The sequence below is a fragment of the Cibotium barometz genome, chromosome 62 (genome assembly GCF_041138505.1).
Source record: "Cibotium barometz isolate CiBa-2024 chromosome 62, ASM4113850v1, whole genome shotgun sequence".
In the NCBI taxonomy this organism is placed as follows: Eukaryota; Viridiplantae; Streptophyta; class Polypodiopsida; order Cyatheales; family Cibotiaceae; genus Cibotium; species Cibotium barometz.
The window spans coordinates 975953-1120131 of NC_141107.1; the positions used below are offsets into that span (position 1 = coordinate 975953).

General features: G+C 45.8%; 1 protein-coding gene across 11 annotated transcripts; it reads right to left on the reverse strand.

Moving 5' to 3' along the window:
• Positions 1-2827: 2827 nt before the first annotated feature.
• On the reverse strand, positions 2828-111623 carry LOC147603999 (E3 SUMO-protein ligase SIZ1-like). Of its 11 annotated transcripts, none has more exons than XR_015265430.1 (17): positions 111218-111623; positions 110395-110475; positions 110155-110218; positions 109808-109886; positions 87088-87253; positions 86706-86833; positions 86428-86499; positions 85630-85717; positions 47041-47116; positions 46861-46934; positions 46619-46726; positions 46379-46534; positions 46109-46213; positions 45599-45679; positions 44227-45493; positions 43888-44082; positions 2828-3315 (listed from the first exon to the last, which is right to left on the reverse strand). XR_015265430.1 is itself a non-coding variant. In XM_086795410.1 (17 exons), the coding sequence occupies exons 1-16, from the start codon at positions 111242-111244 to the stop codon at positions 43946-43948; spliced, it is 2715 nt and encodes a 904-aa protein (XP_086651536.1). In that variant the 5' UTR covers positions 111245-111623; the 3' UTR covers positions 2828-3315; positions 43903-43945. The 11 variants fall into 11 exon arrangements, 2 of the variants coding, with proteins under 2 accessions (XP_086651536.1, XP_086651535.1); XR_015265429.1 differs by having other exon boundaries at positions 43852-44082; XR_015265428.1 differs by having other exon boundaries at positions 43888-44088.
• Between the last annotated feature and the right edge of the window lie 32556 nt (positions 111624-144179).

Sequence of the window (144179 nt, forward strand, 5' to 3'; positions counted from 1 at the left end):
TAGGGTGTACCTATATGTGAGCTACCTCTTTATCATGTGCTCTTTTAGATAATCACTAAACTCATTGAAAAAATATTCTCCCCCACCATGTGATCTTAAGAACTTTATGTGCAGGCCTTTTTCCCTCTCAACCATAACCTTGAAGATCTAAAAGTGCATAAACACTTCTCTTTTTACTTTATGAAGTATACCCACACTTTCCTAGTGTGATCCTCATCAATGAAGGATACATAATAGCAGCATCCTTGAAGCTCTAAAAGTGCATAAACACTTTTCTTTCTGCTTCATGAAGTATACCCATAATTTCCTAGTGTGATCATCAATGAAGGATACATAATAGCAGAATCCTTTGATTGATGTCATCTTTGTTGGTCCCCAAACATCAGAATGCAACACATCCCCACTGGTCTTTAACTCACATTCCTATCATGTGGAAAAGCATGCTTAGACTATTTTCCCACTTGACATGCTTCACATACTTTGTGCACTCCACTACTTTAAACTTCGACATACCTATAATAATGCTTTAGGCCTGTGGATATTTTTCAATTACCACTGAATATTGACATGATCAATATCCTTATACCAAATGTTAATGTTTGCAATCACACATGTACCATGTGCAAATATTGCAACCTTCACTTCAGGTATATTTAAATCCAATATAATTGTTCTACCAATTATGTTGCCCTTTGCAACCACGTGGAATTGGTTATTGAAGTCTTATACATAAGAGCCATGAGGGTTGGACCTCACTTGTAGACCCTGCTTAACTATTATCCAACCAAAACCAGATTCTTTGTAATATTTGGGACATGCAGTACATCAACCAACAAATACTTCATTTTACCATCCTGCATAAACAATGATACTTTACCAATGCAATAAGATGTATAGTATCATCACACCTGTTTCTATACACCTTGGTATTTTCATTTTTTGCATATCTCTAAACCATTCTCCATGATTGGTCATGTGGTTAGAAGAACCCAAGTCAACATACCATACATCTACACAAGGTTCCTTGCATTTACAGTTATGGAACTGGTGAACCTCACTTATAAACCCTACTTAACCATTTGTCCAACCAAAACCACATTCTTTGTAATATTTAAGACACGAAGTACATGAGCCATGTACTTCATTTTATCATCCTATGGCACTTTACTAACATGCATAGTATCATCACCTATTTCTGCATACCTTGGTTTTTCTATTTTCTGCATATCTCTAAACGACTCTCCATGATTGGTCATGTGGTTAGAAGCACCCGAGTCAACATACCATACATCTACATAGGGTTCATTGCATCTACAGTCATGGAACTAAAGCATATGTTGCATCACAAATAAATCCTCATTTGTATCTTTGGCTTTCTTGCTTGAAGATACATAGTTCCCTATGTAGCTTCCCATTTTTAATGTCATTCTTTTTTTTATAGTAGTCCTTTACCATAGGACCTACTTTGCCCCATAATAATAGCACTCTATGCTATTTCCACTTCGACTCCTTTGCCATCCGCCTCATCCTCTCTAACTCCCCCTACCTCTAGAGTAGCCATAATGTGCAACTTCCCTGTGTGGGTGTGCTAGCTCATTTGCCCCATGTACTCACTCTGTTGTCGTCACAATGAAACATAAGATTCATGTTGTTGCTACTAATGATCTTTTTTTTGCTTCCGTTCACTGATTCCATGTTAGATGCTACTGCAGGCCATGAGATGTATTCTTTCTCTAGATGGTTTCAGTGGATACAATCAAGTTTTGATGGCCCCAGATGATTGTGAAAAGACAGCTTTTGTTACATAATGGGAAGCATTTTCTTCTAATGTGATAACATTTGGTTCGAAGAATAATCAGGTCAGTCGATTTCCTCTTTGACTTGTGATTGACCTCGTTGCTACCCTTTCTTTTCACGGAATCTTCCAAATAGGCTTGCTTAGACTCTATTCATATAGACAGTAAGATGCTCTCCCAATGGGAAGGACTCTGCCTTTTTCAATTAAACAACAATTGAGAGTTACAGGATGAGCTCTTGAGAGTTGCTTTACATCAGTTGTTATAAGCCGTTAGGGAAAAGCTTAGTAGGTAGAGGAATTTCTCGTCATCGCATTAAGGAATCCATTAGGGCAAGTAGGCTTTGTTGACAAATCTCACCACCATAGGCGTCAAGTGCATCATCGCTAGTATAAGCATCGAGTACATCACCACATAAAGACACATGCCCACATCATCAAGTGCATAAACGACCCATTATTACGTGTCCTCTGATATCATTAATAGAAAGGGTGAAAGTGCACATTCATTGAGTATCCTCTGATATCATTAGTAGGCATGGGTGAAAGTGCACATTCCTTACGTATCCTTGACAAAGAAATTCTATAAGTCAACCCGACTAAAGAAGCATCTTGTTTTATTACCTTCTCCAATCAATGCAGGAGCATCATATGCAAGGCCATGAAGCAAGGACATAAATCCACTAACTACTCATGAGTGGTTGAATCCTCTGAACTTCATATGCCTAGCATGCCGTAAAAGGACCCAAAATGGTAAGCATATGGAATCAAGTGAGGTCAGGCAAGTGAAATTCCTTTTCAAGGTGTGAATCATCATTTCAGTAATCAACAATGTAGCTACATTACATATACCAAAGAAATGATCAAATAACATCAAGTTGGTATTATCATTTACGACATCACGTGTGAGGCAATCCAACTATCGTCTCATTAGAAACTTTGACATCAATCAACGTGATTATTATTTTTTTAAGATGATTTTTTTTTCAATGTAGAAAAGAATGTTGATTAACTGCCAACCTAAAATTAGGCTATGCAAAAGAATGTGGTTTTTGAAGGGGAAGAAATACATACACCCCTTCAGGGCTGTGATCATCTAGGAAAGTAAGGTGGTAGATGTCCGTTCAAGTAAAAGAGCTGTAGCCAGCCACTAAATACACTATACTATCTATATCAAACTGCAAGCACACCTTGAAATTGTATATCCAAGGACCTTAGTTAAATATTGAAACTTTAAGATAACTAAAGTTGCAGCAATTTTACACGTGGTTGATATGCCTCAAAGGTTTGCCTTCTTACATTAAACATGTATATTGGTGATGCTTCTACAAAGCATCACCTTGGTTGATATAAGGATTCTTCATCAATGATTCAGCATGAAATGGGAGTAAGAGCTTGTTTTACAGGTAGAGATGGTGGCGCACACTTCAAACTTCAGCAAAGGAATCAGAGCTCGGTTTATCCTCGGAACAATTGTCAGCTTTGGAAGCAAATTTCAAGTCAGTACTTTACAATGCCACCTGCACAACAAACACAGATCACTCTTCATATAACAGCGTTAACAAACACTGATGGAAAAAAAAAAAACTCTTAACCATAGTTATAGAAATGGCATCTTTGAGGAAGCTGAGAGAGGGAAACACCACATCAGCAAGGAAGAAAGGAGAGGGGACTGGGGGGGAGGGGGTGGCGGTGGGGGTGGGGAAGTGTTGGGAAAAAAACAAAGGATAAAGAAAGAAAGGTCTGGGAGATTTGCAAGAAAAAAATTAACCAATTGAAAGTGCATCTATCATGGGCATTTGCAACAAAACATGTTGAGACAATTAACTAATTGTTGACTAATTGTTAACTAATTGATAATATACTTGATAATAGAAGCTGAAAACGCCAATGAGGTGATAGCTCAAGTGGCAAAGGTGCTTGTCTAGGACCAAGAGGTCCTGGGTTCAAAACCCCACAAGGTGCTTCCTCAGCAGTATCGCCTACGGGTGGATAAAAAAGAGTCTACCGGCAGGCGCCTATGGGCAATGAAAAACGATAACTATGGGAGGATTTTTTTTATTTTTTATTTGGCAGAAAAGAGACTTCTATTAAGTATGAATAAATCTTACAAAATCACGGCTGGAAGCCGGAACAAAACAAAACCTCATCCCATAATGTAGGGTGAACTCAACCAATTCGGGGCACAAAGCTGCCAGGAGAGTCCTGTGGGGCTTGTTGAGAAAAAGATCCCTTGACCCCACTCAAGAAAACTGCGCGCTTTGCATGCGCAGATCTGGATGGTCCCTATAAACGAGCCCATGTGGCCATAAGAGTATGAATCATTTAGTACAAATGCATTGAGTGTCGTATATCTGAGTGCCCTCAATAGCCTCTCTGCATCTGGCCCTCCAAATCTGCCAAGCTGTGATACTGGTAATGAGCTCCCAAGTAGTATCAATCCTCTAAAGAGGTGGTCTATACTGTGTATGAGGAATATCCTGCAACATGCATCGTTGGGCCACACCTCTACATATCATTATGGTGGTTGGTGTCCAGATCCCTCCCCTCAAAAAATATTTGTGGACTAGACTGAGTGAGCCACACAATAGCGCCCCAAGTAACATGGTCTCTATCCTCAATTTGCACATAAGCTGAGATCCTTTGAGCAGCTCTACACCCCATATGCAACGTTGCACTCTCACATGCTACTTGGCATCTGAGGAAGGCCGGGTCTATGAGGGAAAAAGGACGAAAGGACCAGATGTACGAGAGATCAGAGCAAATCAACACAACATGAAATGGGTGAATGAGTGTATGTATGATGGTGAATGAAAACATGTACAACGGGCCCTCTGATATGAGGTGACTTTGAGTAGTAGACTGGTGCAGAAACAAAGACGAGGTCGGAGCTGAAGCACGGTCAGTGACAAAGGCTCATGTCGATGTGAGGCAAAGGCACTCTGTGAGGTGGTTGGTGTCAGAGGCTCGCGTCGGTGGATGTGGACTCTGGAGGCACTCCGAGGTGGTAGATGTCTGTAGTGGGCAGCGGAAGGTGAAGTGGTGCATGCTCTAGTGACAAGGGTGCTGCACTGCCTGAGGGATGATGAAGAGTAGAGAGGGTTGCCGTCCCGAGTGGTGTAGGCTCTGGTGACGAGGGTGCTGAGCTACTAGAAGTATCTGAGTCATTATCATGTGTCGTGTCTTTGCCCTTCTCTGAGAATATGAAGAGTTGCCCTTGGTCTTACGCTTCTTCTTGGACAAACAATTCTTAGACAGATGTCCTCTCTTTCCACATAAGAAGCGACGACTACAACCTTTCTTCTGATTTGAAGTAAGTGCCTAATCAAAACTGTTAAGAGACACCTTGATCTTACCCTAAGAAACAAGAATGGACTCTTCTTCCAAGAGAAGGGAGCTAAGGTCCTCAAAATCCAATTGAGTGGTTGTGACCTAGCACCTCAAAGCTCGAGAAACCACATCATACTTTGGGGGAAAGCTTGGCGAGGATAAGTGCAACCAACTAAGCAGAGGACAAAGTAGCACCCATTGCTAGTAAAACTGGTCATAGGTAACTTTGGCCTTCATGAGAAACGACTGCATAGAACTACCAGCAAGAAATAACAGACCGTAGAGTTGCCCTTGCAAAGTAACTGCCTGCATTGATGAATCTCAAGCAAAGAGATCCTCCAATTTGGGCCATACTTGATGAGCACTGGTAAGAGTTTGCACGGCCAATGAGACCACCTTTGTAATGGTACGCACAAGCACTAAATGCGCCTTCGAATCAGGATTCTCCCAAGTCATGTAATTCCACAAGGAATTCATCCTCTTGATCCCGGCTCCACCTCCTCGCCTTTTGAGGACACTTGGGCTTCTTCTTCTCACTGCCCTGAACAATCTCCCACAAACCCTTGTGGATGAACCAAATCCGCATATTCAGCTTCCAATGGGCATGATTGGTTCCATCCAACTTGTTATCCTTGTTCGTACAGGGGAGAGCCATATCCACATAGAGTTGCCCTTGCAAGGTAACTGCCTGCATTGATGAATCTCGAGCAAAGAGATCCTCCTATTTGGACCATACTTGATGAGCACTGGTAAGAGTTTGCACGGCCGATGAGACCGCCTTTGTAATGGTACGCACAAGCACTGAATGCGCCTTCGAATCAGGATTCTCCCAAGTCATGTAATTCCACAAGGAATTCATCCTCTTGATCCCGGGTCCATCTCCTCGAGTTTTGAGGACGCTTGGGCTTCTTCTCACTGCCCTGAACAATCTCCCACAAACTCTTGTGGATGAACCAAATCCGCATATTCAGCTTCCAATGGGCATGATTGGTTCCGTCCAACTTGTCATCCTTGTTCCTACAGGGGAGAGCCATCTCCACATAGAGTTGCCCTTGCAAAGTAACTGCCTGCATTGATGAATCTCGAGCAAAGAGATCCTCCAATTTGGACCATACTTAATGAGCACTGGTAAGAGTTTGCACGGCCGATGAGACCACCTTTGTAATGGTACGCACAAGCACTGAATGCGCCTTCGAATCAGGATTCTCCCAAGTCATGTAATTCCACAAGGAATTCATCCTCTTGATCCCGGGTCCACCTCCTCGAGTTTTGAGGATGCTTGGGCTTCTTCTCACTGCCCTGAACAATCTCCCACAAACCCTTGTGGATGAACCAAATCCGCATATTCAACTTCCAATGGGCATGATTGGTTCCGTCCAACTTGTCATCCTTGTTCGTACAGGGGAGAGCCATATCAACAGCAACAGAGTACACAAATCTCAGCACTCCAAGACTCCTCTCGAGCACTTCCCCCAACAAAACGAGGCACCAGGACCAATCAGCCCCCTCTCAAATCTGAGAGAGAAGAGGCACGACAGCAGCAAAACAGTCCACCAAAACTCACCGGAACCACCCAACCCGAGGAAAGGAGGCCGGGGAAGAAGCAGAGATGTCGGGGCAGCCTGCCTAATTGCACCACATGCGAAGAGAACACCTTCTACTGCAGTCCACACTGTAAAAACAGAGAAAACAGCTCTTTCACCGAGATCAATGTAGTGCGGAGCCAAAAACACAGCCAGCAAATGAAGAAGACACAGTCACAATGTAGAATGCAGCCGGGTACCTAAGTGATTGATACCATGTTGGAGTATGCACAGGCAGAAGCATAGACAAAACAAGAGAAAGGAGTAGCAAAGGAGATAAAGAGCTTGTGGACAAGATCATCGTTAACTTTCTTTCTTTCTTTCTCTGAGGAAGGCAATTGAAGCTAGATTGACACGTGGCTATGCATCCCTCCTGCCCTGGGCTCACTAGTGAGGCAGTGCTCACGAATACAATTCCAGGAGCCAAGGACGAAACTATGGCTATTTCACACGCAAGTCACACCTACACTACTATATGGAGCTCCCATCTGGGGGCCCACCCTATACCACAGGAGGAGATGGGGACGGGGAGGGGGAAAAAGTTGAGGCAGATATGGAGGATGCATATGATGGATGGGAACCGATGGAGAGGCCCTTGGTGAGGATGATCTCGCGCATGATTAGGACTAAGCCATCAGTGCCACACGAGATTGTGTGTGCCGAGGGGGCTGTACCCATAGTGACAGAGGTGCTACTCCAGACAGTGACATACTAGCATAGGTTATGTTAGATTGGATACTCAGAGGACCTAGCGATCACCCACTTAGCCCTTGAGGACGAAGATGGCCTTCTACAGAGATCACCTTTTTCATTTGACGGAGGATAGCTTTATCACACCCCCACGCTACATGGACACACATCTATCATTTGGAGAATTGGCCAGTTCCACACCTCATCCCACTAGTTGAGAGTGGAGACACCAAATATGGGCCAAGGACGGTTGCTCCAAAGGATAGGATGTGACACCTTTGCCATACAGAGGCCGAGATAAGGAAGCACTACATATGCCCATGTCCGGTGCTAGGCATTTTTTTGAAAGGTGTTTTTGGCTTGTGTACATATGGAATGCATGGCGTGTGGAGAGTTTTGCCGGGGATGCCTTGGCAGATGTACAGGGTGGACGGTTTTGCTGCGAGCATGTACAGGCTTGTCTGGAATGTAGGTTACTGAGATGATATCAGCTGTTCGGCCGCTTGGTTTGTGTACGCGTCCCAAAAAACTGGGCACTCGTGGGTTGCATTTGAAGGTGTGAAAGCAGTTGGGCAATTAATGGTTGGGATGCCAATTTAATAAGTGCATGAGTTAGATCTTTATGGCATAAAAGGAAGGCTTGAGGGTGACGTGTAAATGGTAGGGAAAGGTGGCGTAAGAATGTAAAAAAGATGCCCTATAGAGGAAGCTGGCAGGTTCTTCGAGAATACGCAGCTGGCGGGTTCTTCTGGAAGATGTGTATAGCTGGCAAGGAGCTGTAGCCAGGAGACGTCAACAAAGGGCCGCCGATGGTGTTTTAAAAGTGTGGCTAGTCCCCGGGAGGACTCTGAGAAGAGAAAGAAGCTGACTGTGACGGCCTCTGGGTGCAAAGGCGAAAGGCTGGACTACAGGTGCTGCAACAACTGAGGGTGCAGCCACAGCTGCAGCGAGGAGAGACGCGAAGGTAGGCAATTGCCGAGGGAAGCTGCCTTGGCGAAGAGGAGAAGGAAAAAGGCGAAGAGTGGAGTTGGGAAAAAGAAGAAAGTGGCCGCCTTACACCAAGATGCTCTCTGGGATCGAGCAGGAGCTGACAAAGCGGAGAGCTGTACAGGACAGACGAAGGTGAGGCTAGCTGTGGCTGCTGGCGAGGCACTGAGTGCGCAAGCAACATCGAGGGGAGGCCGCCACGGTGCTGAAGGTGTTTGCTGCAGAGACTGGCCAAGTGGGCAACGTAGAAGGCTCTGGTTTTGTGTTCCAGCCGGTAGGAGGCTTATCTGGTGAGCAAGCAGTTAACGGAGAAGAGGGAGAGGTGACTAGTGTTGGCACTGAGTGCACAGGCAACATCGAGGGGAGCTGCCATAGGGTACGTCAGCGAAGGAGGGCGCCGGATGCAGGGCGATGGAAGGTTGACACAGAGTCGACGGGCTCGAGTTGTTTTGGGGGTCGCCGGTGGTTAGCGACCAAAGACAGTGGCCAGTTTTTTTTGTGGTGAAGTAGGCACTGAGTGCGCAGGCGCAAGAAGAGCTTGGGTTGGCTGTAGCTGAGTAGAGCCTGGGCGAGCAACTATGGACCGCCTGCAGGGAAAGAGCCGCCTTTGGAGCTGGCGGTGGGGCGCAAAGGTTAACACTGCTCGATGCAGTTTTGGTTAAGGTTTGCTGTGGGCAGGCAAAAGGAGAGATGTTTCCCTGTTGGTAGTCGCCGGGAGAAGGTGAAGAAAGAGAGAGAGAGCCTCGAGTTGGGAAGCAAGGAGAGCAGAGGCGAGGGCTGCGTGGACAGCTGGCTGACAAAGTGAAAGGAGCCGTCTCAGAAAGACTGTATGGCTGGTGTTGACTGAGAGGCTGGTTGGGTTTTGGTGTTGGGTTGGCGACAAAGATAGAGGGTTGTTGGTGGATGCATGCAGAGAGAGCGAGCCTTATATGTGAGTGTGTTGCCTTGAAAAAGGGCTGTGGGTATGCAAAGCTTGTGAGCATGGGACCAAGAGAGAGGGCGAATAAAGACTTGTCCGTATGTTTGATGTGATGAAAAAGTGTTTTTTGTATGGGTGGTTTGGGAAGGGTGAAGTGTGAAGATTGAACTGTGTTGTGTTGGGGATTGTGGTGCCTCATTGTCTATGGTTTCGGCTGCAGGAGAGGATACGTTGAGCAACTGAGCTCCGGCCTCGATGACCTGGCCATTCCCATAGGTTAAGAGTGATTTTTGTTTCCAACATCGTGCTGGTGGTGCCCCTTGTGTTTGTTGTGTCTTCCAAGGCTGCTGGGTAGGTAGCTGTAGAGGCATTTCTCCTTTTCCCAGCCTCCCAACAGTTTTTTGGTGCCCCCCACTGAGGATCTTTCTTCAGGTTCCTTCAGTTTACAGGTTGCAACCATGGCGTTTGCTTATCCTGAATTTCACGGTGATAAGAATGAGGATGTAGAGGATTTCCTGGAGCAAATGGAGGTAGCATGTATTACCAACCATGTGGATAATCCGGATCAAATTTTAAGGCTCTTCCAGATCTTTTTGAAGGGCACAGCGGGTACATGGCTTCGAGGGTTTGAAGCAAAAAGAACGATTGGTAGCTCATCTCGAATGACGATGGTGGAAAACCTGAGAGAAGCCCTTACAAAGGAGTTTCAGAGAAGAGAAGATCCCAATGACGTTTGGCAGGAGCTCCAGCAGCTGAAGCAAGGTGAAAGCCAGAGTGTGGCAAGTTATGTTACAATTTTCAGTGAGCTATGGACAAGATGGTGTTTAGCTCTTGAAACAGAAGTTCCCCCCATGTTTGTGAAGAAGAAGCAATTCATAGCAGGTTTGAAGCAAAGTTTGTTGGTAAAAGTGGACTTGAAGCAACCTTCTACTTATGAAGAGGCGGTGAGGATTGCAGAAGAGAAAGAATGGAAGCTGAAGAAAATGGCAGATTATGGGATGATCAAGGAAGACGAAGTGGTCAAGAATGGTTGTCTTGATGTGAATATGGTCCAGGTTGATTTTGTGCAACAAACACCTACTATGTACCAACAAATTGGCAGGGGAATGTACCAGGTAAATCCTAAGGCAGTCACCAAGGATTTTGGGCAGTTTAATGAGAGCACTGTGAAGTCTATAGCGGTGGATGTTATGCCAGCTTATGGTTATGAGAATTACCAGATTTCTGATAATGTTTCCACTAGTCAGGGTGTGTTAAGTGATGTTATTTATGCTTCCAAAGTTCTTGCAGAGAATAAGGTTTTGCCAATCATAGGTAGGGATTTAGATGTTAACAGATGCTTCTCTTGGCTTAAAGAGCCAGTTCACGAACCTAAGGGGAGGAGGGGAGAGACAGAAGATGATCTACAAGAAGAGGATGGAGTGGAAGAGCAAGTAGACGAAGAGATTGAAGGAGATGGACTGCAAATGGAGGATCTAGCAGGATTTGACACGAGGGGTGAGACAAGGGAAAATCTTGAGCCTGAAGAAGAACCAAAGATGGTTGGCAATGAGGAAGTAGAGGACAAGATGATGCTTCAAGCACCTTCGGAAATGAGTCTCTCTTCCGAAGACGACAGTGGAAGTGGAAAGCTGGTCACGGATGATCCTGTGAATGAGAGCAATGCTTATCTACTGGATTCTGGGAATTTTCTTATTGAACCGGTTGAAGAAGAACTAATGCTTGAGCAACCGGGCATGTGGGAGCTAGAGTCAGGTGAATTTGGGGTTATGAGGTCTGGGAATGCTATGCTCGAAAAAGACGAAAATTTTTCCACAACAGTGAATGCTTATGAACCAGGTAATTAAAAGCCCAAGGATAGCAATACTTATCTACTGGATTCTGGGAATTTTCTTATTGAACCGGTTGAAGAAGAACTAATGCTTGAGCAACCCGGCATGTGGGAGCCAGAGTCAGGTGAATTTGGGGTTATGAGATCTGGGAATGCTATGCTGGAAAAAGACGAAAATTTTTCCACAACAGTGAATGCTTATGAACCAAGTAATCAAAAGCCCAAGGATTTGGGTTGTAAAATGTTAATGCATATGCTTTTAACTGTGGCTGTGCAGTGGGCAAGTAAGGCCCAAGTTTGTTTGGAATTGACCCAAGAAGAAGAAGATGTGGATGAGGGTTATGCAGACCCAGTTTTTGGTGATGCTAAGAGTATGCATGAAGAGGATAGTCAGAATGGTGAGATGCCAATAGTTTTGAATGAAAGGAACTCCCAATTGGTATATCACCTAGAAGAAATAGATGGGTAGGCGTGTATAATTGGAAGAGACATGCAACAGTGGCCTTTTGACCTTGGAGGCTGACAGTTTATGGATACTAACTGCTAGGACATGAATGTCCTGCAGGCTAGGTGGTTGGCAAAGTATGTTAGGAGTTTTTCTGAAAGGTGTTTTTGGCTTGTGTACATATGGATGCATGGCATGTGTGAAGAGCTTGGCCTTTGAATGCGTTGGCAGATGTACAGGGTGGACGGTTTGGCTGTAGGCTTTGTACAGGCCTGTTCGGAAAGTGGTTAGCTGGGGTGGTATCAGCTGTTTGGCAGCTCTGAATGTGTGCGCGTCCCAAGAAATGAGTGGGCTTTCGCAGGTTGTATTTGAAGGTGTGAAAGCATGGAGGGCAATTGAATATTGATGTGGTTAAGATTGCCTTTAATTTGGTGTGAAAAGGAAGGTTTGGGTGGAGCAGGATGGAGGGAATATGCTGAAGAAAAGGTGGCCATTTTCCAAGCCTAAAATAAAGAATAAAATGACCAAACGTGGCCAACGAAGTAGTAGCCACGTAGAGGCTTGCCTTGCTGCCAGCAAGAGCCTCTAGAAGGTTGGCAAAGCCGCCTTGTGGGAGAGTTGGCCGTCGTGTAGAGGCGGGGGGGAAGCTTCTCCAGCAGCAGCCACAAGCGAAGGAGAGAGCCTAAGAAGAGGAAGTGTAATTGGCGCAGCCGGGTTCTACAGTGAGCGGACACGTAGGCGCTGTGAAGAAGGGTGGGCGCCTTGGGTAAGAAGAAGCTGCAGGTGCTGAAGCTTGGTGAAGCGGGCAGGCTGGAGAGTTGAGCAAGAGGGAGTCGTCGCCCTGGTGAGTCTACAGAGAAGAGGGAGTTGGCGCCTGGAGGGGATGTGGGCTGCCTCGTTGTAGAGGGCTCAAGGCATCTGCAGACGTAGGGAAAGCAGGTAACCGCCTTGTGCGTAGGACTTTGAAGTGAAGCTGCAGACTAAAAGAAGTGGTCGCCTTGTGGTGGTAACGTGGCGTGGGGGCTTGGTCATTGTGAGGGAGCCGCCTAGCAGACGGAGCTCTGGGCGTGTGCAGACGCAAGCACGACAGAGCAAGCACAGTTGAGGTGGCCGTTTTTTCTTGGCAAAGCTGGCGAAGCTACGTGTGTGAAGCACCGGGTGCTGAGGCGAGGTACAGAGAAGGTGGCGGCCGCCTTGTAGAGGGCTGGGGATTCTGCAGACGGGGGACCAAAGTGATTTGGCAGGCCTTGTGAGAGAGAGGCGAAGGGTGGCTGAGCAGCAACAAACAGGAGGAGAGCCAATGATGAAGTGGCCGTGGGTGTTTTCTGCTGACAGGCGCAAAGGAGAGGGCTGTGTGACTGGCGACTTGCAGAGGAGTCAGAGGAGTAGCTTCGGTTTTTTTTGCTTGGGCCGACCTGAGGTGGCTGCCGTCTTAAGAGAGGGAGAGCTGGGTCTCTGTTTTGGAAGTGGCGGAGGCTGGTGCTAACTAGGAGGAGAGCCGGCAGAGCAGGTTGGTGAGCACGCAGTTTGTTGCAGAGGATTTCGCTTTGTGTTTTGTTGAGGTTGGCTGTAGGTGGGTGACGGTGACGACAGCTGGGGGACGTCAACTGCAGGCCGGGAATTCAAGGGAAACAAGGGCCCAGGAGGTTTTAGCGCTGACGGGAGCTGACAGCTTGAGGGATACGGAAGGATAAGTGGTGACGGCTGGAAATCCAAGGAAAGAGAGTTGAGAGGTGGGGGGGGGGTACCCACAGCAAGAAGGCGTGGAGTGCTGACTGCAGCGAAGGAGGAGGACAGGGAAGCCGCCAAAGAGAGGGGCTGCCACTTTTGAGGTGGTGTGGCAGTCTTTACAACTGGATGCTGCTGAAGAGAAGGATACAGAGCAAAGGTGATTACTGGGGTATACATATATATTTTGTTGGAGTGCAGTTTTACTGTCATGTATCTAGTCCTAGAATTAGGTCCAGATGTTTGATGAGTTGTACTTTGAAGATTCCACACTCTTCGAAGTTGTGTTTTCCAATAGTTCTTTTGGTTATCGGTCTGTGGTAATTTATATAAAAGAGGGAGAATGGACAGATTGTGAATGGATATTGGATGAGGACGGTTCTGAGGACATTTTAGATGTCCAGCTATGTAAAGATGAGGATTTCTACTGAAATATAGGTTTTTGTTTTGTGTTGTCTGTCTGGCGTGGGTGGGTGGTGAAGAGTGAGAGATTTCTATTTCCAGCATTGTGCTGGTGGTGCCCCTTGTGTTTGTTGTGTCTTCCAAGGCTGCTGGGTAGGTAGTTATAGAGGCTTTTCTTCTTTTCCCAGCCTCCCGACAGTTTTTTGGTGCCCCCACTGAGGATCGAACTCAAGACCTTCAGTTTACAAAAAAACTGTCGGGAGGCTGGGAAAAGAAGAAAAGCCTCTATAGCTACCTACCCAGCAGCCTTGGAAGACACAACAAACACAAGGGGCACCACCAGCACAATGCTGGAAACAGAAATCTCTCACTCTTCACCACCCACCCACGCCAGACAGACAACACAAAACAAAACCTATATTTCAGTAGAAATCCTCATCTTTACATAGCTGGACATCTAAAATGTCCTCAGAACCGTCCTCATCCAATATCCATTCACAATCTGCCCATTCCCCCTCTTTTATATAAATTACCACAGACCAATAACCAGAAGAACTATTGGAAAACACAACTTCGAAGAGTGTGGAATCTTCAAAGTACAACTCATCAACATCTGGACCTAATTCTAGGACTAGATACATGACAGTAAAACTGCACTCCAACAAAATATATATGTATACCCCAGTAATCACCTTTGCTCTGTATCCTTCTCTTCAGCAACATCCAGTTGTAAAGACTGCCACACCACCTCAAAAGTGGCAGCCCCCCTCTTTGGCGGCTTCCCTGTCCTCCTCCTTCTTCGCTGCAGTTAGCACTCCACGCCTTCTTGCTGTGGGTACCCCCCCCACCTCTCAGCTCTCTTTCCTTGGATTTCCAGCCGTCACCACTTATCCTTCCGTATCCCTCAAGCTATCAGCTCCCGTCAGCGCTAAAACCTCCTGGGCCCTTGTTTCCCTTGAATCCCCGGCCTGCAGTTGACGTCCCCCAGCTGTCGTCACCGTCACCCACCTGCAGCCAACCTCAACAAAACACAAAGCGAAATCCTCTGCAACAAACTGCGTGCTCACCAACCTGCTCTGCCGGCTCTCCTTCTAGTTAGCACCAGCCTCCGCCACTTCCAAAACAGAGACCCAGCTCTCCCTCTCTTAAGACGGCAGCCACCTCAGGTCGGCCCAAGCAAAAAAAACCGAAGCTACTCCTCTGACTCCTCTGCAAGTCGCCAGTCACACAGCCCTCTCCTTTGCGCCTGTCAGCAGAAAACACCCACGGCCACTTCATCATTGGCTCTCCTCCTGTTTGTTGCTGCTCAGCCACCCTTCGCCTCTCTCTCACAAGGCCTGCCAAATCACTTTGGTCCCCCCGTCTGCAGAATCCCCAGCCCTCTACAAGGCGGCCGCCACCTTCTCTGTACCTCACCTCAGCACCCGGTGCTTCATACACGCAGCTTCGCCAAGAAAAAACGGCCACCTCAACTGTGCTTGCTCTGTCCTGCCTGCGTCTGCACACGCCCAGAGCTCCGTCTGCTAGGCGGCTCCCTCACAATGACCAAGCCCCCACGCCATGTTACCACCACAAGGCGACCACTTCTTTTAGTCTGCAGCTTCACTCCAGAGTCCTACGCACAAGGCGGTTACCTGCTTTCCCTACGTCTGCAGATGCCTTGAGCCCTCTACAACGAGGCAGCCCACATCCCCTCCAGGCGCCAACTCCCTCTTCTCTGTCGACTCACCAGGGCGACGACTCCCTCTTGCTCAACTCTCCAGCCTGCCCGCTTCACCAAGCTTCAGCACCTGCAGCTTCTTCTTACCCAAGGCGCCCACCCTTCTTCACAGCGTCTACGTGTCCGCTCACTGTAGAACCCGGCTGCGCCAACTACACCTTCTCTTCTCATGCTCTCTCCTTCGCTTGTGGCTGCTGCTGGAGAAGCTTCCCCCCCGCCTCTACATGACGGCCAACTCTCCCACAAGGCGGCTTTGCCAACCTTCTAGAGGCTCTTGCTGGCAGCAAGGCAAGCCTCTACGTGGCTACTACTTCGTTGGCCACGTTTGGTCATTTTATTCTTTATTTTAGGCTTGGAAAATGGCCACCTTTTCTTCAGCATATTCCCTCCATCCTGCTCCACCCAAACCTTCCTTTTCACACCAAATTAAAGGCAATCTTAACCACATCAATATTCAATTGCCCTCCATGCTTTCACACCTTCAAATACAACCTGCGAAAGCCCACTCATTTCTTGGGACGCGCACACATTCAGAGCTGCCAAACAGCTGATACCACCCCAGCTAACCACTTTCCGAACAGGCCTGTACAAAGCCTACAGCCAAACCGTCCACCCTGTACATCTGCCAATGCATTCAAAGGCCAAGCTCTTCACACATGCCATGCATCCATATGTACACAAGCCAAAAACACCTTTCAGAAAAACTCCTAACACCGGTATACTATGAGATCAAGGGGAGGTTTCACTACCTCTTCCGAGACGGGTTTGGACCACTCTCCAAGATCATGGACTTCCCGGATTAGATATACCTAGGGCTCTTCCTTCTAGAGCTTCGAAAACACAAGGAGTCACTATTGCAGCCCAGACCATCGGCACCTACCCGAGGACCAACGCAGAGAGCTCTCACTGATTTCTTCCAAACTTGAGTTCCAAGGGCAAACCAACCCACCCTACCTGGACCCCAAGCTGATGTAGGAGCCCAACCCAGAGGAGTGACACTGGACAGAGCCACTGAGCTATGCACGGGTCGACAACCTCGGCCCAAAGGCCCCCGCCCACATCCACGCCCTTGCCATGATAGGAGGATCACGGCCATCATCTTACACCATCACAGGACTCCCTCACACCGGCTCAGTTTTACCACTCTGACTGCCATGTTGCGACGCGCCCCATGCAGGATATATTAGGATGATATGTGAGCCTTGTGCTCTTTGTACATGGATCAGCCCTAGCATCTCAACTTTAGCATTTTAGCTTTGTCATTTTTTTTCATTTTAGTATCATTATAATGTATTCCATGGACATGATGTAATCCTTTTGGTCTCATAGGTCATTTGGCCTTTTGTATACGTTAATATAACTTCCTCTCTCTCCCATGCTACAACTCCTAGGATGATTACCACTCCAGCCATATACTGTTGTACTCACTGTCACTTTTGTACTCCCCCATATTCATGTATTCATGTACCCATGTACCTCATTTGGTCTAGTAGCATTAGCTTCCCACTCTCCCTAGTTGTTGCTTCAGGATGCTCCCTACTGATGTATTGTAGGGCTAGATACTTACCTCCAGTTCTTTCTTTTCTTTTCCAGACAGTGTATCAGATGTCACATGGTTGTAACTTTGGTCTCATAGGTCACTTTGGCCTTTTGAAGACCTTAATGTAACATTTCATTTCTCTCTCTCTCTCTCTCTCTCTCTCTCTCTCTCTCTCTCTCTCTCCAGTTGTTTCTTTTCTTTTCCAGACAGTGTATCAGATGTCACATGGTTGTAACGTTGGTCTCATAGGTCACTTTGGCCTTTTGAAGACCTTAACGTAACATTTCATTTAAGAGCACACCCAGGCATGTTCTTCAGGGAGTTGTGGACACCCCCTTCATTGATGTATACCATTTTATACCCCCAGTATGGTACAGGATGGAGCTAGCTAGGTTGCATATCATGATTGTATACTCCATGCATATAGCTTTGCACTCTCCTAGTAGTAGAGCTCCATCCCCTTCACCACTCATTGTACTTATTGCACACCCAGATTCAGCTTTTTAGTTTAGTACTTTTTCATTTTGTTGGGATGACAGAGGATACCCCATACAAGTACACCGATTTATCTCATAGGCCGAGTTCGGTCTTTTGGAAGACGTTAATAAAATCTTTCTTTCTTTCTTTCTTTCTTTCTTTCTTTCTCTCTCTCTCTCTCTCTCTCTCTCTCTCTCTCTCTCATGAGCTTGACCTTCTTTACTCCAACCACATCTACTACCAACTCCAGGATATGGAACCTATAGTCCCCCTATCCACCCTCACATCATAGCTCACCACCATACTCCACACATCCGCCACCACTTCTTTCATCTGCACACGGCGGTCTACCACAAAGCCACCTTGCGGTTCCATGCCCCAGAACTGTTTGTATGATGATGAATGTCGGGCCACAGGCTCCCATCTTAAGCATGAGGTATAGATTGGGCAAATCACGAAGCGCCAAGCGCAACGGATTTCTCAACGGCTCACCCAACGCAAGAAACGGGAGTTCTATGCTCGGAAAGAGGATGAGTTATACTGACTTTTCTTAGGGCCAAACCGCAAAGAGGCATGGAGGAAACTCTGAGAACATCGCCCTCCCAAACCTATCACTTGCCCGGACACATGGCACTCCTATGGACGCTCCCTCTATCATATCCCCCATCAGCCACCCCTACCCCCACCACAAGACCCCCGCCCCACCACCTCCACCTTCTTTACAAAGGGCATGGTCCTCAAGGCCATTTGTAGACTACGCAATGGGCAAGCCCAAGATCATGAGGGACTCATTGCCGAGTACATCTCACATGCCCATGATACCCTAGCACCCCTACTAGCCTAAATGTTCAATAGAGCCCTTTGTGAAGGATTTCCACCCTCGTGGTCCACCAACACCATCACCCCCATCCTCAAAGCCAGAGATCCACTTGATCCTAATAATTACAGGACGATCATGATTGGCCACACATTGGCCAAACTCTATGGATCAGTGCTAGAGGCAGAGCTCAATTCATTTGCGAAGAGCCAAGGATGCAGAGCCTCACGACAGGCTGGCTTCCGGAGGAGCTACTCTACCCTTGACCGCATCTTCACCCTCCGTGCCATCATTGAGGAGGGTAGAGCGCGACATCAGAGGATTTACTGCTACTTTGTGGATTTCCGCAAAGCTTTTGATACTGTACCCCAAGCCCGCCTCCTACACCATCTACAGGAGATAGGAGTCCCATCTGACATGGTTTGGAGCATCATCACCCTCTATGAGTCCGTCACTGGACGAGTGAGAGCCCCAGGAGGTACATCACAGGAGATTTCCAACACTCTTGGGGTGAAACAGGGCTGCCCTCTATCACCCACTCTTTTCGGCCTCTACATTGATGAGATCTCGAGCTTCATTGACGGATAAGGCGGGACTGGTCCAACACTGGCAGGCATATTGATCCCCATACTACTTCATGCAAATGACATCGTCCTCCTCTTAGACTCAGCCAAGGGGCTTCAGAGACAATTGGATGCCTTACGAGACTTTTGCACTCAGCAGGACCTCTCTGTTAACCTTGGTAAAACCAAGGTAATGGTCTTTAATACCTCTTGCCCCTTCACATCAAGATTGAGTTCCACATATAGAGGGGATCTTGTGGAGATTGTCTCATCCTATGTCTACCTTGGTGTCACTTTCACTGGCCCACACTTCGCCATGCTTCCCGCAGCATATGCCAGAGTGACACACGGTTATGCAGCCTTGAGCTTACTTGAGCGGCAGTGCTTCCAGGCACATTTCTAGGAGCCCAAGACGAAGTGCTAGCTTTTTGACACCCTCGTCACACCAGCCTTGATATATGGAGCAGCCTTTTGGGGGCCAGATTTATCCGATGAAGATTGGCAGCGAGTTGAGAGGCCCCAAGTCATGATGTTCCCCCGTATGATCCGCAGCAAACCATCAGTCCCACACCAGATTATCCAGGCAAAGTTTGCTACAGCCCCGATGGTAGTGGAGGCACTCTTCCAAACAGTCACATACCTCATTGCATCAATCACATGGATCCCCACACGTACTCGAGGCTTGCCCTGGAGTCCTCAAGACAGCTAGCACTTGAGGGCCACTCTAGAGTATGATATGCACTAGTTTCCACTTGGTTCTCATGGACCGCCTACCCACCCCCCTTCAGTCCCGTTTAGACTCCCCTTTTCTCCGGCTCTCTCACGAGGATACCAAACGGGTTACCCGGTTAGATCTTCTCAGCCTCTACACCCATTGCACATGGATCACACCTTCGGAGCTCCCCACGAAGATGCACTTCTACAGAGATCACATCCTCACACTCACTGAGGATGGATTCATCCAGCAGCCAGGCTACTTGAGCGTTCACATGTCCCATGCCATGCGGATTGCGATTGGCTAGATATGGGTTTCATCCCATCGCCTTAGAGTGGAGACAGGTAGAGCTGAGCGCATCTTCAGAGCCGGGAAGCTCATACGGAGACCCGGAGAGGAGAGGATCTTCCAATTATGCCATACAGAGGTTGAGACGGAGGAGCATTACATATGTCGTTGCCCAGTATACTATGAGATCTGCGGGAGGTTTCACTGTCTATTTCATGAGGGATTTGGTCCACTCTCCAGGATCATTGACTTCCAAGACCAGCGTTGCCTAGGCCTCTTCCTGCTTGAGCTCCGCAAACACAGGGACACCTTCTTGAGAGAGCTTCGGCCCCAGCCACCCCGCCCCCTCCCTCACCAACCAACCATCACCAATTTCTTCCAGACCTAAGAGGTGGAGGACGCCGATATAGTGGATCTTGTGGACCCTCCACGAGCTGCTCCAAACCTACCTCGCCCAAGAGGAGTTACCTCAAGGCTCAGACCAAGCCTCCGCACTCTAGCCACTGAGATGATTGATCATTGATGCTCATTTGATTCTTGAGTCTTCACACTGCAGTTTGCCAGTTTGTGCCACACTGCCGGCTACTTTGGTCAAAGAGACTTTTTGTCTTTGGGGATTGTGTACTTACTACTTTAGCCTTTGATTAGACTTTTTGGCTTGATGCAGCTTGCTTCCTACCTAGTACAGGCTCACTATGGTTTGATTATCATTTTGTATTCTGGGCTTTTACTGTATTGTTAATGACATATGCAATACAAAAGTCACTTGAGTCCATATGACATGTCACGTGAGTGATAAATCATTGTGTTTCTAGAGCTTATTTTAATTTTTTGTGCACATTCGATTGGATACGTGAATTTATTGGTATAACAAAGCATTTTTGTGTATACCCCGTCTCCTGTTCCTTGGTTTTGCGCCCCACCCCCCCCCTCCCGGTCCGTCCCCGTCCTCGTCCTCGTCCCCCATCCCATGTGACTATGCTCTCTCTCTCTTCTAGACTAGAGTAACGAGGGCAGATTCACCCACTACACCCAACCTTCAGGCTAATGCACAAGCTCGGCTGAGAGGAGTGACACTAGACGGAGCCATTGAGCTATGCAGAGCCCGGCACCCTCGACCTTGTGGTCCCCACCTTGCCCCTTTTTGTTGCATTCCTTTGTTTAGACTGTTTCTTACCATCATTCACATTGTTTTCAATGAGAGGGATTATTGTACTACAAGATTTCGGATCTTTGAAACAGTACCACTGCTGTTTTGAGGTGACTTCATCAGTCCCAGAAGCTGCGTCTTCTCCCGTCATGCTAAAGCAGCTTCTCTTATGAAATTTGCCTACAACAGTAGGAAGCTGTTAAACAAAAACCTTTTCAGGTGTCGGAACGTCCTCTTTCTTAGACACTATAACAATGTCCCTCAGGTTGTAACCACCTTCTTCAGGTCTCTTGTTGCTGGCAAGAGCATCCTCTAGCCAAGCATGTTTTACAACACACGCCCGCGTCACTACAAGAAGGAGGTACAAGAAGATGTACACATGATGCAGTCTACTCTTGATGAAGAGAAGATGCCACGGATCTGGCGCCTAAACATCCGAGTCACAGGGATACCAGAGAGCACTGCCTCCACGCCCGAGATTGACGGGCGGAACCTATGTACCAAGCTGGGACTAAAGGAGGATGAGCCGCTCCCATTCACTAGAGTATGGAGGACAACCCCAAAGGACTCCACCAAAGGCAAGGCCTTAGTGCTACAGTTCCCGGACGAGGAGAGTAGGATGAGCTTTATGAGAAGACTGGCTATCTTGAGGAGCTTGCCAGGGGACCCCATCTACTTCGATGATGACCTCACATGGATGCAGCTGGAGCACAGAAGATTATGCATGCCAAAGATCGAGAGCCGGGATATCATCTTGATGAAAGAGACACATGAGAGCCCGGAGAGGGGCTTACCACAGGTTGAGGGTTATCAGTGGGAGTCAGCTCACTGACAGGGGATGAGACAGGCCACCTCCCGAGGTTCAGGAGGTATTGCAGTGCTTTTCAGACATGGATTACATGAGCATGTTCGAGTCGTAGCACGAGACTCGGAGGCGAGATACATGTGGATTAGCTTACGCCTCTCGGAGACCTGATGGATTTATATCGCCCTTTGCTACTTTCCTCCGAAGGGGTCGCGGTTTGCCACCACCGAGGAGCCGGGTGGAGGAGTCTCCATACTCTGTCTTATCTGAGGAGATCTTACACTATTCAACACTGGGAGAAGTCTTCTTGATGGAGGACTTCAATGCACAGACTCAGAGCAGACAGTGTGAGATCTATGACTTTGAGGATCCCTTGAGACTAGAGCCGCTAGCTACAGAGGATACAGGGACCACTCGGATCTCCGCTGACGGAGGAGCTGACAGCACTAGATATGGGCAACATTTGCTGGAGCTTGGGGCCCGACACCATCTCTTTATTTATAACGGGATGACTCAGTGGCCAGATTCAGGTGGGTTGACTTGCTTTCCAGTGGGGGGTGGCAACAGTACAGTGGACTATGTGATGGGATCCCGGTAGGCAGCAGATATGGTGTCTCACTTTACCGTACCACCATGCCCCATTGGGGCGGATCATACATATCTATCCCTCACTTTCAAGAGCTTACTGGAGACCCACCCACCCATCATACAGCCACCACGCACTATTTTCCACTTCACTCAGGACCTAGCCGATGTGTATGACTATCATGTTCATGATCAGCTATTTGCCTTAGACCCATCGGCACCCATGGCTATGCTCACCTCCCAGCTCTCACATGTACTGCACTCCACAGCCGCGAGGAGTTTCCCATACCACATACAGACAGGACAGCCACCTACATCTGGGAGCATGCCCCAGAACGGATGGTATGATGATGAGTGCAGAAACCTTTACCGCAGTCTCCGAGTGCAGAGGGCTCGCGGGGAGATCACCTAGAGACAGGCAGGCACGAGGATGCATACTCTCACCCGCCGTAAGCGGCGAGCTTATGTGAGGAGGCTCAGTATTGGGACACATATCACATGATCATGAGCAGAGATGCTGCTGCTGCTTGGAGGAGACTCAGAGAGCCCCGTCCTCCCACACCTATTACCGATCCTCAGACCTGGCAAACATATGCAGAGAGACTCTATGATGTGCCTGCACAGCCCCCTATACCACAGCCCACAGAGCCATGCTCCACAGTCTCCACCTTCTTCACCCCACCTATATGGTTAGGAGGGCCATATGCCGACTCCAACATGGACGAGCGACAGATCATACAGGATTACATGGAGAGCATCTCATCTATGCTATTGATACATTGGCACCATTTCTTGCTCACCTCTTCAACAAAGCTCTGTATTGTGCCGATCCATAAAGCGGGAGATATACTAGACCCCGGGAACTACAGGACCATCATGATTGGCCATATATTGACCAAACTATACGGGGCAGTTTTGGAGGCAGAGCTGAGCACTCATGCAGAGGATGGGGGATTGAGAGCAGCAGGCCAGGCCGGCTTCCGACAAGCCTTCTCGACCATCGACCACATTTTTACATTGAGGTGCCTGATTGATCAGGCCAAGGCACGGAGGCAACAGCTCTATTGTTGCTTTGTGGATTTCCGCAAGACATTTGATACTGTGCCCAGCGAGCGCCTCTTTCGGCGACTACAGACACTAGGCATACCCTCAGACATGATGTGGGGCATATACAAGCTATATGAGCAGGTCTTTGGGAGAGTCCGATGCCCAGGAGGCTTGTCCGACACAGTTGCTAGCACCATTGGTGTGAAGTAGGGGTGCCCACTCTCCCCCACGCTCTTTGGACTCTATATTGATGAGGTGGTCGATTACATCACACAAGGAGGAGGCTCTGGGGTTGAGCTATCAGGTATTACTGTCCATGTTATGCTTTATGCTGATGACGTCGTCTTGGTATCCGACACGCAGGTTGGGCTTCAAAGACACCTTGTGGCTCTTGATGACTTCTGCACACAACAAGGTCTCACAGTGAACCTTGGGAAAACCAAGGTTATGATCTTCCACACCTCACCCGCAGTCAGGAGCCACACTACTCTCACATTAGCAAGAGGGCGGGTCGAGGTGGTGAGCTCTTATGTTTACCTTGGCATCACATTTATTAGCTCAGTTGGACGCTTCTCCATGGCTCAGGCAGTCCGAGACAGAGTGACCCGGGGGTATGCAGCTCTTGCTAGCCTTGAGCGTGAGTGTCATTAGGCACATTTTCAGGAACCCCGCACAAAGGGGTGGCTCTTTGATACATTAGTGACACCAGCCTTGACGTATGCAGCAGCGGTTTGGGCACCAGGGCTTGCAGCCTCCACATGGGTACAGCTGGAGAGACCACAGATCTTGATGCTCTCGAGGATGATACGCAGCAAACCATCCGTCCCGCATGACATTGTTCGAGCTGAGTTTGCTGCACCACCTATGGCAGTGGAGGCATTGTTCTAGACGATCTCCTTTATATACATGATGAGGGAGATGCCCACAGAGAGATTATCCCGCCGAGCTTTTGAGGCATCCAGACAACTGGCCGAGGCTGGACACACTGGATCTTGGTATGCACAGATGCTACAGTGGTTCTCACATCATGGGATAGACATTGAGCGGTTGCCACCTTTTTAGTATGATCAGTCTGCTCCACGGGGTTACCTCTCTCTCAATGAGAGGAACAGAGTGATGAGACAGGACATATGGCAACGCTACATACAGGAGACATGGACAGCACCAGAGAGCCCACTACCACCGAAGATGCTGTATTACAGAGACCACTTTATGAGCATCTCAGGGGATGGGTTTATACAGCGACCGCGGTATATGGATGTATAAATGCCACAGCTCTCGCGTTGCTATTGGACAGCTACGAGTCTCATCACATCAGCTAGAGATAGAGGCTGGGAGAGCGGCACGGGTTCCCAGAGCCGAGCGGATATGCAGATTGTGCCGTGACGAGGTGGAGACTGAGGATCACTTTGTATGTAGATGTAGAGCCCACCAGGGGTCCAGAGATAGTTATGCAGGATTGGCAGACTACTACTAGAGCTTCATAGTTCTCGAGAGAGACTCCTCCAAACACCCGCTCCCACTAGGGGTGGGAGATAGTCCCAACTCACAGATTTCTTCCAGAGAGCTATGCCAGTGCTGCCAGGAAAGATCCATCCTTCTTTTGCATAAGAAGTACGGGAGAACAAAAGGGTGAGGAGCTTGGCTCAACCAAACCCTTTTCTAAGAGCTCATTAACCTGCTTCATAATCTCCTCTTGTTGTGCAGCACTCACACGATATGAGGGTTTGTTAGGTGGGGAACTACCTGGCACAAGATCTATGCGATAATCCTCAGGTCTCTCAGGTGGTAGTTCTCTTGGCAATGCATCGGCAAAACAATCTTTATAGCATTAAGAAAATTCAGCCTATCTTGAGTCAATACATCCACATTCACATTACTTTGTTCAATTCCCCTTTCTTGCCCGCATCAATAACATGCATGCGGCCTCTATGCATAAATATGATCTTGTTGGTTTTATATTCTTTGCGAGGCTCAAGCCTATGATGCCAAGGCTTGCCAAGTAATACATCACATCCATTGAGTGGGGCAATCAAGAAATGCTCATGATCCAAATAACCCTGTATATGAATGCACAACTTTCCAATAAGAGACGTGACCTGCACCTCTTTGCCAACAAAAGTTGCCTCTGCTTCAATTTGGGGTCCCATGTCCCCAATCTCTATGCCCAAGGCAGCTACCATCTGTGTAGAGATGAAATTATCTGTTGCACAGTCATCAAACATGAATAAGGCGGGCTGATCCTTGACTTGTCCCCAAGCTTTGCATACCACTCTCTCTTTGCCATCATGCTCAATGGTACCCTGCACATTGGGTATGGCATGCACATTTGCCTTTGGTGGCTTGTCCTCATGCTTTTGCTTGCAAGTAGGGCATTGCCTAAACATGTGCTCTTTACTACCACAAGAAAAGCATTTCCCCTCTTTGGCATATTGCTCCCTTTGCTCAGGGGTGAAGCCAAACTTGTTCTTCTTTGGTGCAATGTCTTTGAATGGGGTTCTTTCAGCTTTACCACCCTTTTGGGCTTCGTGAAAGCTCTTTTTAGGTGGCTGTCCACCTTTTTGCAGGTTTGGCATAGCCCTCTCTTTGCCCTTGGAACCTCCCTGATCTTGCTTAATTTTAAGCATCAATTGCTCCGTAGCAAGAGCAGATGCTATGAGTTGCTCAAGAGTGTGTTTCGGGTACAATTCAATGCCTGAACGATAAGCTGGTTGCAATCCAGAGCGAAACTTCCTCTTCCTTTCATCCTTGGAGAGTTACATAAAGGGAGTTACCTCAAGCAACACTTTCCAAAACTTATTGACATACTGCTGCACACTTTCATTGTCTTTTTGCTCAAGTCTATCCCACTTTTGGGTGAGAGTTTGCTCCGCACTAGGAGGCAAAAATTGGGCATAAAATCTGTCCTTAAACTCTTTCCAAGTGCAAATGGGATCTTTGGTGGTCTTTTCAGTGATCCACCAATGGGCAGCTGTCCCCTTCAAGAACATGCTTGCATTACGAATTTTGGACTTCTCAGTGAAATCCTCATCACTAAAAGCAATGTCAAACCGTGCCACAAAAGCTAGCACCTTAGAGGAATCATACTCTCCATGAAAGGCATCAAATTTCACGGACTTGTCCCTTGTCTTGAACTCCTTGAGCTTCTTGGGATGTGATACATGTTCTTCTCTTTTTCTCTTCCCCTTATCCAATGGGGAAGCCCTCTCTGCATGGGCTTCATGGGCAATCAAAGATGTTTCAAGAGGCACGGTGGCATGTGCATTATGAATCTATGGCCCCGATGCATGTGACCTCCCCAAATGATGCAATGTCTCACCACGAGACAATTCCATGGGCAAAGTCTTTTGGCTTGCATGCCGACCACTCTCCATGCACAAGGCCATCATGTCGCCCACAAGCTCCAACATGCACATACTTGTTGCCTCCTGTCTCACGAGGAGTAGATGCATGGCGAGAAGTGACTGATACCTCTTCCTTGTGTATAAAAGACCTCAACTGTTGAGATGCTGGGTCTCCCTGCTTCAAACGAGGTGGATTCTTGAATACTAACTCTCCATCCCCTCCTTCCTTGAGATCACCCTTGCGGATGAGATAGGAGAGTGCCAACTCCCTTGGCTTCTTGCCCACTTCGCGAGCCATGGACTCAAAGGTCATATCCACCATAGCATCATCTTTCCTTGCTTCAATGACACTTTGTACATGGGAATCTTCATGGAGAAATTTCAGCTCTTGCTCCTTTGTCTGCAAAAGCTTCTTCATGTGCTCCAATTCAGCCCTCAAGGCATTGGGCTCATCCTCATGCATAGGCTCTTTTCCACGGGATGGCTGTCCCATGAATGCACTGTCATAACCTCTCTCAAGAGGTTTGTGCCTTCCAAGCAATGCATCAGAATCACGTGAAGCACTTGATTGACCTCTTGAATTTGGCACCTCCAAAGGATTGCCTTGGCTGTCCATTGAGTCAAGTGTCAGTGTATGCTTCCAATCTCAAAACATTGTTTCTCCTCCTGAGAAAGAGAGACGGCAGGGCTCTGATACCAATGTAACCGTTCCCTACAGGAGGCCTACAAATCGGAAGACAAAATACGCATTTTTAGATCAAAGCAGCAAGAGATAGCATTCGTAGTGCACAAGGTCATGCAAAAACATATGCTGACAAGAGCCACAGAGAAGTGACCTTTCAAAAGGGTGACTTTGTTTTCGTGAAAGTCCTTACAAAGTCGGAGACTCTCGAAGACGGGAAAGCGTCAAGACTCTCCTTCCGTTTAAAATCCTTGAAAAGATTCATACCGTAGTATAAAATTTTGAATTACCGGAGAGCTCTTTGAGAACATCCTATTTTTCATGTTAATAGACTCTGAAAAACCATTGACCGTAAGGAGAATATGGTTATTTTGACACCAGCACCACCAACCAAGATTGCAGAGATTATCTTCCACTTATACACAACATGTAGCACAATATCCATCTCATTTCTTTAAAATGCAGGCACTTATACGAGAATCCTTTGGCCTTGGTGGATATGGAAGGAGAGCGTTCAATGTGGCATGGCTTATCCTCTTCTAGCTCTACTATACGAGCTCTTAAATTTCCATTTATCCATCAGGCAAGTCTCTCCAAAGTTGAGAATTTCCTTGAGAGAAAGCAACGATCGGTGTTCAGACATCCAAGAACAAGAAGGTTATGAGGCCTACTATGTCCACAGGTGATATTCAGATTCACTTAGAGGTGGTGCATGTTTAGATATTGAGCTCAACTAATGCGAATATTGGTGACATGCCAAGATGACAACTTCGCACTTATGACATTGGCATGGTTGATATGCCATGCCCCCATCTTCCTTCAGCGCCCCGCCCCCCCTTTCGCTGCCGTCACCTTATCTTCCCCCTGCCCCCTGTTTCGTGCTTTTTCCGCCTCCCCCTAGGGGCTTTTTTTGTCTTCGCCGCCTTGCCTCCCCCCCCCCCCCTTTTTTCTCTGATTTTTCACCCCCTGGAGTCTCCTCCTTTTTTGCCTTCCGCCTTCCCCCTCCGTCCTTTGTGTGCAGCTCGGCTCTTGCAGGACTTTCCGCTTTCGCTCCGCCTTCGACTTAGCTTCAGACACTGATGGAGGCTCCTCCCACCCCACCTCAGAGGGACTCTCCCGCAGCCCCCTCGCCCGCCCCTGAGGATACCCCCATCAGGCTTTCTCTTTCGCCAGAAGAGGAAGCGAGCCTCGCCGCAAAGGTGGAACGCCTCCAGGCACATTCCACCATCTGCCGTATAGTCGGCACTCGCCCCAGCAGAGGGATCTTCTCCAGGCCCGCCTTCTTGCAGATGTGGGCAAGATCCTGGACATTCAGCTACTGGGCCGTGGTCACTACCAGATTGAGTTCGAGACAGCCCAGAGCACGGCCAAGGTCCTAGCCATGAGTCCCCTAGACATCAGGGGTGCTCGGGCATTCTTCAGACCTTGGCAACATGGCTTTGACCCAGCAGCTACCGAGCAGGGAGAGCGCCTTTTCCGTGTTACAGTTTGCTTCCCTGGACTCCGCCGCGAGTACCTGCCGCTCCTTTCTAGGCTAGGAGCATTGGTGGGTTCGGTGCTAGAGACTAGCCCCACAGCAGCTTCAGTGGTGGCCAGAGCAGTTGGGCTACCGTCGGTCAGAGTGTTGGTCCTTGACATCTCCTCCCTTCCGAAGGTCATTCAGCTACCTAGGATAGGGGGGGGATGGATTGATCAGAGAGTGGAGTTCTCGGGGCTCCCGAACCAATGCTTTATTTGCAGGCAGGTCGGCCACCTGGCCAAGGCCTGTCCCCGTAGGAGACCCCGACCCTCACCACAGCAGCAAGCCCCTGATGGCACGCCCACAGATGCGGCTCGGCAGGCAGCCTCCGGGACACCTGCTCAGGCCACCGAGACCTCGGAGTGGCAGCTTGGACAGGGGCGCCGTCGAGGGAGACAGCCACAGCAGCACGCCCAGAGACCGATGCAGCAGCATCCACAGTCTCAGCATCACTGGGTTCCCGTGAGGAACAGCTTTGCTCCCCTCCAGGAGGAGACCCCTGCGACGACTGAGGACCAGGAGATGCCAGCACCCCCCCACCCCGCCCCCCCTACCGCCTCGCTTCCACCTTCGCCGCCTCCCGCCCCCGCTCCGATTTCGGCACAGCGGCTCCTTCTTCACCCCCATCGCCCCCCCCCCCCCCCCCCCCCCCCCCCCCCCCCCCCCGGGCGCCCGCCTCAGCTCCCCGGGAGGCCCTGGCAGTCCCCTGGCGTTCACCTGCAGTCCAAAGGGCTCTGAGCACCGACCTTGATCGAGCACCGCAGAGGAGACTTACCATGCCGATTCGGGCTTCACGGATATCATCTATCCGCAGTCGGCTGAGTCGCCTCGGCACTAGACAACGCTCGGAGGCTTTTGATTACTCCTTCACACAGCTATTTGGAGCAGAGGGCCCCCATGAGCCAGCACCCATCCGAGTTCATGTAGTGATACCACCAGCCCGCGGGGAGGAGGCACTTGAGTCAACCGTGGCCTTCTCGTTCCCTCTCTGTGGCCCATGCGACCGGGAGTGGACTTTGGAGCTCGCTCTTAGCACTTTTAAGACTCAGGCAGTTGAGTTTTCCCACCATGTGAGTGATCTGGAGGTGACAGATGTGATAGGCCGACTATGGGAGTTGGCTCATTTTTGCTTGGATCCCGAGAGTGTGGATACCTCAGGGATTCGTCATTTGGTTGTTCGCATAGTGGCAGACTTAGCATGCGACCCTGGATATGTATGCATACATGAGGTTGCTTTGTCTGAGTGGGAGGCAGTCGCCATGGGACACAGCCACTGGTGCCTGATCCGTGATTCTTGCAGCACACCGGGTGGGCAGATTCGTAGCCGCTCCCATATTCTCCATCCAAGCCGCTTGCGAAGGCCCGCCGTATGGCTGAGACAGCATCCACCTCAACAGGTCATCCATGAGGATCATCTCATGGAATGTACAGGGCCTTGGCGGAGCACATTATATACGCTATCGTGGTTGCTTGAGGCAGGAGCTGCAGAGATGCCTGGTTGGTGGCAGTATTGATATTTTGATGATGCAGGAGCACCACTTGGGTGAGAGCAGGATCCGGAGGTATGGTTTGGTGATGCCTGGTAGATGGGACACCTTTTGGTCTGCAGGGTTTGGCCCTTTGGGTGGACAGGGAGGAGTATGCATGGTCATTGCAGATGTATGGCGGCAGGCCATTGTGGATCGAGGGATCATTGTGCCTCGTAGAGCACAGTATGTCATTCTGAGGATGCATGATGAGCTCTTGGGCGTGCTCAACGTCTACGCGCCCAACCATGCTAGTGCTAGAGCAGAGTTCTGGACCCAGGTTACGGATGCATTGCCAGAGGCCGCACATTGGTGTGTCGGGGGAGACTTCAACATGCTTGAGGACCCGGCCGATAGGGTGGGAGGCAGTCATGTTACAGTGCACGGCACGGAGCTTGCAGCTTGGGAGCGATTTTGCATATCACTGAGGATCACTGATGCATGGCAGCATGGGGCCTTCTCCCGCTCTCAGGACAGTCTTAGTTTCTCTCGGTCGGATCGCCGGCAGGGAGGGACTAATCTATCACGGATTGATCGCTTTTATGTGGGCGACTGGTTAGGGGAGCGAGGAGGCTCCGTTGGCATTCTCGCTGGCACCTCATTTTCAGACCATGCGCCAGTTATTTTGACATTTGAGGAGCGGACACGAGAGCCCAGCCTGCAGTTGAGGATCCCAGAGAGGGTACTTACAGATCCTAGTCTCGCTGAGGACATTGAGAGGATCTGGCATGATAGTCAGTGCTCTGACCAGGATGCAGCAGGCCACTGTGCCCAGGGACTTATCGAGCTTAGCTCTTTTCTGCACTCTGCAGCTTTGACACGGCTGAGAGAGACTCGCGAGCGGGAGCATCGGCTGAGACACAGCCTTGCTTCGCTTCAGCGCCTTCAGGAGCAACAGCCTGCATGTGAGTGGGTGGCGTCCCAGCTGAGCCAGGCACGCCAGGAGGTTAGAGAGGCAGAGGAGCAGAGACATGAGTTTTATTATCGTCGCCAGGCCTCTCAATGGACGCAGCTTGGTGATAGAGTGACTGGGGAGTTTTTTGAGATCACTGGACCCCGCCATGCTCGAGCAGGAGTCCGTCAGCTTGGGAGGCCGGACGGATTGGTAGCTACTGAGCCCGGGGAGATCAGAGACATTGCCACTGGGTTCTATAGAGACCTGCTTTGTGCGGAGCCAGCCACTGAGGCTCGGGATGCTTGCAGACAGACTGTGTGGGCCCATGTGCAGAGGAGGGTCACAGATCGTATGCGTACAGTTCTGGGTGAGCCTCTTTCAGAGGTTGAGCTTGCTTAGGCCTTGAGGGTCCTGCCGCGCCATAGTTGCCCAGGGGAGGACAGATTGACGCCTGCCTTTTTTATGCGCTATTGGGACCTTTTGGGACCAGGCCTCCGCAAGGGCTTTCAGTATGTTTTGGACACTGGGGTGATGCCACAGAGCTTCTCAGAGGGCTTGATCTTTCTTATCCCCAAGGGGGAGGGAGTATCAGATGATATTCGGCCGAGTTTTGAGCTGACCAGATCAGTCCGTCAGGGGTGTCCTCTCGCCCCGTTTCTATTTCTCTTCTTTGCTGAGGCTATGAGCATGTATTTGACGCTAGAGGAGGTTGGTTTGAGAGGACTCCAGCTCCCAGTCCGGGAGGAGGACCTGCTCGATGCTGAGTTTGCTAACGACACGGGCTTATTTTTGCATGGCCAGGAGGCCAATCTTCTTTGCGCAGAGCAGTCGCTCCAGGTTTTTAGTGCAGCTTTGGGAGCATTGATCAATTGGCGCAAGACAGTGGCCTTTTGGATCAGTAGCGCTCCCACTCCGGCATGGAGCCCAGACCCCGATTTTAGATGGATTCCTCCTGGCACAACATTGCGATATTTGGGATGCCAAATTGGACTAGATTTGTCACCTGAGCAGCAAATTGCCCCACTTCTTCTGAGCATTCGGAAGAAACTTTTGTATTGGAGTACAGCTCGGCTATCCTTGGCTGGGAGGGTGGTGGTGGCAAATCAGGTGCTTTTAGCGACCATGTGGTACATTACGTCTTGCTGGATCTTCTCGAGCTCTTGCATCAGCCAAGTGCACAGGCTGATCAGGAACTTTCTTTGGTCCGGGCGGGACAGTCAGTCAGCTCGGGCAAAGGTTGCTTGGGCAGTTATTACACTTCCGCTGGCCCAGGGAGGCTTGGGCATTATAGATCCAGTCGATCAGAGCAGAGCCTTATTGGGGAAGCTTATTGTTCGGGGGCTGCTTCCAAGCGCTGAGCCTTGGAAAGAGCTTCTTTTGCAGCGGCTGCAGGCTCGGGCTCCCCCAGCAGGGGGCACTTGGGCACCAGAGATTTGATGGATCTTCATAGAGATGAGGAGAACAGGCCTCAGTAGAGGTTGGGAGGACAGATTTGCTTTGAGCATCCTGAGAGCTTGGGAGGAACTGAGACCGGGGCTCTCTCAGAGACCTCCTTCTTGTGTTGAGGAGCGGGCCAGACAGCCGCTCATATGGAGCCCAACGGTTCGCACAGAGCAGGGTCATATGCTGGGTTCTCGGCCTCGTCTAGCCTGGGGACCTTTGGCGACAGACCCAGCACGTAGCTTTGGAGACTGGCAGGCCTTTTGCAGTCTCCCAGAGGAGATCCAGGTGGAGAAGTTGAGTCACTTCAGAGGGGGGCTAATTATGAGGGATGACATTCAGGAGGCACTCACAGAGGAGTGGTTCACGCCTCTCGAGCTTGTGGCCCCACGATGGATGGGAGCCTTTACATAGTTGGAGATCCTGATTGCTGTCAGAGCTTGCACTGAGGATGGCAGATGCCTCTACTATGAGATTCAGGATGAGGGCAGACTTCAGAGAGTGGAGGTGGAGTCGCCTTTGGTTGCAGAGTGCACCTTTCAGAGGATACGGGCAGTGGCCGCCGCTTCTCGGAAGTGGCATATTGACCCAGACCCTGCAGATGTGCTCCTGGATTGGCGCATATGGGCATATGCAGCGCGCCCCTTGGCCCGGCTACAGTGGGACCCTAGGGAGTACGAGTGGCATGATCCTTATGCATCCCTTGAGGCCACAGAGATCACCTTTTTCCAGTATACTGTTCGGCTGGGGCGGCATATTTTGACGGCGAGGAGGATGGTCTCTCGAGTTGCAGCGGGGCACTGGCGGCTACAGGGACTCTCACAGGAGTTCCTGGAGGATTTTTGGGCCCGGCTCTAGGCTAGTCGACAGGCCCGCAGGATCTCGACTTTCCAGTGGCTGGTCGCCCACCACAGGGGCTCAGTAGTTGGCACCTGGCTTGTCTACAGCGGTCTTCCGGCGGCCTGCGTCCGATGCGGCCACCCTATGGAGACACAGAGACATTGCCTATGGGATTGCCCTCAGGCGCAGCAGATTTGGCTGCGGATGCTGCGTATTCTGGCCCCCCTCTCTCCAGAGGGTATGTATACGTGGGGTGCGGCTGCTTGGTCGACTTCGTCAGGGCCTGCTATGCGCTATGAGACGGAGCAGGACAGTCATGCCATCAGATTCATTAGGGGCCAGCCTCGCCTTGTTCCTTCACCGGATTTCTCGTCCGCCAGCTGGACACAGGAGAGGGATCTATGATGGGAGCTCCTCAACAGCCTCACCATCTGGTTCACCTGGAGGGCCCAGTGTTTCAGGGCCTTTGAGGGGAGACTGGAGCCACCAGCAGAGACTGTACGGGGGATTTGGCAGGAGTTGATCCACACCCTGCGAGGACAGTATGACCGCATCCGGGGCGACTCAGATGAGGCGATCTTGCGGCGCCAGGCCTTTCACACCACCTGGTGCAGCGGCCCCTTCTATACCCTACACGCGAGGTCCCCCCGTTGGCACTACAGGCCACCTGTTTGGCTTTTCCCCCGTCCTATTGTATGATTTAGCCCCTCAGTTCTTTGTACTGATGCTTGTACTTTTCAGCACCTAGGGAGAGTCTCCCAGGCTGCCTTGCTTTGTTCACTGCTCTGTTTTTCTTGTGAGCAGGAGAGGATCTTTTGTAGCCCTACGGGCGTTTTTATATAACTAATGGAAGGATCTTTTCTCGGAAAAAAAAAGGACAGCTAACCCCCCCCCCCCCCGGTACTCCTCCCGATGTGCGGGTCTCGCCTCGAAAAGATGACTCCTACTCATACCCGGCTATGTATGGTAAGCCCCTCTCAGAGCTCTGATGTCTCTGTATAAAAAATGGCATCCCTGCCCGTGAGAATCTCGCGCCCACTTGCTTGCTCTACGGGCGTCATGAACAATCACCATCGCCTCACGCTAGTGTGCCAGTTGTGCCGGAGTGAGATCATCTCCCATGTACACCTGTGTGCCCTTGAGGGAAGCCCGCCTGTCAGCTGGTGGCATCAGGGAATCTAATGATGAGGGGTCGCTCTCGTGTCATATCCTTTCCTGCCCTCCATATATCTGCAAAGGGGGGGGCGATCCCGTCCACTCCTAGCATCTTGCAAAGTGTCATGGCATCCTCCTTTGGGTAAGCCCCCGCATGTAGTCCCCGTACTCGTACATGGAGGGCCCTATCCTTCCTGCGTTTCTCCTCCTCGAGAGTCTCATGTATGATGCTCTACAGGGGGTTTGTGCTTCTTCACCACCCCCACCCAATCTTTCTTAGTGGTCTGCCGTTCTTCCGGCAGCTTATCGCTCGCAGCTTTCAAGTCAGTCCTTAAACCCTCCTGAATATTCAGTTCCCCTTCCTCCACTGTATGGTCCTTGACCGTATCCTCTAGGGCTTCCATTTCTGCCTGGAGTTCCCCTATCATTGGGGCAGCTTCTGGCATTCCTGTTTGTTGCAGCTGGGTCTCTTTCAACATCTGAATCACTTCTTCCTGGTGGTTCACTTGGGCTGTCAGTTCTTCAATCTTCTTATTCTTTCCCTGTATCTCCTCGCGGAGGCCTTCCAACTGTTTTTCATGTTGGTTCAGAACCCTGTCCAGCACCTTCTTCTGTTCTCCCAGTAATTTCTTGGTGTTGTCCTCCACTGTCTTGATGTATGCCTCCAGCTCCTGTAGGTTCATTGTGCTATCCCCCTAGTTGCTGGCTTGGGGGACCTGAGCAAGGGCGGTGAGAGAGAGAGAGAGAGAGAGAGAGAGAGAGAGAGATTAACGTCTACGGAAGACCCCAAGGGCCTATGAGACCAAAAGTAATACAATGGTACCATGGATACACTAAGCCATGGAAAACTGAAAGAAAAAGTAAAATGAAAACATCTGATAGTACATGTGATCAACAAATGATCCTGTGTAGAGTGAGATATGCTGTGATTAGCTAACGACGATACCCGCCTCAGCTAGAACCGATCTAATGGTGGAGTGAATGTCAGGCCTCTGTGATGGGAGCGTGTCATGTTGGCGGAGAACGTCACGAATCCGTCTCTGTGTGGTGGAGGGTCCTGATGCTCTGGGTCGGGGACGTCTGGCTTGCAGAATGGGTCGAGCTCTGTTGTAAGAACTCCTCTGGGGCATGGAGTTGGAGCATGGGTACAGGTGGTGAGAAAGAAAAGAAAGAAAGAAAGTTATATTAACGTCTACGGAAGACCCCAAGGGCCTATGAGACCAAAAGTAATACAATGGTACCATGGATACTCGGGTAGTCCCTCTAAATAAGTCAGTAATCTGTCTCTTTGTGGACTCCCTGCCAGTCGGGCGTCTGCTCCTGATAATGGACTCTCTGAGCCTGCGGATCTCCAGGAGATAAAAACCCAAGCATCTCTGATCACAATAGTGCATGACTCTAGCTAGTGGTCCGAATCCCTCTCTGAAAAGGCAATGGTAGCGCCCTCGAATCTCATTGTATGCTGTGCAGCGACAGATATAGTGCTCCTCTGTCTCTGGCTCTGTCCGACAAATCTGACAAATCTTGTCTCCTAGAGGTATGCCTCTAAATCCACCTGTCTCTATCTCTAGCTGATGTGAAGAGGTGCAGATCTGCCCAATGGCGCACCTCAATCCATGAGATAGATGGGTATCCATGTAGCTCGGTCTAAGTATAAAGCCATCCTCATTGGTGCAGAGAAGATGTTCTCTATAGAAAGCCATCTTCGTCCCCAACTCCTGTGAGGGCTCTAGCCATGTCCTCCTAGTGTCTAACTGAATGAGGTCCTGTTTGATGACTCTACTAAACTCAGAATGTGTCAAGGTGAGAAAGGGTGCCTCCAGAGAGTACTGGAAGGGTGGAAGTCTGTCTAAACTGAATCCATGGAGCTCAAACCAGGATGCTATCTGCGCATACCAACATGAAGTGTCTCCCTCCATGGCTAGCTGATGAGAGGACTCTAAAGCAAGTTGTGCATACCGGTCTCGGGGAAGCTCCTAGGTGCTATGAATGAAGAACACTGATCTGGCAAGAGCCTCGACTACGATCGGTGGTGCTCCCATCTCGGCTTTGATAATCTCATGGGGTACGGAGGCCTTAGCCCGAATCATCCTGGAGATCATGGACACAAGTGGTCTCTCGATCGAGAGAGAGAAAGAAAGAAAGAAAGATTTTATTAACGTCTTCCAAAAGACCGAACTCGGCCTATGAGACAAATCTGTGTACCTGTATGGGGTATCCTCTGTCATCCCAACAAAATGAAAAAGTACTGAACTAAAAAGCTGAATCTCGGTGTGCAATAAGTACAATGAGTGGTGAAGGGGATGGAGCTCTACTACTAGGAGTGTAGCAATAGATGTAGTGCTCCTCCGTCTCTGGCTCTATCCAACAAATCTGACAAATCCTGTCCCCTGGAGGTATGCCTCTAAATCTACGTGTCTCTATCTCTAACTGATGTGAGGAGGTGCGGATCTGCCCAATGGCGCACCTCAATCCATGAGACAGATGGGTATCCATGTAGCTCGGTCTAAGTATAAAGCCATCCTCAGTGGTGCGGTGAAGATGGTCTCTATAGAAAGCCATCTTCGTCCCCAATTCCTGTGAGGGCTCTAGCCATGTCCTCCTAGTGTCCAACTGAATGAGGTCATGTCTGATGACTCTACTAATCTCAGAATGTGTCAAGGTGAGAGAGAGAGAGAGAGAAAGAAAGAAAGAAAGAAAGATTTTATTAACGTCTTCCAAAAGACCGAACTCGGCCTATGAGACAAATCGGAGTACCTGTATGGGGTATCCTCTGTCATCCCAACAAAATGAAAAAGTACTGAATAAAAAAAGCTGAATCTGGGTGTGCAGGGGATGGAGCTCTATTACTAGGAGAATGCAAAGCTATATGCATGGAGTATACAATCATGATATGCAACCTAGCTAGCTCCATCCTGTACCATACTGGGGGTATAAAATGGTATACATCAGTGAAGGGGGTGTCCACAGCTCCCTGAAGAACATGCCTGGGTGTGCTCTGAAGCGAGCCAGTCGCTCCGCACCCTCTCTGTGAAACTGAGCTCTGATCTCTGTCATCTCTCTCTGGTATAGGCGTGGTGTCCGAAAGCCAGGTGTCCCGTGTCTCCGAGAGAGAGAGAGAGAGAGGGAGAGAGAAGAAGAAGAGAGAGAGAGAGAAATGAAATGAAATGATATATTAACGTCTTCAGAAGGCCAAAATGACCTATAAGACCAAAAAGGTTACAACAATTGGTCGATCTGATACAATGTCTGTGTAAGAAAAGCTAAAAACAACTAACTGAAACTGAAATAACTATGAGGAAAAGTACGGTACTAGGAGCTCCTAATGGATAACATCTGGGAGGAAAACTCCAGCAACAAAGTTAAGCATCATACACATCACCCAAAGATGTCTCTCATCGGTCGATGGCAGATATCCTCAATGTCCTCCATGGTGAGTACTCTGACTGGACGTCTCCCATGCCGTGCTAGTATGGTCCTGATCCTCTGTTGTAGTCTCCGCCGGTGTCGAGATGGGCCTCTCATCTTGGGGCGCCTGGACCGCCCCAGCTCTATAGCCCGATCAATCAGTGTACCTCTAGTGCGGCTATACTCTGGGGCTAGCTGCAAAAGGCCAAAGTGACCTATGAGACCAAAGTTACAACCATGTGACATCTGATACACTGTCTAGAAAAGAAAAGAAAGAACTGAAGGTAAGTATCTAGCCCTACAATACATCAGTAGGGAGCATCCGGAAGCAGCAACTAGGGAGAGTGGGAAGCTAATGCTGCTAGTCAAAATGGGGTACATGAGTACATGGATACATGAATACATGATTATGGGGGAGTACAAAAGTGACAGTAAGTACAACAGTAAATGGCTGGAGTCGTAATCATCCTAGGAGCTCTAGCATAATATAACGTCTTCCAAAAGACCTAACTCCTATGAGACAAATCGGTGTACCTGTATGGGGTATCCTCTGTCATCCCAACAAAATGAAAAAGTACTGAACTAAAAAGCTGAATCTGGGTGTGCAATAAGTACAATGAGTGGGGGAGGGGATGGAGCTCTACTACTAGGAGAATGCCAAGCTATATGCATGGAGTATACAATCATGATATGCAACCTAGCTAGCTCCATCCTGTACCATACTGGGGGTATAAAATGGTATACATCAATGAAGGGGGTGTCCACAGCTCCCTGAAGAACATGCCTGGGTGTGCTCTGAAGCGAGCTAGTCGCTCCGCACCCTCCCTGTGAAACTGAGCTCTGATCTCTGTCATCTCTCTCTGGTATAGGCATGGTGTCCGAAAGCCAGGTGTCCTCTGTCTCCTGCGGGCTCTGAGTGTCTCTGCTCTCTGGAGAGTAATTCCCTGCCGTGCAGGGGCTGGGAGCGGGATGGTCTCTGAAAAAATGTAGTAATCTGTGTCTGTCGTCCCCCCTCTAGAGCTGTCTGAGCCTGTAATGATGTCTCTCTGTGGCACTGTATGTCTAGAATGCCAAACCAGCCTATACCACAAATGTCACACATCCCTAGGCCTACATCGTATCTCTTTGATTCCCCCAATGTCACTAGGGCTCTTAAAAAGCTGCATAATGGGAGAGCAAAAGATCATGAGGATCTACGCGCAAAAGATTTCACCCGCCGGGACCACGTATTGGCTCCCATTCTTGCCAGTCTTTTTAACAGAGCACTCCGTGAAGGCTTCCCACCCTCCTGGACTACCAACACCATTGTCCCCATCCACAAAGCAAGAGATCCCAAGGACCCGGGTAACTACATGACTATCATTATTGGTCACACAATGGCCAAAATTTATGGGGCAGTACTAGAAGACATGATGAGCTCTATGGCAGAGAGGATGGGAAACAGAGCATCAGGCCAAGCAGGCTTTAGGAGAAACTTCTCCACGCTGGACCATATCTTTACTTTACGGCCTATCATAGGGGAGGCGAGGTCCTCAAAGAGACGTGTATTGCTACTTTGTGGATTTCCGCAAAGCCTTTGACTCCGTCCCTCGATCTCATCTAATAGGACGCTTGCAGGAGCTCCAGTTCTCACATGAGATGATATGGTGTGTGATGGCACTATATGAGGCAATACTCGGCCGAGTATGTGCACCCGGTGGGACCTCGGGAGATATCTATGGCACTATTGGGGTTACGTAGGGCTGCCCACTGTCACCTACACTCTTTGGCCTATACATTGATGAGATCATAATATTTGTGGATAGTTTCGGAGGTAGAGATTCACCATTGGCTCAGACAGTAGTGCCCATATTGCTATATGCTGACGAATTGTCTTGATCTCAGATTCAGCCGAGGATTTATAGAAAGACTTAAATGCATTGGACAGATTGTGCAGGGTCAGAGACGTTACGGTCAATTTGGGCAAAACCAAGGTTATGACGAATTGTCTTGATTTCAGATTCAGCCGAGGATTTATAGAAAGACTTAAATGCATTGGACAGATTGTGCAGGGTCAGAGACGTTACGGTCAATTTGGGCAAAACCAAGGTTATGGTCTTCAACACATCTTATGCAGTCGCCTCACGATTTTCTTTCATATACAATGATGCCCCAGTGAGGATTGTGCAGAAGTATGTGTATCTAGGAGTCACTTTTACAGGCCCTTTGTTTTGCATGACCACAGCTGCCATTGACCGACTTGCGAGGGGGCACGCCTCCCTAGCCCGTATGGAGAGACAGCGTTTCTAGGCACATTTTTCAAGAACCCTGCACTAAGTGCTGGCTCTTTGATACCATAGTTGTCAGGTACGATACCATACAAATCGTACGATACGATACCGTACAGTTCGTGTGATACGATACCGTACGGGAAAATACGGTACGATATTAAATTTTTTTCTTATCGTACGATAAAATACAGTGTTTTAAAAAAATACTTATAAACTTAGGTATTTTCAAGTCCAGATATGGAGTATTTCAGAAAGGAGGGAAGACAGAGGAAGCTCAAACAGCCATAGATAAGCAAAAAATAGACCATTACCTCCCCAAAAAAAAAAAAAAAAAAAAAACATTTTTGAAAAAAAAATTCCTTAAAAAAATCCGTACAAGTCTGTACGGTATTCCGTACAATAAGGCGTCCTACGCCGTACAAAAACAACCTTGTTTGATACTCTAGTACGACCAACAGCTATGTATGGTGTAGCCCTCTGGGGCCTTGGCCTAGGTAAGGATCACTGGAGGAGCATAAAGAGGCTACAGGTGATGATGTTGTCACGCATGATCAGGAATAAGCCATCTGTACCAAATGACATTCTACATGCAAAGTTTGGGTGGCCCCACTGGTTACAGATGCCCTTTTTCAAACTGTCACTTATATTCAGCATGTATACACGCTTGACAGAGATCGCCTCCCACGACTAGCACTAGAGTCCACTATGCGATTATATGGCGAGAGGGAGAGGGAGCGATTGAGACGAGCTGGACTGCCCTCCTCCTCAGCGACACGGCCACCACCATTACCGACACATGCATGGTACTATGAGGTAGTCGAGTGGTTTCATGCACATGGCATACAGATGCACCGTTTCCCCCCGTTTCAGTATAGCCTGGATTCCCCATACCTTGATCTCTCACGTCAGGAGATCAACCGGATCATCCAATTAGATCTACTCGGGCTACACATACGCCAAACATGGGTGTCTCCGTCAGAGATTGGTAAGAAGTGTGAGTTCTAAAGAGATCACTTCTTGAGACTCTCCGAGGATGGATTCTTTGAGATCCCGGGATACATACAGATACACGTGTCACATGCCATGCATATCACGATCGGCCAGCTCACGGTATCCTCCCACCGCCTCAAAGTAGAGACTGGCAGAGCTAAGGATATGCCACATGAGGAGAGCACATGCACAGTATGCAACACAGGAGCACTAGAGGATGAGGCCCATTATATGCTCAGTTGCCCGGCTTACTATGAGATACGGGGGAGATTCCATTGCCTCTTCCGAGAGGGATTCGGACCACTCACACGGGTGATACAATTTGAGGATCAGAGGTGCTTGGGCATGTACTTGATGGAGCTCAAACGACACAGGGATGTAGTGTTGAGGCAGCATGCTGAGAGACAGCCCCGGCTCTGGCAGGACACACAGAGAGCCATCACAGATTTCTGTGGTACATACATCCACATCAAAATCTATTGCCCACAACAGTTCCTCTACTATGACATCAGAGCCCACCACCCGTACCCATGCTCCAGCTCCATGCCCCAGAGGAGTTCTTAGTGAGAGAGCTCGATCCATTCTATGAGCCAGACATCCCCAACCCAGAGCATTAGGACCCTCCACCACACAGAGACGGATTCATGAGGTTCTCCGCCGACATGTCACACTCCCATCACAGAGGATTGACATTCACTCCACCATCAGATCGGTTCTGGCCGAGGCGGGTATCGACATTAGCTGACCACAGCATATCTCACTCTACAGAGGATCATCTTTTGATCACATGTACTGTCAGATGTTTTCATTTTACTTTTTCTTTCAGTTTTCCATGGCTCAGTATATCCATGGTACCATTGTATTACTTTTGGTCTCATAGGCCCTTGGGGTCTTCCATGGACGTTAATAAAATCTTTCTTTCTTTCTTTCTTTCTCTCTCTCATTATTGTATCACTTCAGTCTAATAGGTCCATTGGGTCTTTAGTAGATGTGTAATATATCTTTTTTTCTTTCTTTCTCTCATTTGATCAAGTTTCGACCCTCAGCTAGAGGCTTAAGCCTTGGACAATATATCTTGACGCAATGGAGGCTCAAGGCAAACAAGAGAAGGAGATGACCCAAGCTGATTATTGGTGAAAACAAGTGGAAATTTTGACCAAGTATGGCAGCAAGAGAGCCGATTGCAAGAGGTTTAAATGCCGGTATTGGAAACTTGAGAGGGGTGGGACTCCTGATCCTGCAAAAACCCATTTACTTGTTCTCAGTGGATATGGCATTCAAAAGTGTAAGCAGATCCCCACAGCTGAAGCTGTGAAGATCCAGCATGATTATCAAATGTACCCAATTCCAGGGAGCCAAAGAGAGACTCATGCTGTATCTGCAACTCCAGCAAATCCTACAAGTGAACATCCTTCCACTAAGGGTCATGAACGCAGCCAACGCTCAAGGAGTTGAGATAATGCAACCACCATATTTGGAGCATCTTCTGCCAGCATTCATGGTACTCCCTCCCAAACAAAAGGCAAACAAAGCACCCTTCATACAGCATGGCATCCTCAAAGGAAAGCACAAGTAGATACAGCTGTTGCTGCCCGCTTTTTTTACTCATGTGGTATCCCTTTTAATGTGGCCAGATCTCCTTTCTTCAAGGAGATGGTGGCTGAAATTGCAGGCTTTGGGCCCACTTATGAAGCACCCAATATGACGCATTGCATGAGAGACTTTTGCAAGATGATGTCTCTAGCATTAATGATGACATTGTTCCTCTGAAAGAAAAATGGGACATCTATGGGGTATCATTGATGGGAAATGGCTGGAGTAATATACACAACCACTCTTTGGTGGGTTTCCTTGCATCATGCCAGGGCAAGGTTTTGTACATATAAATCCACAGAATGTGGTGTGCACCAAAAAACACCTGTTCGTTTGAGAAATGTGGAGTGAGGCAGTGGAATATGTGGGGCCAAATAATGTTGTACAATTTGTATCTGATTTGAAGAGTACAAACAAAACTGCAAGAGCATTATTAGAGCACAGATATCTACATGTGACATGGAGTATGTGCATGGCACACTGTTACAACTTGTTAAAAGATATTGGGAAGTTGTAGACAGCATAAGGCCCTCATCCACAGTGCAAATTCAGGCCTGACACAGTGCTCCCTCTTGGCTCAAGGGCTTCATGCATACTCAACCTGTACACACCACATCAATGGCAAGTCCAAGCTGACCCTAAAACTCAACAAGAACAAGCGTAACAAAATAATCATGAAGATTATCCAACACCAAAAATTGGCTAGGGAAAGGAAAACAATGCATCTATGAAAGGACTAATACTCTTGCATAACAGTGCTTGCACGAAGTACCTGTACACTACCAAGAGTTTCATTCGTAAAAATTACCAAAGAGCAAAGGACCTTGCAGAGTTCCAGTTCAGAAGAAGTAAAAGCTCCTGCCGCTTTAATCAGAATCAGAATCTACTCGAAAGTAATTCCTTGGGTGATTAGCAGGTTGGTCTACAGTACTGCCTTTGACTCTTCTGTGTGTGAAGGTATTCTCATCTGCTCGTGTTCCATGGTTGCTCAAGTCAAGAAGAGCTGATGCTGCCAACCAAACAAAAGACAGCATATTTACCATCTGTGCTTACAAATCATATATGCTAACAACCTTGGAGATGTCAATTGCTTCAACAATTAATATTTTTACTTTGATCAGAAAATTCATTAGCCATGCAGACCCACCTGAGTCAACAAGAGGATCAAATTGTGTTCTTTCATGAGATGGTGCACATAGAGGAGCCACAGCACTGGGAAACGATTCACATCCACCCAAACTTAGAGAGAACCACCCATCATCATTGGAAGCCACCAGGGGCTCCCGTACAGTAGGCGTAACTGCAGATCTGGCTGGTTGTTGAGGTAGAAAAATTCGCAAAGATGGATCAGCTGAAGCCAATCCATTTGTACCCTCTATAGCTTGACCATGGTAAGCTTGTCCCATAAAACTTTGAGTTTCTCCATTATAATCAGTGTAAGTTGTTTCTAGCATGGAATTTCCCCTGGGTTGTTGACCTGATAACATGTACACTGGTTTGGGTGCCAGCAGAGGAGTGGGACAAGCAGGAAGGTGGCAGCTCTGAGGTGCCGTAGAAACATCTGATGCAGAGCTAAAAAGCTCAAAAGGGCCATTATGTGCCTCTGTTGGCCAAAAATCGTCTTGATCTAAAGGAGGGGCCAAACACCCCCTACTGGTTCCAAATAAGTCCAAAGGTACAGTTGTGTTCCCCTGAAAAGAGCCCACCTCAGTAAAGCGGACTGCTGTTTCAGAACCACCATGAACGAATCCTGTCCCAAAATCCGAAGCAAGCCCTCTATCATTACCTTGTATCTCGGCCACAGGAGCTATTTGGAAGGAAGCCAATCTTCCGGCTCCCAAATTGTACTGATTTGCGTTGTCTTCCTCTGTGTCACTCAAGACAATGATTTCTGGAGTTTTAACCTGATCTACATCCCCACCAATCAGTCCATTGGGCCAAGCATTTGCTGGTGCTTCAATAAACATTGAGTTAACTTCAACCTCATCCCTTTTGAACTGATGAAGGGGCTCATTGGGCTGCTGATTTACACTAGAATCCTCATTGTTAGCAGTTGAGGCACTACTTTGAGTCCTTGTCCCATTCTGTATAGCTTGGAGATTATGTCCAAGCATGTTATTGCTTGTTGCCAAGCCTGCATGGCCTGGGATGCCATTCACCTGCCAATTCCCATCCCGTGTCCTCTTGAACCCTATCTTGAGTGGCACCCGTTCAACTGAAACCCCTTCCTCTACCTTCACAGCATTTAGAAGTCCTTGACAGTTTGTGGACTTGTTTTCACCATTTGCTAAGCTGATCGAAACATCAGGTGAGCGCCAGGACTCCTTAAACTTAGCATCTCCCTCTAGTTTAGGACGCCAGCAGCCATCAGGCTTCATCTCAACTTCAGTTACATCTTCTCCATAGCTTTTCAACTGTAAAGTGTTGCATTGCATAAATTTTTTAACTGTTTAGAGCTTTGCATGACAAAAGAATTGAGATGACCAAAAATTTGGATGCTAACAATCATTCACTCTTACCGCCCTAGTTATTCGAGTGAAAAACGGGTCAACAATGAGATCATGCAAGGAGTAGTTCTTCAAGCAGATAGGGCACTGCCACTGAAACAAGCAAATAGAGTTGGTGGTTATATATCACACATCTTCATGTTCATCATGAGGGGATGAATGCAGCAAACAGAAACATATGCAATAGGCAAACAAGACCGTGGCCACAACCAAAACCTAGATGCAAGCTGAGTAAGCTTTTGCAGGCCTTGTTCAAGCCCGTGTGCAACCCGATGAGCTATGATTCAAGGATTCTCACACTAAGTCCATAACTGATCCAAAAGAGGTGGCTGTGTGCACCCTTGACTTGAACACCTGTTGGCCCTAGCCTGCCTAAGAATGTATTTGCCCAAAAAATATATATATATAAAAATCTCAGCCAATCCAAGGAAAGCTATCATGAACAAGACAATACCACTTAGCAATATTTTGGAACAGCTCATCCATGGAATCAACAACATAAGGCAACAAGTAAAGCATTACCTTGCGTGCCCTCTGATTAAGTTCCACAAATGTGCGTAGGTCAAAACAACCCATGTGCATACAAGGCTTGAACCTCCCAGCCATCTTCATTCTGGAACCACTCATCTATGTGGGAAAAAACACACACAAATCAATAGCCTTACAAAGCAGTGATAGTTGGCAGGCACTCCCATGACCAATGCACAGAAGACTTGTTTACAAAAACTTTACACTAGCAGCTTGGAAATAACAAACATGAATTGTAAAAGTGTGGCCATTAAGGTGTCTTACAGGGCAGCGAAGGTTCACAGTGATACATTCCGATACAACTTCAAGATCACTATCACTATCATCACCGACCCCACCACCACCACCAATAATGCAGCGGCGCACACGACAAAGTGCCGTATCAAAGCTTTCACCTTCCCTCTGAATGTGGCTAAAAACCTGGAAATGGTTGCAAAGTCAAATCTTAGTCCTGCAAAATCACCCTACATTCTTAAGACCCAGTGACTGGCGTTTAAGCCACACCTGATCTACCGTCAAGCGATGAATTATTCGAACTCCAATGCAGAAACTCCTTCCATCATAGGCAGAAAAAGATATTCTATTTAAACCCTCCCTTGTATGATCGGTTATCTGCAATACGATGTCAGGGTACTTCAATAGACCAATGCAAAGAACTAAGGCAAGACCAGGCACCAAAAAGCAAACTCTTTGATCATTTAAGAATGTTAATTGATGTTTGGAGCTAAATTGTAGCCAAACCTTACCACAGGTCCATCATCACGCCCATTTGCTCCTAGCTTCTGCTGACCTGGTCTATTGGTTACACGAACAAAAACACCTGTTACCATGCAGCACCAACAAGCTCAGGCAAAGACAATATAAATTCGCAGCTGCTATGTAGACTGTCTCTAATCCGAAAGGAAAGTTTAGGGCTTAGTAAACACCGTTTACTAGCAACTCAGCCTTCAAAGGCCAATGCATTCTAAACGCAACCTCATCACCAAGCAGAACACACCAGATCTGCAAGAAAGAGGAGAGCACATTAGGTCTCACTCAAAAAAAAAATCCCTTGGGTTTCTCAATTCTTTGAAAAAAAATACCGAGAACAATCAATCAGCATGGGAAGAGAGAGAAGAAGAAGAAGAAAGAAAGAAAGAAAGAAAGTTGTATTAACGTCTACAAAAGGCCAAAATGACCTGAGACCAAAAAGGTTACATCATGTCCATGAAATACATTATCATGGGTACTAAAAATAAAAATCAAAGAAAGTAATAAGAGCTGAAATGTCAGATCTGATCCCAAAACAAAAAGTGTCCAGCACTCATATCACCCTAAAATATCCCGCATAGGCACCCAATGTAGTAAAGCTGGGCCAACGGGAGAGAGTGACTTCCCCGCGAGGTAGGTCCGAAGCAGCTCGTGGAGGGTCCACAAGATCCACTATATCAGTGTCCTCCTGCTCCTGGGTCCCGAAGAAAATCGTGATGGTTGGTTGGCGACAGAGGGGGCGGGGTGGCTGGGGCTGAAGCTCGCTCAAGAAGGTGTCCGAGAGAGAGAGAGAAAGAAAGAAAGAAAGAAAGATTTTATTAACGTCTTCCAAAAGACCGAACTCGGCCTATGAGACAAATCGGAGTACATGTATGGGGTATCCTCTGTCATCCCAACAAAATGAAAAAGTACTGAATAAAAAAGCTGAATCTGGGTGTGCAGGGGATGGAGCTCTATTACTAGGAGAATGCAAAGCTATATGCATGGAGTATACAATCATGATATGCAACCTAGCTAGCTCCATCCTGTACCATACTGGGGGTATAAAATGGTATACATCAGTGAAGGGGGTGTCCACAGCTCCCTGAAGAACATGCCTGGGTGTGCTCTGAAGCGAGCCAGTCGCTCCGCACCCTCTCTGTGAAACTGAGCTCTGATCTCTGTCATCTCTCTCTAGTATAGGCGTGGTGTCCGAAAGCCAGGTGTCCTCTGTCTCCTGCGGGCTCTAAGTGTCTCTGCTCTCTGGAGAGTAATTCCCTGCCGTGTAGAGGCTGGGAGGGGTATGGATCTCTGAAAAAATGTAGTAATCTGTGTCTGTCGCCCCCCCTCTGGAGCTGTCTGAGCCTGTAATAATGTCTCTCTGTGGCGCTGTATGTCTAGAATGTATCTCCCCAGTATGCGCTGGTCTGCTGCCTCAAAGATCTGGCGTAGGGAATGTGGCTCTCTGAATAAAATGGGATATCTCTCTCTGATGGCTGTATATGCTCTGCATCTGCATACATAATGCTCCTCACTCTCCACCTCCTCTCTGCACAATCTGCATACCCTCTCCTCTCGAGGGATCCGTGCTGCTCTGCCAGTCTCAATCTCCAATCGGTGTGATGAAACTCTGAGCTGACCAATAGCCACTCGGGAGCCGTGTGGTAAAAAGCCCTCCATGTATCTAGGCCTCTCTATAAATCCATCATCAGTGATACTCATGAAGTGATCTCTGTAGTATAGCATCTTCGGTGGAAGAGGCTGTGTAGGCGATATCCATGTCTCTCGTGTATAGAGCTGCCATAGATCCTGTCTCAATACTCTGTTCCTCTCACTATGAGAGAGACGGATATGTGGTGCATCCCTGTCATACTGGAATGGTGGTAGATGATCCATGTCTAGGCCATGCTGTGAGAACCAATGTGTGACTTGTGCATACCATGATCCTCTGTCTCCTGCCTCAGCCGAAAAGCTCTGTATGATAATCTGTCCTGTGGCATCTCTCTGAATCTATCTAGCAGGCATATAGTCTGAAATATGGCCTCTACCATCATAGGAGGCGCAGCAAACTCTGCTCGGATAATGTCATGAGGTACTGACGGTTTGCTGCGTATCATGCGTGCCATCATGAGGGCCTGTGGTCTCTCTATCTGTGTCCACCAATGGGTAGCAAGGCCTGGCGCCCATACTGCTGCTCCATACATCAATGCCGGTGTGACTAATGTGTCAAATAGCCACCCCTTCGTCCGGGGCTCCTGAAAATGCGCCTGGTGGCACTGTCTCTCTAGCATAGCCAATGCTGCATATCCCCGTGTCAATCTAGCTCTGGCTGCTGAACCCATGGTAAAGCGTGTGGCTGCTGCAGAGAAGGTAACCCCTAGGTACACGTATGATGTCACCACCTCCACCTGGCATCCTGCGAGAGTGAATGTCAGCTGACTCCTGCCCTGTCTCGATGTATGAAAGACCATAACCTTGGTTTTCCCAAGGTTCACAGTAAGACCCCTCTGTGTGCAGAAATCATGGAATGCATGTAGATGCTGCTATAGACCACCTGGGGACTCAGACACTAATACAATATCATCAGCATAGAGCATAATATGTACTGAGGTACCTGCTAAATCAACTCCATCTCCGCCTCCCCGTGTAATGAAGTCAGCCACCTCATCAATGTATAACCCAAATAGCGTGGGGGAAAGTGGGCATCCTTGCTTCACACCAATGGTGCTAGCAATAGTCTCGGACATACCTCCTGGACATCTGACTCGCCCAAAAACCTGCTCATATAATGCATAGATGCCCCATGTCATATCTGCTGGTATGCCAAGAGACTGCAGGCGCTGAAAGAGCCTCTCTCGTGGTACTGTGTCAAATGCCTTGCGGAAATCCACAAAGCAACAATAGAGCTTTCTCTTCCTCACTCTGGCCTGATCCATCATACATCTCAAAGTGAATACATGGTCAGTGGTAGAGAAAGCTCTCCTGAAGCCTGCCTGCCCTGATGAGCGTAAACCTGCTCGCTCAGCATATAAGCTAAGCTCCTGCTCCAGCACTGCACCATAGAGTTTTGCCAGCACGTGAAAAACCATAACCGTCCTGTAGTTGCTCGGATCGAGCATATCCCCTGTTTTGTGAATCGGCACAATGGTGTGCATCGTCCACTCCGCAGGCAAACCCTCTGCTAGTGCCCTGTTAAACAGGTGTGCAAGAAAAGGAGCTAAAGAATCTACTGCATATATGAGATGCTCACCCTGCAGGCCCATATGGTCGGCGGCCCGTCCATGCTGTAGGCGGCGGATAGCTTCCTGTACCATCGAGTGGGTAAAGAAGCTAGCTGTGGTAGGTCGAGGCTCCTGTGGCTGAGGTATAGGTGGCTGCTGTGGGGCATGGTATAGACCCTCTGCATATGTGTGCCATGTCTGTGGGTCTGCAATAGGTGTCGGGGTCCGGGGCTCTCTGAAGTGCCGCCATGAGACAGGGCTATCTCTACTCATGAAGAAATGAAAGATCTCTAGCTCCTGTATCTCTGCGAAGGCCCGCCTTTTGCGGCGAGTAAGTCTCCTCATCTCTCTCCTCGACTCCTGCTCTGTGATGGCTCCCAAGGCTCTCTGTATGCGGAGTCGTGAGTATAGGGCTCTGCACTCGTCATCATACCATCTGTTCTGGGGCATAGTCCCAGGTCTCGCAGGCTCTCCTGAGTGTACACGATGTGGGAAGCTCTGTAATGCAGCCGTGTGTAGGAGTGATGCGAGCTGGGCTGTAATGGTATCCATAGATGCCAGGGGATCCATGAGTAGGAGCCCATCCTCTACTCTGCCAGTGTATATGTCTGCCATGTCATGTGTGAAGTAGATGGTAGTGTGTGGCGTCGGTATGTGGGGGGCTGGTGATACTGGTGATCCGGCTAGTGAAAATGCCAAGTATGTATGATCTGCCCCAATAGGACGAGGTGGAATGGAGAATGAGGTGACAAGCTGTGATGCCTCCAAAGACCCCATAATGTAGTCTACCACCGTGCCTCCGGTCCGTGTATGACCCCCATGTGGGAAGCATGTCAGTCCTCCTGATCCCGGCCACTGTAGCATCCCGTTATAAATAACGAGACGATGCCTGGCTCCCAACTCTAGTAAGTGGTCCCCATAATGTCCTCTGTCTGGTCCAGTGTCCTCTGATGCCCGACTAGCCCCTATCTCCTCTGGATCCACAGGGTGGAGGATCTCCATGTCATCATAGTCATACACCTCACACTGTCTGCTCTGTGTGTGGGCATTGAAGTCGCCCGTAAGAAATACTTCCCCTAGTGTAGAATAATGCATAATCTCCTCTGACAGACAAGTGTATGGCGAGGCTCCTATCTCCTCCTCCTGTGGCATGTCCTCTGTAATGACATAGGAGGATCCTGATGGAGAAAAGTAACATAGAGCTATGTATATAACCCTGCCCTGTGAGAGCTGTAAGCTGATCCACATGTATCTGGCCTCTGGATCCTGTGCTACCACTCTCAGTCTCCCCTGTAGCTCTCGTCTGAATAGGACTGCTACTCCCCCCCGACCCTCTCGAGGTACCCTGGCGTGTGGTCCTCCTGTATGCTGACTCCCACTGGAATCCCTCTACTCGAGGTAGCCCTCTCTCTGGGCTTTGATGTGTCTCTGTCAGAAGTATGATGTCTCTCCCCACCATAACATGCTCCAGTCGTCCAGGCTGCACCCATAGTGAACCATTACAGTTCCATACTGCTATGTGTATCGCTGTCAGTGGCCTGGTCTGTGTCCCATAGGCCCCAAACCACTAATCCATGGGCCGGCCATCAATGATGACCCGACCATCGCGATAGAAGGCCTTCTTGCCTTCTCTCCTCGCGTGTAAGACTCGTGGCATGCAAGTTCTCCTATGCTCAAGCTGCATCCTCGTGAGATCATCATCCAAGAAAATAGGAGCTCCCTCTAAACCCCGTAGTGTAACCCTCTTCCTCATGAAGGTGACCCTCTCCGTCTCTCCTGCAAACTGTAGGATAAGGGCTCGCTTGCGTGTTGAGTCTTTCCCGGCTCTCCATGCTTTGGTGAAGGGGAGAGGGTGCTCTTCCTTGTAGCCGAGCTTCATGCATAGAAGCTGTCCATCTTTCTCGGGAGTGGAGTCGGGTGTCTCAGCTATACCTGTGACTCGAATGTTGAGGCGGCGGGCATGCCTCATCTTCTCCTCCTCAATGGTGGTGTGAATGATTTGGTTTTCTTCCCTTTGAGTTTCCTCTCTCACTTCTTTACGGATGTTCTTCTTCACCACCTCGACCCATCTTGACTGCTTGGCTTCGAGCTTTCCTTCCATGTCCTTTGTGATCTCCTTGGAGATCTCTTCTTTAATGGCCGTGAGAGTGTTGTCATTGATCTCCCCTTCTTCCTTCTCAGCATTCTTGATGGCTACCATTTCCACTTTCAATGCACTCACCTCCTCCTTGAGTGCCGTGTTCTCTTGTTCGAGGTTCGTGACCCGTGCTTCGAGAGCTATGATGTGCTTGTGTAGTTTGTTTTCCACCTCATTGAGGTTGGAATCGGATGTCTTCTTGTTCTCCTTGATTAATGCCTTCATTGCCATCTCGAGGGCCTCGAGTTTCTCTTGGAGACTCGGGGCCATTCCTCCAAATCACTTCCCACAGGCAGGGAGGAGAGAGAGAGAGAGAGAGAGAGAGAGAGAGAGAGAGAGAAAGAAAGAAAGAAAGAAAGATTTTATTAACGTCTTCCAAAAGACCGAACTCGGCCTATGAGACAAATCGGAGTACCTGTATGGGGTATCCTCTGTCATCCCAACAAAATGAAAAAGTACTGAATAAAAAAGCTGAATCTGGGTGTGCAGGGGATGGAGCTCTATTACTAGGAGAATGCAAAGCTATATGCATGGAGTATACAATCATGATATGCAACCTAGCTAGCTCCATCCTGTACCATACTGGGGGTATAAAATGGTATACATCAGTGAAGGGGGTGTCCACAGCTCCCTGAAGAACATGCCTGGGTGTGCTCTGAAGCGAGCCAGTCGCTCCGCACCCTCTCTGTGAAACTGAGCTCTGATCTCTGTCATCTCTCTCTGGTATAGGCGTGGTGTCCGAAAGCCAGGTGTCCTCTGTCTCCTGCGGGCTCTAAGTGTCTCTGCTCTCTGGAGAGTAATTCCCTGCCGTGTAGGGGCTGGGAGGGGTATGGATCTCTGAAAAAATGTAGTAATCTGTGTCTGTCGCCCCCCCTCTGGAGCTGTCTGAGCCTGTAATAATGTCTCTCTGTGGCGCTGTATGTCTAGAATGTATCTCCCCAGTATGCGCTGGTCCGCTGTCTCAAAGATCTGGCGTAGGGAATGTGGCTCTCTGAATAAAAGGGAATATCTCTCTCTGATGGCTGTATATGCTCTGCATCTGCATATATAATGCTCCTCACTCTCCACCTCCTCTCTGCACAATCTGCATACCCTCTCCTCTCGGGGGATCCGTGCTGCTCTGCCAGTCTCAATCTCCAATCGGTGTGATGAAACTCTGAGCTGACCAATAGCCACTCGGCAGCCGTGTGGTAAAAAGCCCTCCATGTATCTAGGCCTCTCTATAAATCCATCATCAGTGATACTCATGAAGTGATCTCTGTAGTATAGCATCTTCGGTGGAAGAGGCTGTGTAGGCGATATCCATGTCTCTCGTGTATAGAGCTGCCATAGATCCTGTCTCAATACTCTGTTCCTCTCACTATGAGAGAGACGGATATGTGGTGCCTCCCTGTCATACTGGAATGGTGGTAGATGATCCATGTCTAGGCCATGCTGTGAGAACCAATGTGTGACCTGTGCATACCATGATCCTTTGTCTCCTGCCTCAGCCAACTGTCTAGATGCCTGAAAAGCTCTGTATGATAATCTGTCCTGTGGCATCTCTCTGAATCTGTCTAGCAGGCATATAGTCTGAAATATGGCCTCTACCATCATAGGAGGCGCAGCAAACTCTGCTCGGATAATGTCATGAGGTACTGACGGTTTGCTGCGTATCATGCGTGCCATCATGAGGGCCTGTGGTCTCTCTATCTGTGTCCACCAATGAGTAGCAAGGCCTGGCGCCCATACTGCTGCTCCATACATCAATGCCGGTGTGACTAATGTGTCAAATAGCCACCCCTTCGTCCGGGGCTCCTGAAAATGCGCCTGGTGGCACTGTCTCTCTAGCATAGCCAATGCTGCATATCCCCGTGTCAATCTAGCTCTGGCTGCTGAACCCATGGTAAAGCGTGTGGCTGCTGCAGAGAAGGTAACCCCTAGGTACACGTATGATGTCACCACCTCCACCTGGCATCCTGCGAGAGTGAATGTCAGCTGACTCCTGCCCTGTCTCGATGTATGAAAGACCATAACCTTGGTTTTCCCAAGGTTCACAGTAAGACCCCTCTGTGTGCAGAAATCATGGAGTGCATGTAGATGCTGCTGTAGACCACCTGGGGACTCAGACACCAATACAATATCATCAGCATAGAGCATAATATGTACTGAGGTACCTGCTAAATCAACTCCATCTCCGCCTCCCCGTGTAATGAAGTCAGCCACCTCATCAATGTATAACCCAAATAGCGTGGGGGAAAGTGGGCATCCTTGCTTCACACCAATGGTGCTAGCAATAGTCTCGGACATACCTCCTGGACATCTGACTCGCCCAAAAACCTGCTCATATAATGCATAGATGCCCCATGTCATATCTGCTGGTATGCCAAGAGACTGCAGGCGCTGAAAGAGCCTCTCTCGTGGTACTGTGTCAAATGCCTTGCGGAAATCCACAAAGCAACAATAGAGCTTTCTCTTCCTCACTCTGGCCTGATCCATCATACATCTCAAAGTGAATACATGGTCAGTGGTAGAGAAAGCTCTCCTGAAGCCTGCCTGCCCTGATGAGCGTAAACCTGCTCGCTCAGCATATAAGCTAAGCTCCTGCTCCAGCACTGCACCATAGAGTTTTGCCAGCACGTGAAAAACCATAACCGTCCTGTAGTTGCTCGGATCGAGCATATCCCCTGTTTTGTGAATCGGCACAATGGTGTGCATCGTCCACTCCGCAGGCAAACCCTCTGCTAGTGCCCTGTTAAACAGGTGTGCAAGAAAAGGAGCTAAAGAATCTACTGCATATATGAGATGCTCACCCTGCAGGCCCATATGGTCGGCGGCCCGTCCATGCTGTAGGCGGCGGATAGCTTCCTGTACCATCGAGTGGGTAAAGAAGCTAGCTGTGGTAGGTCGAGGCTCCTGTGGCTGAGGTATAGGTGGCTGCTGTGGGGCATGGTATAGACCCTCTGCATATGTGTGCCATGTCTGTGGGTCTGCAATAGGTGTCGGGGTCCGGGGCTCTCTGAAGTGCCGCCATGAGACAGGGCTATCTCTACTCATGAAGAAATGAAAGATCTCTAGCTCCTGTATCTCTGCGAAGGCCCGCCTTTTGCGGCGAGTAAGTCTCCTCATCTCTCTCCTCGACTCCTGCTCTGTGATGGCTCCCAAGGCTCTCTGTATGCGGAGTCGTGAGTATAGGGCTCTGCACTCGTCATCATACCATCTGTTCTGGGGCATAGTCCCAGGTCTCGCAGGCTCTCCTGAGTGTACACGATGTGGGAAGCTCTGTAATGCAGCCGTGTGTAGGAGTGATGCGAGCTGGGCTGTAATGGTATCCATAGATGCCAGGGGATCCATGAGTAGGAGCCCATCCTCTACTCTGCCAGTGTATATGTCTGCCATGTCATGTGTGAAGTAGATGGTAGTGTGTGGCGTCGGTATATGGGGGGCTGGTGATACTGGTGATCCGGCTAGTGAAAATGCCAAGTATGTATGATCTGCCCCAATAGGACGAGGTGGAATGGAGAATGAGGTGACAAGCTGTGATGCCTCCAAAGACCCCATAATGTAGTCTACCACCGTGCCTCCGGTCCGTGTATGACCCCCATGTGGGAAGCATGTCAGCCCTCCTGATCCCGGCCACTGTAGCATCCCGTTATAAATAACGAGACGATGCCTGGCTCCCAACTCTAGTAAGTGGTCCCCATAATGCCCTCTGTCTGGTCCAGTGTCCTCTGATGCCCGACTAGCCCCTATCTCCTCTGGATCCACAGGGTGGAGGATCTCCATGTCATCATAGTCATACACCTCACACTGTCTGCTCTGTGTGTGGGCATTGAAGTCGCCCGTAAGAAATACTTCCCCTAGTGTAGAATAATGCATAATCTCCTCTGACAGACAAGTGTATGGCGAGGCTCCTATCTCCTCCTCCTGTGGCATGTCCTCTGTAATGACGTAGGAGGATCCTGATGGAGAAAAGTAACATAGAGCTATGTATATAACCCTGTCCTGTGAGAGCTGTAAGCTGATCCACATGTATCTGGCCTCTGGATCCTGTGCTACCACTCTCAGTCTCCCCTGTAGCTCCCGTCTGAATAGGACTGCTACTCCCCCCGACCCTCTCGAGGTACCCTGGCGTGTGGTCCTCCTGTATGCTGACTCCCACTGGAATCCCTCTACTCGAGGTAGCCCTCTCTCTGGGCTCTGATGTGTCTCTGTCAGAAGTATGATGTCTCTCCCCACCATAACATGCTCCAGTCGTCCAGGCTGCACCCATAGTGAACCATTACAGTTCCATACTGCTATGTGTATCTCTGTCAGTGGCCTGGTCTGTGTCCCATAGGCCCCAAACCGCTAATCCATGGGCCGGCCATCAATGATGACCCAACCATCTCGATAGAAGGCCTTCTTGCCTTCTCTCCTCGCGTGTAAGACTCGTGGCATGCAAGTTCTCCTATGCTCAAGCTGCATCCTCGTGAGATCATCATCCAAGAAAATAGGAGCTCCCTCTAAACCCCGTAGTATGACCCTCTTCCTCATGAAGGTGACCCTCTCCGTCTCTCCTGCAAACTGTAGGATGAGGGCTCGCTTGCGTGTTGAGTCTTTCCTGGCTCTCCATGCTTTGGTGAAGGGGAGAGGGTGCTCTTCCTTGTAGCCGAGCTTCATGCATAGAAGCTGTCCATCTTTCTCGGGAGTGGAGTCGGGTGTCTCGGCTATACCTGTGACTCGAATGTTGAGGCGGCGGGCATGCCTCATCTTCTCCTCCTCAATGGTGGTGTGAATGATTTGGTGTTCTTCCCTTTGAGTCTCCTCCCTCACTTCTTTACGGATGTTCTTCTTCACCACCTCGACCCATCCTGACTGCTTGGCTTCGAGCTTTCCCTCCATGTCCTTTGTGATCTCCTTGGAGATCTCTTCTTTGATGGCCGTGAGAGTGTTGTCATTGATCTCCCCTTCTTCCTTCTCAGCATTCTTGATGGCTACCATTTCCACTTTCAATGCACTCACCTCCTCCTTGAGTGCCGTGTTCTCTTGTTCGAGGTTCGTGACCCGTGCTTCGAGAGCTATGATGTGCCGATGTAGTTTGTTTTCCACCTCATTGAGGTTGGAATCGGATGTCTTCTTGTTCTCCTTGATTAGTGCCTTCATTGCCACCTCGAGGGCCTCGAGTTTCTCTTGGAGACTCGGGGCCATCCCTCCAGGTCACTCTGCAGTCCTTCCCACAGGCAGGGAGGAGAGAGAGAGAGAGTTATGTTGCTGCCTTGGGGGCCTGAGCAAGGGTGGGTGGGGAAGGGGGAAGGGGGGGGCAGGCAGAAATGGCGAACTGGCGGAATGTGGGGCACAGGCGAAATGGAGAGGCGAAGTGGCGAACTGGCGGAAAAGGGGGCAGGCAGAAATGGCGAACTGGCGGAATGTGGGGCACAGGCGAAATGGAGAGGCGAAGTGGCGAACTGGCGGAAAAGGGGGCAGGCAGAAATGGCGAACTGGCGGAATGTGGGGCACAGGCGAAATGGAGAGGCGAAGTGGCGAACTGGCGGAAAAGGGGGCAGGCAGAAATGGCGAACTGGCGGAATGTGGGGCACAGGCGAAATGGAGAGGCGAAGTGGCGAACTGGCGGAAAAGGGGGCAGGCGAAATGGTGAAATGAAATGAAATGATATATTAACGTCTTGAGAAGGCCAAAATGACCTATGAGACCAAAAAGGTTACAACAATTGGTGGATCTGATACAATGTTTGTGTAAGAAAAGCTAAAAACAACTAACTAAAACTGAAATAACTATGAGGAAAAGTACGGTACTAGGAGCTCCTAATGGATAACATCTGGGAGGAAAACTCTAGCAACAAAGGTAAGCATCATACACATCACCCAAAGATGTCTCTCATCGGTCGATGGCGGATATCCTCAATGTCCTCCATGGTGAGTACTCTGACTGGACGTCTCCCATGCCGTGCTAGTATGGTCCTGATCCTCTATTGTAGTCTCCACAGGTGTCGAGATGGGCCTCTCATCTTGGGGCGCCTGGACCGCCCCAGCTCTATAGCCCGATCAATCAGTGTACCTCTAGTGCGGCTATACTCTGGGGCTAGTTGCAATGCCTGCTGGCCTGACTGCTCAATCTCTGGTCGAAAGAAGTCTGTAATCTGCCTCTGTAGGTGTCTCTCCCTCTCTGATCCTCTCCCTCTCAAGAGACCCTCTCTATGTCTACGAAGCTCCAGCAAGTATAATCCGAGGCATCTCTGATCCTGGTATCTCATGACTCTAGAAAGTGGTCCGAAACCCTCTCTAAACAGGCAGTGAAAACGGCCTCGTATCTCATAATATACTGGACAGTGACATATGTACTGTAACTCTGTCTCTGGCTCCATCTCGCACAGCTGACAAATCCTGGCCTCAGCTGGTACTCCTCTGAATCTGCCAGTCTCAATCTCTAGCTGGTGTGAGGATGTGCGCATCTGACCAATAGCACACCGTACCCCATGAGAAAGATGAGTATCCATGTAGTTGGGTCTAATCACAAACCCATCCTGCGTGAGCTGGAGAAGATGATCTCTACAGAAAGCCATCTTTGTACCAAGCTCCTGTGTCGGCTGTATCCATGTCCTCCTAGTGTCCAGCTGAATCAAGTCCTACCTAATAAGTCTGGTAATCTCTGCTCGTGTGAGGGAGGGTGCATCCAGGGAGTACTGAAATGGAGGTAGCCTTTCCATACTAAAGCCATGCAACTGGAACCAAACTGTCATATGTGCATACCAACATGATCCGCCTCCCTGTGATGCCAACTGTCGTGAAGACTCCAGGGCTAAGCGAGCATATCTGTCTCTAGGGAGAGCCCAAGTGCTATGTATAAAGGAGACTGATCGAGTGAGTGCCTCTACTACCAATGGGGGGGCAGCCATCTCTGCACGGATAATATCATGTGGTATGGAGGCCTTGGCCCTAATCATCCGGGAAATCATAGAAACCAAGGGCCTCTCCATATGTCTCCATCCATCAGTGCTACCAGCTCGGCTGTGGTGATCCACTGAGGGTCCCCATATCTCCACTCCATACAGCATGGCTGAAGTGACCAAAGTGTCAAAGAGCCAGAGCTTTGTTCGAGGTTCCTGCAACTGAACCTGCGAACACATCCTCTCTCGTCTCCCCAATGCTGCATAAGCTTTGGTCAATCTGGTCTCCGCTGCTCTCCTCAAGGAAAATAGTGGGCCACTGAAAACCACACCAAGGTAAGTATATGCATCTGTATACTCCACTGTCTCCTAACCATATGTAAAGGTGGGTACTAACCTCCTAACCCACTGTGCTGTGGTGTTTAACACCATCACCTTGGTTTTACCAAGGTTAACAGACAATCCACTGTCCTGTGCAAACGTGTGCAATGCATCCAAATGACGTTGCATCCCCTCTGGAGAATCTGAGATCAGCACAATATCATCAGCATACAATAACAGCGGAATCCATGTCCCTGCTAGCTGTGCTCCTCTGTCACCCTCCCGCTCTACATAGTCTGAAACCTCATCCACGTACATCCCAAATAAGGTGGGAGAAAGGAGGAAGCCCTGTTTCACCCCAATAGTGGAGTGAACCATCTCAGATATACCCTGAGTAGTACGTACCTGCCCCACAACTGTCCTGTATAAAGCCATGATTCCCCAAATCAGCTCTGTGGGCACTCCCATCTCCTGTAGTCTGCGCATCAATCTGGCTCTCGGTACTGTGTCAAAAGCTTTGCGGAAATCCACAAAGCAACAATAAATCCTCCTGCCATATAATCTGCCCTCCTCAATAATAGCTCTGAGTGTCAAGATATGGTCAAGAGTGGAGAAACCTCTCTTGAACCCTGCCTGCCCTGATGCACGTATGCCCTCTCTCTCTGCCCATCTACTCAACTCCTGCTCAAGAATAGATGCATATAATCTAGCCAATGTGTGACCAATCATGATGGTACGATAATTCCCAGGAAGCATGGGATCCCCTAACTTGAAGATAGGCACAATCGTGGACATATTCCAAGTCTCAGGAAAACCCTCACACATGGCTCGGTTAAACATCATAGCAATAAGCTCTGCAAGCATATCTCTGGCATGAATAAAGTGCTCTGCTACTAAACCATCATGATCATATGCTCTCCCAGTCCTCATCCTGTCAATAGCTTTCCTTACCATCTCAGCAGTAAAGAAAGCACATGTCTCTGGGCATGGCTCCGATGGGTCTGGCAGGGGTGGCTGTCCTGCTGCTGTGTACAAGGATGCTGCATACTCACCCCAAATCTCTGTGGAGGTAATGGCTGGTGATGGTGAATGCTCATGGAATAGTCTCCATGCCTCGTCTGAGTCCTGACTCATAAATAACAAATCCCTCTCTACCTGAGCAAGATAAGCCCTCTTCTTCCGTCGCACTAGGTGCCGGAAGGTAATCCGTGACTGTCTGTGAGTGGTAACACCCATGAGCACCTCTCTCTGTAATCTGATCCTCATCTCTCTGCACTCCTCATCATACCAACTGTTCTAGGGCATGTTCCCAGATCGTCTCCGTGTAGGTTGACTATGGGGATATGCCTCTGATGCTGCAGCATGAAGCGTATCTATCAATATCTGAGTGAGCTCATCTAATGGCCGTCCCGGCTCCTCGGCACATAAGCGTCTGTATATCTCATCCGTGTACACGGTGTCAGTCTCCCTCGTAAAGGTATAAGGAGTGTGTGTGGAGACCTGTCCCAATGGAGCGGTGCTAAACTGAAATGTGAGAGTGAAGGACAAGATAGCATGATCCACTGCTCTTCCAACCGGCCTAGTGCCTACCATAAAATCCTGAAAAGAGGGAATGAGACTGGGCTGAGCCATAACATAGTCCACTGTACTAGCACCATGCCTATGTGGAAAGCAAGTGAAACCGCCCGATGTCGGGAATCTCTGTAGGCCATTCAGGATGGCCAATCCATGTGCAGTCCCCATGTCTATCAAATACCGCCCATACACTATATGTTCCTCATCCTGTGAGCGTCTAGATAGGCCCATATTAACATCAAGCTCCCTCAACATCTCCTTTGAGGTATCATAAAATACTGTCTGGTTATGGGCGGTCCTGGCATTGAAGTCCCCCAGGAGAATGATGTCACCATCCCTGGAGAACTCCCAAATGTCATCATCCAAAATAGAAAAGGGAGACTGCCTGCTAGGTGATGCATACACTGATGTACTAGGAGCAAAATAGCATATAGCAATGTAGAGATATCTGCCCGTCTCTGCCCTCAGTCTACTGCCCTCAGTCTAACCCACATGTACCTAGCCTGCTCATCTCTGCGGACTATATGTATCAGTGGCTGTAGCTCCTCTCTAAACAATACTGCCACTCCTCCTGAGCCCCGTCCTCTATGCTTTGAACGAGTCTCCTGTCTACAAGCTATCTCCCATCGGTATCCACTAGCATGTGGCATGGGCTGTCCAGGAGCCTGATGCGTCTCACAGTAGAAGATGATGTCCCTCCCAGTGAAACTATCCTCAAAAGCCCCTACATTAAGGCGTAGAGATCCATTACAATTCCAAGTAGCAACTTTGAGTGTAGTCCCATATGTCTCGTGCCGTCATGAAGAGTGCCTCTCCATAATCACCACTCTACCATCTCTATAGAAGGCCACTTTCCCTTTCTCTCGGGCATAACTTCTTTCATGTGGGCAAGTTGCGAGAGTGTGAGGTCATCTCCAAGAAATATTCTCGTCTTCTTGAGTGTAGGACATCTCTTCAAGAAGTCCTTTGCTTCCATGGAGGGAAAACGAATGGTAAGTGCTCTCTCCTTAGAAGATTCGCCACTACCTTCTCTCTTCTTTCCCACTCTCCATGCCTTTGTGTGCATGGCTTCAATGCCCATCATAGAGAAGAGCTCCTTGGTTTCCCCTTCCGCATCATCACAGTCTTTTAGACCGGACACTCGTACATGTAAGGCCCGAGTCTTCCTCCTTTGCTCCTCTTCAAGGGTCATGTTGATGATGGTGGGAGTGGGGATGGGTGGCGATTCTTTACCTTTCCCTTTCTTGGCGACCTCAATCCATTTCTCTGCCTCGTCCATCTTCTTGTGTCTCTGTGATCACCTCCACCCATGAAGATGTCTTCTCTTTATGTTGCTCCTCCTCTCGAATGATCCTCATTTGTTCATTGATGGTATTCAGCTCTTCAATAAAGGAGGGCTGAAATTTTCCATCCTTAAGCTTGCCTTGTGAGCTGGCTTCCAACTCCTTTTTGAGGGCTGAGATTTCAGCCGCTTGACTTTTAGCATGCAATTTGGCCTTCACTAGTTCCTCAAAGGCTGAAATCTCAGCCTCTTGCCTCGATGTTCTCTCTTCGAGCTCTTGGATTTTGTCAAATCCCTTCTCGAGTTTGGAGAGGCGGTTTATGATTGTGGTAACGGAAGAGTCGACCATCTTCTTGTTTTCTTTGATAATTGTGCTGCTGACCTTCACGAGCTCCTCTTTAACGCCGGTCTTGGCCATGACTTTTTGCAGTACTTCCCACAGCCAATGGACTGGAAACTAATCCATGACACCTGCGCGCAGCGCGAAACAGCAGCACCCGGGGGGGAGGGGGGGGGGAAGTTGTCAAGCCATGTAGAAATAAGAGAGAGAGTGTGTTATGTTGCTAGGACGAGGGGCTATCAGACAGCCAAACGGCCCAGGGAGCAAGCAGCGGCGGAGAGAGAGAGAGAGAGAGAGAGAGAGAGGAGCAGCGAACAGAGAACATCGAGGCGAAGGCGGCGGCGAGCAGGGGCGGCCCGGGGAGAAGGCGGCGGCGACAGTAGAAGCGAACAGAGGCGAGAGAGAGAGAGAGAGAGAGAGAGAGAGAGAGAGAGAGAGAGCTATCAGACAACCAGACGGCCCAGGTAGAAGGCGGTGGCAGAGAGAGAGAGAGAGAAAGAAAGAAAGAAAGAAAGAAAGAAAGATTTTATTAACGTCTTCCAAAAGACCGAACTCGGCCTATGAGACAAATCGGAGTACATGTATGGGGTATCCTCTGTCATCCCAACAAAATGAAAAAGTACTGAATAAAAAAGCTGAATCTGGGTGTGTAGGGGATGGAGCTCTATTACTAGGAGAATGCAAAGCTATATGCATGGAGTATACAATCATGATATGCAACCTAGCTAGCTCCATCCTGTACCATACTGGGGGTATAAAATGGTATACATCAGTGAAGGGGGTGTCCACAGCTCTCTGAAGAACATGCCTGGGTGTGCTCTAAAGCGAGCCAGTCGCTCCTCACCCTCTCTATGAAACTGAGCTCTGATCTCTGTCATCTCTCTCTGGTATAGGCGTGGTGTCCGAAAGCCAGGTGTCCTCTGTCTCCTGCGGGCTCTAAGTGTCTCTGCTCTCTGGAGAGTAATTCCCTGCCGTGTAGGGGCTGGGAGGGGTATGGATCTCTGAAAAAATGTAGTAATCTGTGTCTGTCGCCCCCCCTCTCGGGCTGTCTGAGCCTGTAATAATGTCTCTCTGTGGCGCTGTATGTCTAGAATGTATCTCCCCAGTATGCGCTGGTCTGCTGCCTCAAAGATCTGGCGTAGGGAATGTGGCTCTCTGAATAAAATGGGATATCTCTCTCTGATGGCTGTATATGCTCTGCATCTGCATATATAATGCTCCTCACTCTCCACCTCCTCTCTGCACAATCTGCATACCCTCTCCTCTCGGGGGATCCGTGCTGCTCTGCCAGTCTCAATCTCCAATCGGTGTGATGAAACTCTGAGCTGACCAATAGCCACTCGGGAGCCGTGTGGTAAAAAGCCCTCCATGTATCTAGGCCTCTCTATAAATCCATCATCAGTGATACTCATGAAGTGATCTCTGTAGTATAGCATCTTCGGTGGAAGAGGCTGTGTAGGCGATATCCATGTCTCTCGTGTATAGAGCTGCCATAGATCCTGTCTCAATACTCTGTTCCTCTCACTATGAGAGAGACGGATATGTGGTGCATCCCTGTCATACTGGAATGGTGGTAGATGATCCATGTCTAGGCCATGCTGTGAGAACCAATGTGTGACCTGTGCATACCATGATCCTCTGTCTCCTGCCTCAGCCAACTGTCTAGATGCCTGAAAAGCTCTGTATGATAATCTGTCCTGTGGCATCTCTCTGAATCTGTCTAGCAGGCATATAGTCTGAAATATGGCCTCTACCATCATAGGAGGCGCAGCAAACTCTGCTCGGATAATGTCATGAGGTACTGACGGTTTGCTGCGTATCATGCGTGCCATCATGAGGGCCTGTGGTCTCTCTATCTGTGTCCACCAATGTGTAGCAAGGCCTGGCGCCCATACTGCTGCTCCATACATCAATGCCGGTGTGACTAATGTGTCAAATAGCCACCCCTTCGTCCGGGGCTCCTGAAAATGCGCCTGGTGGCACTGTCTCTCTAGCATAGCCAATGCTGCATATCCCCGTGTCAATCTAGCTCTGGCTGCTGAACCCATGGTAAAGCGTGTGGCTGCTGCAGAGAAGGTAACCCCTAGGTACACGTATGATGTCACCACCTCCACCTGGCATCCTGCGAGAGTGAATGTCAGCTGACTCCTGCCCTGTCTCGATGTATGAAAGACCATAACCTTGGTTTTCCCAAGGTTCACAGTAAGACCCCTCTGTGTGCAGAAATCATGGAGTGCATGTAGATGCTGCTGTAGACCACCGGGGGACTCAGACACTAATACAATATCATCAGCATAGAGCATAATATGTACTGAGGTACCTGCTAAATCAACTCCATCTCCGCCTCCCCGTGTAATGAAGTCAGCCACCTCATCAATGTATAACCCAAATAGCGTGGGGGAAAGTGGGCATCCTTGCTTCACACCAATGGTGCTAGCAATAGTCTCGGACATACCTCCTGGACATCTGACTCGCCCAAAAACCTGCTCATATAATGCATAGATGCCCCATGTCATATCTGCTGGTATGCCAAGAGACTGCAGGCGCTGAAAGAGCCTCTCTCGTGGTACTGTGTCAAATGCCTTGCGGAAATCCACAAAGCAGCAATAGAGCTTTCTCTTCCTCACTCTGGCCTGATCAATCATACATCTCAAAGTGAATACATGGTCAGTGGTAGAGAAGGCTCTCCTGAAGCCTGCCTGCCCTGATGAGCGTAAACCTGCTCGCTCAGCATATAAGCTAAGCTCCTGCTCCAGCACTGCGCCATAGAGTTTGGCCAGCACATGGCCAACCATAACCGTCCTGTAGTTGCTCGGATCGAGCATATCCCCTGTTTTGTGAATCGGCACGATGGTGTGCATCGTCCACTCCGCAGGCAAACCCTCTGCTAGTGCCCTGTTAAACAGGTGTGCAAGAAAAGGAGCTAAAGAATCTACTGCATATATGAGATGCTCACCCTGCAGGCCCATATGGTCGGCAGCCCGTCCATGCTGTAGGCGGCGGATAGCTTCTTGTACCATCGAGTGGGTAAAGAAGCTAGCTGTGGTAGGTCGAGGCTCCTGTGGCTGAGGTATAGGTGGCTGCTGTGGGGCATGGTATAGACCCTCTGCATATGTGTGCCATGTCTGTGGGTCTGCAATAGGTGTCGGGGTCCGGGGCTCTCTGAAGTGCCGCCATGAGACAGGGCTATCTCTACTCATGAAGAAATGAAAGATCTCTAGCTCCTGTATCTCTGCGAAGGCCCGCCTTTTGCGGCGAGTAAGTCTCCTCATCTCTCTCCTCGACTCCTGCTCTGTGATGGCTCCCAAGGCTCTCTGTATGCGGAGTCGTGAGTATAGGGCTCTGCACTCGTCATCATACCATCTGTTCTGGGGCATAGTCCCAGGTCTCGCAGGCTCTCCTGAGTGTACACGATGTGGGAAGCTCTGTAATGCAGCCGTGTGTAGGAGTGATGCGAGCTGGGCTGTAATGGTATCCATAGATGCCAGGGGATCCATGAGTAGGAGCCCATCCTCTACTCTGCCAGTGTATATGTCTGCCATGTCATGTGTGAAGTAGATGGTAGTGTGTGGCGTCGGTATGTGGGGGGCTGGTGATACTGGTGATCCGGCTAGTGAAAATGCCAAGTATGTATGATCTGCCCCAATAGGACGAGGTGGAATGGAGAATGAGGTGACAAGCTGTGATGCCTCCAAAGACCCCATAATGTAGTCTACCACCGTGCCTCCGGTCCGTGTATGACCCCCATGTGGGAAGCATGTCAGCCCTCCTGATCCCGGCCACTGTAGCATCCCGTTATAAATAACGAGACGATGCCTGGCTCCCAACTCTAGTAAGTGGTCCCCATAATGTCCTCTGTCTGGTCCAGTGTCCTCTGATGCCCGACTAGCCCCTATCTCCTCTGGATCCACAGGGTGGAGGATCTCCATGTCATCATAGTCATACACCTCACACTGTCTGCTCTGTGTGTGGGCATTGAAGTCGCCCGTAAGAAATACTTCCCCTAGTGTAGAATAATGCATAATCTCCTCTGACAGACAAGTGTATGGCGAGGCTCCTATCTCCTCCTCCTGTGGCATGTCCTCTGTAATGACATAGGATGATCCTAATGGAGAAAAGTAACATAGAGCTATGTATATAACCCTGTCCTGTGAGAGCTGTAAGCTGATCCACATGTATCTGGCCTCTGGATCCTGTGCTACCACTCTCAGTCTCCCCTGTAGCTCTCGTCTGAATAGGACTGCTACTCCCCCCGACCCTCTCGAGGTACCCTGGCGTGTGGTCCTCCTGTATGCTGACTCCCACTGGAATCCCTCTACTCGAGGTAGCCCTCTCTCTGGGCTCTGATGTGTCTCTGTCAGAAGTATGATGTCTCTCCCCACCATAACATGCTCCAGTCGTCCAGGCTGCACCCATAGTGAACCATTACAGTTCCATACTGCTATGTGTATCTCTGTCAGTGGCCTGGTCTGTGTCCCATAGGCCCCAAACCGCTAATCCATGGGCCGGCCATCAATGATGACCCGACCATCTCGATAGAAGGCCTTCTTGCCTTCTCTCCTCGCGTGTAAGACTCGTGGCATGCAAGTTCTCCTATGCTCAAGCTGCATCCTCGTGAGATCATCATCCAAGAAAATAGGAGCTCCCTCTAAACCCCGTAGTATGACCCTCTTCCTCATGAAGGTGACCCTCTCCGTCTCTCCTGCAAACTGTAGGATGAGGGCTCGCTTGCGTGTTGAGTCTTTCCCGGCTCTCCATGCTTTGGTGAAGGGGAGAGGGTGCTCTTCCTTGTAGCCGAGCTTCATGCATAGAAGCTGTCCATCTTTCTCGGGAGTGGAGTCGGGTGTCTCGGCTATACCTGTGACTCGAATGTTGAGGCGGCGGGCATGCCTCATCTTCTCCTCCTCAATGTTGAGAGCACAGGGAGTCCTTAGTGAAGATCCAGATCAGCTGTACTTGCTCGAGGACCAGCACAGAGAGCTCTCACCGACTTCTGCCATACCAGCACTCCGAGGGGGCCAATCCACCCATCATACTCGGACAAAAGGTAGTGCAGGAGCTCGGCCGAGAGGTGTGACACTCGACAGAGCCACTGAGTTATGCAGAGCTCGACGCCCACGGCCACGCCACCACAGGAGGATCCGGGCCATCATCCCAGGACCTTCTCGTGCCAGCTCAGTTTTACCACCTTGAGCACCATGTCACAGCGGCCCACGACGGATGTATTAGGGTGATATGAGAGCTCTCTGCTCATGTACTTAGATCAGATTTTATAGTTCTAGGTTTTTGTTATCTTCCATTATTACTATTTTGTACCCAAGATGATGTACCTCATGGATATGATGTAACCTTTTGGTCTCATAGGTCATTTTGGCCTTTTGAAGACGTTAACACAACTCTCTCTCTCTCTCTCTATCTCTCTCTATCTCTCTCATGGATATGATGTAACCTTTTGGTCTCATAGGTCATTTTGGCTTCTGAAGACGTTAACAATCTATTGTGACTTTGTGGATTTTCGCAAGGCCTTTGACACAGTGCCCAGAGCTAGACTAATGTGCAGGCTGCAAGACTTGGGAGTTCCACATGAGCTCATTTGGGGTATTATGGCACTTTACGAGATAGTAGTTGGATATGCGGACTTCAAAGGGTCTCTCCTAGCCAGTACACTCCACTATAGGGGTGAAACAAGGCTGCCCACTCTCTCCGATTCTATTTGGACTATACATTGATGAGATCTCTGATTATATTGGGACACGAGGGGACAGAGGAGCCCAGTTGGCTGGCACTTGGATACCTCTGCTCTTATATCCTGATGATATTGTGCTTACAGCAGACTCACAAGAGGGTATGCAGAGGCACTTGGATACTTTACATGCTTATGCACAGAGGCACTTGGATACTTTACATGCTTATGCACAGGATAGTGGGCTCTCAGTTAACCTTGATAAGACCAAGGTTATGGTGTTTAATACTACAGCTCAGTGGGTCTGGAGATCAGCGCCTATTTTCACATATGGGCAAGAGACAGTGGAGTATGTTGACTCATACACATATCTTGGAGTGGTGTTCACTGGGCCCACATTTTCCATGAGGGGGGCAGCAGAGGCCAGACTGACTAGAGGATATGCAGCACTAGGAGGTCTAGAGAGGATGTGCTCACAGGTACAGTTTCAGGAGCCATGCACTAAGCTGTGCCTTTTTGACACGCTAGTCACATCGGCTATGCTATATGGAGTACAGATCTACGGGCCTAGCCTAGATCATCACAGTTGATCAGGATGCACATATGATGGAGAGACCACTTGTGTCCATGATCTCCAGGATGATTGGGGCTAACGCTGAGATACCCCATGAGATTATCAAAGCCGAGATGGGAGCACCACCGATCGTAGTCGAGGCTCTTGCCAAACAGTGTCCTTCATTCATACCACCTGGGAGCTTCCCCGACACCGGTATGCACAACTTGCTTTAGAGTCCTCTCATCAGCTAGCCATGGAGGGAGACACTTCATGTTGGTATGCGAAGATAGCATCCTGGTTTGAGCTCCATGGATTCAGTTTAGACAGACTTCCACCATTCCAATACTCTCTTGAGGCACCCTCTCTCACCTTGACACATTCTGAGATTAGTAGAGTCATCAGATAGGACCTCATTCAGTTGGACACTAGAAGGACATGGCTAGAGCCCTCACAGGAGTTGGGGACGAAGATGGCTTTCTATAGAGACTATCTTCTCCGCACCACTGAGGATGGCTTTATACTTAGACCGAGCTACATGGACACCCATCTGTCTCATGGATTGAGGTGCGTCATTGGGCAGATGCGCACCTCTTCATATCAGTTAGAGACAGAGACACGCAGATTTAGAGGCATACCTCCAGGGGACAGGATTTGTCAGATTTGTCGGACAGAGCCAGAAATAAAATGAAATGTTATATTAACGTTTTCAAAAGGCCAAAGTGACCTATGAGACCAAAGTTACAACCATGTGACATCTGATACACTGTCTGGAAAAGAAAAGAAAGAACTGAAGGTAAGTATCTAGCCCTACAATACATCAGTAGGGAGCATCCGGAAGCAGCAACTAGGGAGAGTGGGAAGCTAATGCTACTAGTCAAAATGGGGTACATGGATACATGGATACATGAATATGGGGGAGTACAAAAGTGACAGTGAGTACAACAGTATATTGCTGGAGTGGTAATCATCCTAGGAGCTCTAGCATGGGTCTCTGCCGAATGGCCTGAATATCTGCCATAGTGAGATGCCTGGTTGGACGAGCCCGATGCCTCGCAATGATGCTCTGAATCCTCCGGTGTAGGCACCGTCTCCGATGTGAGGATCCGCGAACCCTCGAGCGTCTGGATCTGCCCACCTGGATAGCTCTCTCAACTAGAGTCCCACGGGGTGCCTGTTGTCTCGGGTAGGCTGTGTCCTCCCGGGTAGTCCCTCTAAAGAAGTCAGTAATCTGTCTCTGTGTGGACTCCCTGCCAGTCGGGAGTCTGCTCCTGATAATGGACTCTCTAAGCCTGCGAATCTCCAGGAGATAAAAACCCAAGCATCTCTGATCACAATAATCCATGACTCTAGCCAGTGGTCCAAAGACGGAGGAGCACTACATCTGTCATTGCACAGCATACTATGAGATTCGAGGGCGCTAACATTGCCTTTTCAGAGAGGGAGTTGGACCACTGGCTAGAGTCATGGACTATTATGATCAGTGATGCTTGGGTTTTTATCTCCTGGAGATCCGCAGGCTCAGAGAGTCCATTATCAGGAGGAGACGCCGACTGGCAGGCAGACCATACTTAGACAGATTACTGACTTCTTTAGAGGGACTACTCGGGAGGACACACAGCCGACAGCTCAGCAGCACGCACCCCATGGGACTCTAGTTGAGAGATCTAGTTGGGCAGAACCAGACGCTCGAGGGTTCGCGGATCTTCACATCGGAGACAGTGCCTACACTGGAGGATTCAGAGCATCATTGCGAGGCATCGGGCTCGTCCGACCAGGCATCTCACTATGGCAGATATCTAGGCCATCCGGCAGAGACCCATGCTAAAGCTCCTAGGATGATTACCATTCCAGCCATATACTATTGTACTCACTGTCACTTTTGTACTCCCCCATATTCATGTATTCATGTATCCATGTACTCATGTACCCCATTTTCACTAGTAGCATTAGCTTCCCACTCTCCCTAGTTGCTGCTTCCGGATTCTCCCTGCTGATGTATTGTAGGGCTAGATACTTACCTTCAGTTCTTTCTTTTCTTTTCCAAATAGTGTATCAGATGTCACATGGTTGTAACTTTGGTCTCATAGGTCACTTTGGCCTTTTGAAGACGTTAATATAACACCGATTAGCGCCAGGCGGCCTATGGGACATCGGCTATGGAGGATCCAGATTCACAGATACACATAGCAGTTTGGAACTACAATGGAGCACTTTGGAAACATCCTGGGAGGCTGGAGGAGGTCATGGAGGGACGGGACATCATACTACTTACAAAGACGCACCAGAGCCCAGAAAGAGGGGGCTACCCATAGTAGAGGGCTATCAGTGGGAGTTTACATACAGAGGGTTCACACAGCAGAGCACATCGAGAGGATCTGGAGGTATAGCGGTACTCTTCAAGCGAGAGCTACAGGAGCGCCTACAGGTGGTAGCACGTGACCAAGAGGCTAGATACATGTGGATTAGACTACAGCTCTCAGCAGACAGGGTGTTATACATTGCTCTATGCTACTTCTCTCCTAGAGGATCGAGATATGCCATGACAGCAGAGGATGAGAGTAGAGGCGAGGAGGAGGACACAGGGCCATTGGGAGAGTCACCATATGCAGCCCTTTCAGATGAGATCATACACTACTCCAACCTGGGGAAGTCTTCCTTATGGGGGACTTCAATGCACGGACACAGAGCCGACAGTGCGACATTTATGATTTCGAGTACCACGAGGTGATGCACACACTAGAGGTGGAGGACACGGGAGCCTGCAGGGTGTCAAAGGACATGGGGCCGGATAACACCAGATATGGTCATCACTTACTTGAGCTGGGAGCGCGACACCATCTCATTATTTATAACGGGATGAGACAGTGACATGCTTTCCAGGAGCACTGACATGCTTTCCAAGATCAGGGGGGGTAGCACAGTGGACTACATCATGGGGTCCATGGAGACCACACAGGCAGTGACATCTTTCACCATCCCACCCTGTCCTATTGGTGCGGATCACACGTACCTCTTACTGTCAATGGCGAGCTCCACACCAGCACCCACACAGCCCACACAGGCATCACATACAACCTTCTACACTTGGCAGACATATATGAGCATCATGTATATGACGGGCTATTCGAGATGGATCCCCTGTCACCTCTAGACACACTCACCACCCAGCTGTCATCTCTACTACATACGGCTACCACCCGCAGCTTCCCCCATCATACACACATTGCACATACAGATAGATCTGGGAGCATGCCCCAGAATCGCTGGTATGATGATGAGTGCATAGAGCTATATAGACATCTCCGTGCCCAGAGAGCACTGGGGACCATCACACAGAGACAGGCGAGCCAACAGATGAGGATCCTCACACACCGTAAGAGGCGTGCATATGAGGAGGCATAGTACTGGGATATATACCACCTACTCATGAGCAAAGATGCAGCCACTGCATGGCGCAGGATGAGAGAGTCTCGCCCTTGTACCCCGATTGAGGATCCACACACATGGCACACATATGCAAAGAGCCTCTACCATATCCCTCAGCAGCCGCCCATACCACAGCCACAGGAATCCCACCCTACCACCTCTACTTTCTTTACCGCCTCAATGGTAGAGAGAGCTATCCGCCGGTTACAGCATGGGAGATCGGCTGACCACACAGGTATACAGAGTGAGCATCTTATTTATGCAGCTAACACACTGGGACCCTTTGTTGCTCCCCTCTTTGATAGGGCACTAGTGGAGGGCCTACCAGTTGAGTGGACTATACACACCATCGTGCCTCCACAAAGCGAGAGACATGCTAGACCCCAGCAACTACAGGACTATCGTGATTGGCCATACATTGGCCAAACTTTATGGCACAGTGCTCGAGGCAGAGTTGAGCTCATATGCACAGGAGGAGGGACTGCAAGCACCAGGGCACGCTGGATTCCGACGAGCTTTCTCCACTATTGACCATATATTCACTCTGAGATGTCTGATTGACCAGGCTAGGGCGCGGGAGAAGAGATTATACTGCTGCTTTGTAGATTTTCGCAAAGCATTTGACACGGTGCCACGAGAGAGACTCTTCCAGCGCCTACAGTCATTGGGGATCCCATCAGAGAAGGTTTGGGGCATCTATACTTTATATGAGCAGGTCTTCGGTCGCATACGATGCCCCGGGGGGCTATCTGATGTTATTGCTAGCACCATAGGTGTGAAGCAAGGATGCCCACTCTCTCTTACACTATTACGGCTATACATCGATGAGGTGGCTGACTTCATTGGTCACGGTGGTGGGGACGGGGTAGACATCCCAGGTACCACAGTCCACATTATGCTATATGCAGATGATATTATCCTGGTCTCTGAGTCGCAGATGGGACTACAGCACCATCTCCATGCACTCGATGACTTCTCCACACAGAGGGGGCTTACAATGAACCTTGGGAAAACCAAGGCCATGATTTTCCACACCTCAGGACTGGTTCGACGACAGGCCATATTCACACTAGCAGGAGGACAGGTAGAGGTGGTAGACTCATATGTGTACCTGGGGATTACATTTACGACTCCGCCAGGAAGATTTACTATGGCACAGGCAACCAGGGATAGACTCACACGAGGGTATGCAGCTCTAGCCATGCTAGAGAGACAGTGTCACCAGGCACACTTCCAGGAACCCCGCATGAAGGGGTGGTTGTTTGACACACTAGTCACCCCTGCTTTGATGTATGCTACAGCAGTATGGGCACCTGGGCTTGCCACCTCCACATGGTCTCAGATAGAGAGGCCTCAGATTCCCATGTTCTCACGGATGATCCGCAGCAAACCCTCCGTCCCACATGACATTGTCCGAACGGAGTTTGCTGCACCTCCCATGCTAGTAGAGGCCCTCTTCCAAACGATCTGCTTCATACAGAGGATTAGAGATATGCCATCAGATCGACTCTCACATAGAGCTTTTGAGACGTCCAGGCAGCTCGTAGAGAGTGGAGATAGGAGATCATGGTATTCACAAATGATACAATGGCTCACTCAGCATGGTCTTGACATAGATCACCTGCCACCTTTCCAGTATGATATACATGCACCACACATCCAGCTCTCTCACAGTGAGAGGAACAGAGTCCTTCAGAAGGATTTATGGCAGCGACACACTCAAAAGACTTGGATTACACCCAGTAAGCCTCTACCGCCAAAGATGCTATACTACAGAGATTAGTTTATGCGTATCTCAGTGGATGGATTCATACAGAGACCTGGTTACATGGATGTGTACATGCCTCACAGTGCCCGAGTGGTGATTGGCCAGCTCAGAGTGTCATCACACCAGCTTGAGATTGAGGCAGGCTCTCTCTGTAGCCGGGCTCTGAGCTCCCTACAGTCATCATCATACCAACTATTCTGGGGCATGATCCCAGGACGTGGTCGTACTGTGGGCTGCGTGTGTGGGAAGGCCGTCGCTGCAGCTGTATGTAAAGCCTCTGTCAGGATCTGTGTGAGCTCTGCTAATGGCCTCTGTGGATCCTCTGCACTCAACAAGCTGTAGATCTCTACGGTGTATACTCCATCAGTCTCTCTATAGAAGGTATATCTCGGGTGATAGGAGGACTGCCCAACCTGGCGGGTACTGTAGTGGAAATCCATCGTAAAGGAGAGAAGTGCATAATCCACCGTAACTCCGATGGGCCTGGGGCCAATCGCAAAATCCTGGATACTCGGGATGAAGGTTGGCGAGGCTAGAACATAATCCACTGTGCTGGCCCCATGTCTGTGTGGAAAGCAAGTAAAGCCACTCGCAAGTGGATACCTCTCTAGGCCATTTAAAATGGCCAGCCCATGTGCAGTCCCCCTCTCCAAGAGGTATCTCCCATACTCAGTACACTCCACCTCATCCTGTGATCTCCGGGTCAAACACATCTCCTCCACATCTATCTCTCTCAACATCTCCTCCGAAATGTCAAAGAAGGAGGTCTGGTACTGAGCCGTTCGAGCATTGAAGTCCCCAAGTATGATAACATCTCCCTCCCTGGAAAACTCCCATATGTCCTCATCTAGAATCATATATGGAGATTGCCCCTTGGGCGCTGCATAATGAGATGTGCTGGGTGGAAAGTAACATATAGCAATGTATAGGGGTCTACCCTCATCTGCCCTCACTCTGACCCACATGTACCTCGCGCTCTCATCACGGTGCATAACATGGATGAGTGGCTGAAGCTCCTCTCTAAAAAGAACTGCAACTCCTCCGGATCCGTGACCACCATGCTTCGAACGGGCCTCTTGTCTACAAGTCGTCTCCCATTTGTATCCTGCCACTCTCAGTAATGTGCTGCCTGGGGCCTGATGTGTCTCCGAGTAGAAGATGATGTCCCTATCTCTAAAGCTCTCCTCAAAGGCCGCCCCCACATCCAGTCTCAATGCTCCGTTGCAGTTCCATACTGCAAGTCTCTCAGACTGGTCCCATAGGTCTCGCACCGTCAGGTGGTGCGTCTCTCTAGTATCACCACTCTGCCTCCTCTGTAAAATGCTAGCTTCCCTTTTTCTCTGGCTGCCCTAATCTCCGGCATGCACTCCCTCATATGTGCTAGCTGTGCCAAGGTGAGGTCATCTCCTAAAAAGATGCCCGTTTTCTTAAGGGCGGAGCGCTTGGCCAAGAAATCCTTCTTGGCCTCCAAGGTGGGAAAGCGTAAAATGAGAGCTCTCTCCTTCGAGCTCTGCTCTCCATTCTTGTCTTTCTTGCCCACTCTCCAAGCCCCCGTGTGTGTAGGCCTCGAAATGCCCATGCATGTGTATAAATCTTTGGCTTCCTCCTCTACATTGTCACCGTCCTTAAGCCCCGTGATCCCCACATGAAGTTCCCTTGTCTTTCTTCTTTGTTCCTCCTCAATGGTTAGGTTGATAATCTTCGAGGTAGATGTGCTTTCGGCACCTTTCTTGACCACTTCTATCCATTTCTCCGTTTCATCTACTTGCTTTTGCATCTTCGTGAGCACCTACACCCACGAGGAGGTCTCCCGGGCCTTCTTTTCTTCTCCCTCTTGAAGTGTTCTGACTTGGGCCTTAATGGTGTTCAGCTCCTCCATCATGACGGGCTGAATTTCACCTTCCTCGAGCTTATGTTGAGCACGTGCTTCTTCTATCTCTATCTTGAGATTTGCAATCTCTGCATCTTGGGCTGCTATCCGCGCTTCAAGTTTCTTGACTTTGTCAAGAAGGCTCCGGAGAAAGAGGCAGCAAAGGAGGTACAGGTGGGGCAGCGAAGAGCGAGAAAGGAGGTGGCGCTAGGGCAACGAAGAAAGAGAAAGGAGGCGTGAAGAGAGAGGAGGAGGCGCCGAGAGAGAAAGAAAGAAAAGAAAGTTATATTAAACATCTTCAAAAGACCCAGTGGGTCTATGAGCCAAAAGTGATACAATAGTGTCCATGTAATCTCGTCATGGTACAAGAGAAAACAAAGACTAGAGCTATAAGCTGGGAATGTCAAATCCGAGCCATATGATACAAAGTGGGACAATCATCATCATACAACCTATGGAACTAACCCCCCAGTAGGAGGAGGGGGTCATCAAGGATATCGAGCATGCGGGTATGGGAAGGTGGCTCTGTGCCTCTCCAAGATCTCCTCAAGCTAGGGCTGATGTCTGTGTTGCTGGTGAGGTCCAGGGAGTCTAGGACGTCAGGCTCGCTGTAGTGCCGTGGCCCGGTCCAGAGTCACAGCAAAATGTGGTCTCGCAGGGGGTCGAGCACTCCAAAATGTGTGGCTCGATGAGGCTATGGGTATGTCATCCATGGTTGATGTGATGTCCTCTTGTCGTCATAAGAACTGAGTGATGGTCACCTAGAGCCAGAGTAGATGTCTCCTACAAGCTGTCGACTCCTTAATTAGTGAGTCTCTATTGCGATGAAGCTCTAGTAGGAAGAGGCCTAGGCACCGCTGATCTGGGTAATCCATGATCTTGGATAAGGGTCCGAACCCCTCTCCGAAGAGACAATGGAACCTCCCTCGAATCTCATAATATACGGTGCACCTACATGCGAAGTACTCCTCTAACTTGCCACCCCGCTGGCACATGGTGCATATCCTCTCCTCACGAGGTTTCTGCATGGCTCTCCCTGCCTCTATCTTCAGGGGGTGCGACAGCACCTGCAACAAGCCCACTACAATCCGCATGGCATGTGACATGTATATGTCAAGATGTCTGGCCCCAAGTATGAAACCATCCTCTATAAGCCTCATGAAAGTATCCATGTAGCACTGCCATTTGTAGAAAGCCTAATGAATGGGGAGTCAGGGTCATTATGGGACCTGGATGTGACGGTGGTGGAATGGGGGGGCTGATCAGGTACTTCGTACAGGATCGTTCATATGTGTGCCATATGGATGGAGATGTGATGGGTGTGCATGGGCGTTTCTCCTAGATTTTCTTCTGACCCTCGTTTTTACAATTGACCCCTTTGCGAGATTGGTATAAGTCCTTGTATTGGTCCTTAACATGTGCTCATTTCTTACGCCTGGTTGTGCATTGGTTAATCCTTTGAGCATCTCGCTCTCGGATTTGGCCAGTTGCTATGGCAGAGGTGTGTGTGTAAGATTGTAGTGAGCTGAGAGGTGAGGTCGGCTACTGGGAGATTGGGGTCCACATATGTTAGATGTCCTGTCATGTGCATGCACATGACATGCTAATCCCAGGCTGAATCCTTGATTTGCAGTAGATTGGGGTCCACATATGTTAGATGTCCATGTGCATGCACATGGACATGCTAATCCCAGGCTCAATCCTTGATTTGCAGTAGATAAACTGAAGATTTAGGGCAATAGTAGGCTCGGGTAAAGGTCCAAAAGAAGCCCAATTGGCATAGTCACAAGGGACGGAGGGGACAGACCCTTTGTCACATGCACTCTGCACTGTAGTGCATGGTGACAAACTGGCTCATCATGATCAGTGCAACATTGTAATAATATTACTTCCATTTAGGATGATATTTGTCGTACGCCGTGACCCCATTGTAATCCTCAGTCCAGGATAAGTCACGCACGAGCTACGTAGGTCATTCTCAGCCATAGCAAGTCAGTCAGCCAGTCTAAGTCCCTTAACCCACTTAAAGAGATGCATTCATACTTATACAGTCAGTAGAAACCTTAGGGTTTGCATTAGAAAGCATCCTGCATATTGCACATCATTCATGCATAGCATCTAGACCATTGCAAGAACCCGGATATCATCCAATATTTATCAAGATATTTACTAGGATTTTTTTGGTATTTTTCTCATCATTTTCAGCATTTTATACACATTTATGCATTTATTATTGGACATGAGCAGTCGGCCAGCTCAGTAGCCCACCCACTGGCTCCATGAGTCCATATAAATAGAATCCTTGCATCATCATTCATTCATTCAATCATATTCAGCAAAGGAGCCTTCAAGCGCTTGTCATCCTCAACACTAGGAGCATAAGCGATTGCAGTTTCAACCTCCTTCTCTCAACGTTTTCCTCCTATAGCCCTAGACGCATCAACGCATAAGCATTCAGCCCCTGCATCAGCAAAACGCAGCAGTTTCAGCATTCAGCCTTGCGTTTTCTGCATCCATACTATTTTCAGCATTCATCCATTCATCGTTTTGCTCCAGCCACTTGGTAAAGGTAAAACGCAGCATTCATATTCATTTACAGCACTCATACTCAGTCTAGAACAGTCCCAAACAGCCCCTCTCTCAGCCTCAGCTTTGCATCCCCTTCTCATTCCATTGGGAAGGGTGGATAGGCTCGAGATTGGACATCTTTGGTGTTTCTACAGCAGTGTACAGTTCAGCCCAAGACTTGGTCTTCAGAGGTCTTGCGTTTGGCTTATCGTGAGTCACACCGTCAGTCTCTTTAAAGATAATAAAGCAAATACTATCTCGGTAATGGGATAGGGGGCCCTTCAATGGGTAATTCGGGACCCCATACGGTGTACAGTTCTCATCTCTCTCTCTCATATCTCTTTAAAGTTTGGAGTCTTAAAGTGGATTGCTAACTCGCGAAACTCAAGATATAGAAGATGGTGTGAGCATTTGTGTGACAGGATCCTCCAATACGAATACTTCCGCTGCATGTTACACCCTTGGAAAGGGGGGACGCCACCCCGGGAACACTTTGGGACGGGGACGGACGGACGTCCCCAGCTGGGCGTCCCTCACAAGGGACCGTGTTCCGGGGACGGATCCAGGAGGGGACGCGTGTGAGGGACAACTGCATGGGAACGCCCCAAGTTAATGTTTGGGCAACGGTCACATTCTATACCGTTTTTTTCCAGTCGTTTGGAAGGGACTTTTCGTGGACCTTTAGCCTTGGCCCATAGGCCTTAAGCCTTTTGAGGCTTTGGGCCTTGGCCTCTCTCTTGCCTCCCTCCCTATAAGAAGACACACACACACACACACTCCCTCTCACACTTCAAGCTTAAGCTTCACACACACACACACTCTCTCTCTCGCTCAAGCGGCAACTCTCAAGGGCCAAGGTCTCAAGTTTCAAGCTCTCCCATAAGAAAGCTCTAGCCTCTCAAGACTCACACATTCTGCCTCACACACACTCTCTCTCAAGCTTCACACACACACACACCCACAGGGCCACATGGCACCCACCCTCACACTCAAGTTCTACCTCAACTTTCAAGGCATATCTCATCATGGAATAACGTCCATGGCATATCTCATCATGGAATGGAAAATAAAACAGAAAGAAAACATAAACATAGGCCCATTGGGTCTTTAGTAGACGCTTAATATATCTTTCTTTCTTTCTTTCTTTCTTTCTCTCTCAAGCTATCAAGTGACAAGGAGGCAATGGGCATCCATCATCCATGGCATCCTCCTCACGTGGAGGCGGGCCGCGGCACTTCAAGTTCCAATTTCCCGTAGAAGAACGACGGGATGGACATGGTGGGATGAGGTCAATCACACTCCATCCCCTCATGGAGGCGGTGCACGGCCATGGGCATGCAAGCTTTGCCCGTATAGGCGAGTGGGTGGCGCCGACAAAGTAATTTTTAAGTGTCGTTCTTACCCTCGTCCCCATTCACGTTCCCATCCCCGTCGCTCGTTACCGTCCCCCGTCCCTTGCGACTATGCCAATTGGACAAGATATCACTTGGCCAAGTGGACACAAGTCCACAAATGAAGTCAGCAGCATTTATATGAATTTTAGGCCAACTGAAGCTAGCCAGCTCATTGGATTTAAGGCAAAAGGTTAGGAAAGAAAAGAAAGAAAAGTATGTAGATTAAAAAAGGCGTTGTATTGCCTTAAACAAGCTCTCCGAGCTTGGTATGAGAAGATACATGCTTATTTGACCAGCCAAGGCTATCAAAATAGTCCAATGGAAAGTTTCCTCTATGTCAAGGTGGACGAAGAGGATTTGATTGTGGTCATCCTCTATGTCGATGACATGATACTCACTAGGACAGATGAGCATAAAAACGCAGCATTCGAGGTTCATTTGGAGTCCTCATTTTAGATGTTAGATCCCGGCCTATTGCACTTTTATTTGGCCATTTAGTTTATGCAAACAAATGAGGGATTGTGCTACTACAGTCCAAGTACATAAAGGGACTGCTGGAAAGGTTTAAATTTCAGGATTGCAAGCCTATTTCTACCCAGGTGGAGCCATGATGCAAGAGAGCCTTTTGATAGCGGGCTACCTCGTATATTTGTGTAATGCAAGGCCAGACATACAGTATGGGGTGTCTTATTGAGTAAGTTTATGCATCACCAACCTTCGAAGCGAGTGTTTCAGCACTTACAGGGCACCCAGGATCTTGGATTGTTTTATCCTGGGGAGGTGATTGTCATTTACTTGCTTACAATGATTCAGATTGGACTAGTGATTATGGCACCAGAGTGCCCACACAAGTGGGAATTGCTTTTTCCTTGGCAGCTCATGTATATCCCAATTGAGCAAAAAGCAACCAATTGCATCTTGTGAAGCGGAGTACACAGCTTTCAATACTACAGTTGAGTGTGTGTGTGGTTGAGGAGATTGATGGCAGATCTTCATGGGTGTCAGCAAAAACCCAGTGCCCACTTCCATTCTCACTAACAGCCAGATTGCTATGGCTGCGGCAAGGAATCCAGTTTTTGATACTTGCACCAAGCATATAGAGAATCATTGTCACTATGTTAGAGAGAAGTTACATGTTGGGATGATCATCTTGATCTATGTTCGTACACATGACAACATTGCAGATCTGTTTACGAAGACGTTGACTCAAGAAAAGTTTGAAGCTTTCTGCAAAGCTTTAGGCTTACTCCATTTGGGCAATGATTTGCTACCCTATACATGTTCACACTATCACTACAATGGGATTTTGTAGGATTATATATATGTGGTAGTGACCGTGTGAACAGGGGCTTAACAAAGGCACTTTTTCCCTCTACACATTATAGAGGTTTTTCCCCTTGGACATTTGGTGTTTCCAAACACCTATACTTTTACATTTCAGGTTTGTACTTAGAGTACTTGTCACTTCATTCTAGTATATCCACACTTCCAAGTTCCAAGCTCTCTATTGCTCCCTACTCTGTGTTCTTGTTGATCTTCGTTGGCGTTGTAGGTTTTACTCATTCTTTTGATGTAGTTGGAGCTGAATCTTCCAGTTTCGAGTAACAGAGTTGAATAATTATTGAAAAAAGCAAGGGAAGTACATAAGGCACAGTGACGTACTTTCTGCTGAACATTAGGATTTGTCAAAACCCAACAGGGACTTGTCTTCAGGCTCAAAGATCTCAGCCAAGGGGAAGCTGGTTAAACAATCCTAAAATGGGATTGATCATAGTGATAGACATAGATTAAGCAACATAATTAAGGTGGATTAAACCACACTAAGAACTCCATAAGAGAGAGAGAGATTGCACACTCAACACTCAATTCTATTGCATATCACAAATGAACCATACAATGATATAGGCCTTCTAGCCTTATCCCCTTTACATGTCATCATCCATGTGGCACTCTCTTTTTCCTCTCTTTTGGTCAACACTCACAGACCATACAATATTACATGTGGCATTCTTATCTTGCCACAATATCTTGCACCTCTAAGGTACGTTCACACACTCAACCAAATAACCCATTCATTTTACATTGCACATTTCAACACCCCTCCTCAATGTAAACTTGGGTGTGTGCATAAAATCTCTCCAATCAATTTGACCAACTCATCTCTCACCCCATCAATTTTGGCATTGCTAATCTCAACACTCTCTCTCAATGCAAATTGGAGTGTTCAACAAGTGTGTGTGCATATGTCTACCATCCTAGATACCAAGTCCATTTTGAGCCGACTCGCTCACAACGGAACTACTGAGTCCGATTTGAACATAGAAGTTCGGGTGGGAACCAACCCATGTAGTGCGACACCTATGCGTGCACAACTCAATGCACACCACAATTACATCCTTTTTGAGCACCCATGGACTCGGGTAAGGGACCCTCATAAAATCTAGGTGAGAGAAAATACAACCATTTTATGCATGCAAGCAAGGGCAGGGTACCCACAAAATCCAAGTGGTCAAAAAATACCACGGCTTTTGTAAAGCCGATATTTTTCTAATATTTCGAGGCTAGAGAGAAAAAACAAAAGTAGTAACATGCACATTCACATTTTCCAACTTCCAAGTGGCTATTGTGGTGTGAAATTGATAAGGGTTTAACACCTTATCCTTATCCTTTTTTTTTTCTTTAAAAAAATAACACGTGAGGTGTCCATTTTATTGCCAGCAACGAGCTCCTCCAATCTCTCATCACGGCTTGGGACAACTGGGCATCCCTACAACATCTATTGTTGCCTATCTGCCTCGCTTAAAACAATCAGCCCTTTCTGCCATTAGACTTGAAGCATCAGCCATGGAAGCTTGCCATTACCGCCTCTCTCTGACCCTCTACTACTACAGGAGCCTCTCCACTGATCTCCATTACCGCCTCTCTTTGCCCCTCTACTACTACACGAGCCTCTCCATTGATCTCCTTGAACTGCAGCACCTACAAGAGCATGTCACAAATCTGTCGTAGTTGTTGAGCACGCCAAGAGATCCATGTTCCCTGTACCTTCTTATCCTAACATGGCTGCCACATGCCATGCTTTTTGCTCAGAACTCGTCTTCCTGCTTCTGAGGCCGCGAGGTTTCAATGCTTTTATGTAGAACACAGTGAGTCGTGTCATGTTGTGCTTTCTGTTGTGTGAAGTCCGCCTGGTCCACACATTGCACATACTGCTGTTGTTTTTGCTCAAGGCCTTTTACTTAATTGTGGCATGCATTCTTCTTTACTTCGCTGGTGCCCTTAGAGCACCTTAGACTCTGGTTGCTTTGAAACACCTTACTCCCACGCTCTCGCTACTACCCTTTGCAGCCCCTCGTGGGATCGATTTATATCAGCCCAATGCAGTTAACACAGTCACACTACTACACCGCTGCTACAAAGCTTCTACAAACAAATGTTGTAGACAATCCTTTCCTGTGTGGCACCACTCTCTTTGGTGCCCACTTACTTGGCCAAATCGATGTCTTTTTGGTCACCTATCATTTATCTTCTTTGCCATTTTCTACTCTCTCTGTCTATTGAGGCTTTTCAAAGCTTCATTAAGCTTTTCCATGGTTATTGGTTGCATAAGCTCATCCATAGAGCTTTTAGTCTATGCTTCAAGAATGCCCCCCAAGTGGGCTTCACCATTACTGATTAGAGAGTCTCCACTCTCTTTTTCCAAGCTTGCTGTCCAAGCTTCTAATGCACAGCCATTTGTGCACCTAAATGCGCCCTCTTACACATGAAAGCACCCAACTTCATGCTCAACTGTCTTAAGCATATTCCATCAAATTTTATGTAGCAATAGTGCCTCCCATTGAAGCACTCTCCATGTGCCCAACCAAGATGAGCACCAAAACAGCATTTGCAACCAATAAATTGAAATGGAACTGGTAACCATGCCATATCTTGAGACACCATTGTCTCCTTGGGCAGCTTCCTTGTTTGACACCGAAGACTCCATAGTCTCCCATTTGTAGCTCTCTTGGGCAGCTTCTATGCAAGCTCCTTATTGCAAATCTCCTCTCAAACTTGAGAATGGCAGTTCCAAATCTCTCTCAAACCCTCACAGATGCAAATCCAAACGATAATATGAGTGTGCATGATTTTTTTTTATAATAAACTGAAAATAATGCTTGACCAAATAGACACATAACCAAGAAATCTATACATAAATAATCACCATGACCAAGAGCCCACCCAAGCTCTGATACCATGTTAAACAATCCTAAAATGGGATTGATCATGGTGAGACATAGATTAAGCAACATAATTAAGGTGGATTAAACCACACTAAGAACTCCATGAGAGAGAGAGAGAGAGAGAGAGAGAGAGAGAGAGAGAGAGAGAGAGATGAAATGAAATGAAATGATATATTAACGTCTTTAGAAGGCCAAAATGACCTATGAGACCAAAAAGGTTACAACAATTGGTGGATCTGATACAATGTCTGTGTAAGAAAAGCTAAAAACAACTAAACAACTAACTGAAACTGAAACAACTATGAGAAAAAGTATGGTACTAGGAGCTCCTAATGGATAATATCTGGGAGAAAAACTCCAGCAACAAAGGTAAGCATCATACACATCACTATCCAAAGAGAGAGAGAGAGAGAGAGAGAGAGAGAGATTGCACACTCAACACTCAATTCTATTGCATATCACAAATGAACCATACAATGATATAGGCCTTCCCACTTTACATGTCATCATCCATGTGGCACTCCCTTTTTCCACTCTTTTGGTCAACACTCACAGACCATACAATATTACATGTGGCATTCTTATCTTGCCACAATATCTTGTACCTCTAGGGTGCGTTCACACACTCAACCAAATAACCAATTCGTTTTACATTGCACATTTCAACAAAGCTATCCAAAGTCACATCAATCCAGGATATTTACAGCCAGAACTATGTCATTCTACTCATTCAATAAAGGAAATACACCATTCTACTCATTCAATAAAGCAAATACACTATATGTGGTGGAGACCCTTCAGAGGGTTTGGGACCCAATACTGTGTATGTCTCTTCTCTCTCTCCCTATAACATGCGGAAGCTTACATAGCTGAGGGAGACCTCTCGACCATAATCATTAGCCCCATGCTTAATATTCTAGAGAGTGATGTACCATCTAATGGGGGCTGATGCTCCTATCATGTTTCATGTTCCTGGTATTCCATGATGAGATTCCCATGGACAGTTTTTTATCACTCCAGTGAGATGGTTTTGTTTTGTTTCTATTTTATTTTTTGTTCTATAATGAGATATGCGATGGACATTATTGTATCACTTTGCCATTTGGCCTTGGGTCTTTAGTAGACGTTTAATATATCTTTCTTTCTACATTGTGATATTCATCGTCAAGAACCCAAGGCTGAAAGTATTTATCAAAGTATAATCCTCGTCTGTAAGCTTCCACATGTTACAGGGCAACTGCTCTCGTTTCGAAATGTTTTTTGGCGCAGAAACATTTCGTAGGTTTTGTAGGGGATGATGTTACTATGTTCTGCACAAAGGTCCTCGTGGTCCTTGGCCCAACCATTATGCAGCTTTAAGAGCCCTCGTGACATTGGTGGTGTTGAAGAGCATCGTTGAAGTGGAGCGTGGCATGTGTGGTTGATTTGGCATGTCATACACACACGCACGCACATGCGCACGCAGAGAAAAGATCTAATGATGATTTCTTAGTTGTTGATTTTCTAACTATGGTGCTGAGAGTCAGGGAAAAAATCTACCACAAGCAAGAACATGACCTGAAGATCATAACTTGGATTGCATAATAGCTCTCGATCAGTATGGCTGAGCATAAATGATGCATCCAAACGCTGCAACGTGCTGGATCTGTATATACAATTAACACAAGATTTTCATCATTTTATTATCCAAGGGCTATGTCAAGTAGTCAGAACAGACCCTGAAATACAACCTCAAATTCAGTATACCTCCACAAAACAATGGATAAATATGCCCATTCACCAGCAACAATACCTTTGAAAAATATAATCAAACTTTAATGTCTGTTGATTTGTTGCCCTCTATGAGATATTTTCGAATCAGACTTCCAGTCCATTCTCTTAGAACAAAACATACAGAATTGGGTATCATGGACATCTAATATGGGCGAACGGCCCTAGTGCAGTTTATGCTAACCTCTTGATGAGAACCTCTCCTCAACCTTCCCGAGCCTGGGGCTTACAACCAGGGCGGGAAGAGAAAACACAAGAGATCAAAAAATGGCCTGTATCACATCCTTCTTTCTTGTAAGACAGGGGCCTTGTAAGTTAGGCAACAAAAGCAATACATCATGCCAAGTGGCACAAAAAATTTAAAAAAATCACACTATAGACAGGTCAGTTGCACTACGGTGCAACTAAAAAAAGATCTGAACATAATGCCCAGAAATGAATATCGCTAAACTAATAGCCCAGCCACAAAGGACCTACAAGAATCAAAAAGGTACTGCCACATCGAAACATTCAGATAGCGTATGGCCAAACTCCAATTCAGAATAATTTGAAAATGACTTTAGATCAAATCGTGGTAAAACTCACCCCCCCTCCGCATATAGAACAGAGGTGATCGTTTTGGTTGGCATCAATGGATGAGCAACTGAAACACAAAACCTGCAGCAACAAAGAAGTAAATTCTATCATAATCACAACCAAAAAATATATATGGTCACAATGCTTTTAAAAAGCAAAGTAAAAAAGTGTGGTAAGAGAACAGGTTGTTCATTATCAATCACTAGCCAATCCTTTAGTTTCTTTGGCAGGCATAGGGTCGAAGCCAATTTATTCAAGCATCCATAGCCAATGCAAGCAACACTCACGGATCTCCACGCTGAATACAACATATCTCACAGAAAAACTGTGTAGGGATTTCTGGTTTCATGTCCTCCTTCTCTGGAATGATAACACAATTAACATGCTGCCATACCAAACAGCTGGGATCTTCACACTACAACCAAGCACAAAACATAACGTTACAAACAAAGAGTTCCATGCTGGCATTGGTAGCCTTCAAATTTATATTTTGAAATGCTTAACACACTTCTGAAACCTACAGTCTTGTGAATCCAAATATATGCCACTTTAAGACCCGAGGTAAAAAACTGACTTGTCGTCTTGCATGGTTAAAGATTGAAAATGATGAGCACAAACACTATGTTGCAAGTTGTGAAGCCAACAACAAGTAGAGTAGAGAAAGTTTACCTGTATCATGGTTCCTGAATCCACTGGATTGCCACAAGGGCAACGAGTCTTAGAATCTCCAACATTTGGCACCTCATCTTGCTCACTTGATCGAGCCAAACCAATTGAGCCAACTGGCCCATTTCCAACCACTGTTGCTAAGTCAGGAGCACCAAATTGACGCGTTCTGTCAATAGGACAAAGTATATCACCACTAAACACAAAAAAATCCAAACAAACAATCACTCTAAAAAATGCAAAAGCAATCACTTTCGATAACAAGTTTTTCCTGCATACAAAACTGTTTCCAGCCCCAATTTCAAAACAACCCAGGCCTATAATACAAAATCTGCCCCCCACCACGTGAAGGTGCATTCATTAAATTTATAGCTGTCTTGTTTCTCTATCCAAATAACAGCATAAAAACTCAAAATATTAATGACAGACAGTGCACTGAGGGAAGCGCATCTTCAAAAGACCCGATGGGCCTATGAGACCAAAAGTGATACGGGAGTTCCATGTGGTACTGGCCTATGGAAAAAGACTAATAAAACTGAAAAAAACTCATACAGAAGGATGGACTAGCTGCATGTATCAATACAAGAAAGCGCTGAGATAAAGCCCTTATCACGTAACATTTTGCTTCCTCGTAGCCAATCCAACAGCATGCTTAGACGTGCTGAATGGGCTCACCACCAGACATTAGTTAAGCCCAAGCATGAAGGCTTGACCCAACACTAAATTAAGCTCCCAAGGTAAAGTGTCTGTATCTAACACTTCATGGGAGAACTAGAGTCCAAGTCAGATCCCTTAAGAAATCCCCTCCCCAATGACCAATAGTGTTTACAAAGATAAATGCGGTCCTCCTCGTGCCACATTACAATAAGCCCATCCTAGGTTAACTAAGCCTCACTGACGTGCATCCTTGGATGCAAATGAAGAAAGATCACTATGAGTCCAATGTGAGCCCTGCAAGAGAGAAAAAGTGACCATGACACCAGGGTTTCCACATGCGGCAGAACGTTCAGGGAAAGCCATGCTGTTTGTTACACACATGGGGAAGCTTGAAGAAAGAATCGTTAACTTGGTTAGAGCAGAATGCAGCATTCAAATTTCAGATTTGCACACATAAGAGAGTGAATGAGAGAAGCAAAGAGCGCAATTCAGATTGGGTCCCAAATAAACCTCTGAAGGGGCCCCACCATAGAGGTGTATTTGCTTTATTGCTGAATGAGTATGGACTGACTTGTGGGCTGCAAATCAGCCCCAAAGACTGCCCAAACTAGTTGCAGTATCACCGGGAAGAGGGCTAACTCGGTCCCCTCCTTCACCACTGCTGGACAGCACTAGGACAGCTATGTTTTCCTCTAGAGAATATGTGCAGTGACTTGCAATCCCTGCTTTCTCTCGTGTTTTCTTGCCTATAGGCACCATTGACAGAGGTTTTAAAGTCAACACCTGCGTCGATGGACAGATGATGCTTCTCACGCCTTTGATAAGCTAAAGGTTGTTGTCACCACAAAGGGGCCCAGAGAGGTTGCCTAGAAGAATTCACTATTTCACTTAATCAAGACAAAACTACACATGATGCAAAAGGAGCATAGACGCAGATACAGATTTTGTGTATGAATGCGTTGTGTGCTCTGTACTCCATACCAGGGGCCGAAGATGGGTCAGCCCCCCCTTCTGGTCTCTTTATTCCAAAAGGGAAATTTTCTTACAAAGCCCTGTGGGTTCTCTCTGAAATTTAATACCTGCGATTCCCAGATTCAAGATAAACAATAGACCCAAATACCAGACAGAGCATAAAAAACAGAGCGGAAGAACCATATACAATATAAAAAACACCGCACTAAGCCGAAATGGCCGGCCCCCCATAGGAACTTCTTTATTCACATAGAAGCTTTTACAAGAACACAAGGTGCGGATGCAGACTTGCACCGGATTTTCCACAGCTTCAAATAAGGCTCTTGCTTTTCCATTTTTTGCCAAAAGTGGCCTGCCAAAAATATGCAAGCTTGTGCTTTGTTTAGCCAATCACTCTATGAATGATATAACTTGACCTCTTTTAGTGTCCAGACTGTAAAAGTAATCCTCTCAGATGGGGCACCTAGCTTTTACTTGCTTGAGGGGCACCAACTGTCCCACATGTCCAGGGATCCACGCCTCAAACAATATGATGTCCGGCCAAACTTTAATGATGTCTAAACACATTGACTTATAAACTATATAAGTCACATAACTGATTAAATCCCATGGAGCTCATGTTGCATAGCCATCTTTAAGGCCAATGCATGCCAATGAATGCTTCAGCTTTCTTTTGTGGAAAATCCCTGTTCACACCTTGGCTCTGCTCAATGTGTGAAACACTAGCCAAGACTGTTGAAGGGACCAAATGGTGACATCCCCTCCATCTTATAAAGCAATTGTTCGCAACTGTATAAACCTAATACCACTGAGATATCCTTCAGGTATAGCAGATGCACTCCCAATCCATGATATTTCATAATTTCGGCATCAAAGCCATAACTCCGGATCCATGATCCAAAGTCAGACGACACAAACGCTTGGATCCCGCTCGCTGAAGCTCCCGCCTCCCCCTGCTCTGCGCGCCATCGCTCCCCCCCCCCTCCTCGCGGCCTTTCTTCCTTCCGCCCCCCGCTTGCTCCCCTCCTTCCTCGCTGCTGCGCCGCCCCCCCCTCCTTCCTCGCTGCTGCGCCTCCCCCCCCTCTTCGCCAGTTCGCCCCCCCTCCCCTCTTCGCCATTTCGCCCTCCCTCCCCGCTGCCGCCTGTTCGCCCTCCCTCCCCGCTGCCGCCTGTTCGCCCTCCCTCCCCGCCTCTTCGCCTCTTCACGCCCGCCTCCCATCAGCAGCGCCCCGCCCCCCTCCTTCTCGCGTTGTTGCCGCCCCCCCCCCCTTTGGGCCTCTCCTCCGTTCCCCCCCCCCCCTCCCTCCTCTGTCGTGCTGCTTCTCACCCCTTGGGGGTTTTTGTTTTTTTTTCCTCATCGTCATCCGTCCTTCCGCCTCTTGGTGTGCAGCCCGCTTCTTGCAGGTTTTCCGCTTTCGCCTCGCCTTCGCTTGAGCTTCAGACTCTGATGGAGACTCCTTCCGCCTCGCCTCAGAGGGACTCTTCCGCAGCCCCCTCGCCCGCCGCCGAGGTCATCCCCATCAGGCTTTCTCTTTCGCCGGAAGAGGAAGCGAGCCTCACCGCAGAGGTGGAACGCCTTCAGGCTCACTCCACCATCTGCCGTATAGTCGGCACTCGCCCCAGCAGAGGGGAGATCAGGGATCTACTTCAGGCTCGCCTTCTTGCAGATGTGGGCAAGATCCTGGATGTACAGCTCTTGGGCCGGGGACATTATCAGATCGAGTTCGAGGCCGCCCAGAGCGTTGCCAAGGTCCTTGCCATGAGTCCTCTGGATATCAGGGGTGCTCGGGCTTTCTTCAGGCCTTGGCAGCATGGATTTGACCCAGCTGCGGCGGAGCAGGGAGAGCGCCTCTTCCATATTACAGTTTGTTTCCCTGGTCTCCGCCGGGAGTATCTTCCGCTCCTCTCCAGGCTTGGAGCATTGGTGGGCTCGGTTCTTGAGACGGGCCCCTCAGCAGCTTCAGTGGTGGCCAGAGCAGCTGGGCTACCTTCGGTCAGAGTGTTGGTATCTGACATCTCCTCCCTTCCTAAGGTCATTCAGCTACCTAGGATAGGGGGGGGGTGGATAGATCAGAGAGTGGAGTTCTCGGGGCTCCCGAACCAGTGCTTCATTTGCAGGCAGGTCGGTCATTTGGCCAAGGCCTGCCCTCGCAGGAGACCTCGACCCTCACCACAGCAGCAGGCCACGGATGGCCCGTCCACAGATTCGGCTCGGCAGGCTGCCTCAGGGACACCTGCTCAGGCCACAGAGACCTCGGAGTGGCAGCCTGGACAGGGGCGCCGTCGAGGGAGACAGCCACAGCAGCGCGCCCAGATACCGCTGCAGCAGCAGCCACAGTCTCAGCCTCACTGGGTTCCCGTGAGGAACAGATTTGCTCCCCTTCAAGAGAGACCCCTGCAGCGACCGAGGACCAGGAGATGCCAGCTCCCCCTCCTTCACCTCCCCCACACCCACCCCCTCCCACCGCCTCGCGTCCGCCATCGCCTCCTCCCGCCCCCGCTCCGGTCTCGGCAGCGGCTCCCTCTCCTCCTCCCTCTCCTCCTCCCTCGCCTCCCCCTCCTCCCCCTCCGCCCGCCTCGCCTTCCCGGGAGGTCCTGGCAGTTCCCTGGCGCTCACCTGCAGTCCGGAGGGCGCTGAGCACTGACCTCGCTCGAGCATCACAGAGGAGACCTATGCCGATTAGGGCCTCACGGATTTCATCTATCCGCAGTCGGCTGAGTCGCCTCGGCATTCGACAGCGCTCGGAGGCGTTTGATTATACCTTTACACGGCTTTTTGGAGCAGAGGGCCCCCATGAGCCAGCACCCATCCGAGTGCATGTAGTGATACCTCCGGCCCGCGGGAAGGAGGCACTAGACTCAGCGGTGGCCTTCTCGTTCCCTCTATGTGGACCTTGTGACCGGGAGTGGACTCTAGAGCTCGCTCTCAGCACGTTGAAGACTCAGGCAGTTGAGTTTTCTCATCACATGAGCGATTTGGAGGTTACAGATGTGATAGGCCGACTTTGGGAGTTGGCTCATTTTTTCTTGGATCCCGGGAGTGTGGATACATCCGGGATTCGGCATTTGGTCGTGCGCATAGTTGCAGATTTGGCACGCGACCCAGGATATGTGAGTATCCACGAGGTTACTATGTCAGAGCAGGAGGCAGTCGCCATGGGTCACAGCCACTGGCGCCTGATCCGGGATTCTTGCAGTACACCGGGTGGGCAGACTCGCAGCCGTTCGGATGGGGACTACTCTCCATCCAAGCCGCTTGCGAAGGCTCGCCGCACGGCTGAGACAGCATCCACCTCAGTAGGACATCCATGAGGATCATCTCATGGAATGTACAGGGCCTTGGCGGAGCACACTTTATACGCTATCGAGGCTGCTTGAGGCAGGAGCTACAGAGATGCCTGGTTGGTGGCAGCATTGACATTCTGATGATGCAGGAGCACCACTTGGGTGAGAGCAGGATCCGGAGATATGGTTCGGTGATGCCTGGTAGATGGGACACTTTCTGGTCTGCAGGGTTTGGTCCTTTGGGTGGACAGGGAGGAGTATGCATGGTTATTGCAGATGCATGGCGGCAGGCCATTGTGGATCGAGGGATCATTGTGCCTGGTAGAGCACAGTATGTCATTCTGCGGATGCATGATGAGCTATTGGGGGTGCTCAACATCTATGCGCCCAATCATGCTAGTGCCAGAGCAGAGTTCTGGACTCAGGTTACAGATGCATTGCCAGAGGCCGCACATTGGTGTGTTGGGGGAGACTTCAACATGCTTGAGGACCCGGCAGATAGGGTGGGAGGCAGTCATGTTACAGTGCACGGCACGGAGCTTGCAGCTTGGGACCGGTTTTGCATGTCACTGAGGATCACTGATGCATGGCAGCATGGGGCTTTCCCCCGGTCTCAGGACAGTCTAAGTTTCTCTCGGTCGGATCGCCGGCAGGGAGGGACTAATCTATCTCGGATTGATCGCTTTTATGTGGGCGATTGGTTGGGGGAGCGAGGGGGCTCCGTCGGCATTCTTGCTGGCACCTCATTTTCAGATCATGCGCCAGTTATATTGACTTTGGAGGAGGGGACACGGGAGCCCAGCTTGCAGTTGAGGATCCCAGAGCGGGTACTTGCAGACCCCAGTCTCGCTGAGGACATTGAGAGGATCTGGCATGATAGTCAGTGCTCTGACCAGGATGCAGCGGGCCAGTGTGCCCAGGGACTCATTGATCTTAGCTCTTTTCTGCACGCTGCAGCTTTGACACGACTGGGAGAGATTCGCGAGCGGGAGCAACGGCTGAGACGCAGCCTTGCTTCGCTACAGCGCCTTCAGGAGCAGCAGCCAGCATGTGAGTGGGTGGCGTCCCAGCTGAGCCAGGCCCGCCAGGAGGTTAGAGAGGCAGAGGAGCAGAGACATGAGTTTTACTATCGTCGTCAGGCCTCTCAGTGGACGCAGCTTGGTGATAGAGTGACTGGGGAGTTTTTTGAGATCACTGGACCCCGTCATGCGCGAGCAGGGGTTCGCCAGCTTGGTAGACCGGATGGATCGATAGCTACTGAGCTCGGGGAGATCAGAGCCATTGCCACTGCTTTTTATAGTGACTTGCTTTCAGCGGAGCCAGCCACTGAGGATCGAGATGTATGCAGACAGACTGTGTGGGCCCATGTGCAGAGGAGGGTCACAGACCATATGCGCACAGTTCTAGGTGCGCCTCTGTCAGAGACTGAGCTTGCCGAGGCCTTGAGGGTCCTGCCGCGACATAGTTGCCCAGGGGAGGACGGACTGACGCCGGCCTTTTTTATGCGCTATTGGGACCTTTTGGGGCCAGGCCTCCGCAGGGGCTTTCAGCATGTTTTGGACACTGGGGTGATGCCGCAGAGCTTTTCAGAGGGCTTGATCTATCTTATCCCCAAGGGAGAGGGAGTATCAGATGATATTCGGCATTGGAGGCCTATTACGATCCTCAATACTGTCTATAAGGTCTTGGCAAAGGCCTTGAGTTTGAGGATCCAGCCCTTCCTGGGGGAGTTGATTCATGCTACTCAGACAGGATTTGTCAAGGAGCGCAGTATCCTTGACAACATCTTTACTTTCTGGGAGGCGACGGCCCGAGCTAGGTTTCTTGGCGAGGACTTGGTCGTGATGCTTCTCGATTTTGAGAAGGCATACGATAGAGTTGATTGGGGATTCTTAGAGGGCACTATGCTACGCCTGGGCTTTGAGCCAGGATGGATCAGAGGGGTGGCAGCTTTGTATTCCACAGCTCGCAGCCAGGTGCTGATTGCAGGAGGTCGGGGGCCGAGTTTTGAGCTGACCAGATCAGTCCGTCAGGGGTGTCCTCTCGCCCCTTTCCTTTTTCTCTTCTTTGCGGAGGCTATGAGTATGTATTTGTCGGCAGAAGAGGTTGGTTTGAGAGGACTTCAGCTCCCAGTCCGGGGGGAGGATTTGCTTGATGCTGAGTTTGCAGACGACACGGGCTTATTTTTGCATGGCCAAGAGGCCAATCTTATTCGGGCAGAGCAGTCGCTCCAGGTTTTTAGTGCAGCTTCGGGAGCATTGATCAATTGGCGCAAGACAGTGGCCTTTTGGATCAGTAGTGCTCCCACTCCGGCATGGAGTCCGGACCCCGGTTTTAGATGGATCCCTCCCGGCCCAGCAATGCGGTATTTGGGATGCCAGATTGGCCTCGATTTGTCACCTGAGCAGCAGATTGCCCCGCTTCTTCTGAGCATTCGGAAGAAGCTATTGTATTGGAGTACAGCTCGACTATCCTTGGCTGGGAGGGTGGTGGTGGCAAATCAGGTGCTGTTAGCGACTATGTGGTACATTACGTCTTGCTGGATTTTCTCGAGCTCTTGCATCAGCCAGGTACAGAGGCTGATCAGGAACTTTCTGTGGTCTGGGCGGGACGGTCAGCCAGCTCGGGCAAAGGTTGCATGGGCAAAGTTATTACACTTCCGCTGGCTCAGGGCGGTTTGGGCATTATAGATCCAGTCGATCAGAGTAGAGCCTTATTGGGGAAGCTTATTGTTCGGGGGTTGCTTCCAGGCGCTGAGCCTTGGAAAGAGCTCCTCTTGCAGCGACTGCAGGACCGGGCGCCTCCTGCAGGGGGTACTTGGGCACCAGAGATTCGCTGGATCTTCATAGAGATGAGGAGGACAGGCCTCAGTAGAGGATGGGAGGACAGATTTGCTTTGAGTATCCTGAGAGCTTGGGAGCTGCTGAGACCGGGGCTCTCTCAGCGGCCTCCTTCTTGTGTTGAGGAGCGGGCCAGGCAGCCGCTCATCTGGAGCCCAGCGGTTCGTACAGAGCAGGGTCATATGCTGGGTTCTCGGCCTCGTCTAGCCTGGGGACCTTTAGCGGCAGGCCCAGCTCGTAGTTTTGGAGACTGGCAGGCTTTCTGCAGTCTACCAGAGGAGACCCAGGTGGAGAGGCTGAGTCACTTCAGAGGGGGGTTGATTATGAGGGATGATATTCAGGAGGCACTTTCAGAGGAGTGGTTCACACCTCTCGAGCCAGTGGCCCCACGGTGGATGGGAGCCTTTACACAGTTGGAGATCCTGATTGCTGTCAGAGCTAGCACTGAGGATGGCAGATGCCTCTACTATGAGATTCAGGATGAGGGCAGACTCCAGAGAGTGGAGGTGGAGTCGCCTTTGGTTGCAGAGTGCACCTTTCAGAGGATTCGGGTAGTGGCTGCCGCTTCTCGGAAGTGGCATATTGACCCCGACCCTGCTGACGTGCTCCCGGATTGGCGCATATGGGCATATGCCGCGCGCCCCTTGGCCCGGCTACAGTGGGACCCCGGAGAGTACGAGTGGCATGATCCTTATGCATCCCTTGAGGCCACAGAGATCACATTTTTCCAGTATACTGTTCGGCTGGGACGGCATATTTTGACGGCGAGGAGGACGGTTTCTCCAGCGGCAGCGGGGCATTGGCGATTGCAGGGACTATCACAGGAGTTCCTGGAGGATTTCTGGGCTCGGCTCTGGGCTAGTCGACAGGCCCGCAGGATCTCGGCTTTTCAGTGGCTGGTCGCCCACAGGGGCTCAGCAGTTGGCACTTGGCTTGTTTACAGCGGTCTTCCGGCGGCCTGCGTCCGATGCGGCCACCCTATGGAGACACAGAGACACTGCCTTTGGGACTGCCCTCAGGCACAGCAGATTTGGCTGCGGATGCTGCGTATTCTGGCCCCCCTCTCTCCAGAGGGTATGTTTACGTGGGGTGCCGCTGCTTGGTCGACTTCGTCAGGGCCTGCTATGGGCTATGAGATGGAGCAGGGCAGTCAGGCCATCAGATTTATTAGGGGCCAGCCTCGCCTGGTTCCGGCACCGGATTTCTCGTCCGCCAGCTGGACACAGGAGAGGGATTTACGATGGGAGCTCCTCAGCAGCCTCACCATCTGGTTCACCTGGAGGGCCCGGTGCTTTACGGCCTTTGAGGGGAGATTAGAGCCATCAGCAGAGACTGTTCGGGGGATTTGGCAGGAGTTGATCCACACCCTGCGAGGACAGTACGACCGCATCCGGGGAGACTCGGATGAGGCGATCTTACGGCGCCAGGCCTTTCATACCACTTGGCGCTGCGGCCCGTTCTACACCCTACACACGGGATCCCCCCGTTGGCACTACACGCCACCTGTTTGGCTTTTTTCCCCCCCCATTGTATGATTTAGCCGCTCAGTCCTTTAGACTGATGCTTGTATTTTGCAGCACCTAGGGAGAGTCTCCCGGGCTGACATGATGTATTCACTGCTCTTCTCTCTGTTAGGAGCAGGAGAGATCTCTTTTGTAGCCCTACGGGCGTTTTTTACATAACTAATGAAAGGATCTTTTCTCGGAAAAAAAAAAAGTCAGACGACACGGACACGAGAGCCAACCGTATCAAGAAAGAATCTTTATCCATATCCCAAGTCAACAACTCTAATAATAAACACAAGCAGAAGAGCCAACTGTGTCCCAAATATCCATAAATCCATAAGTAGCTTTAAGTACCTACGAAAAGAAATTAAGCAGAATACATAGCCACAAAACATCTTGCCATGCCATTGGACTGCATCATAGTCATAGGCATGGTTGTTTCTCGTACCGGTACGAACCTACTCGTACCGTACAGTTCGTACGGTGCAAGCCCCCCCCCTCCCTCCCTTGAGAGAAAAATTTCCAAATGCTCAAAAAAAAATAGAAATCTTGCTCAACGAAGATCCCAAATGCCCGCAATACTTCGCAACTTTCGTTTCCACTCAGTATTCCATATGGGGTTGCTGAGAGAAGTGTACACTTGATTGGTAGGATGAGAGAATCTTGCTACATCACTTGGAGTTTCAGAAAGGGGGGAAGCATCATAGGACTTGAAAATACCTAAGTTTATAAGTTTTTTTTAAAACAATATTTTATCGTACAATAAGAAAAAAATTTATATCGTACCATATTTTCCCGTACAATAGCGTATCGTACGAACCGTACGGTATCGTACCTGACAACTATGGTGACAAGCCATCATTAACCATGGCATCCTCCTCACATGCTGGGGCTTCCCATAGAAGGACGACAGGATGGACATGGTGGGAGGAGGTTTCAACTACACCCCATCCACTCATGGAGACGGTCCTTGGCCATAGGCATGCAAGCTTTGCCTATACCGGCGAACGGTTGGTGGTGACAAAGTGCAAGCCTCCCTCTTGCATGAAAGTGGACATGAGGTGCGGTTTTGCACGAATGTCACGCCCGAAAAGAGACGGAAACTTCTCGACAAGCTTGCCGTCTACAAGGCGGTAGAAGCGTCAAGAAGGACACCACGAGTGGCCGTGGATCCCGCGACGATGGGGAAGACTCTACGATGGAGTCATGTGGTGGATTAGGTCGATTGGCATCATGCACGCCATCACCTTCACCATCGAGTCGGAATGTTGCTCCATCCATTACGCCGACACCCTCCATCTCCACGGCCTCTCAACCCTTGCATGGCCCATGGCACAATCTACGCTTGGGAAGAATTGAAACCCCAAGTTGAAGGAGGAGGTGGATATGGCATTGGCCCGCTTCTTCTTCCGCAACCACATTGCCTTTCAAGCGGCTAGGTAAGTGCGATCGTCGATTCATCATTCATGTTTTCATCATACTAGTCCCCTTCTCATTAGTAAATTGCTTTCTTGAATAGGTCGGAATACTTCAAGGCTATGGCTAGGAAGATTGGGGAGTATGGCTCAACCTAGCGCATTGTAGAGCAAGCGGCTGACAACACAAAGCGGCAATGGGAGAGAAATGGAGTCTCCCTCGTTGTGGATGGATGGAGCGACACCCGCAAGAGGAGTATTCATGGCGTGGTTGCATATTCCCACAGAGAGATGTACTTCATCTCTTCTCATGATGCATCCACCACCGGGAAGAGTACGGATGTGCTTGCGGCGGACTGAGCTACCACCATGGAGATCATTGGCCCCGAGCATATAGTGGGCTTTGTTGCAGATGGGGAGCTTTCGAATAAGGCGGCGGGAGCTATCCTCCAAGGTATGTATGGACATGTCACGGTGTCCTTTTGTATGGCTCCTTGCCTAAACAACCTCCTCAAGGGGCATAGGGACATTGCCATGGATCAGCCCGCTCATTAAGGAGGCCAAACACCATGGTCTCCTCTGTCCTCAACCACCAATGACTTTGGCATGAGTTTAACAAGAGGTCCTCTCTCTCTTTTGTATGGCTCCTTGCCTATGTCAGAATATGCAGCGGAAATGACAACCAAACTTGGGTAGACAAGAGCAAGTAGACTGCAAAAAATAATCAGCACAAGAAACACAGAGAGATAGGTGTGTAAACTCTTCTCTATACACAAGATCCCGAAAAACTGAATGAGAAAGTGGTGGGGGCTGAGGGGCAATATATACATCTCCATGTGAGCAGTCGGCCAGCTTCAGATGGTGCCCACGACTGAGAAAAATGCCCACGACTGCTGAAAATAGCAGTCGGCCAGCTACAGATGCCTACGCCTAGTCAAAACAAGTCGGCCAGCAGCCCAGATGCACACGACTGAAGAAAGTCCAGTCGACCAGCATTGGGGTGCTCCTGGCATCACCTGGCAGCCCTCCAGCCACTAGGAAAAAATGGGAAAAATAGGAAAAAAATACGGGGAGTGTGGAAAAATGATATACGGGCGGGCACACCCACAACAGAGGCCCTGGTGTATACAAATAGACAGGAGATGACTTCTAACACCCCCTCTCAGCTCCTGGCTGTGTAACCAACCCCAGGGAGCTGGAGTGCCGCCTGAGCGTAGCCTGAGGTAGAGACTTCGTGAAGAGGTCCGCCGCATTGTCCTCCGTCGAACAATAAAGTAGCAAGATGTCACCCGCCAAGATCTTCTCACGAACAAAGTGATACTGTATCTCTATATGCTTGGTCTGGGAATGGAAAACCGGATTCCGAGCAATAGCTATACAACTCTGGTTATCACACTGGATGACTGTGGGCTCCCTCTGTGGAAACCCCATCTCGCCTAGCAGCCTCCGCAGCCATACAACCTCACAAGCAGCACCACAAGCAGCCCGATACTCTGCCTCTGTCGAAGAAAGGGCAATAGTTGGCTGCTTCTTGCTGCTCCAAGAAACTGCTCCTGAGCCGAGGGTAAAAGTGTATCTTGAAGTAGACCTCCTCGTGTCTGGATCTCCTCCCCAATCTGAGTCACTCCAACCTTGGAGCTTGACTCCATTCCCTCCTGTGTAAAAGAGTCCCAGATCCTTCGTACTCTGCAGATACCGCAAGATCCGCAATCCTGCGTCCCAATGAGTCTTCAATGGCGTCTGCATAAAAGAGCTCAACAGCCCCACGGAGAAGCTCAAGTCCAATCTGGTGTTTAGCAACCAGATCAATGAACCAACCAACTTCCGGTACTGCGAGGCATCAACTGGCTCACAAGGATCTGTTACGGTTAACTTTGTGTTCGGGTCCATCGGCGATGTAATAGGCTTGCAGTTCTCCATCCCAAAGGCCTCAAGCAACTCATGAACATACCGCTGCTGAGAGACGAAAAACCCCCTCTGGGTCTGCCAGATCTCCAATCCCAAGAAGAAGTGGAGTAAGCCTAAGTCGGTCATCTCAAACTCCTTTGACAAGGCAACCTTCGTCACTCCAATGTGCTCCACATGACCGCCGGTGAGAATGAGATCATCCACATAAAGGATGATAAGTGTGACCATGCCGCGTTCCCGAAAGAGATACAGGTTCGGATCTGCAACCGATCTCTGAAATCCAGTCCGAATAAAGAAGGAATCAATCTTCTGATTCCAAGCCCTGGGAGCCTGCTTAAGACCATACAAGGCCTTACGTAACCTGTAAACCATCCCTTCCGATCCTGGAACAATAAAACCTGGAGGCTGCTCAACGTACACCTCCTCCTGCAGGTCACCATTAAGGAACGCCGATTTTACATCCATCTGGTACACGGGCCACCTCTGAGAAGAAGCAAGGGCTAGAACGGTCCGAATCGTGGTCATCCGCGCTGTCGGTGCAAAGGTATCCTCGTAGTCGATGCCTGGCCGCTGAGCATAACCCTTAGCCACGAGCCTGGCTTTGTGTTTGTCCACCGACCCATCAGCCGCGTACTTGGTCTTAAAGACCCATTTGACACCAATGACTGACCGCTTCGACGGCCTCAGTACCAACTCCCAAGTGTTGTTCTTCTCGATGGCATCAAGTTCCACCTGCATGGCTTCCCTCCAAGTATCCTGTGAAAGAGCTTCCTTTACGGAAGTGGGCTCTTTATCCCGCATGATACGAGACATAAGAGCATAGTTCACCTGAAGAAGCTCCGCCGTGTTGCTTTTATCTCGGACTCGATGAGATCTTCGAGGGCCGTCCTCTGTGGTCCACTCGGAGGGTAGCTCCGTGACACCCGACTCCCGAAGGGTGTCTAACAACCACCTAGGTACTCGAACAGATCGTGGAGCCTCCTGTGGTCGCGGGGGCTCAACTCCAGCTGCGGGCTCAACCTCCTGTGATGACTGAGGTGGATCAACTGGAGTGGTAGACTGGGAATCATCATCAGACTCCTCTGGATCTCCAAGAAGCGGCGGCTCCTTGACAGTGGACGCTGGAACATGCTCGTCAAAGACCACATCCCGGCTGACAACAATCTCGTTCCTCTCTGGATCATACAACCTGTATCCCTTGGAAAGAGAGTTATACCCCACAAATACCAGCTTGCGGGACTTGGAGTCAAGCTTCCCCCTCTGCTTCTTCAGAATATGTACATACGCGTCACTCCCAAAGACACGGAAGTTCGAGACATCGGGTTTCCTGCCAAAATATGCCTCAAATGGAGTCATATGGGGTTCAGAAGTCGTCGGAGAGCGGTTAATGGTATGGACAGTTGTTGCCACAGCCTCACCCCAAAGTGGACGAGGAAGATCACGATGCTCCAGCATGGTCCTCGCCATCTCCACCACAGTCCTGTTCTTACGTTCAACAACTCCATTCTCCGAAGGCGATCCTGTATTGGCCAATTCCCTCTTGATGCCATGATCTGCACAAAACCGAAAAAATACAGTCGAGGAGAATTCACCTCCTTTGTCAGCCCTGAGAGTCTTGACCTGAAATCCAGACTCTTTCTCCACCATCACGTGCCAATCCTTGAACTGAGCAAAAGCCTGGTCCTTTTGTGAAAGAAAGTAGACCCACGTGAATCTGGTACAATCATCAACAAGCAGCATGAAGTAGAGAGATTCTCCCAAGGATGGTATCGGCTGTGGTCCACACAAGTCAGTGTGAATCAACTCCAATGGTTTCGAAGCCCGCCTAGAAGCCTGCTTCGGAAAGGATTCCCTGTGCTGCTTACCACGTATGCAAGAACTGCAGCGTCCTTGCCTATTTCCAACATCTGGCAAGCCAACCACCATCTGGTCCCGGAAGGCGCGCCGCAAAGCATCCACATTTAAGTGGCCAAAACGAAAGTGCCACAAATCTCCGACCTGAGAGCCTGTCAGTGAGGAGAGTGCAGAGAGCTTGTAGATGCCATTCTCCACACCGCCTTCCCAAACAACTTTGCCTGTCTCACGGTCCCTTAGAGCAACTGAATGCTCCTCAAATTCCACCCGAAAGCCAGTCTTGCATACCTCATGCACTGACAAAAGATGAAAGCCCAGAGCAGGGACATAAAGAACACGGGAAGCATGCTTGCCCCCCTTGCCGTCGGGAATAATCTCCATCCGGCCCTCACTATGTATCGGAATAGTGGAGTTATCGCCAATAAAAATACGACCTGACTGCCGTTTCAGATCCAGAAAGAAGTCACGGGATGGAGTCATGTGCCTGGAAGCATCACTGTCGAGAATCCATTCCCAGGTATCCTTCGCGGTGAAGCCAACTGCCTCCTCGCTCGAAGATGATGAAGCATCGGAGTCCACCATCTCCAAGTGCACAAATACCGGAGTCTTCGCACCTGAGGCTGAGGAATCAGCACTCTTCCCTGTCCGCTTAGGGCACTTCCTCCAGTAGTGGCCTTTCTCGCCACAATCATTACACGATCTTTCGGCCTTCAGCTTCTCTCGTTCTGGATCAGGCTTCTTCTCAGAAGACTTCTCCGGTGAAGCCTTCCCTTTGCCCTTGTTGGTATTACGGCCTTTCGACCGTTGGCCAGTTAAGGCCTCCGAACCTCCAGTAGTGGCCTTTCTCGCCACAATCATTACACGATCTTTCGGCCTTCAGCTTCTCTCGTTCTGGATCAGGCTTCTTCTCAGAAGACTTCTCCGGTGAAGCCTTCCCTTTGCCCTTGTTGGTATTACGGCCTTTCGACCGTTGGCCAGTTAAGGCCTCCGAACCTCCGCCGTGAGGAGGGTTCGTGAAACGTTCCTCCTGGTCCAAGACCATTGGCACAAGCTCCTCCCAAGTAATGGTGCTGAGCCTGCCACTCGTGATCAACGAGGAATAGAAAGCGGAATACTGACCAAGCAAGTGGGAAAGTAACGTGATGGCCATATCTTCGGATGATATCTCTTTCCCATCTTGAAGGACTTCCTGCTGAAGGGCCTGCAGCTTGTTAATGTGTTCCCGCATCGTCGAAGACTTTGCAGGGTTCATAACCCGCATCTGCACTTCCAAGGATATCCGCTTCATGGGTGACACCCTGTTGTACAAAGAAGCCAAGTGCTCTCATATGCCTCTCGCCAGCATCATGTGCTTCACATGGTTGATCACCTGTGGTGTGCAATTGAGGAATATAAACGACCGGACCCTGGCATTGACATGGTCCCACATGTGTGCCTGTGCCTCTCGGTCCTTCCTCGTCGATAATAACTCCCCTTCCTCAGCTTCCGGCCGTGGCACCCCTATGATAATAAAATCAGCAAGGTCATATGACTCCAGAACTGACTCCATCATGACCTTCCAGATGCCGTAATTGGACCCGTCCAACTGACGATCCACTGGGAACGTGGGGAGAGTCGGAATCTTCACGTGCTTCTCAGCCATCTCTAGTAAATCTGCCATCTCGGAGAGTAACCTGAAAGGGTGGGTGGGTGGGAAAAAATCAGAAAATCAGAAAATATGCAAGTGGCTGTCCAGCCCCTTTGCCCGCCTTCCTCTTGCACCTTCACTTCCCGTTCAGCCCGAAACAGTCCACCGATCAGCAACCTGTTGCTCCCCCTCTTGCCAAGAAAAACGCCCAAGATCTCCTAGAGCCTAGGGCTCTGATACCATGTCAGTATATGCAGCGGAAATGACAACCAAACTTGGGTAGACAAGAGCAAGTAGACTGCAGAAAATAATCAGCACAAGAAACACAGAGAGATAGGTGTGTAAACTCTTCTCTATACACAAGATCCCGAAAAACTGAATGAGAAAGTGGTGGGGGCTGAGGGGCAATATATACATCTCCATGTGAGCAGTCGGCCAGCTTCAGATGGTGCCCACGACTGAGAAAAATGCCCACGACTGCTGAAAATAGCAGTCGGCCAGCTCTACAGATGCCTACACCTAGTCAGAACAAGTCGGCCAGCAGCCCAGATGCACACGACTGAAGAAAGTCCAGTCGGCCAGCATTGGGGTGCTCCTGGCATCACCTGGCAGCCCTCCAGCCACTAGGAAAAAATGGGAAAAATAGGGAAAAAATACGGGGAGTGTGGAAAAATGATATACGGGCGGGCACACCCACAACAGAGGCCCTGGTGTATACAAATAGACAGGAGATGACTTCTAACAGCCTAAACAACCTCCTCAAGGACAAAGGGGCATTGCCATGGATCAACCCGCTCATTGAGGAGGCCAACACCATGGTCTCCTTTGTCCTCAACCACCAACGACTTTGGCATGAGTTCAACAAGAGGTCCTCTCTCTCTGTCCTCAAATATTCCAACACCCAGTTTGCCTACAACTTCCTTACGTTGGACCAGTTGAAGGATTGTAGTGGTGCTTTGAGGGGGCTTTTCCTTAGCGACGAGTTTGTCGACATGCAGGAGTCCCGTACAAACACCAGCCAAGAGTGTAGGTTACAGGCAGATGACGCCTCTTCATGGGAGAGTGTGAAGACCACGGATGCTATGGTGAGGCCCATAGTCCACCTATTAGGGATTGTAGACACTATGCAACTATGCATAGGCAAGGTCTACGAGGCCATGGATCGTATGATAGAGAAGTTGAAAGACTTCGTGCCTGACGAAGACAAATACGAGGAGATCCATGTCTTGTGTATATGAAGGTGGAATTCCTACTACTCTCCATTGCATGCAGCAGCTTATGTGGTGGACCCAAAATTCCAAGGCAACAAGCAGAAGAGCGACCAGGAGGTGAGCGCTGGGTGGAGGATCATCTTAGACCATCTTGTGCCTGATGCATCGGTTAAGCGCAAGATAAGGGACTAGCTTTCCATGTATAGGTCATTTCATGGCTCCTATGGTTGTCATGATGCACAGATCGACCGCTCCAAAGTTGGTGCTGCTCTATGGTGGAAGGACTTTGGTTCAGATGAACCGGAGCTACAGCAACTAGCCATTCGCATACTTAGCCAGGCCGTAAACTCCTCTTGCTTGGAGACACTTTGGAGCACCTACAGCCACATTGCCTCTAGGAAGAGGAACCGCCTTGGGATAAAGCGTGCCAATGACCTTATCTTCGTTAGCGCGAACTTGCGAAGGCTTTGCTAGACCGTGACCAATAAGGCAGATCCCTTCACCAAGTGGGAGATGAGTCAATAAGAAGAGCAACAAGAGGACGAGGTGCAACAGCAGCATGCCAGTGAGGATAAGCTTGATGTTCCTTTGGCACAAGCTATCCATGACCATGAGACGAGCACTTCACGTGGATGATCATTCATGGATCATGATTCATGGGCCTTACTACTTAGCTCTAGGCTTTAGCACTTTTGAGTCTTTCCATGCTTTAGCCTTTTTTGTCCTTCCCTATATTGTGACTCCTTAAGGCTTAGTCCTGACTCTTGAGTCATTTTGTATCTACTTAATACAATCTACGCCTTCACTCTTTGATCGGCGTATTTTGTTAATATGACTCAAAAGCTTACCATTTTAGTGTAAATTTGTGCTCATTTTGATGTACTTTCAAAGTAGAATAAGTGTACAGTTAAAAAAAAAATTAAGTATCGTTACCTCTCCCGTCCCCATTCCCTACTTATGGCCATCCCCTGTCCCCCGTTACCATTCCCCATCCCTTGTGACTATGGACTGCATAGGCACCACCCCTATGATCCATACACATGCCCAAGCCAAACATGCTTCACATGTCCATATGGTTCACCAGGGCAACAACCCTTCCATGAAACCATACATGCTCGCCAAGGTTTCCCCTTTCACGAGACTTGACCAACCCTTCCATGAGTCTAGATATTAACTCACTAGAGTCACCAACTCTTGCATGAGTTCACAAGGTGGCCAACTCACTCAATAGGGTCACCAACCCTTCCATGAGTCCATGAAATACTCACTGGACAGAGTCACCAACTCTTTCATGATCCCATGAGTTCAGATAGTGAGTAATCAGAGTCACCAACTCCTCTCACTAAATGGAGTCACCAACTCCTCTCACTGGACAGAGTCACCAACTCTTCCATGAGTTCAGATTCTCACTCACTAGAGTCACCAACTCTTCCATGAGTACAGTATAACATAAAAATAAATCACAAGCATAGAGATATTGGTTCTCCATAAACATGTCTGCGAGCGACAGATAGTTTTACAAGCATTTTGGCCGATAATAGAAATCCATAAAGAAATCTTCGATCCATAAGATATCCATAAGTTCCAGAAATCCATTGCATCCCATAGAACAGGGAGCCAAAAAACATACTCCATCCCAGTAAAAGGAAATCATAGAGCTATCTATAAAGCCCAAGAAATCACCAAACCAATGAAAACCATATAGATGCTCCAAACCATCGTATATGTATAAATCCTCGAGCAAAGATATGCCAAAAAAAGATAGTCCATAGTCCTTGGTCATATCCGTATGAAAAACCATATAAACCAGGGTTTTCAACCATAATGTTTACCTAAAACAGTTCAAGGCAAACAAACAACAGACAATTCTCCTTGTATGGGCATACAAGGGTTGAGTGTCCAAAAACACTTGCAATAAATTTCAAAAAGCAGCAACTTTGCAAAACTCCAAGTATAGTTAGCTTTTTTCTTTGCTAGGTTCGTCAACATATGCATAAGATATCTTGAGAGATTACTACATATAGCTTGCTTGTAAACTTGATTTATAATCCGCAATAATCCAAATGGAAAGAGTGCTGAACAGGGGCACATAAAACCTTGATGAGCTAAATCGTGGGGAGTATAGCTATGTTGGGCTAAAGGCATTTCCCCTAATGTTTCTCCTGGAGGGAGAACAAGCCCCTCCACTGGCTGGGGGTGCAGAGGCTAGTTGAAAAAGAGGTGAAAATATTAATTTTCTACTAATCCTAATTAGCCAGGTGATTAGCAAGATAATGGGCTCACAAATTGATGGATTCTAGGCTAGACTCTGATACCATGTTAAAATTACAGCAATGTGATGAGCTATGGTGAATCAAATGCTAGAATCAACATCATTAACAAAGAGATTAGGTGATAATTAAGACGTAATTAGTGAGCAATTAACTAATAGCTTAATGTAGGCATGGATAATCAAAAACCAGCAAGTTCTCATTAGGCCAATGCCTCAATTTATAGAGTTTACATCCAAGCATCTAATCCCACTGATTTCTCCTTGATGCACTCCACCTCTTTTGCTTGATTCTCTCCACCTCTCCCAGAATATCTCCACACCTCCTAAATCTTCTCATGCTACCCTTTATTCTCTCCCAGTAGATTCTTCTCACCTTTTCACAGGTTCTCTCACATTTATAGATTCTCTTTTACAGTCTCGAGATAAGGGCTTGTTCCCGCACACACCCTATTCACTTGTATATTTCAACAGATTTGGATCTGGACTTGGACTTGGAAGGGAACTAGAACTAGGACTAATAAAGTATATTGATCTTGGGAGAACCAAGTACATAGTCTCATAGGCATTTCTAACCAGAATTCCATACCAATGCATATGAATACAGTATTACAAACAATGTGGTTGTCGGTGTAGACTTGCAACTAACACTACCCTCTCAAGTGCCCATGTTTCCTACTCTATTATTCCACCAACACATGGTAGCAACAATCTGCAACAGACCACTACACAGGGTATGTGAACATGGAGTCCTACTTCTCCCTCCTACTACTTGCTTCCATATTTAATCATCAAAGCTTACCAATTGCAACTATAGTCGATGCTAGCAGAAGTCTTCGTGAGTGATGGAAGCGTTTGGAGTGTTGAAATCTTCAATCTGTTGCGATCCTTCATGACAAAAAGTCTTCAAGAGAATGAGAGGAACCCTAGGAAGCTTCCCCTATGGTTCAACTTGAGAAAAAAAGGCTGAAATTAGGGTTTTCAGCAAAAAGCCCAACAAATATAAGAGCTGTTTTGCTGAATTTCAGTAATTGGGAGTGTGGGGGAGAGTGAACACAACCTGGAAACACTCTTGGAAGCTTAAAAAACACACTAGCAAGCTTGGATATGGAGTGGGGAAGAAGAAAGTGCAAAAAATACAGCCAAAAGGCCTCATGAAGGAGGGCACCAACTTCTGGAGAGAGGGAAGAGAGATATGATGAGATGTCCACCCTAGGTGTCAGGTAGAGAAGATAAGTGACTTGTGGTGCAAGCTGGGATGGACACATGACTGGTTGCTCCCTTCGTACACAAAAGGAATAAGGTCTGGGCAGTGGGCATTGAGTTTTGTCCGCCCTTGGGACATCAGTGTGTGCGAACACAGGGCTAGTCATAATTTATAAGTGAGTTTTGGTCGCCCAAAACTTAATTAAGTGTGTACACACTCACTTATAAATTAATGCTAATTCCTAAGGTTAGGTTTTTGACCAATACTTACCACCTGTCACATGCCACATAACCATGTCAGGAGACAATTTCGCACGCATGGTTCACGAGCGGGCATCCTCTTACCCGCAACTATACATTGGTCAGGCAAGCATGAAAATAGCATGCAAATTCAATTGCAAGTAAGCACATAAAGATGCTATGCAATGCAACATTGGTATGGACAATCCCCATTCATGAGACTGTACCAAAATAGATGTGCTCCAAGCAAGTACACGAGGTACTAGACGCAATGGAACACCAATCCTCCAAGCATTTCCTGGCATGTACACACAGGCACAAGTCCTAGCGGAAAGCCGAGTCCACAGTATCACATAAGTGGCATCAATCCCGGCCATATGCATCTGCCATGGACGCTAGTCCAATGTACATACATAATGAGAAAGCATGGGTGGACCAATTGGGTGGCCAAATGGTGACTTATTCAGTCTCATTTAGCATCTTGGGAAGATTATTTACCATTGATGGAATTTGTTTACAACAATTCTCATCAAACAAACAACAATCAGTATAAGTCCTTTTCAAGCCGCTTACGGTCATCCACCAATTGTGCCATCCAACTTTGTTCTTCAACACAAGCATTAGCGGATCAGTTAGTTCAAGAAATGCAAGACATTCTTCTTCAAGTTCAAGATCAGATGATTCGAGTTCAAGAACAATATCAACAAACAGCTAACTAACATCTTCGAAGTTACCACGTTACTATGGTCCTTTTTGGATTATTAAGAAGAATTCTCCTTTGAGTTATAAGTTGGATTTACCACCTTTATGGAGAAAAATTCATCCAACTTTTCACATATCAGGGATCAAGAAGTTTGTACAAGGAGATTCTACTCTTCCAAACGTTTCAGATTATATTCCAGAGATTGAAGATGAACACATGATTTTGATTCCACAGAAGATTCTTGATGTTTAACAGAAGATTATTACAGAATTCTTGGTATAATGGAAAGATTTGGATAATTCAGATTCAACTTGGCAAAGTGATGAAGATCTACAACAGTACCCAGAATTACTTCAAGAGTTCTTTAGTCAACAGCAATCACTTATATAACCCTGGATCTTATTTTAAGTGGAAAGAAATGTCACGATTGTGACTTGATCTCTCTTAATTACTGTTAATCATTGAAGGGACACCAGTGAAGGGTCACACCCTATCACATGGATCATCACCAAAGGACACGTCTATTCAAAGAGACACATCTCTACGTCCAACGAACATAACCCTTTCATCAGGGATGTGCCTCTTCATTTGTACCTCTTCAAGCCCTATTTAACAAGGCCTTGTGGCTCAATACAACAACACAGCTTTCTGCTCTAAGCATCTTACTTTCAGTGTTATGTCTTTAATCATGTCTTATAAATCACTAATAGGCTGAGAAGTCCTCACACAAAGTGCCAACACTTAGTGCGGGGATCTTGACAATGTGACTCTACAAACGGGCTAGGAAGGCATGCCCTCGTGCTAATCTGCCATTGGGAGAAAAAGTCATCCTGAACACGGGACCCGTAAATGTGACTCCTAGGTATACATATCATGGCACAATCTCCACTCACGCCCCTCTGAATAGGAAGGATAGTAGAAAGAGAGAGAGAGAGAGAGATTAGGTATAGCAAGATCCTATGAAGCAAGAGTCCAGCTGATTAACACCTAGCAGATATGAACAACCAACAAAAGTTTACGTAAAAACAGACCTGTATATATCATCTATAACCTTGGCCACATCCTCGCGGCTCCTTGAGTGTCTTGCTGACAAGCTTTCAAGCTTCAAACCTACAAATGCAAACAATCAAAGGGAAATGTCTATTCACATAGGTATGCTTAAAACATGCATATGGACACACGGCCCAGGCGAAACTGTTTTCCTGCATGACTAGCTTTCATCAGTGATGCCAAAAGAGAAGATGGGTGTGTCACCCTATCACCAAGTTTTCCAGGCACATAGCGAGTAGTGCAACACCACAACTGTTAATCCCTATCGTATAGAAAAGAAAAATTATGACTGTCATCACAAAGCAATCACATCAAGAGCAGAATATACCCATTGGATTGAGTTGACGCCTGTCTGGAGAAAGAATTATGGCCATAATTTTGTCCACAAGCACCTGCATAATGCACAGTGAGTAAACATCACATAAATGACCAGTCTCTGTTCCCATAGGCACTGTACTTACATACACTAACTGTACATAAATAGATTGCAAGATGCAATATATAGGGCAAATATCCATATTTTGCATGTGAGTAGTAACCTATATAAGCATCTTCATCTATGTAGCACCTGTTTTTTGCCCTGCTTTGCTGCACCAATACGTGAAAGCACATCTTTCAACTCTTTAATACGAAATGTTTCCAACTTTTTCTGCAAATTTTGACAAGCACAGAAAGTTATGCAATGTATTGTCTGGCTCTTACAGAGTTGCAAACTCAAAGAGAGACTTAAAATCCCTACAATATAGGGCAAGAAAAGAAGCACTGCATGTGATTAGGTTATTTGTGCAAGGCTTTCATCTGACAGTCCTGGTATTGGACGACAGGGATCAAGTATATGTGTTCAGAAGCTCATGTGAACAAGCTCTTTCTTGAAGGAGAATTGAGTTTAATATAACGCCAGATCATATCTGGTCTGTGTTACCTAGGGCAACCAGCAGTGCTATGTGATCAAACTCTTTCTGATAGGTTCATTTGCTCTAACTGTCCGGGCTGTGGGAGGTTCAATTATCTGCGGCAAGCAGCCACTACACAAGGCTTAAGGGGTGGCTATGAAACAAAGAATATGTCTTGTCTGCTTCAATCTCCACCTGCTCCAATTGTCTCTCTTATGGTGAAAAACAGCTCTTGATTGCAAAGAGGTCTGTCAAGTTCCGCATTCCAGTTAAAGGAAGTTTTTTAACTGCTTTCTGCTTTAATTGGTGTTTTCTAGATTAAGGAACGATGAAGTTTGGCAGCTTGGTTTATACAAAGGCGAAAGCAGGTTGGGATGGCATTACCAGACCTTATTCTCACAAGAAAAAAAAGGCAGGTTGGGATGGAACTGCCAGACCTTTAGAAAATTCTTCAACTTCCGTTCTAAAAAAAATGGCTTAATATGGATGAAGACATACCTTGCACTGAGCAGCGAGATGATCCATGATGGTTGGCCAATTGGTACACAAGGAGAGGCCGTCAGGTTACCATCTAAATCACTACCTTCATGCTCACATCTTCTTCTCTGCGTTTCGTTAGCCGTGACGAATTCTCTTGCAATCCAAACTGCAGAATGCCAAAGAAGATCGAGCCTGTAGATAAGAGGAAGAAAGGCAGCGCCGGAGCAAGATGAGGGTAGAGAAAGAGGGTGAAAACACCTGCGCGAGATCAATGGACTGTGTGAGAAAGAAGAGAGATGATGTGAATGGGATGGCATGGATCCACGAAAAGGGAAAGACAAAATATATATATACATATATTTGCTCTCCTTTTTCAATCGGTATTGACCCGATCCAAAACGGCCCCACTAATAAGGCTAGGCTAGTGCGTTATCGAAAGGGAGCACATTTTATTCTTACCTTTTGTGGGCGGTGAGGGCATGTTATAATGTACTTAACGCCTTTTTTATGATCAGCCCACCCCCAAAAAAATATGTGTGCTACCATGGTTTTGATTATTATTTACTGATTTTTTTCAACTTTGGTCTTTTCTAGTAGAATTTTATTTACATCAAACACGTTCTCCACTGCTATACATTTTCACGAATTATGATTTCTTCCCCACAAAGTACAAAAGAGCAAGAGAACATCCAATTTTCTTTCTCTTCTTGGCCTTTTTCTTCCTCATCTTCTTGCTCGATCCCATTAATTCCATCAGAAACCACTACCACCATAAGCTTGTGACAAGAATTTGGTGCCCAATCAAAATCAACCTTTGCCATAATTGTCGTGCCTCCTTTCATTCTCATTGTCCTCTTCATATTTAGGATAAAGTTGGCCAATATCTATGAAGAATTGTCAACACGCATTTTTGAGACATGTTAATATTGATTTTAACCCATTTTGTGAGTCAATTTTAAGCAAGAGGTCCTTATAATTAGAAAAAGTGCAAAATACAAATGTCATATATATTTTAGAGTAGAACAACTTTGGTTTCCCTCTAATAGCAATCAAAAGTGGGTGATGAAAAAGTCAATTTGAGATCATTTTCACCTAGGGATCCATTTCAAGTTTTGCAAGTCGAATTGGGACATCTTACCATTGGAATTTCACTCCGAGGTGCTTCATGATCTCAAAAAGTTCTAGGAAATTTTTTAATCCACCTCATTGGGAAGATACCAATGCAAGAAGATGGTAAAATAGACTAACATTTGTGTGCGTGCGTGTATGCATGCCTCTGTGTGTGTGTGTGTGTGTGTGTGTGTGTGTGTGTGTGAGCGAGAGAGGGGGGTGCTTTGCCGGGCGGGGGGGGGGGGGGGGGGGGCGCTAATCTTGTACATATAACCTCATTGGGTTGATGGAGTGCTTTCATGGGCAAGCTCTCAGGCAAAGGTGGCATGGCACGTATGGATTCAAGAACCCTAAAGAATGACATGTAAGAAGAAAATAGTGGTGATTATGAATGAATACTTCATTATAATTCTTGATAAGAAGATGTCCATTATTATAATTCTCTAATTTTTAACAAAAAAATGAGAATGTGAGCGAGCTCAAGGATGATCGAGTGATTACAAGCTTACAACATTGCAATATCATGAGTTCATTTCTTGAATAAACCTACTATATGATAGGTTTTGCTAAGTTTTATGAGTTGGAACCTCACAATAAGCTATGATCATGACATGGGGCAAAGAGCAAGTGATTATCATGAAATTTATTTAATTGAAATAGCCCCTACCATAAGCTCATGTGTGATTAGGATATGAGCAAAGAGAAAGAGATAATAATGAAATTTATTCAATTGAAATCCACCCCTACTATAAGCATGTGCATGATTAGGATATGAGCAAAGAGAAAGAGATAATGATGAAATTTATTCAATTGAAATCCACCCCTACTATAAGCATGTGCATGATTAGGATATGAACAAGGAGCAAGAGATAATCTTGAAACAAGAAATTCCCCATCATGGAAGTATTGGTCTTGCCCAAAATCTTCTTAGAGATTATGAGAACTATGATTTTCCGTCACCGGAACTATTTGTCTTGCCTGAAACTCCTCTTGGAGATTCCGAACTATGATTTTACAATGAAGAAGAAGCCATTATTCAGTAGATGGTTTTCCTAATCATTCACAGTCCATACCTCCTAATCATTTATGGTCTATACCTCCTAATCACTTATGGTATATGAGGCTTAACCCTAGCATAGACTCCACACAAGAAAATCATTTATCACATCAAGAGCACTCAAAACATACATCCACTCTTGAGTGCTCTTGATGTGAGATATGATTTTCTCATGTGGATTCTAGTCTATGCATGATAAATTTTTTGATCAAAGGCTATGATGAAATTATACCATGAAGTTTACGAGAAATCTTGGCTATAAATGTAGGCATGTTTCGAAAACTGAGCTTCTTTTGCCTACTCTTAGGTGTTGTTGATGTGATTAAATATCTCACTGCATGGACTCTATGTTATACATGAAAACTGAGCTTCTTTTGCCTACTCTTAGGTGTTGCTGATGTGATTAAATATCTCACTGCATGGACTCTATGTTATGAAAAAGTTTTTGCCAAATAACTATGTTTGGGGGTGTTATAATGTACATAGCATATCCATTCTTGATAGCACTCATCATTTGGATTTCTTTCTTGTGCATTAAAAAAGAAATCAAGTAGAGATTTAGTCAACTTAGTTAGACTACATATCCAATTTTAGTATAAAATTGTGACTACATAGCTAGACTTTACTTTACATTCTTAGCCACCCCAAAGTTAAAGTGACCTAAGGGTGCCAAACCTTATGTCTTAGGCACACTATCATAGATTTAGCCTTAAAATTTTGGCTTTCTTATAATGTAAGTGTTATGTAAATAGCACAATAGCAATTCAAGAGATCTTTATATGGCACTTTGCAATATAGTGTGAGCGCTTTTGTGAATGCTATAAGAATTGTTATTTGATTTGTTTAACATTTTATATGTTAATCACAATGGCTAACATACCCACTTGCACTAACTTTTGTAACACATATAATTAAAAAACAAAAAGATCACGCTTGGATATATGCTTGACACAATCCATGATTACTTAGTGTTACTTTGCTTGGGTTTTACTAAGTTGTTCACTTTGTGTTGACATGATATGGTGCCACATCATCAACAACATTAACCTAAAGTGTGAGAGTCTTCTAATTGCAACCCCCAACATTGTTGCATGTAGACCCCTAGTCGTCACCCTTGTCTCTCTCATTACCCCTTAACCCCACCTTTCCAAGGTCTTTTAGGTTTAACCCTAGGCAGCCTCCTTGACCGAAAGAAATATTGCAACACACATATAACTAAAAAATAGAAAGACCACTAGATATATGCCCATCACAATGTATAATTATTTGGGCTTTACAAAGGTAGCAACTTTGTATATCAGCATTATACATAGTGCCACATTATCAATGATATTTATGTGAAGCTTCCAATTTCAACCCCCCAACGTTGTTGCATGATGACCCCTACTTATCACCCTTACCTCTCTCATCAGCCCCTCAACCCCACCCTTTTCATGTTGCTCCTTTCTCTATGTAGAAGCAAATTAATCCCCTTGTGCTATTCAAACAAGAGAGTAATATGCTTACATAAGTTAACCTTGTCTTAGTCAAAATAGAGAGTAATATGCTTACCTAACATGAGTTAACCCTCCTACCCTAAGACAATATCACTTCTAAGCCTAGTTGTATAAGAAAGAGTAATTGATATTTTGAGAGGTAGCAATCAAAGAGGAAATATATTTTGAGAGGTAGAAATTAATGAGGGAATCATATTTTGAGAGATGTAGAGATGCATGATTGAGAGAGAGAGAGAGAGAGAGAGAGAGAGATGGGAGGGGGGAGGGGAGGGGAGGGGAGGATAAGAGGCACTATATCAAGGAAATGATCTTGGTCTAAAGAAAGAGATACCATTAAGTATAGAAACCCCAAGCTAATATAAATAAGAATTAAAAAAAGTTGTTACATATTATCTCTTTTCTTTTATTTTTGAAACCCAACAAGACCACCTGGGGGGGGGTATTTGGCTCCTTTTTGTTTTCCTAATTTATGAGTTGGTGCACAAATTGCTAGGGGCACATCTAGAACACTTGGCTTACATTACTCGTCTCGCAAGAAGGGGGTTGTTGAAAAAGTGGTGTAGGTAGGATTTGAATCTTTACCATAAGGTTGAATGTTGTAAACTCTAACATTAGAGCTACATGACTTTTGTGTCTCCACTTTCTTATCACAAAAAGATGATCGATTTGTGCTTTGGATCTTTTATCGCAAACATGCCACTTACTAGCATAGCTTTTGCTTACAACTTTAATAGTGGCTAGCTATTACCTTTCATTTTAGATTTCCAAAAGGATCATATTTCTACTATCTTTAAATTTGTTGTTACAACATAAGCTAAGGTTGTCTCAAGTGACTTTGATATTGCATACTCAAAGTCTAACTTCAACTTTCATGCACCCAAGATTGTCTTTTATCTTCATGTAGCATTACTTGTAGAGCTTACATATATTGGAATAGTAGCATCTTTGTGTTAAAACCCTAAGATCTCTCTAGATAATATTTATGCATAAACATGCATAAATCAGGCATAAACTCAACCACCCAACCACCCCCGAGCCCAAGGGATGCACACATGAATTATAAATGAAATACATCATACCTCTACCTTGATGTCCCATACCATCAAGAGGTATAACTCCAATCCAATAGCATGTAGCTATAGTGTGAAATGGTAGATGAATAGATATGGACCTCTACACAAGAGACCATAGCATAAGCCTCCAAGCCTCCAAGCCTCCCTTGTGAGTGAGCCCCATGCCCCTATTATATAGGAGGGCCCTCAAGTGACTCTTGACTTTCCATTTCCCATGTGTGACCCTTGGATGCCTGACCCTAACCTTAACCCTTAAGGTTAGTCCTAACCCATGCTCCACTAGAGCTTGTTCCCATGCTCCCATGCTCACAAGCCTAATGCGGGTTAGCCTCCTAGTATATGCACACATAATGTGCATATAACATAGCACACATAATGTACATATAACATACTTCCCCTCTCTCAAAACATTGCACTCTTGCAATGAAAAGAAGGAGAACTGCGCTAAACAATCTCAACCGACTCCCAAGTCGAATCCTCTATTTCCCTATCTTTCCACCTAATTTTAACCTCAAGGATAAGTCAACTACATAGTTTACTTTCCCTGGATTCGTGTACCTTATCAGGTTCATGTGGAACATAGGATAAATCTTCAACTTAAACGAGTTCTTGAGGAGTAACTGTGTTATCCTCACCTCCCAGTTTTCCTTTCAATCTATTGATATGAAAGATTAGATGAACTCTAACATGTGGAGGTAGTTTTAAGTTCAAACGCAACCGTGCCAATCCGATGTATAACTCGAAAATGGACCACAATATCTAGGAGATAAATTCGAGCATTTTCCCATAAACAAAGTCTGAAAATCTTTAGGAACATTAAAATAAACCAACGCTCCTGGTTCAAAAGACCGAGATGAGCGTCCCCTATCAGCATAAAACCGTGCCCTATCTTGAGCACTCCTGATAGAATCCCGAGCTTCGGTCAATATTTCCTACATATCATGCAAGAAATCCCTCAATACATCAAGCTCGATGTCCTTAAGACCGACATCAATAGGTGCCCTGGGTTGATACCCATACATAAGTATACACAGACTAAAACCAATAGCCGTATATTTAAAACTGTTATAGGCAAATTCCATCATTGGAAGATATTTTTCCCAATATGATGTTTTTCTATAGACATATGCACGAAGCATATACACTATAATTTCGCTCTGTTTTGCCCATCAGACTACGGATGATCAGAGCAATTCACATTCAAAGTAACTTCCTCGTTGTAAACCATTCGGAATAAAGTAGGAAAACATGGCATTATAACAGCAGAAACCAGGGATTCATCGGCGCCCCGACATACCCACATCTGCATATGGAATAATCGACGTCCCGAATTACCCATATCAACATAGAGAGTCATCAGCGTCTCGATGAGTCACATATGTCCATCCGTAAACCATTAGGTTGATTGTATAAATCACCTAAAGTACGGAACTAGAGAAAGAAATGCCAACAAAGGAATAATCCAAATTTCCTTATCCGAATACAACAAGATAAACTTGTTTGAACTCTAAAGAAAGAGATTTCAACAAGTGAAAATACCGATGAGATTACCCTCATCAAAACATGCAGGCTATAGATAAAAGAAGTTTATCTAGAGAATGCCCACAATATAACTTCTAGTGAATTTAGAAAATAAGATTGTCTTTGAATGTTGAGGTCAACATGCTAAGTGATGTAAGCAAAGCAACAATCTTGAGCCCAAATTATCCCATAAGATAATATATGTGAGGGATCACTAGCATCCCATACCACCATGATACCACCCATACATACCTTAACAATTTGAAACTCCCTAGTATGCCGTCTAGGAAATATGAATAAAATCCTGTATAAAAGGAATAAGATGGCCTTATCCAGACTTTCACATACTAAACCTGTCTCTATATACTTGAGACTATATCAAGGAATAACTCCTTCTGAGTACATCATTAGAAAAGAAATTAAATTATTGGCACCTTTCTAATAATAACTACCCAAAACACAATAAAGTTAGGGTAGAAAAATAACTCACCTAGATATATAAGCAACTAGGTATCCGAGTTGGAATATGTACAAGAGTACAAGAAATATACTCCAAAATTACGTGTAAAAAACGAAGGCAAATGCTACCTTCAAAGCACATGTAATTATTTAAAAGATCAAAAGATCCTTATAAAACCATGGATAAAAGCATAGAAGCTCCTCCAATCCATAGAGACCATAGTTGATCATAAAAATCAATGCATACCATCTAATGGACATTAATCATGCCAAAAGAAGCATTAAAATTGGTGGCCAACTCATCAATCCGGAGTATATGAACATTGTGTCGTTCAAGCAAAACTCCAAAGTAAGCAAGTGAAACACATGTGTGTAATAACACTCAATAAAAAATCCCTAGACACAAGTGATCTAGGCAGAACCTGATGAGTCCATATAAAACTTGGAAAACATCTAAAAAAAATCCACCAAAACAAACCGATCAACTAACCCATGATAGAATTTGTCTTAGGCTTAAGAAATTAAGCACAATCCACACTAACCCATGATAGAATTTGTCTTAGGCTTAAGAAATTAAGCACAATCCACACTTAAATAAGTGCAAAATAAATTATCATGGAAAAGTGTCAAAGGTGAAACACACTTTGAACGCAAATTATAGCCATCAAAAGAAATTAAGGAACATGTCCAAATTATAGCCATCAAAAGAAATTAAGGAACATGTCCAAAAAGAATGGCTAAACAATGGTAAAAAATCATGAATACGTCGTTTAGAATTAATCCAAACATAAATATCCATTAATACGAGGTATATTCGTATTAATAAAATGCAAATAACCCGCATCTATCTAATGTCAGCACGAGAAAATATACTTCAACATTAAATAACCCTCAAAAATATTAAATTCTCGACAAAAAGAATTATCATGATTTTTTTCTAGTTTTTCCTAATTTTCTAGGACCTTAAAATATGATAATTTTGAATTCCACCAAACCTATCTTATGGCATTTCAAACCTATATTTTTTCAGAAAATTTTTAGCAACTAATTTTGCCAAAATACCATTGATATTTTAAAAACACCAATTTTTAGGGTTTTTAAAAATAATTTCTAGAAATTTCCTAATTTTTCCTGAGAATCTCATCGTTCACGAAATTTCCAATTCCACCTGACAATTCTCAAATCAAATGAAAATTTATAATTTTAATGGATTTTCTAATTTTTTGGGTCAAAAATATATTTTTAAAGGAATTTGAATGGTCACGGGTGCCCAAATGGACACACCACATGCCAAACACGAACCCCACATTTTCTCGAAATTTAAAATAACCTTTGTCTAATTTTCCACTAATTTCAGGAATTTTTTGAAAATTGTAAATTAACCCGAACACATTTTAGAATACAAACGGTCAAAAAATTCTGAAATTCCAATGGTTTTCCCGGAATACGGAAAGCCAAAAGTTTTGGGAAAATGAAAAGACAAAAAAATTCAGAATGTGAAAGGTCAAAAGTTTTCGGAATACGGAAGGTCAAAAGTTTTTCCGGGATTCGGAAAGCCAAAGGTTTTTCGGAAGATAAAAAGCCAAAAAGTTTCAAGAAGAATTTTTTAGAAAATTTTCAGACATTTTTTTCTCAAATCCCATATTTTTCAGGCTTTTATGAAGCTTTTTTTTTAAAAGATTTCAAAAGCTTTTTTTTAAATAATAAAAAACTTAATTTTTTAAAAAAATAAAAAAATAAGCTTATTATTGGATTTGATTTTTTTAAGGGGGTGCGTTTTTTTTTCCATCGGCTGTTGCGCAGCCCCCCACACTCGCCGTCTGCGCGCAGAGGGAGTTAAAAAAAACTCCCTCCTCTCCTTCTTCTCCCCTCTTTCCTCTCCTTCTTCTCCCCTCTTTCCTCTCCTTCTTCTCCCTTCCATTCTCTTTCCTCCCCTCTCTCTCTCTCTGTTAAGAGAAGATTTTCTTTAATCTTTGATTAAAATTTTTAATTAAACCATACTTAATCATAATTAACATTAATTATGATTAATGTTTAAAAAATCATTTTTAAGAGAATTTCTCATGGAAAAAAGAAGAAAAAATCAAATTTGAGAGGCGGAGAGGACCCCACGCACACGAGAGAGCATTTCATGCATCAACACGCTGTCCCCTACTTAATTTCAGTAGAAAATTGACAGAAATTTGATCGCAAACCCGCGAAAAAAACTCGCAAAAATGTATAAAAATACATTTTAATCATAAAAATGCACCAAAAATTCCTAAAAAATTAGAAAAAATTTCTAATAATTCTAAAAATTTAGGGTCTCCAGTCTACCAAAAATATCCACAATAAACTATGTGGTATTTTCATAAAAAATTTCATTAATGCTTATTTTAAGCCATAAAAAATAGGAAAAAATTGCATTAAACTCACGGAATTCCCTCGCAACGTCGATTCGTCTTGTAGTAACACACATTCCAATCGCCATATCGACGATCCACGTGCGATTCATCAACACAAATCAACAAAATAATATTTTTATTAGTAAATATTAAAATTTACTAAAAAAAATCAACAACAATTAAATAGAGATTGCTCTGATACCATTGTTAAAACCCTAAGATCTTTTTAGATAATTGTTATGCATAAACATGCATAAATCAGGCATAAACTCAACCACCCCTGAGCCCAAGGGATGTACACATGAATTATAAATGAAATACATCATACCTCTACCTTGATGTCCCATACCATCAAGAGGTATAACTCCAATCCAATAGCATGTAGCTATAGTGTGAAATGGTAGATGAATAGATATGGACCTCTACACAAGAGACCATAGCATAAGCCTCCAAGCCTCCAAGCCTCCCTTGTGAGTGAGCCCCATGCCCCTATTATATAGGAGGGCCCTCAAGTGACTCTTGACTTTCCATTTCCCATGTGTGACCCTTGGATGCCTGACCCTAACCTTAACCCTTAAGGTTAGTCCTAACCCATGCTCCACTAGAGCTTGTTCCCATGCTCCCATGCTCACAAGCCTAATGTGGGTTAGCCTTCTAGTATATGCACACATAATGTGCATATAACATAGCACACATAATGTATATATAACACTTTGACACATGTCATAATTTTACTTTGATAAGCACGCTCATTTGAGTGTTCTCTATCTTGAAGATGATACATAGAAATAATGTAATCTTGATAGAACATATTCCCTCTCACAACCATGGAAAAAAGAACGTACACTAAGAAAAGGCACAACATACCTCATTCACCACTCAAACACATTAAAAGTAGCAACTTGGCTCGATGGAGTTTAAGAATGATGAGAAAAATAATATTCTTAATATCATTGGGCATATGAACCCAAACAACCAAAGGTTTTATAATATGTGAAACAACATCTTATTTAAATATTTCGAATAAACATCTTATAACTTTCCCAAATGGCTTCTAATATCTTATTTTAATAAATAATTAATCCCATAAGGTAACTATACTTGGAAGCAATTTAAACCTTGCTTTAGTAAAGTAACTTTGTTGTCATTTAGTTGGTAAACGCATAAACCTAGATTTGAGATGGATTCTTAAGGTTGATGTGAGTAACATCCAATCAACCATATTCTTCAAAAGATTCATAAGAAGACAAGGTTAGATGCATCACTTCGTGGAAAGGGTATATGTGACATGAACTAAGGGATTATATGAATAAACTAAGTAGATGACATGAACTTAGGGATAATATGAATAAATAAAGGGGATGATATCAAAATAATATAAAACTTGAATTAAGTTACACCAATTGATAGCATTGGCCAAAATTGAACAAATAATTTGAAAATCAAGTAGAATGCTAAGATCAATGTCTGACGCTATCATAAATTGTGAAAATCATTCTTGTAAACATCTTGAGATTATTGGAATGACCACAATGGACTAGAAGGTGAAATTTCATAAGAGTATGACCATAAATGAGCTTATGCTAATCCTTAAGATTAGTTAGTAGAAGAATTAGATATTTTATAGATAATAAAATTATTACCATACTAGGGGAGGCTTGTTGGAGGTGCAAATCTTGCCTGGGTAGTGGGGATTTCAAGATGGGAAAAGGGATGCCAAGTAATCCCACATGTAAAGGTAGTGTGGAAGATGAAAGGGTATATATAGTCCAAAGGGACCCCTCCTAACTTCAACTCCCTCTAATCTTGTCTTTTGTGGAAGACTAGAGGACAAGTTAGGCAAAGTGGGGACTTGTCTTAGGATGCCAGAGCCTCCTTAGGCCCGTGTGGATATGTGTGCCTCCATGGGTACCAGTAGTGTTAAGGTATATATTTTATCATATTTTTAATGCTTAATAATTGTAAAAAAATATGCTTGATTTAATATGTGCAAAAATCAGTTAATGGAATGTGCGAATGTGCACAACGTTATTAAATGTCCAAATATGCACAAGATTATTGTATGCGCAAGTGTGCACAAAGTTATTTCATGTGTAAAGGCCCATTAGCATTTATATTTGGGTAAAGGTTTTGATATTTGCAAACCTTATGAACTTTTATATGGTTAATAATATGTAAAGCAAGCCCAAATTGTATGCACAACTATTATCAACCCTTTGGGCTATTTTTATAGAATAAAATTATCTAAATACTCATGTCGTGGAAGTGGAGCTCATTCTATCTCTCTTGTTTATGCTATGTTGTGCTCTTTCATATCATTTTGATACAAGTCTATGTTTTAATCTTGATGTATTTTCATTATTGTCATTTTATGGAATATTTAAATCTCCATGTACCAAAGGTCCTGTCACACTGTAACATGTAACAGTGGTATGACAAACTCAAGTATTGAATTTGGGTCATGGAGGTTTGAAGAAGAAAAATCAAGAAATTGATTTTTACCAAAGGTTATTGGCTTGGAGAAATTTTTTGAAAGCTTTTCTTCTATTGTTAAATTTTTGCATGGGAAAAAAGAAGCCTGGAGCACAAGGAGTACATATACTTGAGGGATCTATTACCCTTGGGTTAAAAAGGGAGAAGACCTTTGGGCAAAGAAGAGAAGCTTTATGTGAATTTTCAAAGCCCTTGGATGTGATTGAAGATCAAGGGCAAGGAAAGAAGGTGGAAAACCACTCTCCACAAGACCAAAACCATCCTTTTTTTTAAAAAGTGGTTTCTTCAATCTTCCACTAATTGGTTGATTCAGCAAGAGATGGAGATTATTCGTGTACTCTCAGTCTTCTAGAATCTTCAACATCCGACGAATGGGGATTCTTTGACCTTCCTCCTTCAAAAATCTACGTACCTTCCTCCTTCAAAAATCTACGTTAGACGAAAAAGCTGTGGGTGTGGTTTCTTTTATAAGAAGATTGAAGAAATTCCTTTATTTTTTCTATATTTTATTTTACTTAATGTTCTCCTCCTTTTCCCTCCATCCACGGGCGATAATTGCGCACGGTGGTTTTTCTTCCTTTATCAAAAGCGCTTTCTCTTTCTCTTTCTCTCTCTCACAGACCATTATCAAAAGCGCGTTCTCTTTCTCTCTCACAGACCATTAGCTGTCATTTTTCTCTCTCCATGTATTTGGTTGACGTTTCTTTTCTTTTTTCTCTCTCTTCTCCCCAATATTTGCTTACTGGCCGCCCTCTCCAATTAGCGCTGCCAGTTGCTGTTGTCGGGGACCGGTTCGTAGCCGGCCGTCTCAGATTTTATTTATTTTTTGTTTTATTTTTCCCTTTTTTTTAAACACAAATCGACAGTCACCTCCCTATTTTCTCTTCCCTTCTCTTTTGGTACATTAAACCTTATAAGCTTATATACATATAGCTTGATTTATAATTCTTTCCCCCCTTAGATCTTCCTATGGCTTTACCCAAAACTTATTATAAAAGCTTTCATATATATATCAAAACTTTATGTTCTAAAGGTTCATAATATAACCTCTAAAACACATATTATAAAGCTTAGGCTTTAACATTTTAGTCCTAATTTTATTAATTTATTTTTTAAGAAAAAAAAAGGACCATACCACTCAAGCACAAGCTTCAAGCGAAAAAACACCAAGGATTACAAGAAAAAGCAAAATTGAGCAAACTCAATTAAGAGGATCTTGAAAGCATTATCCAAGGCTTAATATCAAAATTTTATAAAATCAACAATGTCTCATACTTTTGTTGAGATTTGCTTTTTACATATTAAATCAAGGCTTTCTAATGACACTACTTACTCTTTGACATACGAGCTTCCAACTTTTTACGAATTGCGGATAAAAGCACCTTGTGTAATTTGATCACTTGCATAAAATAAAAATTATGAGTTGTCGATTTATTTTTCTAGTAAGTTTCTCTAATTTTCATAATTTTAATCGTCAGCCAATTAAAACGTCACATATGCTTGTGATATTTATGTCCTTTTAATGATATATTTTGTAGCAAAGCTATACAACACTTACAAGTAAGTTACTACTCTCTATAACTTAATAAATAACTCTTCCAATATTTCTATGTAAGTTTTGTCTTTCAAATAGTGATTCGAGCACCTTCCAAGTAAGTTTCTCATTTCTATCCTTACCATAAAGGTCATGCTTAAATATTTATGCGTAGAATTTCAAACCATATTACTATAAGTTTTCTTTCTTATAAGGTCATAGTTTAATATAACCCTAGTTAGGTTTGGAAGAATAATTATATTTCAATCCATTCACATTTCTTTCTCATTTTTCTCAATGTAGAACATCATTGGAATCGAATATATGTAAGGTACAACCCTCTTACTCTTAATTCAACCTTATGATTGCTAAGTTTCATATTTATTATTCAAGTTATTTCAACTTCAAATGCAAATTAATCTTTTCATTATCATCTCGTTTGACATTAAGGTAAATATATAGATTTAGACTTGTTTGTTTACAATTAGTTCTATCTATTGTTTGTTTACAATTAGTTCTATCTATTGTTTACTTACAATCTCACACCCTCTCAAACAACTTTTCAACTCAAGGTTAGTATTTTCTATCCTTATATCCATAATCAATCTATCTTTTATTCTTATGATGTTAAGTTTCTCATGAATTATGATTAACAACTTTATATTCCCTATCCATGGGAATCTAACGAATCACATCTCTTTAGAGTGTTAAAATTATTTTTGACAGATAATTTCTATAACACCATAACGATGGAGGTATGTATATATAATCACTTCCTTTTGTAAAACTTTTCATAACCATTTCTTTTTTACAACCTAAGAACCTAATTAGTAAACCATAGATTCAACATTAAGATTAGTTGAAATTCAATAGCTTAAATAAATTTTTAAGATAAAGAAAATTTGTGTCGGAATTTAAGTTTCAGAGGGAACAGCCACTCTATCTCAAACTTCTATTATGAAGGAAGTGATGTATGGAATTAATCTACTGGTATGGGACATCAGATTAGTTTCATATACTTACTCTATACACATTTATGTCTTCTATCTTTTACCATCCTATGTGTGTATGTGCAACGCACCTATGTGGTATGAGACACTTAGACTCATCTCATATACATTTATTTGATTAGTTCATTGCATATGCATTATGTGTTGATCTATCTTCCATACCAATCATGAAGCTATCCTCTCATGAATTTTCTCAACTAAGGACAGTTGTAACCCCACAACAAGAGGGGAATGATATGAGAATTAACTCTTATGTACTCGAAATTATATTATCAGGGACACCCATGTATGCCGTGTCTCTTGGCCGTGTGTGCCTGCTTTGGTATGTGTATTTTGATTTTATGCTTACCTATATCTCATGACGACATTGGGATTAATTGGTGTGTTCAATTAATTTTTTAACTAACGTGGATTACGTCTATGAGTATAGGTACCCACACGATATAAGGGTACCGATTGAGTTGTCGTATGGCATAAGATGTGCAACGGTACTGAATGAGGTGTTGCACTATATGAGGGTATTGATTGAGGTGTCATATGGATGGTGGATTGAGCGGTGGCGTGAAGATGGAGATCATTTTGTTAATCATGTATTAGAATTTTACGGCACCTATAACCTTTCATGTTGCTAGGTTATTTTGTGTATATGATTTATGATTTGATGGTGAGTGCGAGGGTCACCAATTTAGGTGTTACGTGAGTTTTGTTGTTGCAGTCCATGTTCACCCGAGCCTTTGAGCCATGCCTTTATGCTCCTTAGCCATGTTCGGACCTCTGAGTTTACCTTGTGGGTTATGACATCAATAGCTATGAGCATGATGTTGTTGTTGGAGCATTTTCTTCTACATAATTGAGGACAATTCCTTCTTCAAACGGGAGGATTGTTACAAGTATATATTTTATCATATTTTTGATGCTTAATAATTGTAGAAAAATATGCTTGATTTAATGTGTGTAGAAATTAGTTTAATGGAATGTGCACAAAGTTATTAAATGTGCGAATGTGCACAAGGTTATTGTATGTGCGAGTGTGCACAATGTTATTTCATGTATAAAGGCCCATTAGCATTTATATTTGGGCAAAGGTTTTGATATTTACAAACTTTAGGAACTTTGATATGGTTAATAATATGTAAAAGCAAAACCCAAAAGTGAGAAAAGAAGCCCAAATTGTACGCACAACTCCTTGGGCTATTTTTATGGAATACAATTCTCTAAATACTCATGTCGTGGAAGTGGAGCTACATGTATGGGGGGGAGATTACACCCAATCTTGTGCTGATGTGATGTCGTTCTATCTCTCTTATTTATGCTATGTTATGCTCTTTCATATCAATTTGATGCAAGTATGTGCTTTAATCTTGATGTATTTTCATTATTGTTATTTTATGGAATATTTAAATCTCTCTTATTTATGCTATGTTATGCTCTTTCATATCAATTTGATGCAAGTATGTGCTTTAATCTTGATATATTTTCATTATTGTTATTATATGGAATATTTAAATCTCTGTGTACCAAAGGTCCTGTAAAAAAGTAGCTCTAGAAAGCATACTGGGCACATGTTGGCCAACCGATGTAACCAAACTTGGTGTGTGAACCGTGACATATCATGGGTGGTTTGACAACTCTTGGTCCCCAAGAAGGCTATGCTTGAAGTTCCCTTTAGTCATATAACATTTCATATATTAGTCATATAACATTTCATATATTAGTCAATTTCAATACTCTTGAGTTAACTTTATTTGCTTTTTCACCCTACAATCATAAATCTACAATCTCTTTTTGTTCTTCAACTCTATTATTGATCACCATCATGGTTTATATGTTTTCAGTTTCTTAATGGGATGAATCTTGTAATTGAGCTCTCATCCATTCTGAGTATTATAGAAAAAGAGGAAAAAATGTTGAGCTATTATAAGTAGAAATAACAAAAGTTTTCCCTAAGTGTTGGGCCCTAGTTGATGTCAAAAGCTAACCATGGACATGATGCAGTCCAATGGGGGTTCTATGATCTCTTCCTTTTCTTTGGTCTTTTCGTGTATCTCTTTCTTGGCTTTAAGGAAATCCTCCCATGAAGCCCATTGACACTCGATTGCTCAATTAGAAAGTAGAGACTAAGGATCTTCTAGTAGTAGCTTGGTGCTCTGGGATGCACCACTTTGGTTGGCCATGCAACTCCTTACAGGTGGTGGGTTGTGTGCACTCCCAACCTACTCTAGGTTGTATGTTTGAGCTCTTGGCATACACCTCATGGTTGATGCAGATAAGGAACTTACGAATGAGATTTGGAGCTCCATCTTGTGAGAAAGGAGGCATATTTCTAAGGGCTACACATAGAGGATATTGTATACGATGTTGTCAAGGGCTTCACCAAAGGTTTGGACATCTAATGGACCCCTCCATGCTATCAAAGTTTTAGATGGATTAATTTCTAGTTTGTTGGGGTTCCGTTGCTCTTCTAGCTCTCCTTCCTCTCTTTGAGTTTGTGGTACATGGTTAGGAAGGATGAGGGGGAGGCAAACATGAGGATCCTACTTTATTAGGATTTTGGAAGTGATTTTCAGCAAAAGGGGTGGAAAGTCTTTGAGGAAAGGGTTGAATAGTGAAGAAGCACCCAAGGGGGACTCTAGGAATGACGCACGTATTAGTAGTTAACCTAGTAGCTCCAAGGTAATATGTGGCCATGGGGTTTGAGCTAGACTAGTAACCATTGGAGATTGGGCAACCGTAAAGGAGAGGTCTAACTTGAGGTTGATTGGTGGTGGTCATCCTATCAAAATGGGACTTGGGAAGAAGACGGTACTAGCTACGTGATGAGATTCATTGTGGGTGTCGTGGCACATGCGTGTGGGGAACATAGGTGGTGGAGGTTCATGTTGTGTGGGGGAATCATGTCGGCCAATCAACAAGGGCATTAAAAGGGCCTTATCTAGTTTAGTTGATGTAGTCTTTTTGGTGCATGAGCCCCTTCTTTGGTGAATTCTCTTCATTTGCATCTCCACCCATCTCTATCTCATATAAGTACTACCAGCTCTGTTGGGTCCACCTCTAGGTTACTGCACTCATCTTTGAAGGAGTAATGAGACAGTTAATTTAGGCAGTAATCTAAGTAGTGACCCCATATCATAGTATTATTATGGATTTGGAGGTGTACTCTCAATGCTCATTTATGCATCCACATGGTTTTATGTATCATGGACCAACCTATATACTTCTACAGTTGGCCACTCCATTGCATCTTGGAGTATGGTCTCCTTTATTGTATAGTTCTTAAGACCTCTTTGCCTCCTCAAAAGTGAGATAGTCACCCTCTTCAAAACATTTGCAAGAGTTGAGGATGTGGCACCATGATTTTAGGTGTAGAACAATGGGATGGGCTGATAGGAGGTAAATATCTATGTGGCTCGAAAAGTAAAGCATGTAAAGTGTGGGCATGACTGAGTTTAGGACCTTGTTGAGGATCCCTAAAAACATTGATGATTTGAAGAGGCTATTCTAAGGATGTATCAAACTCAAGTTGTTTAAGACCTAGTTTTGTTGGGGTTAAGGATTCCCCAAAGTGAGATTTAGTGGTCCTTATGTATTTCTTATAAGGCTTGCTAATCCATGATGGCAGGTTGAGGGCTTCTAATTACCTCTTTTGTTGAGTTAGCTTTACTTTAATATCCTCATCATTAGGGTCCTTGAATTACTATCGTTTGTTAAAGGTGGGCACACCTTTTTGGCAAGTTTATCCTCAAAGGGGGTAGCATAAACCTCCACGTGCGGCTGTATGTCATCTCTTGGTGGCCTTGTAGCACAACTTCTTCTTGCTATTGAGATTGAGGAATGGATAACACTTCTAACCTCATCAAGAACTTCTTTGGCCACCTAGGATCCTTACCTGATGGTGGATAACCCTTTTTGGCAGGTTTATGCTCCAGGGGGTAAGCTGAGGAGTCCACTAAGGCCTTATCTCTTGGTGGCCTTGTAGCACAAGTTCTGATCACTATTGAGATTGAGGAATGGATAACCCTTCTTACCTCATCAAGAACTCTTGGGCCACCCAGGATCCTTCCTTGATGGAGATTGAATGCTCCTCATATGTATCTGGAATGTATCCATGTGTCTTTGTTGATGTGTGAGAGGTCTAGTGCCCCATGGAGCCTTATGAGTTGGAAGCCTCAATGTTTGTTGAGAGTCAAAGAACTTGTGAAGAACAAGGAAGAGAGAGAGAGCAGATGAAAGTAGAGAGACAGGGTGTGCTAAAGAATAAGAAAATGATAGGAGGGGCAAGAGTTTGGTTAGCATGGATATGAAACATGTGAAAATGACATAAGGGACTAATCGTTTTATAGGAGTTTCAAGAATCACATGGAGGCCATGTGGAATCACACAATATTCGTTGAGAAATCATTCCAAGATTTGGTAAGGATTCACACTTATCACAGGAACATTGCCATTGAGTGCAATATATTTTATAAAGAACACCAAGAGATTCAATGAAGAAAATTGTGAAATTTCAAGATATATGGCTTGCTCACAATTCCTTAAAAAACATGGGATTCGGTGAATAAGAACACGGGATTGGATGAGGAAAGATGCATGATTTAATGAAAAAAGACAGGATTTGAGGAAGAATTTTGAGAGAGAATCAAGAATCAATCTTTGACTGGGAAGAATTACGTAATCGGTTCTAAAAAAACATGAGATGGCAAAGAGGAAAATTTGGTGATGAAAGATGCGTGATTCAATAGAAATGACATGATATGCTTATGAAGAATTACGTAAATTTCCTTGAGCAAACACGTGAGATTTGGGAAGAAATGATGAGCTAGATAGAATTTGTGCATAATTGGATGTAGAAGCACAAGTGATTCCTCACTTAGTGAAAATTCATATGTCTAATCCCTTTGCTTTGATTTGTGATACGCTTATGTCATGTAATGAAGAGAGAGATATTGCAATATGCTAAAACACAAGTGTTATCTATATGAGAGTGTCTTAGTGCATGATTTATAAGTGCCATGTAATTCAGGTGTTGGTGTGCAAGGGCTATGTAAGTGAAAATCACATGACCTATGGCCTATCCCATCAATAACTCTCCAAGCAATGGGTTATACCATAGATTAGGCTTTCTCCAACCATGCCCCCAATCAAGCATGATATATTTGGATGGTTATATAAAGTGGTGAAGATAGACATTGTGTTCAAGTTGAAAGCTTACCTAGCCTTGCCAAAACATATGTGATTGGGAGCTTTTCCGTAGAGCCGCAAGATGTAACTTCTTGTTGTGGATGTGATAGCCCATCAACAACTGGATCCTTACTTTGTTGTCACACCAAAGATCTCTATAACAATGGGTGTGGAGAAAGAGCATTGAACCACCTTGACAAAGTTGAGAAGAACTATGGCTCAATCTTACAAGAGGTGGAATGTGAAGGAAAGCTCATGCAAGAGAGATTCTACATCCAACCCTATCCTTGCATGCATCATGCTATGCAAAGATTCAAAAGAACACAAGCAAGAGAGTAGGGAGAAGAGAGTAAAACTCACAAGTATTCTATTTCTTAATGTCAAAGCTACCTTTATGTTCACACTTGGTCAGCCCCATGAATTAAAAATAGTCCGTTTTAAGCAAGTATATAAATGAAGTCATAGACTTCCTTGATTTTCAAAGCATAGAGTAAGCATATAATCTAGTGCCATCTTATAAAAGATAGTTTTTCAATATAGAAGGGTGAGATGGCGATATACCACAATAGGCGAGGCCATGTTAATTAGAACATCCCCCCCTTACTTCCTAGATAACATACCCCCTTCCTAAAGGTGACTTCTCCCTCGAGTCACCAAGCTCGAGATAGTGAAGATACTGCCTAGAGAATTTAGAAGATGTTTAACGGGTGGAAATATTTTGATGAAGAGGATTTTTATGTTAATGGTTCATGTAGTTAAAGAAGAAGGCAATGGAGAAGGAAAGGAGCTATGTTTTTGAAGATCTATGAGGTCCCTGTGAGATCTACATGCTCGGGGTTGTACCATGGACCCTACATACACTATAGCCTCCCCATCTAGAGATGTACCTGAACATAGCTCTTGAGTCTTTGGTGTAGGTGGTAGTGATTATATGTGCCTATTAATGTAGAATGTTTAAATGAAGTGCTAATCCCATAGTGAGTAATGATGGTATTGTGTATAGGCTATAGGATGTGTGGGCTCAAGGCAATGGAGAAGGAAAGGAGCTATGTTTTTGAAGATCTATGAGGTCCCTGTGAGATCTACATGCTCGGGGTTGTACCATGGACCCTACACACACTATAGCCTCCCCATCTAGAGATGTACCTAAACATAGCTCTTGAGGCTTTGGTGTAGGTGGTAGTGATTATATGTGCCTATTAATGTAGAATGTTTAAATGAAGTGCTAATCCCATAGTGAGTAATGATGGTATTGTGTATAGGCTATAGGATGTGTGGGCTCAAGGTGTGCCTGAGGGGATGTGCACGTGTGTGGAGAGGCTAGGCATGAATGCGACAGGTTAGGCAAAGCACACAACCCTTAGGTATCGACCTTGCTAGTATCAGTGAACCCAAACATGGCTGTTCAAGTTAAGAGCTTACTTTCGCCTTGTCAAAGCATGGCTATTCAAGTCAAGAGATTACCTTAGCCTTGTCAAAGCATGTGTTGTTGGGTTTTGCCTTAGAGTCGCAAATGCAACTTCCCATGTGGGTGCATTATCATTTGTCATGTGCTTACTCTGTTGTGACATCAGAATGCTCCTTGCCAAAGGAGTGAAGGGAGAGCTCTCAATGCCTAGATAGAGGCAAGAAGAGATCGTCCTTCATGATGGTTCTCTCTCACAAGGGTGAAAGAAGAAGAAGAAGCTATTGCAAAAATTAAACCTATCTAGCATGTATCCAATCAAGCAATCAAGATTCAAAAGTATACAAGCAAGAAAGAAGATGGAAGAAGGAAAGATCACAAGTAAACTATTTTACAAGGGATTGATTGTCCATTGCTTATTGTAAAAAATGACTTATATACAAATGACTAGTTTTCACACAGTACTGATGAAACTAAAAAATAGTCCAACCTTTATTTCTAGTTTTATGCAACTATGTACTGTTAAGTCAGTAGACTTCCCTCACATTAAGCGCATGGTAAGTGTGCTTTATATGTTCAAGGTGTGGTCTTATAAAAGTTAAGTATCTGTTCTCATGCAGGTAAGATGGCAGTGTCTTATGGTAAGTCGGGTGAGCAAAACCATGTTAACCAATGGAGTGGTTAACATACCCCCTACCTAATGGTGAGACCACACCTTTATATGTTCAAGGTGTGGTCTTACAAAAGTTAAGTATCTGTTCTCATGTAGGTAAGATGGCAAAGTGTCTTATGGTCAGTCGGGTGAGCAAAACCATGTTAACCAATGGAGTGGTTAACATACCCCCTACCTAATGGTGAGACTATGTCCATGCATCACCCAAGTTGATGGTGAAGCTACTACTAGGAAGTGGATGTGTGGCTGGTCTAGGATACATTACCATGGGCCACGCTTATACCCGCCATGGTTTTCCCATCCAGAGATATATCCAGAGGGTTGGCCTTGACAAGGTTAGTTACAAGTGAATGTGTATATGCGTGTCATGAGATGTGAGAAGTGAAACAAATTGTGATACTCGTAGTGAAATATGTAGGTGATGTGCATGGGCAATGGACAGAAGGTGTGCCCGAGTGGGTGCACTTCTCCAACACAACACTACTTTCTTCAACTCTCTTTACTGCTTTCTTTGACAATTACTTAACATCTCTTTTCTAGGGAAGGTGTGCCCGAGTGGATGCACTTCTCCAACACAACACAACTACTTTCTTCAACTCTCTTTACTGCTTTCTTTGACAATTACTTAACATCTCTTTTCTAGGGAAGTCAAGATTAGTACATTATTCGAAACATAACAGGGTGACTTTGCGTAAGATTGTGGCCATATCTGCAATGGGGCTAGGTAGCCTTCGTGGCTCGAGGGATGTGGCATTATTAAGCCTATGGGGTAGAGGTAATGTGGGTGAAGGGGTGATGTTGTTGAAGATGAGGCGGGGGAACATTCCTGCTGATTGTAGGAAGGTCTGGGTGATGGGTTGTACCATGGGATAGGCTTACACTTGTCATGGTCCCCTGTCCAAAAATATACTTGGATGACTGTCGATGGTACCTATGTATTGAATACATATAGATCCTATGGATGTAATGTTGGTGGCATGCATGTGCATTGGACAAAAGGTTGGCCAGTGTAGAAGCTTTTGCTAGTGAAACTCCAACAATGTTCTTTCTTCGATAGTCTTGTCATCACATGGGACCTTATGTAGTTCTTGAAATATTAATCAAAACTCACATATACATTAAGGAACAAACTATAAACTAGAATCAAATTGACAAGATTGAGCATAGCATAAAATAAAACATGAGATAGAGTAGATATCACCATCAACACATGATTGGGTGCAATCTCTCCTCTCATGCATGTAGCTTCCACTTCCACAACATAAGTATTTTTAAGAATTATATTCAATATATACCCCAAGGAGCTAATAATAGTCGTGCATGCTCGCTTTTCCACTTTTATAAAAATAGCTCAAGAACTAGAGCTTGTTCACACTAGCATACGTGCTAATAATATAGCAAGGCCACGCACAAGCATGCATACATAATTTGTACAATCTTTGGGCACGTGGCCAACAAAATAATATGAAATAATAATAATCCGAGAGATGATATAGACAAGATCATCCATGTGCGACACGCACAATGCTCATCACCTATCTCACAAAAGTAAACACATTAGTTATTTCAATTAATTATCGTATCCATAATTAATCCCAATATGAAATGTTGATTGGCACAAACATAACATATACTCACCACTTGTTTCACTATGAAAAGAGTATCATTATACACATCATCTAGAATGGCATATGTTACCACTTGTTACACTTCAATTAGCATGGCACATCAATTGCATAAACCACTTGTTACGCTTCGACCGTGTGCAGTTGTCTAGTGTAGTCCACTTGTTTCAATTTGACCACAATATAATCATAAAGCATAGCAATGCTTGTTACACCTCAACAACATACACCCATCAAGCATGGTCTCATGCTATACCAATAACACTAGTAGCGAACCGATATTTAATGTGGGATCACCCACCATACCAATTCACTAGGATGGCACACTAGCGTCCGGGCGTCCCCGTTCAGCTAAAGGGTGGACATTTCATACTATTTTCTTCGACTCCTACACACGGTTTGAGATTGAAAATTGGTAGTTAATGTTTCATGAGGTTGGCCACCACTGATACGAGTCTGATAAGGCGGGTGTGACTAAGGGTGGGGTGTCCCCATGAGAATGGAAAAATTGAGGAGACCTTGTCTGGCAGGGACATTGGTAGCCATGAACGATTGGGTGGCTTGCTAGACATGGACGAATGGATCAGGGTGGTTCATGAGCCTTACTTTGAAGTGGTGCATGGTGATGTCAACGGACAGAAGTAGGGAAGCATTACAAATCCCCTCAGCTTGGGGGTGAAATGTTGACATGCTTGCCCTTGGGCATGTGGCATTGTTTTGATTGCTTGGGCAACTGTGTACCTCGCTTGCTTATCATGAATGTAGGCCAATTGTGCGCCTTGTTAAGGAGATACAGAGAGTAGTGGAATGAATCCTCACTAAGTGTGAAGATCGCCATTTGGGTGCATGGATCTGATGGGTCCATAAACTGTGATTAGGATGCCCATATGATTAGGTAAGATAGAGGATTCTTTGGTGGCATCTTCAGGAAGTCCTAGTATATGGTATACAAATGGAAGATAGTAGCCCTTATGAGAGTGTGGACTTTGGGATTGTGAGTCATGGATGGGAAGAGGACTGGATATTGAGTCATTGAGTAGAAAAGGGATGAATGAAGACAAAACAAGACAACCCAATCGAAGTCAAGCATGCAAAGCATTGTGAGTCATGGATGGGAAGAGGACTGGATTGAGTCATTGAGTCATTGAGTAGAAAAGGGATGAATGAAGACAAAACAAGACAACCCAATCGAAGTCAAGCATGCAAAGCATTGGCATGGGGCATGGATGCTTCATTCTAGAAGGGGATCCATTGTCGGAGTGCCTTGATAAGGTGTGGGTGAGACCATTGGCGGGTGCGATCAGTGGAAGGCAGGGGTTCATGGATGGGTGCCGATGATTGGTGGATGGGTGAGACCATTAGTGGGTGCAATCGATGGAAGGTAGGGGTTTGTGGATGGGTGCTGAATGGAGTACAAGGTAGTAAGGATTGCTCAAGTTAAAGTTCCTAAGTGAAAATGGCAAAAACGGATGTCAGTGAAGAGGATTGACTACACACCAAAAATTTGCAAGGGTTCAGTTGTAAGTGGAAGCTAATTTAGGTTGGTGGTAACAAAATTTTCTTTAGGTGTTAAGAGTGATTTAGCAATTGAGCTATCTAGCGAGGTACCTACAAACAATCCTAGTTGTACAATCTCTACTCTCCAGGGGGAGCGCTCTACTCTCTCAGTGGGGGAGAGCCAAAATAAGCAGTAAAAGGAGGGTGAAGCACTAACCTTGACTTACCAATTTGTTGGAAAGATGTGAACATTGATGTTGTGTTAATTATCGCTTATCAAAAGGCCATTAGAAGCCTAATGCGGTCTTCTTTTTGTGAGTGGCTTTGTGTGGTAGTGGGTTCACCTTGTTGGCTGCTGGTGCAATGTTGGTGTGCTTGCTATTACATCGGCTTCGAGGTTGGTGCTAGCCTGAGGCCTATTAGGAGTGTGAAGATAAAGAATTGGTTGTGATCATATCATTCCCTCGCCTATGGCCAGATATACCACGATGCTATGGAGGATCGATTCCTTGTTGTTTTATGATACTCGTATTTTCTACAGAGATTGCCTACCTCGCCCTTTCCCTCGTCCTTCCCCTAGACATCCTAGAAGCTCACCCAAGCTCGATTGTGATGAGGGGTCAACGTCCCAATCTCGTGATACCATCACATGAGTCACTCTCATGTGGCTTACATGTGTCACTCTCGGGTGGCTTACATGTGATAACAACCTGCATAGAACATTCATAGACTCCAGATTCTCTAGTATGGGGTTCACACCATGCCACTGATCAACTTAACAATTTATCCAATTTAGGAACAAGTATAAAAATAATGAAAATATTTACATATACACAATATATTATGCTCAACACTTTTCGGCATGGAATTCCCTTCCTTCATTAGCGTTGACTAGATGGTTCAACTTTTTTGGATCTATTCTTTTGATGCCCATTCGAGGTTTAGCCTTACCCACCATGACCTCAGTCAATAGAATTTTCACATTCAACCTCAAGATTCAATCCTATACCTTTGCCCATTTGAAGAGTTTGTATGTTTAAGTATCATTTATAAGACTTTACTAAATCAAACAACATTAACTTTTAATTCGGATAAATCTACATCCTTGAATTATCTTTCATAGTCCTTTTCTCAATCTCAGAATAATGAACTAATATATAAACGTTACTGAGCCATCTTATTTCTCTAAGAATCTTGTTCGATCTAAGAATAAATGATGGTCATGCACATACATATTGATCTTGAAAACTAAACCAATTTAAATCCACTGCCTCTTTAATAAATCAAACACACCCCTCAATATTTCCATGTTATTATAACTTTGGATGTAAAATTTTCTCATTCTTTTACTTTCTCTCTTTATATTATTTACTAATTTCCTTTCTAAATACTTATTCTCCTTCTTCTCTATGATCACTATTACCTTAACCAAATTCTTTCTCAAAATCAACCTTATTTAAATAATTGTAGTAGTCTCTCCATAGATAGTCATCCTATCTCTATATTTATATCTTCTCTCACTAGAAGTTGGTACTAGATAGGTTCTCCTTAATTGATTAGTCCCATTTTTCTTAATTTTCATCACTTCATAGCAATATCCACCTACTCTACATGCATCTAGGTTATTTATATCAGTTTATCTTTCCAATTTAACATAACTTACTGATCAAGAAATAGTCACATCTATTATTTAGAAAAATTAAACACATTTGGAATCCTAAATATTTAAGCCTTAGTATTGAATTAGGGATCCTATTCACCATTTATACCCATAACTTGTTCATTTAACTAGATTCTCTCTCATCTTAATTTCTCTCTTTAAAAATTTCATCCATCCTATCTCACAATCTAGCCACACACATAATGATCATAAAATTCAATGTTTTTAGATTCTCTATGGTCATCTAAGGCCAATTATTTATTTAATTCATGCATATTTATATATTCTCTCTCTAGAAATTAATTAGCTAATATATTGTTTTTAATTTAAAAAATTATGATAATTATCCTAATTTACCATTTAATCTCCCATCCTAGGTATAAATTTATTATAACTTCAATTGGGAACTAGAAATCAATTTAAAATGGTATCATATGGTATATGCTTGAAAATTTGACAAAGGGATAAACTTAGGGCTAATGTTATCTCTCTGTTCTTGAGAACTATGTAGGAAGTTGAATTCAAATAGGAATAGACTAATGGTTGAATTATCATAATCAAATTCAATTTTTAAAACAAAAAAATCAACAAGAATATAATTTTTGGAAGTAGGCATAAATACCTTTAGAACATTTGAGTTTGGGGATGAGTAAAGGCTTACCACGGGACTCCCTCCTTCTTAAAAGAAAAAAGAGCCTAGGAGATGATCTCCCCAGTGCACATAAGTATCACCAATACTTTGTAGATGACAAAAACTAGTACTAGGTGTAGATAGTTGAGCTCAAATACAAGTATGATACTATAATCTAGGTGATTTTGAACTTCACAAAGCTCTTCCTTTATTTTTTTGGACAGTGACGATTGGAAGGCTCACAATAGTCCTTGGCCATATTAATCCTCACCCATGCTTTTCCTTCTTATTTTTTGGCACATAAACATGTATACCACTCTTTTCACTATGCTTTTATCTTTCTAATAAAATTAGCTTGGATGTGAATGACTCCAGATATTGGGTCTTTTTCATAAAACCCACTATTTTTTATTGTAAGGGACTATATTTAACCTTCCAACCCTTACTCTAAAGCATTTAAACCTTTCAACCTTACAACTCTCAATATGTGTCCCTTATATGTAAGATTTCTTAATTTAATTAATTTGTGCATATATGCACATGTGTTATTATTTTACATATAACCCCTTATTATTTTTCACTCTAAATTTAATATTTAATATTTTCATATTTCTTTAAAGCCATATATTTAAATTTCTCTCACTAACTTATTTTTATGATTTAAGGATGTGGAGGATGTATATGTGCACTTATACACATTTATGGGGGTCAAAATAAATCTTCTAAGGTTCCATATTGCAACTTTTCATTGCACCTTTAGTTTTAGACTATTTTCTTCACTTTTCTCAATATTTATTGGCTTTAAAACACTTCTCTCTCCAAAGTACATATCTTTAACACATGTTCTTTCTGCACACACATTCTCAAGAGTTGGCCTTTCTATAGATAACTTTTATATTTTCATATTGGGGGGTAGTAAGGAGGGATATTACATTCTCAAGAGTTGAGCTTTCTATAGATAATTTGTATATTTTGATAATGGGGGTAGTAAGGAGAGATATTGGGGGCTAGTAAGGAGAGATATTACATTCTCCCTCACTTAAAATTCAAGATGTTCTCATCTCACAAGATGGGGATAGTCCTTCAATAGGTCTTCCACCTTTTCCCAAGTCGCATCTTCACTTCGATAGAACTTTCATTTAGATAAGAATTCCTGAAGGGTTCTATTGTGATGTCTTTTCTCTCTGATGTCCAAGATATAGCCTCAAGTTTGATTTCTACTTGGTCTTGAGCTAGGAGAACCACTTATTCATTATCTACTAGCAACAGCAGAGGATGAATAAGTGGTTGACCTTGAGGTAGGAGAACCACTTAGTCATCATCTAGCATATGTTGAGGCCTAGGTATATACTTCTTAAGTAAGCTAGCATGAAATACATTGTGAACACATAGGTAAGGGGGTAGTAAAAGTTTGTATGTTGAATCCCCAACCTTCCTTGCGATTACATAATAGTCCACAATATCTTGGTGATAATTTCTTATAATTGCTTAAGGAAATTGGGCTTCTCTTGACTCCAATGAACACCATATTCCCTTCTTCAAACTCACGATTGGACCGCTTTGCTTCTCATGATCTTGAGCTGCCTTGATATCCTTCTAGATATCCTGCATGTGCTGGTCCATTTGATGAAAATGGAAGAGAGGAGAGGAGGAGATTGAAACAGAAACCATAAGCTTAAGGAGGTTTAAAAATTAAACAAATCATAATGAGTAGCAGAAACCATAAGCTCAAGGAGGTTCAAAAATTAAACAAATCATAATGAGTAATTAAGCATAATTAGTGAAATTAGCTGAAGTGATAATGATAATCACACGCCCATTGCTTTGCATTAGATGTGCCAATTTATAGGCCAAGCTCTATACATCATCAATGGTGGAGGGAATGTAGGAGAGAAAGAGGCACCTCCTCTTAGTATGAATAAAGAGTAAATGTCTTGTATTTGTATTGAGACCTTAGGAAAATAACCCATATGTTTGGGTCAATATTTCTAACATCCATTTCATCTAATATTTGCTTTTAGATATCTACTCTAATCATAGGGTCTACCATTTTAGCTGATTGAGGTAATCCAAGGTTTTTCCACGGCTAAAACTAGGGATACCTCCTTTTGGAGTGCGATAATAAGATGAGGGCTACCTCTGAATCCTAACCTTCCTTCACAGATAATAATGACTCCTTACAGTCATACTCATGATTATCATTAGTAATCTAAGATCGTGAAACACCTAAGTATGATAGCTCTAGATAACCTGAATTTTAATAATCCGATGCTTTGATACTATATGTGAGGACCCTACCCCCTAAATATAATCAAGTAGAACCTATTCTTATTTGGGTAGAGTACCTCTCTCGGGGCCTCTCCCTCTGATATCCTAGGCAAAGGTTATCCTTGTAGCTTCACATATTTAACTAGGAAACACCCTTCTGTAAGAAAAGAGGGGGATTCCTCCGGACTGTTACCAATCTTAGGTTTTTTTTTCCTACAATCTCTATGAATGCTAATTATTTGGCAGCTCTCTGAGGCTTAGCAATCGAGCAACCACCAATATAAAAATTGGGGAGGAAATCTGTAAGACTCATAATTAAACTATGGTCAAGTCTAATATATTTTCATCTTAACTAATCTAGTCAAGCCTTTCGTTCCCTTACCAGAAACATTTATTAAATCCAATGGCCGTGCCTGACCCCATCCGGCCCATGGGCTAGCCACTAATAAACCATATAGACATGAAATGTGATTCAATTTAAAGGTGGGTTGTGCCTAGATAGAAAAGGTTTCTCACGCAAGCTCCCTAGCCGACACGTGAACATACATAGAATTCAAGCACACCATCAATAAACAGATTCTTTACTCACACGCACTTAATCATAATACCCAAAATTATGAATAAGAAAACAATCTCTATGAAACCATATAGAAAGGTTTTTAATACATAAAATGTCAAAATAAGTTATTTTCCTTTCGAATCCCTCTCAGTTATTGTGGTTGGCCTACCATGGTCTCATATCATCAACCCTTGGTAATAACCACCATAAACCTACCATGGTTTTGATCCTCAATTTACCACCAATGGCGTGCCATGATCATATCTTTCCCTTCATAGGCCCTGGGTTCACAGGACCTGCCCACAAGCCCATCATCTCTGAGGCCCATCAGGAATGAATGGTTGGCCGTAATTGTACCACTCCCTCGCCTTCACTTGTTACCCATGATGCCATGGAGGATAATTTCCCCTGACACTCCCCACCTTTTCTATAGATTCAGCCCATGCCATCGTTCCCTTAGACATACCAGAAGCTCACCCATGCTTGATTGTTGAGGGTTCAAGGTCTCAATAATGACCATTGTCATGTGAGCCACCCCGTAGTTGCAACTCACATCGAATAACAACCTATGCAGTACCTCCACAAGCTCTACATTCTCCAGTTTCACCCCGTGCCACCGATCACTTTAATAATTTATCAAATTCAAGAATAAGTATTAAATTAATGACAATCATTCACATACAAATAAGAGATCATACTCAACACTTTTTAGCATGGAATTCCCTTACACTGAGTTGCTACCTTACACTGGAGTTGCCTAATTGGTTCAACTGATATATAAACATTATTGAGCCATCTTATCTCTCGAAGAATAAGACCATTATATATGCGCTTGACCATCATATATGCGCTTGACCATCATTTGATTTTAGATCGAATAAGATTCTTAGAGGGATAAGATGGCTCAATAATGTTTATATATCAGTTAATTATTCTAAAAAGACAATGAAAGATAATCAAAGGATATAGAGTTATCTAGATTAAAAGTCAAATGATGTTTTATTTGGTAAAGTCTTATGGATGAGAAGTGATCAGACATATAAACCCTTTAGATGGGCAAAAGTAATCATGTTCTAAACACATACCACATACTGTTTCGAACATACCAAATGTTCGGAAGTACCTTGGGTGACGAGTGATAAAACTAACAATCTCTATGGGATTGAATCTTAAGTTTGAATGTGGATTTTTTTGACTAAGGGCGCGAGAAGGCCAAACATTGAATGGGTAATCAAAAGGATAGAATAATTAATTAATATATAAACATTACTAAGTCATCGTATCTCTCTAAGAATCTTGTTTGATCTTAGAATAATTAACTGATATATAAACATTACGGAGCCATCTTATATATAAACATTAATTAATATATAAACGTTATTGAGTAATCTTATCTCTCTAAGAATCTTGCTTGATCTAAAATCAAATGATGGTCATGCACATACATAATGGTCTTGAAAACTAATCCAATTTAAACCAGCCCTCTTTAATGAACCAAACAAGATCCTCAATCTTTCCATGTTATTATAACTTTGGATTTTCTCATTCGCCTACTTTCTCTCTCTAAATTCTTCACTAATTTTCTTTTTAAATACTTATTCTCCTTCTTATCCATGATCACTTTTACCTTAACCAAATTCTTTCTCAAAAGCAACCTTATTCAAGTCGCTATAATAGTCTCTACACATATGGTCATCCTCTTTCTATATTTATACCTTCTCCCACTAGAAGCTGGTATTGGATAGGTTCTCCTTAATTTATTAGTCCCATTTTCTTAATTTTCATCACTTCATAGCAATATCCACTTACTCTACATGCATCTAGGTCAATTATATCACATTCTCTTTCTAACCTAGCATAACTTATTCTCTCTTTAGAAATAGTCACATCCGTCATTTAGAAAAATTAAACAAATTTGGAATCTTGAGTGTTTAAGCCTATAGTATTAAATTTGGGATAATGTTCACCATTTATACCCATAATCTGGTCATTTGATTAGATTCTCCCTCTAGATTTTATGCCTAAGCAATTTGGAATCTTGAATGTTTAAGCCTGTAGTGTTAGGAATCTTGAATGTTTCAGCCTATAGTATTAAATTTGGGGCAATATTCACCATTTATACCCATAACCTGGTCATTTAACTAGATTCTCCCTCTAGAATCTGTGCCTAAGCTTAATTTCTCTCTCTAAAGATTTCATCCATCCTATCTCATAACCTAGCCATACATATAATAATCATAAATTCAATATTTCTAGATTCTCTATGGTCATCTAAAGCCAATTATTTATTTAATTCATGCATATTTATATATTATTCCTCTAGAAATTTATTAGCTAATATATTGTTTTAAATTTAGAAAATTATGATAATCATCCTAGTCTGTCCTTTAACTTTCCATCCTAGGTATAAATTTATTCTACCTTCAATTGGGATCTAGAAATCAATTTAAAAAAGGACATCACATGGTATATGCTTAAACACTCGACAAAGGTAAACTAAGGTCTAAAGCTAATTCTATATTCTTGAGAATTATGAAGAAAATTGAATTCAAATAGGAATAGACGAAGGGTTATATTACCACAATTAAATTCAATGTTTAAAACAAAAAATAAGCATGAAGAACAATTTTTTGAAGTAGGCATAAATACCTTTGGAACATTTGAGTTTGGGGATGAGTAAAGACTTGATGTAAGGTACTATAAGGCTCCCTCCTCCTTTAAAAAAAATTGTCTGGAAGATGATCTTCATAATACATAGAAGTACCACTTTATCGATGACAAAAAAGGGACTTATAGTAGTACTAGGTGTAGATAGTCGAGGCACAAATACAAGTACGACATTGTAATCTATGTGATTTTGAACTTCATAGAGCTCTTGAGGTAGGCGTAGAAAATCATCTTTCCCCCTCCTTTATGTTTTTTAGAAAGTGACGGTTGGAAGCCTCACAATAGTCCTTGGCCATATTAATCCTCACCCATGCTTTTCCTCAATTTTTGGCAAATAAACATGTATACCACTCTTTTCGCCATGCTTTTGTCTCTTTCTCATAAATTAGCTTAGATGTGCACGACTCGATATATTTTTAGCTTTTTTCATAAAAACCACTCTTTTTTATGTAAGGATAATATTTAACCTTCTAACCCTTAGTCTAAAGCATTTAAACCTTTTAACCTTATAATTCTCAATGTGTGTCCCTTAAATGTAAGATTTCTTAATTAAATTGATTTGTGTGTCCCTTAAATGTAAGATTTCTTAATTAAATTGATTTGTGCACATATGCATAACTGTGCTATTATTTTACATATAACCCTTTATTAAAATTTCCTCCAAATATAATATAATTTTT

Coding starts and splice junctions, on each gene's coding strand:
- LOC147603999 (XM_086795409.1), bottom strand. CDS start 111,244: ATGGATCATCTCGCTGCTCAGTGCAAG. Junction 110,476..111,217: donor ATCTCGCTGCTCAGTGCAAG/GTATGTCTTCAT, acceptor CAAAATTTGCAG/AAAAAGTTGGAAACATTTCG. Junction 45,494..45,598: donor TCACTCGAATAACTAGGGCG/GTAAGAGTGAAT, acceptor AACACTTTACAG/TTGAAAAGCTATGGAGAAGA.